Source organism: Scyliorhinus canicula, chromosome 1 (genome assembly GCF_902713615.1).
Source record: "Scyliorhinus canicula chromosome 1, sScyCan1.1, whole genome shotgun sequence".
Classification (NCBI taxonomy): Eukaryota; Metazoa; Chordata; class Chondrichthyes; order Carcharhiniformes; family Scyliorhinidae; genus Scyliorhinus; species Scyliorhinus canicula.
The window spans coordinates 164,284,893-164,429,071 of NC_052146.1; the positions used below are offsets into that span (position 1 = coordinate 164,284,893).

The 144,179-nt window shown below is 44.7% G+C and overlaps 1 protein-coding gene across 3 annotated transcripts; it reads left to right on the plus strand.

Moving 5' to 3' along the window:
- Positions 1 to 8,368: 8,368 nt before the first annotated feature.
- On the plus strand, positions 8,369 to 119,698 carry nfyc (nuclear transcription factor Y, gamma). Of its 3 annotated transcripts, XM_038802106.1 has the most exons (13): positions 8,374 to 8,507; positions 10,817 to 10,827; positions 28,674 to 28,736; positions 39,021 to 39,154; positions 47,160 to 47,231; positions 65,140 to 65,253; positions 67,431 to 67,526; positions 87,756 to 87,926; positions 89,175 to 89,252; positions 97,946 to 98,098; positions 103,121 to 103,231; positions 104,382 to 104,456; positions 114,501 to 119,698. In XM_038802106.1, the coding sequence occupies exons 4-13, from the start codon at positions 39,029 to 39,031 to the stop codon at positions 114,618 to 114,620; spliced, it is 1,116 nt and encodes a 371-aa protein (XP_038658034.1). In that variant the 5' UTR covers positions 8,374 to 8,507; positions 10,817 to 10,827; positions 28,674 to 28,736; positions 39,021 to 39,028; the 3' UTR covers positions 114,621 to 119,698. The 3 variants fall into 3 exon arrangements, with proteins under 3 accessions (XP_038658025.1, XP_038658034.1, XP_038658014.1); XM_038802097.1 differs by lacking the exon at positions 10,817 to 10,827 and having other exon boundaries at positions 8,369 to 8,507; XM_038802086.1 differs by lacking the exons at positions 8,374 to 8,507; positions 10,817 to 10,827 and adding an exon at positions 23,043 to 23,355.
- Positions 119,699 to 144,179: the final 24,481 nt, after the last annotated feature.

Here is a 144,179-nt window from a genome sequence, read left to right on the forward strand (position 1 = left end):
ACAGCTGAATCCGGCCGGTTCTTACACCACAGCGCTGGCAATATTGGACAAAATGTACGTTAGGCCCATTAACGAGGTTTATGCACGCCACGTGTTTACGACTCGTCCACAGCGGCCTACAGAAACGCTAGCCGAGTTTGTAAGGGAATTGAACAATCTTTTCAATGACTGTAATTATCAAGCCGTTACTGCGGCTGAACATAGGGAGCTTGCTGTGCGGGACGTTTTCGTGGCGGGCCTTAGGTCTAACTATGTGCGCCAAAGACTGCTAGAAAAGGGGGCCCAGGACTTAGACACTACTGTGGAGGCTGCTACCACTATGGAAGTTTCCTTCCACAGCCTCACCTCGTTTCCCGCAGACCCCGCGACCTCATCGTGGACCCCCGACCAACAGTCCCCCCAAGCCTGTGCCGCACGGCTCCCCAGCTACCGCGCTGCCAAAGCCAGTTACTCTGCTGCCCCAGCCAGCTACTCGGCTGCTCCAGCCTGCCATTTCTGTGGCCAAAGCCAGCACCCGCGGCAGCACTGCCCGGCCCGTAATGCGACCTGCAGCAGCTGCGGGCGAAAAGGACACTATGCCAGAGTGTGTCTGGCGAAGAAAGCCCCAGCCTCTAACCCTCCCACGGCTCAAAGCACTTGTTCCCTGAATTCACAGGCCTGCAGGCCCCGAAATGCTGCAGCCTGTATGCCGACTCCGCCCCCACCCGACATGTGTGACTCATGGGGGCGGCCATCTTGGCAATCCTCCTCCATGCGGCCGGCCATGTGCGACTCATGGGGGCAGCCATCTTGGCAATCCTCCTCCATGCGGCCGGCCATGTGCGACTCATGGGGGCGGCCATCTTGGGATCCATCCCCTTCAAACTCTGAAACTCACCTCGACGACTACGAACTCAGACGGCAGTCATCACGGGGCCACTCCAGCACAGCTGATCGAGCCGCCGACTACCTGCAACTCAGCTTAGTCACCCTGGATCAATCCCGCCCCAAGCACCTACGAAGTTCGATGGCGGAGGTCCAGATCAACGGGTACAGCACGCCATGCCTCTTTGACTCCGGGAGCACCGAGAGCTTTATACATCCAGAGCTGGTAAGACGCTGTTCGCTTTCTATTTTTCCGGTGAGCCAAACTATCGCCCTCGCTTCGGGCTCCCACTCAGTCCAAATCCAAGGATGCACCGTTGCTACGCTCACAATTTGAGGCGCTAGTTATCCTAAATTTAAACTTTATGTCCTGCCCGACCTCTGCGCACCACTCTTATTAGGCCTGGATTTCCAGTGCAACCTCAAGAGACTCACCCTCAGCTTCGGTGGGCCCCTGCCCCCACTCACTATCTGTAGCCTTGATGTGGAGATGCCGGCGTTGGACTGGGGTGAGCACAGTAAGAAGTCTTACAACACCAGGTTAAAGTCCAACAGGTTTGATTCAAACAGCTCCGATAGCTCGTGTTTGAATCAAACCTGTTGGACTTTAACCTGGTGTTGTAAGACTTCTTACTGTATCTGTAGCCTAACCACGCTGCGCACCTCCCCCCCTCCGCTCTTCGCCAATCTCACTCCAGATTGCAAGCCAGTAGCTACTCGCAGCAGGCGATACAGCCTACAGGATAGGGTCTTTATCCGATCGGAGGTCCGACGGCTGCTCAGTGAGGGGATCATAGAGGCCAGTAATAGTCCATGGAGAGCTCAGGTTGTGGTCGTCAAGACCGGGGAAAAGTTTTGCATGACCATAAATCGCTTTACGCTCCTAGACGCGTATCCCCTCCCCAGAATTGCAGACATGATTAATCAGATCGCCCAATATCGGCTATTTTCCACGGTGGATCTGAAGTCTGCATACCACCAGCTCCCAACCCGCCCAGAGGACTGCCACTACACGGCATTCGAGGCCGATGGATGCCTCTTCCATTTCCTCCGGGTTCCCTTCGGCGTCACTAACGGGGTTTCGGTGTTCCAACGAGCAATGGACCGAATGGTAGACCAGTACGGACTGCGGGCCACGTTTCTGTATCTGGACAATGTTACCATCTGCGGCTATGACCAGCAGGACCACGACGCCAACCTCCACCATTTTCTCCAAACGGCACAGAAATTAAATCTCACTTATAACAAGGAGAAATGCGTTTTCCGCACAAACAGACTGGCCATCCTCGGCTACGTCGTGGAGAATGGAGTCCTGGGCCCAGACCCGGACCGCATGCTTAGAACTCCCCCTCCCTCAATGCCCCAAGGCCCTCAAACGGTGCTTGGGGTTCTTCTCATACTGCACCCAGTGGGTCCCTCAATATGCGGACAAAGCCGCCCACTCTTTAAGGCCACACGATTTCCCCTGTCAGCTGAGGCATGCCAGGCCTTCAGCTGCATCAAGCAGGACATCGCCAAAGCAGCCATGCAGGTGGTGGATGAATCCACTCCCTTTCAGGTTGAGAGCGACGCCTCAGAGGTCCTGTGGATGGGGCACGGTAGGAAGGGGTTCATTGTGAACTTCATGGCCTCCCTTTCCGAAGCAGGGGTCCTTGATTAAGCACTCAGTGCCTTTGAATGCGGATATCCTGCACCCCCCCCCCCCCCCCCCAACACACACACACATACTTCCGACCCTGGGTTAATTGACTCAATCAGGGTGGAGGGGGAAAGATGGCAGTATCCCTGCCGGCTACTCTTCACCCGATTAAATGCCCCTGCCACCAAACTCGCCACAGGGGAGGGCACTAGATTCTGCCATTGCAGCAGGGGTTCATTGACTATAAAGTGCTTTGGAGTATACTGGGGTTGTGAAAGGCACTATATAAACGCAAACATTTTTTGATTATCCAATTACCTAATCTGTAACTAAAAGAAGATCTTTGTCAATCAACAAATAACAGGAGCATTGTTCACTGATTTTGTGGCAGTACTGAAAGTATCCAACACCTCTTGTTGTTTCTCCCTTACATTAGTATTCTTGTAAAGTGTCCTGATGAGTGCAAGATGAAAAGCTTCAACATGTCTCTTTTTTCAGCAGTTCTGAAGGTTTGGAAAACCTGACACAAGCAGAATCTGATCAATAGTTTATTCTGCCAGATCTCTGAGGTGTTGACACTCTGTTAGTGGAAGCACCTTATTTTAAATCAATAAACCATTCCAGGAAATTATCAACCAGCTTGCGTAATACTTTGAGTGCAGTGATTAACTCTTATCTTAATGATTATATGGTGACTATACCACCTGCTTTTGCATTGAATTCAGTGATAGGAAACTGAAATCTGGGGAAACAAAGTGATTGTGAACTCATTCGCACTACAGAATGAAGATTATGTTTCACACTAAAAACTCCCAATGTTACTCTGAAACCTGATGAACCAGGAATGTGACGATGCTGTGGAAGAAGGCTTGCTATCCCAATGTGTGTAATCCCAGTGTGGGGACAAGAACAAAAAGTAATGGAAGAGGCGAAGAACCTTCCCTTTTCCAATGGAAGCGATTGGAGGTCAACTTCTCCCGATAATCATCAATGATGTATTACAAGCCCGTATCAGCCTCCCGGACAGGCGCCGGAATGTGGTGACTAGGGGCTTTTCACAGTAACTTCATTGAAGCCTACTCGTGACAATAAGCAATTTTCATTTTTCATTTTTCACAATCCCAGGCCAGACCCCAGCAGTAGGTCGGATACTGGGCCGAAACCCCAATATTTTAATTCATTTTAAGACTGTGGGGAAAGAATGATTCACTCCTGGAGTGATTGCATGAAAAATTAGGGCTTTGGTATTTCTGAAACAAAACTTTATTATAAATGCAATGTTAAACTTTTTAACTTCACAACCGTAAAAGAACAGCTTACAATTACCCCTTAACACTACTATTCAGTTTCCCATTAAACAACAAGAAATATACAGCTCTCAATCTAGCTTACAATCAGCTGGATATAAAATAATGTTTGCGGTACAGAACAAATTCTATCTCTTGTTAGAGCTTCTTCAGATTCTGACTGAATTTCTTCAATTAGCTGCTTCAACTGGGTTGTTTCAGCCTCTTCTTTGTCTTTGGCAAGATTCCTCTGCTTTCAAAATATTATTACTCTTTTTTAAATCTCTCCTACTGGGAAAGAAAACTGCCTTTATTTGTGGTCTAAAAAACACAAGGGTTGCCAGATCAGACTTCACTTCCAAAAGTCTTTTTCCAAACCTCTGTCTGATGCTTTCAAAATGTCTCTCTGCCTTGCTTGGCTCCACTCACCAATGACCTCATCTCCCCAAGCTAAAAAACAAATTGACTTTCCAGGGACTGAAAGCACATTAACTCCCCAGGGACTTCCCCAGATAAACCACAATGCATTAGCCCAGACTGAACAACACATTCCTTCATCAACCTCACCTGCTGGCTGCTAAAACCACTCAACCCTGTAGAACAGAATTCTTAATAGAAAACATGACCATTGCAGTCAAACACACTCTAACCCGAGGCTTGCAACCTGTAAATTGTCCCAATACATTTGCAATCCAATTTTCATAAAATCTTCCAAATTTCACAGATGGAATTAATTCTGAATAAATGAACTGTCCAAGGTGATAATCTACAGAGATTCCCCTCAGCCGAGTAACAGGTGGGCGTATACATGTTTCAAAGTTCGCTGTTAATGCCAAAAATAAAGATCCTGATATTTACAGGGAGAGAGCAAGGACAGGATTGTGAGAGAAGCTAGTGTCACAGAGTCATGTAAAACAGAAGGATGCCATTTGGCTCATCAAATTCATACCAGCTCTTTGTAGAGCAATCCAGGTAGTGCCATTCCACCCGCTGGTCTATTGTCGTAGGCATGAGCGTTGATTTTCCTCAAAAGTCTATCTAATTTCCTTTTGAAATTGTTGTTCATCTCTGCTTCAATCACCCTCATAGACAATGAGTTCCAGGCCATGACCACTTGCTGCATAAAAACGTTCTTCATATCTACCCCGCCCGTTCCGTATTGTTTGTCCATAACTTTTGATTTGTCTACCCTAGTCCTTGCACTACCACTAATGGGAATAGTTTTATTTCATCAATGTATGCTGTGTGGACATTTGACCCGGAAGCAGTACAGTAAAGGAAACTTTGCAATTTATTTTAACAAATCTGTGGAATCTGTAATTGTTTAAGAATGTTTGAAAAGGACTTTTGAGGGTTTGTATGAATTGTTAAAGGATCAATTGTAATTTGCTTGGATAATAAGCATAGAGGAGCAGGAGGCTATTTGGTCCTTTGAGCCTGCTCCGCCATTCAATATGATCATGGCTGATCCTCTGTCTGAATACCATGCTCCTGTGCTCTCCCCATACCTCTGACAACTTTAGAATCTAGAAATCTACATATTTCCTTCTAAAAAATATTAAGCAACTTGGCCTCCACAACCTTCTGTTGTAGAGAATTCCACATGTTCAACATCTTCTGAGTGAAGACGTTTCTCCTCATCTCATCCCTAAATGGTCTACCTCATGTCGTGAGACTGTGACCCCTTGTTCTAGACCCCCCCCCCCCCCCCCCCCCCACCAACCAGAGGAATCAACATCCCTGCATCCATGGAAAATGTTGAGGTACAAAGAGGCCCTAGAGTCTTTGTACATCAGTCACTGAAAGCAAACGTTATCATACAGCAAGCATTTAGGAAGACAAATGTTATGTTGGCCTTTATTAAAAGAGGATTTGAGTACAGGAGCGAGGATGTCTTACTGCAAATGTACACTGCCTTGGAGAGTCCGGTCAGAATTTTATACATTTCAATGAGGTCCCCTTTCATTCTTCTAAATTCCAGTGAATTCAGGCCCAGTCGACCAATCTCTCAAACGACAAATCCCTCAAACGACAATCTTGCCATCCCACAAATCAGTCTGGTGAACCTTCACTGCACTCCCTCTATGACAAGTGTATTCTTCCTCAGATAAGGAGACCAAAACTGCACGTAATACTCCAGGTGTGGACTCACCAACAAAAGAAACAAAACAAAATTGGTGAGAGTGGACTCACCAATGTCCAAATGTGGCCATGCTGCAATTTCCCCTTAATGTTCAAAGGTTTGGTGGGGTTACTGGGTTAGGGTGGGGCATGGGCCTAGGCCATAGAATTTACAGTGCCGAAGGAGGCCATTCAGCCCATCAAGTCTGCACCGGCCCTTACAGCAACCCACTCAAGCCCACGTAGCTATCCTATCCCCGCAACCCCCACTTAGCCTTTTTGGACACTAAGGGCAATGTAGCATGGCCAATCCACCTAACCCGCACATCTTTGGACTGTGGGAGGAAACCGGAGCTCCCGGAGGAAACCCACGCACACACGGGGAGGACGTGCAGATTCCACACAGACAGTGACCCAGCCGGGAATCGAACCTGGGACCCTGGAGCTGTGAAGCAATTGTGCTAACCACGATGCTACCGTGCTGCCCTTTCAGATTGCTCCTTCAGAGGGTCAGTGGACTCGATGGGCTGAATGGCCTCCTTCTGCACTGTAGGGATGCTATGATAATTCAAAGCTTGGGAATGCAGTAAACAGTGAGATGGAGACTAGCAGACTTTGGCAGGACATAGGGTGGTAAAATGGTTAGACACATTAAATTGAATGCAGACAAATGGGAAGTGATGAATTTTGGAAAAAGATAATGAGGAGAGCCAACATAAGGGACCTGGGTTCGATTCCCGACTTCGGTCATTTCTGTGTGGAGTCTGCATGTTCTCCCGTGTCTGCGTGGGTTTCCTCCGGGTGCTCCGGTTTCCTCCCATAAGTCCTGAAAGACATGCTGTTAGGTGAACTGGACATTCTGAATTCTCCCTCAGTGTACCTGAACAGGCGCCAGAGTGTGGCGACTAGGGGATTTTCACAGTAACTTCATTGCAGTGTTAATGTAAGCCTACTTGTGACACTAATAAAGATTATTATAAGTTAAATGTTATAATTTTAAAGGGTGTGAATACATAAATCTTCCGAGATGTTATGACAAGTTGATTAAGCTCTTTAAAAACTTGTATATGGGATCCTTAGCTTTATGGAGGCAGAGAGTACAAAAGCCAGGAAATTATTATAAACCTTTGTAAATCACTAGTTAGACATCAGCAAGCATATTGTGTCCAATTCGTGGCTTTTAAAAGGATGGTAAGGCCTTGGAAATGATGCAGAGGGGATTTACCAGGAATGAGGGATATTGTGCTTCGTGCAGAGAAGGTTAAAAGATTTAAAAGAGATGTTCAAAACATGAGACGTTTTGCTAGGTGAATGGGGAAAAGCTGTTTTCATTAATAGAAAAATCAATAACCAGAGCACAGATTTTTGCCAAAAAATCCAGATGGGTAATGAGAATTTTTTTTTGTGACTTCCCAAAAGGTAAAACCAGTTCAAAATGTTAAATCCTAGTGAAAATCAGTCACACTAGAGTCCCACTTGAAGGAAGAGTAGACCAGTTCAGAATATTTTATTTGTCTCATACAATTCCAAGTTTTACCTCTTTTTCCCTAATTATGTATGGGAATTAACTGCCTGAAAAGGTGGTGGAAGCCAATTTAATATTATTGGCCATGGTCCAGTGGTTTGTACCTTTGGCTCTGGACCAGAAAATTGTGGGTTTAAATCTCACTCCAAAAATGAGAGCACCTTTCCTAGGCTGACTCACCTGATGAGGGAGCTACCCTTCGAAAGCTAGTGATTCCAAATAAACCTGTTGGACTTTAACCTGGTGTTGTAAGACTTCTTACTGTGACAATTTGATACATTGCTGAGGAAGAGGTGCACTGTCAGAGGTGCTGTTACAATGAGACTTCTGACTGTCTGGATAGGAAAGAAACCAAGTCAATATTTCAAAAACCTCATCAATATTTATCCCTCAATCATCACTAAAACTGATTATCTGGCCGTTAAATTGCTGTTTGTAGGAGCTTGCTATGCTTAAATTGACTGCTGCGTTTGCTAAAACAGTGGCTGCTCTTCAAAATCAAACTTCAATAGTTGTAAAAGCTTTGGGGTGTACAGGTTAGATGGGGTTCTGGGTAACGGTGGGGGAGTGGGCCTGGGTGGGTGCTAGTTCAGAGGGTCGGTACAGACTCGATGAGCCGAATGGCCTCCTTCTGCACTGTAGGGATTCTATGGTGTTCGGAGATTGTGAAAAGTGTCAGATAAAATGAAGACTTTGTTTTCAAGTGGGATTTGGATAGATCCTTGAACAGGAACATTTGCAGGGCTATGGGAAAACAGCAGCGTTGTGGCAGCTATTGGATCACCATGGCCCGAATGGCTTCCATCTGCATTGGGATTGTTACCATGGGACCGAGATCCCTTTAAGAGTTATTTACATATTAGCCGTCAAAAATTCGCTGCACCACTTTAAGAAGCGAGAGTTAGCGCTGAGCTCCCGCGAGATGTGTCTCCCCTCCCCTCTCTGTCCTCCCCGGGAGCGGCGCGGGAGCCATCTTGTTTCCGAGCGGAATTTCCGAGCGGAGGGAAGGCAAGGGAGCGGAGTCGGCCGGGTGGCACAGGGCGAGACTGGGCGGCGCTTCGCAAACTGCCGGGTGAGTGGAGGGTGTCCGGCCGGTGAGAGGAGGAGAGGAGGGGGTAGTCACAGCCGCGCAGGGCCGCGCTGCTCGGCCGCCATCTTTCCGCCCCGCTCTCCCGCCGCTCTCATTGGTGGACACGGGTCAGAGGTTTGATTGGTCTGAGAGTTTCGGCCGCTATTGGTTGGCGGGCCCGGGCTTGTGAGTGGCCGCCGGGCCGCCCACCCCTTCAGCCGACCGGCCGGCCGGCCGGAGGGAGGGAGAGCGGGAGGCCTTAGCTGGGGCGGGCGCCACTCCGCCCTCCCCTCTTCCTCCAGGCGGCGGCCTTATCGCCGCCATTGCGGAACCGCCACGCTGCGTCTCAACCCACCCTGACTGCCGCTGTGATTGACATCTCCCTGGGCCAATCACTATCCGCGGCCCTTCTGACAGCTCGGGGCCCGGCCAATCAGCGCGGCCCGGGGGCGGGGCTGGCGCGCCAAGCAAGTTCGGTTGATTGTGCTTCTGTGAAGCAACAGAAATAGGTGATGCTCCAAAAGTTTGTTGAGGACTTAGTGCACTGCACCTGTGGAGGCACAGATCCAGGATTAATACATGCCCTGGAGCAGGGATGATATCCAGGATTAGGGGGTGCATCGGGCCAAGGGGTACCCTAAATTACTGAGTTGGGCAGCACTGTAGCTAACTGTGTCTGGAGGCTGAAAGCACACTGGCTGACTGAGCCTGTAGGGGTAAGGGACGGATGTGGGCTCATTGGATCCACTTTGACCTTGTGTTGGGGTTGGGTTTGGGGGGGGGTGTACTGGGTGCTGTGGACCAGAGACAAACTGGCTTGCTCAGAGCTGGGGCTGTACTGACAAGGAGTCAAAGGATTCGAAACATTAACTCTGTTTGTCTCCTAATAGATGTTGGCAGACCTGCTACATTCTGTTGGCATCCTCTGTTCTTGCACCAATTCATTGGGTGTGCTGGGAAAGTGCAGTCCCGGACCACCTCAGCTCTAAATCATTGTTTGCTCTTTATCAGATCTTTATTGTCACCCAGGTCTGCTCCATAAGACCTACGAGCAGGATACACCAGATGGCCTGATGAGCCAGCTCTGCCACTTAGTACAATCAGCATCTTGAGCTCGTTTTCCACTCACTCTCCATAACCTTTGATTTTCTCAGAACCAAAAATCTGTCTTTCCCAGCCTTAAATGAATTAAACGATAAAGTATCCGTAACCATCTCGGGTACAGACTTCCATTGGTTCACAACTCTTTGAAGTAGTTTCTCCTCATCTCAGTCTTAACTGATTGACCTCATTCTGGGACTGTCTCTCTTTCTCACTCTTTGGATTCCTCGACTTGTGGGAATAATCTTTCGGCATCTACCCATTCACGTCCCCTAAAAATCTTGTATGTTTCCTCTCTCATTCTTCCAAACTACAGTGCATTATAAGGCCAATTTATTCAGCCACACGTCATAAGACAATCCCTCATTCCAGGTACCAATTTAGTAAACCTTTACTGTACTGACTCCAATGAAAGTATATCCTTCCTTAAATTTGGAGGCCAAAATTACACACAGTATTCTAGATGTCATCTCACCAATACCCTGTACAATTGTAGTAAGACTTCTTCAACCCCTTTGCATTACAGGCCAATTTGCAAAATACCTTCCTAATTGCTTGATTTACTTGCATGCTAACTTTCTGCAAACTTTGTACGACCACACCCAAGTCTCTTCGAACAATAACATTTACAAATTTCACACCTTTTAAAAATTCTGTTATTTTTTTTCTTATGCAAAGTGATTAACTTCACACATTGTACTCCATCTGCCTTCTTGTTGCCCACTTAATCTGCCTGTATCTTCTATGCAGTTTGTGTCTTCTGCTAGTTTTGTATCATCAGCAATTTTAGTTACAATACTCTGTGTCTCTCCATCTAGGTTATTAAAGATTGTAAATAGCTGAAGCCGAGCACTGAGAAACTCGAGGGACTAAGATCGGACAAACCTTCAGGACCCTCAAAAAAAATTGAATAGTGTTGTCAAATAGGATTTCTGTTTTATAAAATCATATTGACTTGTTCTAATACCTTTTCTGAGTGTATTGTTAGCATTTCCTTAATAGATTCCAGTATTTTCACGATGACTGATAGTGGGCTAATTGGCCTATAGTTCTCTGTTTTCTCTCCCTCCTTCCTCAAGGGTCTTCATATAGAATCCGAGGTTGTCGGCCATCAGGTCCTGAAGGTTTGTCCGATCTTAGTCCCTTGAGTTTCTCCATTACTTTTTCTCTACTCATATTAATTACCTTAATTTTCTCCTTTTAATCCCTAGGTTATCCTCTGGTATGCAACTGGTGTCTTCTATGAAGACTCATACTAAATCTACCCTGTTTAAAGCCCTCTCCACAGCCCTACACTATTGGCAAGAACACTGGTCCCAGCATGGTTTAAGTGGTGTTCCTTTCAACAGAACAGTCCCCTTTTCCCTGAGTGCTGATGCCAGTGCCCTATGAATCGCCCTTTTCCACATCACTCTTTGAGCCACACATCTAATTCTCTAATTTACTTGACACTGCCATTTGGCACATGGCAGAGGTGGTGACCTTTTATGTTCTGTGTTTTAATTTGGACCCTAACCCCTCAAACTCTCTCATCAAAAATCACTCCTTATTCAACCTATGTTGTTTGATCCCGCATGGACCATGATGTATGGACATACGAATTGAGATCAGGAGTAGCCCACTCGACCCCTCAAGTCTGCTCTGCCATTCAATAAAATCATGGATGATATTATTGGGGCTGTTTAGCACAGGGCTAAATCGCTGGCTTTGAAAGCAGACCAAGGCAGGCCAGCAGCACGGTTCAATTCCCGTACCAGTCTCTCCGAACAGGTGCCGGAATGTGGCGACTAGGGGCTTTTCACAGTAACTTCATTTGAAGCCTACTAATGACAATAAGCGATTTTCATTTCATTTCATTATTGTAAACTCAACCCCATCATGCCTTTCCCGGAAAACCTTTCATGCCTCCGCCTTGTTAAGAATCAATTTAGCTCTGCTTTAAAAATATTAAAAGATTCTGAATTCACTGCCTTTTGAGGAAAAGAGTTCCAGAGACTCAGAACCTTCAGGGGAAAAAATCTCCTAATCACTGTATTAAATGAGTTATTTTGAAATTGTAATCCCAAGTTCTAGGTTAGAACATAGAACAGTATTCACCGACAAGAGGAAACATCTGTCCCACATCCACCCTGTCAAGACCTCCCAGGATGTTAAAGGTTTCAATCAAGTTGCCTCTTCGAAACAAACCTAACCTCTCCAAATTTTCCTCATAAGACAATCTGCCCATTCCTGATATTGGCCTAGTAAATCTGCTTCTAGTGCATTTACATGTTTTCTTGAACAAGGAGACCAGTACTGTACACAATACTCCAAACATAGTCTCACCAATGCCCTGTATAACTGAAGTATAACCTTCCTACTTTTGTATTCAGCTCCCTTCATGATAAACAAAAACATCCCACTGTCCAAAGATGTGCAGCTTAGGTGGATTGGCCATGCTAAATTGCCCTTGGTGTCAAAAAAGGCTAAGTGGGGGTTGCGTGGATAGGGTAGATACGTGGGCTTGAGTGGGTTGCTGTAAGAGCCGGTGCAGACTCGATGGGCCGAATGGCCTCCTTCTGCACTGTAAATTCTATGATCTAGTCTATTAACTTTCTTAATTACTTGCTGTACCTGTATACTAACATTTTTTGATTCATGCACTATGACCCCACATCCCTCTGCACCTCAGCTCTACAATCTCTCGCCATTTAGATAACAAGCTTTTTTATTCCTCCTGCTAAAATGGACATTTTCCCACATTGTACACCATTTGCCACTCCCTTGCCACTCACTTAACCTATCTATGTCCATTTATAGCTTCCTTGCAGCTTCTTTATGATCTCTTCACAGTTTACTTCGCTATCTATCTTTATGTTGTCAGTAAATTTAGCAACTATACCTTCAGTCCCTTCATCCAAGTCATTTATATAAATTGTAAAAAGTTGAGGCCCCAACACTGATTCCCGTGGCTCACAACTCGTCACATCTGCAACCAGAAAAAGACCCATTTATGCCAACCCTTTATTTCTTGATGTGGAGATGCCGGTGTTGAACTGGGGTGAGCACAGTAAGAAGTCTTACAACACCAGGTTAAAGTCCAACAGGTTTGTTTCAAACACTAGTTTTCGGACACTTCTCCTTCCTCGGGTGAATGAAGAGGTATGTTCCAGAAACATATAAATAGACAAATTCAAAGATGCCAGACAATGCTTAGAATGCGAGCATTTGCAGGTAATCAAGTCTTTACAGATCCAGAGATAGGGGCACCCCAGGTTAAAGACGTGTGAATTGTCTCAAGCCAGGACAGTTGGTAGGATTTTGCAAGCCCAGGCCAGATGGTGGGGGGTGAATGTAATGCAACATGAATCCCATGTCCCGGTTGAGGCCGCACTCATGTGTGTGGAACTTGGCCATAAGTTTCTGCTCGGCAATTCTGCGTTGTCGCGAAGGCCGCCTTGGAGAACGCTTACCCGGAGATCAGAGGCTGAATGCCCTTGACTGCTGAAGTGTTCCCCGATTGAAAGGGAACATTCCTGCCTGGTGATTGTCGCGCGATGCCCGTTCATTCGTTGTCGCAGCGTCTGCATGGTCTCGCCAATGTACCACGCTTCGGGACATCCTTTCCTGCAGCGTATGAGGTAGACAACGTTGGCCGAGTCGCACGAGTATGTACCGGGTGGGTGGTGTTCTCACGTGTAATGGTGGTATCCATGTCGATTACCCTGCCATGGCAATCTCTGCAAGACGTGCCAGATCATCGACATGGATACCACCATTAAGCTCACTGGCCTATAATTACCCGCTTTCTGCCTACCTCCTTTTTAAACGGTGGTGTCACGTTTGCCAATTTCCAATCCGCCGGGACCACCCCAGAATCTAGTGAATTTTGGTAAATTATCACTAGTGCATTTGCAATTTCCCTAGCCATCTCTTTTAGCACTCTGGAATGCATTCCATCAGGGCCAGGAGACTTGTCTACCTTTAGCCCCATTAGCTTGCCCATCATTACCTCCTTAGTGATAGCAATCATCTCAAGGTCCTCACCTGTTTCTATTTCTATCACTCATTTCTATCAGTCACTGGCATGTTATTTGTGTCTTCCACTGCCTTCTCTGCCTTAAACTTTCCCCCTTGCTGCCTTTTGCTTCTGTCCCTGTTTTACTGTTTAGTTCCTCAGCCATTTCCTCATCTCCCATTGTTAAATCTCCCTTCTCATCCTCTAAGGGCCAATATTTACCTTAGCCACTCTTTTTTGTTTTATATATTTGTACATACTTTTACTATCTGTTTTTATATTCTGAGCAAGTTTACTCTCTTAATCTATCGTACTATTCTTTATAGCTTTTTTAGTAGCTTTCTGTTTCCCCCTAAAGATTTCCCAGTCCTCTAGTATCCCACTAATCTTTGCCACTTTGTATGCTTTTCCTTCAATTTGATACTCTCCCTTATTTCCTTAGATATCCACGGTCGATTTTCCCTCTTTCTACCGTCCTTCCTTTTTGTTGGTATAAACTTTTGCTGAGGGAGAACCTTAGCTTCTCTCATCCCATTGTAATCTCCTTTGTTTAAGCACAAAACACGAGTGTTTGATTTTACCTTCTCACCCTCCATCTGTATTTTAAATTCCACCATATTGTGATCGCTCCTTCCAAGAGGATCCCTAACTATGAGATCATTAATCAATCCTGTCTCATTACACAGGATCAGATCTAGGACCGCTTGTTCCCTTGTAGGTTCCATTACAGGCTGTTCTAGGAAACTATCGCGGATACATTCTATAAACTCCTCCTCAAGGCTGCCTTGACCGACCTGGTTAAACCAATCGACATGTAGATTAAAATCCCCCATGATAACTGCTGTACCATTTCTACATGCATCAGTTATTTCTTTGTTTATTGCCTGCCCCACCATAATGTTACTATTTGGTGGCCTATAGACTACTCCTATGTGACTTTTTCGCCTTACTATTCCTGATTTCCACCCAAATGGATTCAACCTTATCCTCCATAGCACCGATGTCATCCCTTACTATTGCCCGGATGTCATCCTTAAATAACAGAGCAACACCACCTCCCTTACCATCCACTCTGTCCTTCCGAATAGTTTGATACCCTCGGATATTTAACTCCCAGTCTTGACCATCCTTTAACCATGTTTCAGTAATGGCCACTAAATCATAGTCATTCACGATGATTTGTGCCATCAACTCATTTACCTTATTCCGAATACTACGAGCATTCAGGTAAAGTACACTTATGTTGGCTTTTATACCTCTGTTTTGAATCGTAACACCTCGATCAGTAACCTCTCCTAAGTTATATTTCCTCTTAACTTTTCTCCTAATTTTCCTTGTCATTGAACCCATATCTTCATGTAACAACCCGCCGCATGGCTTACCATTTACGTTTTTACTTCCTGTTTTATTCCTTTAGTATTACTGGGCCTATTCACTGAGCTCCCCTCAGTCACTGTACCTTGTACTGTCGCCCTTTTTGATTTTTGACTCTGCCTTAAACTCTGCCTACCCCCCCCCCCCCCCCCCCCCCCCCTTGCTGCCTTTTGCTTCTGTCCCTGTTTTACTACCTTCCGACTTCCTGCATTGGTTCCCATCCCCCTGCCACATTAGTTTAACCCTCCTCAACAGCTCAGGCAACCCCCCCCCCCCCCCCCCCCCCCCCGGGCATCGGTTCTAGTTCTAGTCCTGCGCAGGTGCAGACCGTCCGGTTTGTACTGGTCCCACCTCCCCCAATGCCCCAGGAATTTTAATCCCTCCCTCTTGCACCATCTCTTGAGCCATGCATTCATCCTATCTATCCTGACCTTCCTACTCTGACTAGCTCGTGGCACAGGAAGCAATCCTGAGATTACTACTTTTGAGGTCCTACTTTTTAGTTTAACTCCTAACTTGAATTCAGCTTGTAGGACCTCGTCCCGTTTTTTACTTATATTGTTGGTGTCTATATGCACCACGACAGCTGGCTGTTCACCCCCCCCCCCCCACACCCAGAATGTCCTGCAGCCGCTCCGAAAGGTCTGGGGTTCGATTCTCGGCTTGGGTCACTGTCTGTGCGGAGTCTGCACGTTCTCCCCTATTTCCTACCACGGTCCAAAGATGTGCAGGTTAGGTGGATTGGGCATGCTAAATTGCCCTTAGTGTCCAATAAAAGGTTAGGCGGGGATAGGGTGGAGGTGTGGGCTTAAATAGGGTGCTTTTTCCAAGGGCCGGTGCAGACCCGATGGGCCGAATGGCCTCCTTCTGCACTGTAAATTCTATGAAACATCCTTGACCCTTGCACCAGGGAGGCAACATACCATCCTGGAGTCTTGATTGCGTCCGCAGAACCGCCTGTCTATTGCCCTTACGATTGAGTCCCCTATAACTATAGCCCTGCCATTCTTTTTCCTGCCCTGCTGCGCAGCAGAGCCAGCCACGGTGCCATGAACCTAGCTGCTGCTGCCTTTCCCTGGTGACCATCTCCCTCAACAGTATCCAAAGCGGTATATCTGTTTTGCAGGGAGATGACAGCAGGGGACTCCTGCACTGCCTTCCTACTCTTGCTCTGTCTTTTGGTCACCCATTTTCTATCTCCCTCAGTAACTTTCACCTGTGGTGTGACCAACTCGCTAAACGTGCTATCCACGACGTCCTCAGCATCGCGGATGCTCCAAAGTGAGTCCATCCGCAGCTCCAGAACCGTCAAGCGGTCTAACAGGAGCTGAAACTGGACACACTTGCACATGAAGGAGCTAGGGACAGTGAACGTGTCCCTGAGCTCCCATGTCGCACACGAGGTAAAGTACACTTATGTTGGCTTTTATACCTCTGTTTTGAATCTTAACATCTAGATCAGTAACCTCTCCTAAGTTATATTTCCTCTTAACTTTTCTCCTAATTTTCCTTGTCGTTGAACCCATATCTTCATGTAACAACCTGCCGCATCGCTTACCATTTACGTTTTTACTTCCCGTTTTATTCCTTTTAGTATTAATGGGCCTATTCACTGAGCTCCCCTCAGTCACTGTACCTTGTACTGTCACCCTTTTTGATTTTTGACTATGGCTTCTCTGCCTTACACTTTCCCCCTTACTGCCTTTTGCTTCTGTCCCTGTTTTACTACCTTCCGACTTCCTGCATTGGTTCCCATCCCCCTGCCACATTAGTTTAAACCCGCCCCAACAGCCTGTTTAATTAATCTGCCATAGCCCTGCTATCCATATCCATCTAAGGGGAGGCGGTGGCATCATGGTATTGTCACTGGACTGGTAAACCAGAGACCCAGTGTAATGCTCTGGGGACCCAAGTTCAAATCCTGCCATTGCAGATGGTGAAATTTGAATTCCCCCAAAATCTGGAATTAAAAACCATAAAACCATTGTCGATTGTTGTAAAAATCCATCTGGTTCACTAATGTCTGCCGATCTGCTCGGTCTGGCCTACATGTGACTCCAGATCCCACAGCAATTAAGTTGGCACTTATAATGCCCCCTCGGGGGCAATTAAAAATGGGCAATAAATGCTGGCCCAGCCTGCAAACCCCGCGTCCCATGAAATTAGGGATGGGCAATGCCCATGTCCCACAATCAAATTTTTAAAAATTATCAATTCCCCAGATGCACTTTCTAGAGAACCAATGCTCACTCTATACAAACTCCACTGTCTGATCTATATTGCGAGCTAGCTTTCTCTCATAACTATACACGTAACTCCAGAGCCTTAGCAATGTCGTTGACTCTTAACTGCTCTCTGAAATAGCAGAGCAAGCCACTCAGTTCAAGGGCAATTAGAGATGGGCAATAAATGATGGCCCAGCCAGTGCCATCCCATGAACGAATAAAAAAATATATTATTTCCAATCTTCTGACCTGCCCCTTGTCCTTGTGCAAATATGTGCTATTTAATTTTTGATACTGTCTTTAAATTTTTTAGTTAAGCACAGCTGATGGGGCCCTCCCTTTGGAATTTTTCTTTCTCATTGAATGTGTTTATTCTGTGCATTCTGAAATTTCCCTGTAAATGTCAGCCATTGAACTTCTATAGATCTGTCCCTTAAACACATTTGTTGGTTCACTTTAGCTAGCTCCACTTTCTTGCCCTCATAATAACCCTTTTTTAAAAAGTTTAAAATACTAGTCTTGAACCTATTCTCCCTCGCACTGAATGTAAAATTCAATCATATTATGATCACTGCTACTCACGGGTGCCTCCACTCTGAGGTTATCAATTAGTCCCATCTCTTTGCACATCACTAGGTGTATTATAGTCTGTCTGCTGGTTGGCTCCAGGACGTGCTGTTGTAAGAAACTATCCCAAAACATTCTATGACCTCATCTATGCTACCTTTGCCCATCTCTTTTTCCAGTTTATATATAGATTAAAATCTTCCATGATTATTGCCTGACCAGCTTCCATTATCTCTTCGTTTATACTCTGTCTTACCGTGTAGTACAAGGCCTGTACAACATCCCCACAAGTGACTTCTTGCCTTTATTATTTCTCATCTCAACCCAAGTTGCTTCTACATCTGGTTTCCTGAACTGGGTTTTCCCTCTCCAATGTGCTGATACCATCATTAATTAACAGAGCTACCCCACCACCTTTTCTTAAATTCCGTCCTTCCTAACTGTCACACACACTTCAATATTCAGTGTCATCCCGTAGCCACGTCTCTGTAATGGCTATCAGATCATACTTCTATTTTGATTCAAATGCCACGTGCACTTAGATACAGAGCCTTTACTTTTTCTCCTTTTTTGTAGCAATTAGCCTTACCTGCTCATTTACTCTTAGATTTGTACTCTGTCCTGTCCTGCTACGGTGTTGCTTCACAGTGCCAGGGTCCCAGGGTCGATTCCCAGCTTGGGGCACTGTTTGTGCGGAGTCTGCACGTTCTCCCCGTGTCGGCGTGGGTTTCCTCCGGATGCTCCGGTTTCCTCCCACAAGTCCCGAAGGTGTTGGGTGAATTGGACTTTCTGAATCCATTTATCCGAACAGGTCATTGAGGGGATTTTCACAGTAATGTCATTGCAAGCCTACTTGTGACACTATTAAAGATTATTATCATTTCATATATTGGTACCTTCCTCTTTTGCCTTGTCTCCAAATCTTCCCAAATTTGACCCCTGTCCCTCACTGTTCAGTTTATAACTTTCTTTACTTTCCTAGTTATGAGGTTCAATCCCAGCGTGTTTTGAGCGTAGACAATCCAAAGGATACAGATCCCACTTTCCCCAGTACTGATGCGAGCGCCCCACAAACTAGAACCCACTTCCCCCACACCAGTTGCACCACAGTCACCTCTCTATTCTTATTTGCCCTATGCCAATTCACATGTGGCTCAGGTAATCCAGGAATCATTACCTTTTGAGGTTCTGCTTCTTAATTTGGAGCCTTGTTCCTCATACTAATACTGCAGAAACTCCTTCCTCATCCTGTGCATATTATTGGCACCTACATGGACCACAACCACAAGATCCTTCCCCTCCCACTGCAAGTTTCTCTCCAACTCAGAGCAGATGTCCCAACCCCTGGCACTAGGCGGGCAACATAGCCGTCTGGACTCTTGCTCCTTGCTACAGAAAAAAGTGTCAATCCCCCCCACTATGCTGTCCCCTACTACCTCAAATTCTGAAAGCTCACATCAATCCTGGTTCTACCTATGCTGTTGGTTCCCACGTAGACCATAACAACTGGATCCTACCCTTCTCACTTCAAGTTCCTCTCCAGTCGTGACGAGATATCCTTAACCCTGGCACTGGGTGGGCATCACAAACTTAGGAGATCCCAATCGCACTGCCGAGAACAGTATCTTCCCCCTTTGACTATACTGTCTACTATCACTACCACATTCTTCTTTGCTCCTCCCCATTTGAATGGCATCATCACCATGGTCAGTCCATTGACCCATCTTGTAGTCCTTCTCCTGATCCACACAAGTTGTAAACACCTCATACTCGTTGGACAAAGTCAGGGGCTGAGGCTCCTCCATCATTGATATCTGCCTGACTCGCAGACGCATTTGACTGGCCGTGACCATGGACCGACTCTATAATGTTCTGCATAATCTAAGGAGCGTGATTGCTCCTGAAACAAAGTATCCAGAAAACTCTTCCCCCTCCCTGATGCGGCAGAATATCCCCAACTCCGACTTCAGTTTAGCAGCTCTGAGCTGAACTTGCGTAAACTGCAGAAATTACTGCAGATATTGTTGTCCAGGATTGCAGTGCATTCTATAGATTCCACACGAGTCATGGCACACCACCATTCCTGCCATGCCTGTCTAATTTTATTTATTTAATTAGTCAATTAGTAACTAATAGAAAGTTATACTCTGCTAGCTTAGAGCCAAAAGAAGAGTCACCAACTACTGAAAAAAGGAAGAACATCCAGCCCCTTCTGCATGAAATTCCCATGGGAACCAAATTTCTGACTTCAATCTCCGTCTACACCACATTCAGGCATTGTTGTCTCCTCTCTGCTCATTCCCTTACTCCCAATGCCTCAGTTGATGGTAACCTGGCACAGCATTTATTTTCCCGAGTGTCAATTTGGCTCAGTTGATAGTACACAACCACTGAAGTGTCATGCACTCAAGCCCCTCTCCAGGACTTCCTGTAATCTAGGTTGACACTGCTTGCTGTTTGTCAGACTTTGTAGTGTACAAATTGACTGCCTTCAAACCACACTTCAACATAAATTAATTTGGTACAAAGGAGACAGCAGTGAATCAGTGGATAGCACTTTTGTCTGAGTCAAAAAGTTGTGTCATCAAGTCCCATTTCAGATTCTTGAGCATGAAGTCCAGGCTGATGCACTGCGCGGTACTGAAGGATTGCTGCACTATCGGAGGTAGCAACTTGTAGATGAGACATCAAACTAACCTTAAACTGTGACTGTCCCCTCATTTGGGACACTGGGAGTTCTCCCAGGCATCCTGGTGATATAAGCCCACGTCATGGGATAGGAACCATCAGGTTTCCCGTGCCTAACTTCCCTCGTAACGGGGCAGTGCTTCCCATTAACAAGGGTATCCCCTCTAGTATAAAAACAGGAGTCCCTCCGGGGAGTGGTGGTGTTTGACTGTAATAAACCACTTTGTGTGTTTCTAAACTACCGTTTATGCGTGGCTGCTTACCTCGGATCTAACACCTGTCCATTGTTTACCTTCAACTAACATCGAAAGCAGATAATCTGCACTGACCCTCTGAAAGAGCACTCCACCCAAGCCCACTCCACTACCCTATCCCAGTGACCACTTAACCTATCATAGAACAATACAGCAACAGTACAAGCCCTTCAGCTCACTATGTTGTGCTGACCATTTATCCTAATCTAACCTACACATCTTTGGACACTGAGGGAGAATTAATTATGGCCAATCCACCTAACCGCACATCTTTGGACTGTGGGAGGAAACCCACGCAGACATTGGGAGATTGTATAAACTCCACAGTCACCCAAGGCTGGAATTGAACCGAGTCCCTGGTGCTGTGAGGCAGCAATGCTAACCACTATGCCACCCATAAAAGTGTATCAGTTTTGGTACTATGAGTGATGCCCAACAAGTATGAAGCTACCATGCTCACCCAGTGAGATTTTATAGGCCAAATGTCAAGTTCACTTTTAATGTTCTCTGTAAACCTTTCCACTTGATGCAAAGTATTGAAGTTCAACTGTAGCTGCTACAAATATAGGGATCAGTGTTAGCATGACTAATAGATATGTTGCCCATATTATCATTATTTAGCTAATTGATTGTAACTGCCATATTTTTCAATTTAGTTTCTACACAAATAATTTAGTCAAATCTACTGATCTGAACCACTTTGAATTGAACTAGTCTGGGAGCAATTTCTTGATGTTTCCATCATTGCAGCAGTTTCCACACCAACCCTTTTAAAATTTATTTCCTATTTTTTCCAATTAAGAGGCAATTTAGCCTGGCCAATCCATCATCCCTGGACATCTTTTTTTGGGTTGTGGGGATGAGTCCCTTGCAGACAGGGGGAGAATGTGCAAACTCCACACAGACAGTGACCCAGGTAGGGATCAATCCTGGGTCCTTGGTGCTGTGAGATAGTAGTGCTAGCCACTGTGCCACCCGCACCAAGCTTAACTGTTTATTTGCTCCACAGCAGACTAACAAAGATTAATAAACCATGGAGTTGAGCATTTGTTATTGTTGACAGAATTAGCTGCTGGCATTTCCAAATATTGTTGCTCAGATTTACCATAATCAAACGTGGCTTCAATCCATCTTGCTATATTTCCATCCATCAGCCTGCCTATGAGTAACCCTGGTGCTTCTGTGTTGTCCTGTCTGACTGGTGTTGGTGTGGCCTGTAGTTCTCCTGTCAGACTCTGGTGTTGTTGTAGTCTCTAGTTTCCCAATCTGGCACCGGTGTGTGGCACTTGGGTTGCAGTTGTCTGTAGTTTCTCTCTCTGGCACGGGTGTTGCTGTAGCCTGTAGTTTTCCTCTCTGGCACTGGTGTTACTTGCCATGTAATTGGCCTGCCTGGCACCAGTGTTACTGTTCCCAGTTGCCCTATCTATACTGGTGTTGCCTTTTCTGACCTGGTGCTGTTGTACTTGATGGTTACCAGAATAAGAATCTGCCCAAGTATGGAATGGGCATGTCAGATGAAGAGAATAAGTCACTGGTCAAGTGTTATTGGTGGATATGAATTAATTGGGTACTTAACTCCATATTGAAATATGATTGAGGACATGTCCCTTGTTCAAGCCACATCTCAGTTACCTGTGGCAGCTGCGTTTAGATTTGTGAAGCTGGTGCCTTCACCGACAGTAACTTGGCATCTTGTTCAATCTCTGAGCAATCTGCAAATATCAATGGGAAAGATGACGCCTTCTGTTTCCGGTGATTGATGTTGTTTCTGACCAATCAGGTTGCAGGGCGGTGTTGGAATGGAATGTTGGCAAGCCAGTGTTCACCAATGGGCTGGGTCATGGGCGGGACGACATTGCTGAAGGCAAAAGCGGCGGAAAGTTTGCAAAAAAAAAAGCCTGGTCGCGGTTAAACGGGAGAGAAACAAAGCCAGGGAGCAGGGGGGAGTGGGCGGCCGGTCTAAATCGACAGCCACCAAATGCTGCCAGGGGAAATGTGCAACTACACCGGCAGATAAATGCAAGATTTACTGATTGGTTTTGTTGCAAAACGCTCCGACCTTTTGTTTAACCAATCCTCCAGTTGGATGGTAGTTATTTTTTAATGAGTGACTGTGTTGACCGGCTCCTGTACCGGGGCCTCCCCTATCTCCTCTGACCCCTATTCTGTCGGGCAACCTAACCTGAAACCGGAAGTGTCACCTCGCCAGCAGATTGATGTGGTGAACCTCCAATCAGGGCACAGCTCGAGAGGGGCGGGAGAGATAGCGGGCCAATGCAGGGGGGCTGGCGTGCAGGGAGGCGGGTCCTGAGTGGGTAGCAGGTTGGGCTGAGTTGCAGCCTTCACTTGCCAGTGGGGGAAAAAGGCTGTAGGTTTGTTGTACTGAGTTTATCACCGAGACAGGGGTCAAGTGAAAGACAAAGAAAAATGGCGATTGCGTTCATTTACTGGCTTCAGAGCAGCAAGCTTTCTACTTTGCAATGTGTCCTGTCTGCATTGCACTGGAGCTGCCTTTGGGATTGTCTCAATTTGAGACGCTTTTGATTGTTGGCCTCCTTTTTTTTGGAGCCTAGGAGTGTCTTCCATTCCTCCCCCTCCCTCCGGACCTAGAGAGGAAAGAGTACACCGAGAAGCTGGATGTTAGGGTAAGTTTGAGATTTTCCTTTAATCAGAACGAGTTAACAGCTGCATCGATATTGTGGTGGGTTTCCCTCTCAAATAATAGTCGAAACAAAATCCTATTTCTGTTTCTTTACTAATCGCATGCAAGTAATCGAAGGACTTTGAGCAACCTTGAATTTCTTAAGGGCTAATGAATGTGACCTGGTTATTAAAGAAAAGGCCATTCAGATGTTTAGTTTGATCTAGTGCTGCTTAGGAAGGATTTTACCGTGGTCATCTTTATCAGTAGTTCTTTTAAGAAAAAGTATTAAACAATCCCCATTGGGGGGGGGGGGGGGGGGGGGGGGAGGTGATGAATGTGTTCTATTTTTGAATTTTGTTCCTTTCAATACTCACCAAAAATCTAGTTTGGATTCTAAATGTGGCAGCACTATTTTGGACTGACTGTTAAGTGGGGTTAGAGTGGTTATGGAGAGTATGTTGAGACAAGACCAGCAGCTTCAACAGACTTTTCACAGTATTTCTAAACTGGATGACAGACTCTTTCCAAGTTGTATATTTGTAAACCTGACTGTGTAGGAATCCTGCCACTATCTTCTGAAAGTCTCTCTATTAAATGTTGGTTTCTGATAGTATTCCCATCCTTGACAGTGACTCTGATTACAGATCCCGGGGCTTAAATTTGTCATTGGAATATGGTTGTGGGAGTTTTCAGGACAAACCACTTGAAATGCAGTAGTCTTTCCTCTATTATATAGGCAACGTGTAATCTTATAAAGGGAGAGGAACAGGCAACTGCCCTGTCCCATGTTTGGCTTGAGAATAGTGAGTGAAGGTCACTGGAATGTTGGCTTGAAAGCTCAGCCAGTCAGTGCCTCTCAAGGAAAGTATTGAAACACGGAGGGAGAAATGAAAGAGGAAATAATAACACTTTTTTTTTTACTTTTTGAATTTATTTAAAAACCATTAGAATTCTTATCTGCATAATGTTAGAATAGGAGTCTACCTTGTTCCAGTTGTGAAGAGTAGCAAAATATGTTTGAAGTTGACGTAGCTGGGCCTTTGAACTGAAAATAAGTGACCTTGAGGTACAGTTGCTACTTAACTGTTCAAAGGGTATGATTAATCCGTTGAATGGGAATGGGTGCAGGGAATTAAAACGTTTTCTTACATTTGTTAAATATTTCCTAACTTTGCTGTGAGGTTTTCTGTCTTCTATGTAATTGTCTTCTGTACTTTATGTAATTTGGATGAAAGATTGCAATTTGGAAACATTTGTATTGATAAGTTATTGTGATAACCTATTAACATGCTGAAAATGATTTTGATGAAATTGTGACTACCTGGGAACAAATACTTGACAGAGACATTGTGTACACACTTGTAAAGTGAGAGTTGAGCTAACATTATTTGCCTGTGACAGATTTAATGCAAGATTGAGTAGAGAACACGCCCATTTATTGGGATAATTATTTGAATCGAATGCTTGAACATGATTTTTAAATGTTCTTGTACGTCGTCCATTCACTCGCTTTAACAAAATGATTGTTCTCAAGTGTTCAATATTGTTATGAGAGATCCTCTCTCTTCACCACCTGTGTAGTAAACGCCATATTGTTTGGACTTGGGTGATATATGATTCGCATCAATGAGAATTAATTCCATGGGACGCATTGTGATTAGTAACTCAACTGCCACTATGTAGAATATATACGCTTCAGAATGGTGTCCAATGCAAGTCCACATTTTGCCTGTCAAATTTGGAGGGAGAGTCATCTGTGTGGCATTTGCTTTTTCTAGGTAGATTATGGGAACCACTGACATCATAAGAACATATGATTTGTGAAACCCAGTGATTATTTGTTCTAATCGACTCTATATCTATCAACAGGCTTAGACTCACTATTAATATGTTCTCTTTCAAGAAACATTTAATTGTCTCAAGTTCTTTTCTGTTGTGCCTTCCAGAAGTCTGTCTGTGAAGTGTTCTGCTGTCCTCAATTTTTACATATCCACCAGTGTTTCCATTGTTGTATTGCTCTTGGTTCCACACTATGCCCTAATTATTTTACAGTGCAGCATTACTGCCTGGATCTTTTATAACAGAACCGTATCGGAATCTATACGTGTGCGTGTAATTTTTCCACTGCCAGTAAAGTTTATTGCCAGTTGCAAAACTAAAGTAAGTTGTCATGTAAGTAGCAACCACAAATCTTAAGGAATGCTGCACTGTAATATGGTGATCACTGACAGCCATTTCATTTCAGGATATGCTGGTGCTATCCAAAACCCTCCCACAAGCACAGCTCTTTGTATTGCTGCCAGTCTAACACTGGTGATGCTGGCTTGCCCAAATGGGGGAATTATGATAGTATCTTGGAATTGGTGGGATAGCTATGGAGCCTTTTGAAGAACCCAATGAAGAAATGCTAACACCGATTACTCCTCTTAGATAACTCACTGAATTCCTTCATCACAGTACCTGCATTGTTGACCTCCCTGTTTGAAGCTGTCAACATTCTGTAAGATGGGAAGAGTATGTCCCCAGTGGTCTTTGATTACACAAAAACAAATGAAACAGCAATTCAAGTGTGCATTGATCGAGTGGTTTATTCAATTACTGGGAATCCATTGCAGTGTGACTGGCACACTGCTCAAGCTTTGCCCTTATTGTCATATTTAACATCACAGTGTTCATGCTAAGAGAAGAAGACAATCTGCTTCCATGCTTTTACTTTTCCACAGATAACTTTTAAAACATTGTCTGGGGTGATTTCTCCTCTTACTGTGAAACAGCCTAATAATTCACTCTGGAGAGCAATGTGTTGGATTGTGTTTACAGAATCTTTCCCATCCACCCATGACAACTACAATAGTAATTCACAGTAATCTTCTCTCTAATTGTGCTCATATCTTACATTGTTTACAATTCATAAAGTTGAACAATCGAAAGCGAGAGATTCACAAGTACACTGTTGTAACCTCCCCATCCGGAAATCTACTGTTTGGAAACCGTTGTCCAGAAACTTTGAGCAGATCCAAGCAATTCGCATCATTTTAATTCAGTTCTTTGGGGGTGAAAACATGGAAGATAAAGGATTTGGATAAGTAAAATAATTCTAATTCCTGCATTTTAATGTTTTATCACGGTTTTATGCTTCAGGGTAAATATTTATTCCAATGGTGTTTTCCAGTTCTAACACTTGTGGTATGGCATTCTCGCATTTTGTACTGCAGTAAATTCCAAAATCCTGAAATGCTTTTCTTATAGTGCAGAAAGAGCTCATTCGGCCCATTAAGCTGCACCGGCACTCTGAAAGAGCACCCTACCTCGGCCCACTCCCCCACTCTATCCCCAAAACCCCACCTAACTTGCACATCTTTGGACTGTGGGAGGAAACCGGAGCACTTAGAGGAAACCCACACAGACATGGTGAGAAAGTGCAAACTCCAGTTACCCAAGACCGGTTTTGAGCCTGGGTACCTGGTGCTGTGAGGCAGCACTGCTAATCACTGTGCTGCCGTGCCACCCTTGATCCAAAGTATTTTGAACTGGAAAGATTGCACTGGAGAGATTGCAATGTACATGTGATAGCAAAGCTCATCTCCTGGGGTAAATCAGTATTCCGTGTACATTTGTGATGAATTTCTGTTCTGCATTGAGTCAGAAGCTGTGTGTTTTCCTGTTTTAGCAATTGGGAAAAAGTCCTATTCCCTCAAAATGTCAAACAACTTTTTTGTCAGTTATCACAAGCTAATTGGTGTTTTGGGGAGCAGAAAGAGCCTTGCTGATTGTTGCCTGCACTGTGATCTTCCAGGGTCACAGCCAAAGCCAATGTGCTCCATCTCCCAACAGTGGTACAGTATTGTGTACATAGAAATGTTGTATCATTAAATATTATGAATACATACACTTATTAAAGTGATTATGCCCAACAGCAGTATGTTCTGTCGATGTTGTTTATGGTATGTGGCATTGTTGACCATTTCCCAACTATTCCTGCAATACTAGCCATTCCACTCATAAGTACAAGAGTGCTTATTTTAATTGTCAGTTGCAATAACAGTAAGGGGTAAGAAAGGCCTATATTACTTAATGGCCAGCCACACCCTGGAATGTACTGAGAAAAGGTTTAGTTCTGTTCAAGAAACTAAATCAAACTGTAACTTATTATTATTATTATTATCTAGTTGCAATTGTGGCTCAGTATGTGACATTGAAGTTACAATCATGGAAACTGGATATCACACTACATTAGGTCAGGTGTTAGGTTGACACAGTAACTCTTGCGTCTCAATCAGAAAGTTGTGGGTTCAAGCCCACTTGAACACAATCTAGGCGAGCACTCTAGTATAGTATTATTGGAGGTTTTATACTTTAGATGTGACATTAAACCCAGGATATTGGTTCCATGGATGTTAAAAGATGCTGCTATTCTTCAGATGGCAGAGCAATAAGTTCTAGCATCCGGCCCAGCTATCCCATAGCTGTTTGTGAATTTTGCTGTGTGCAAAATGACAACTGATGGAATTTGGAACATTTGCAATAAAAGTACAGTGTAAATGCGAGATTTCTCTGGATTAATGGGATGTTTGCTGTAAATCATAAAGATGAGTTTCGAGCAACTTGAACCCAAGTTCAAAGATTGTGAGCCCACAGCGCAGTTTGTTTTATTTGTTAATGAGTATGTTGATGCTGGGCCAGCATGTATTGCACGTCCTTAATTGCCCTTGAAGATGCTGGTGAGCTACCTTCTTGAACCACTGCAGTCCATGTGGTGTAGGTACAGCCATTGTGCTGTTAGGGAGAGAGTTTCAGGATTCTGACCCAGTGACTGAAGGAATGGCGACATATTTCCATGTCCGGATGGTGAGTGACTTGAAGGGGAGCTTCCAGGTGGTGGCACCTCCATGTACCTGCTCCCCGTGTCTTTCTGGATGGTAGTGGCCATCATTAGTGCTAAATTAAATGACTTTGAGAAAGTATGGAAATAGTTGTTGTGGGAAATGACTCTCACAGTGCAGTCGAGCTTAAAGTACACAAGGAAACTTTGTTCTGTACCTGTCTGTCTGACCTGGGAATACATTACTAGATGTTATATAGTCTCTACTTATAACTATGCACAGTAAAATTGGGTGCAAAATATTCCATGGATCTAATGGGAATCTGTTCATTTATAATCCCATATTAAAGTTATAATTTAAATGTTGCAAGGCTGGAAAATTTGAGTTGCTAAACAAAACTTTTGAGCAACTCAAAAGTATCTTGACATTCTCAATATGCCAATATATTTATCCTTCCATTTCCAATCCAACCTTTTCTCTCCTTTTTTTTTTACAGCTTTCTTGTGTTCGACCCACAGGCTGTTGCTGTCCCATTGATCAGCCTGTCGTCCGCATCCAGGTAAACTATATTGCTTTTTAAAGGAGAGATTTTCTCTTTAATGCTCTATAAACATAAATGTAAGCACTTAGCTGTATATAACCTAAAAGAATTTACCCAGCACTGAAGTATTATAACTATCCCAAAGTAAAACGACAAGCAGAAACTCCATGTCAGGCACAGAAAGTCGCAAAATGTTCAGAACCATTTCTGACTCCTTGGATATTGAAGCAATTAATGCTTGCAGCAAGACCTGACCAATATTCGTGCTTGGGTTGATAATTCCAAGTGACTTTCACATCATACAGGGGCCAGACTAAAGAACCTCTCCAATAAGAGCAAATCCAACCATCTCCCCATGACATTCGGTGGCATTACCATTGCTGAATTCCCCCACCAACAACATCCTGGGGGTTACCAATGATCAGAAACTTAACTGAACAGCTGGTCAGAGGCTGGGAATCCTGCAGAGAGTAGCTCACCCCCTGACTCCCCAAAGTCTGTCCATAATTTACAAAGCCCAAGATGGATGTTTAATGGAATATTCACCACTTCCCAAGGCAATTTTATACCATCCAGGACAAAGCTGCTTGTTTGATTTGCCATCCCATCCATCACCGACAACACTCCCTCTGCCACCAGTGCACAGTGGCAGCAACATGTAATATATACAAAATGTACACTGCAGTGACTTTCCACGGCTCCTTCAACCGCATCTTCTAAACCCACCACCTCTACCAAGTAGAAGGACAAGGGCAGAAGGTGCATGGGAACAACATCTATTAGTTCCCCTGCAAGCCACACACCATCCAGATATTGCTGTCCCTTTCACCTTTGCTGGGTCAAATACCTGCACTCCTCCCTAATAGAACTGCGGGTATACCTATATTACACACTCCGATTGGCCCATCCAAGTCCATATCAACTCTCTGGATCAATCCAATCAGTCCCATAGCCCTGCAAGTTTATTTCCCTGAATTGTCCATCCATGTCAGCCTCATGTGGACACTGGAAGCCGTAGCTACAGTCTGGTGGCTGTGGCTTGTGGTTTATTGAATCAGTGCAGGTGCCAGACAGTGAAGAAGGTGCGCAGAGGGGACCACATGCATAATGTAGCAAAGATAAGAGAAAAAGCAGCCTAACTGCTCCACCCTTTCATATATACCAGTACAAAATGGTTGATTAATTTCCTGGTTTTTATTGGGGCTGCAACAGTATCTCTACAATTGGCTACAGTATTCTTGGGGTAAGTGAGGGAAATATCACCAAAGATTCTGCTAGTCATTAGTGTAAAAGTCAGGTGAAGCTTGGTTGTGCATTATTATCACTGGGTAGAAAACACATCTGTAGGATCAGATGCTTCTGTTTTCTTCTCTTATCTCATCTCGCTGTCTCATTATGAGCTTTCTAGCCTCTGGCACCTTGCTCTGAATCAAATTTATTGTAGACCTAACATTCTATGATGGCTGTATGCACTGTGTGTATTGATCTGTAGTGACCCTCCTAATAGAATAGAATCCCTACAGGGCAGAAAGATACCAATCGGCCCATTGGGTCTGCATCGACCCTTTGAAAGAGAATCCCACACAAGCCCTATCCCCCTGTAATCCTACCCAAGGGCAATTTAGCATAGCCAATCCACCCACAGGGAGAATTCAGAATGTCCAAATTACCTAACAGCATGTCTTTCAGGACTTGTGGGAGGAAGCCAGAGCACCCAGAGGAAACTCACACAGACATGGGGATACCATACAGACTCCACACAGAGTGACCCAAGCCGGGAATCAAACCTGAGACCCTGAAGCTGTGAAGCAACAGTGCTACCCACTGTGCTACCATGCTGCCCACACGGGAAAGCCGCTAGATGAACTATTCTCATTAAAAGTGATTGCTAAATTCGTTTTGTTTTCATCGTATCTGTTCACAGTACCACTCAGCATTTTGGAAGTACACCACTCGCCTCTGAACATTTCTGATGTCTCGGGACATTTTCGGGAAATGGGAAAGAGTGCCTGCCCATCCACTCTCTCCGTGCCCCTCATAATCTTGTAAACCTCGTATCAGGTCGCCCCTCAACCTCAGTCATTCTAATAGTGTAGCGACCAGAATTGTGCGCAATATTCCAAGTGTGACCTTACCAAGGTTCCATACAACTGTAGCATGGCCTGCCAGTTTTTATACTCTGCCCCATCCAATGAAGGCAAGCATTCCATATGCTTTCTTGACTACCTTGCCCACTTGTATTGCCACTTTCGAGGATCTGCAGACCTGTATGCCCAGATCTGACTTTTCCCAGAGTTTTGCCACTTACTGTATATTTTCCCTCTGTTAGACCATTACCTCACAGTTGTCTGGATTAAGCTCCATTTTCTATTTCTCTGCCCAAGTCTCCAACCTATCTATGTCTTGCTGTATCCTTTGACAATCCTCAACACTATCTGCCACTCCAGTAACCTTGGTGTCATCTGCAAACTTACTAATCAGACCAGCTAAACTTTCGTCCAAAGCGTTTATGTGTACTACAAACATATGGCCCCCCAGCATTGATCCCTGTGGAACACCTTCCATTCAAAAAAAACACCCTTCTACTGCTATCCTGTGACCGAGCCAGTTCTGTATCCATCTTGCTACCTCATCTCTGATTTGATGTGACTTCATCTTTGTACCAGTCTGCTATGAGGCACCTTGTCAAAGGCTTTACTGAAGTCCATATAAACCTCCACCTCCCTTCTCTCATCAATCATCTTTGCCACCTCTTCAAAAAACACGATCAAGTTAGTGAGGCATGACCTTCACAAAAACCATACCATCTAACGAGATGAGTCTATTTGTTTTTAAATGGCTATGAGCCCTGTCCCTGAGAATTCTCTCCAATAATTTACCTACTACCAACATGAGGCTCACCAGCCTATAGTTTCCTGGATTGTCCCTACTATCTTTCTTAAACAGTGGTACCGCATTAGCTATTCTCCAGTCCTCTGGGATCTCGCCCAAGGAAACAAAAGATGACAGTCAAGGCCCCAGCAATTTCCACCTTCGCTTCCTTCCGTATTCTGGGGTAAATCCCATCCCGCCCAGGAGATCTATCTACCTTAATGTCTTTTTAAAAAACCCAGTACCTCTTCCTTTTTGATGTCAACGTGAGCCAGACTATCCACACTCCCTACCCAAGAATCACCTTCCACAAAGCCCTTTTCTTTGGTGAATACTAATGCAAAGTACTGATTTAGTACCTCTGGCTGAGGAGTGTAAAAGTGTACAGTGCTCCAGGTGTGGTCTTAACAAAGCCTTATGTAGGAAACCAGACGTCCTTAATGTTATGCTGAATTCCTAATTGCAATAAAAGATGACAGCCCAATTGCCTTCCTATTGGTGGTTGTGCCTGCACGTTTACTTTCTGTGATTCACTAGCACAAATTGTCATACAAGGACCGCAACAACCGGTAATTATATGCCCTTTAATGTAGTAAAGCATCCCAAGGAGATTAACTGAAGTATTATGAAATAAAATATGACATTGTGAGGGTGGCACGCCAGCCCAATGGTTAGCACTGCTGCCTACAGTGCTGAGGACCCGGTCACTGTCCTTGTCGAGTTTGCACATTCTCCCCGAGTCTGCGTGGGTTTCACCCCCAGCACCCAAAGATGTGCAGGGTAGGTGGATTGGCCACACTAAATTGCCCCTTAATTGGAAAAAAATAATAATTGGGGTACTTTTTAAAAAAGAAAAAATTACATTGCCACAAAAGGAGAGTTTGACAAAAGTAAAATACGGCAGATGCTGGAAAATCTGAAATAAAATGTAAAATGGTGGAAATGCTCTGGTCAATCAGCATCTGTGGAGAGGAAACCGAGTTAACATGTCAAGTTGATTCCCTTTGTTTGGCATGAAAGGCAGAAAAATGAGGAGAGCCTTTGTCACAATCGCATAGGATGTCATTTGTGACTTTGTTAAGCATTATTTTGGTACTGTTACAGGGGCAAAAACCTGATTGGAATGAGTCAAACATTTGAGTTCTAGGAATATGGACATGAATTTATGTAGTGACAGACTTTGTGAGGAAGGGAGGTTTGGAAATGAAGCTATAGTTTTGAAGGAAGGGGGATACCAATTAACCTTTGAGCTCTGCTGTTACATGTGCTTTCTGTAGTATTGTTCACCAATACAGGCTGAAAGTTCAGCGTGTTCGTGCAGGCAACTGATGTATTTCTAAAGTTCAGTTGTGTTTGTTGACATGTATATGCATTTGGCTTTATGTAAATAGTCTCAGGAAAAATAAATGCTTGTTTCCGCAAAGTTATTACTCTTGAAAGTAATTCATTCCCAGTCCTCAAGGGTTGGTAAACTGACCTTGTGATAAAAGTTTAAAGTGCCAATAAATGAATAATTGTGTACGTTTAAAAATTCTGAAAAGTGATGGATTTCCATTCACAGCCACCCAAGTTCAAAGATAATTCTGTTTAATAGTGTTGCTAGTCATTGTAAGCTAAACTGCCAGGGGGACAATCTGCTTTCCCAGAGGATAATGGGACTCAATGCCTTGTGCACATCCCATTGATTGGCACTGGTCCAAGTTTACCATTCTGAATTAAGTATTTCCACATTTGGTGACACTGCCTCCACAGTTGATGTGAGTCTGTTTTTTGATAAAATATCGATCTAAGTGGCACACTGCTGCCTCACAGCTCCAGGGTTGGGTTCAATTTTGACTGTGTTGAGTTTATATGTTCTCCCTGTGTCGGTGTGGGTTTCCTCTGGGTGCTCTGGTCCAAAGATGTGCAGGTTAGATGGATTGACCATTATAAATTGCCTGTTACTGTGCAAAAGGTAACACTGGGTTGTGGAATGTGGAGGCGTGAGCTTAAGTTGGGTGGTCTTTCCAAGGGCTGGTGAAGACTCAATGGGCCGAATGGCCTCCTTCACTATAATATGATTTACATTTGACTCCTGATATTTCGTTGTTATCTCATAGAATTTAGTGGAGTGTACCAAAATGTTTAAATCTCAACATTTCTCTAACTATGGTTTGGTTTGTGTTTGGGGAAAGGACTTAGTTGAGGTATTGAGAGACTGTAAGAGACTGGTAGCTAACATAAAAGGGAGTAACAAATCTTCAATAGACATCCAAATAGAAGGGTAGTGAGAAAAGGGGAGCGACGGGTCAAAAAGGGAATCTATGTGTGGGTGCAAAGGACATATGAAGGTGCAAAATAAGTACTTTCTATCTGTTTGGGTTTCATCCAAGGAAGAAGGTACTGCTATAGTAAAAGAAGAAGTAGCTAAGATTCTGGATGGGCAACAGTAGATGAAGAGGAGACATTAGAAAGGTTGGCTATATGGAAAAGTTGACACATCACCAAGTCCAGATGGAGTGCATCTGTGAATGCTGAGCGAGCCAAGGATGGAAATTACTGAGCTACTGGCCATAATCTTCCAATCCTGCTTAGATAGAGGGTAGTGTCAGAGGACTGGAGAATTAGAATTGTTAAATCATTTTGTTCAACTTGGGTGGTGGGGAAGCTTTTGGATAATCTGGGAAGAAATTAATGAATAGTAATTTGGACAAGTGTGGATTCATTAAGGTTAGTCAACAGGGATTTGTTAAAGGCAAATCATGTTTAACAAACTTGATTGCATTTTTTGATGAGGGTGATGTGATGTACATGAACTTCCAAAAAGCATTTGATAAAATGCCTTGTAATAGGCGTGTTAGCGAAGTTGAAGTCCATGGGATAAAAGGAACGGTGGCAGGAGAGAAATCTGCTGTAAGAAATCTGAGAGTGACAGGAAACAGTAGTAGTGAACCGTCATTTTGCAAACTGGGGGCAGGTGGAGGCCACTTCTTTCCTTGCCCTTTTTTAATGCCTTTGACTTGGGTGGACAGGGCAGTTTCAAAAGTTGCAGATGATACAAAGATTGGAAGCATTGTGAGGCGGATAATGATAAATCTCACAGGACATGGGCTCATGGAATGGGTGGACAGGTGATCGATGACATTTAATGCAGTGGAAATTATGCATTTTGATCAGTAGAATGAAACGAGGCAATAAAATTTAGGTGTACAATTCTAAAGAGGAGCAGAGAGACCTGGGATTAAATGTGCACAAAACGTTGAATTGGCAGGCAGGTTGAGAAAATAGTTAAATAGGCATACGCAAGTCTGGGCTTCGTAAATGAGGCATACAGTACTAAAGCAAGGAGTTATGGTGAACATTTATGAAACATTGGTTTCGCCTCAATTGACACACTTCAGGAAGGATGTTTTTTTTAATTCATTTACTTGGGCGCCGCTGGTTAGACCAGCATTTATTGCCCATCCCTAGTTGCCCTTCAGAAGGTGGTGGTGAGTTGCCGCCTTGAACCGCTGCAGTCCTTGAGGTGTAGGTACATCCACTATGCTGTTAGGGAGGGAGTTCCAGGATGTTGTCCCAGTGAAGGAGCGGTGATATATTTCTGTCAGGGTGGTGAGTGACTTTGAGAGGCACCTCCAGGTCATGGGGTTCCCATGTATCTGCTGCTCTTGTCCTTCTAGATGGTCGTGGCTCTGGGTTTGGAAAGTGTTGTCTAGAGCACCTTGATGAGTTACTGCAGTACATCTTGTAGATGGTATACATGGCTGCCACTGTTTATCGGTGGCGGAGGGTTTGAATGTTTGTGGAAGGGGGAGCAATCACGAGGGCTGCTTTGTCTTGGATGGTGTCAAGCTTCTTGAGTATTGTTGGAGCTGCACTCATCCAGGTAAGTGGAGAGTATGCCATTACACTCCTAACTTGTGCCTTGTCAATGGTGGGCAGGCTTTGGGAGGGTGGGGGTCAGCAGGTGAGTTACTCGCCGTAGGATTCCTAATCTTTGACCTGCCCTTGCAGCCACAGTATTAATATGGCTAGTCCAGTTCAGTTTCTGATCAGTGGTAACCCCCAGGATGTTGATTGTGGTGGATTCAGCGATGGGAATGCCATTGAATGTCCAGGGGTGGTGTTAGATCCTCTCTCTTGTAGGAGATGGTCATTGCCTGGCACTTGTTCGGCGTGAATATAACTTGACAGGTACCAGCCCAAACCTGGATATTGTCCCGATCTTTTTGCTGCATTTATACATGGATTGCTTCATTATCTGAGGAGTCACGAATGGTGCTGAACATTGTGCAGTCATCTGCAAACATCCCCACTTCTAACCTTGTGATGGAATGGAGGTCATTGACGAAGCAGCTAAAGGTGATTGAGCCTACCCTGAGCAACTTTTGCAGTGATGTCCTGGAGTTGAGATGATTGACATGCAACCACTACAATCATCTTCCTTTGTGCCAGACATGACTCTTACCAGTGGAGAGTTTTCCCCTGATTCCCATTGACTCCAGTTTAGCTAGGGCTCCTTGATTTCATACTCGGTCAAATGCTACCTTGATGTCAAGGGCAGTCACTCTCAGCTCACCTCTGGCATTAGGCTATTTTGTCCATGTTTGAAACAAGGCTGTAATGACATCAGGAGCTGAGTGACCCTGTTGGAACCCAAACTGAGTGTCAGTGAGCTGGTTATTGCTGAGTAAGGGCGGCTTGATAGCATGTTGATGACTCCTCCATCACTTTGCTGAAGATGGAGAGTAGACTGATAGGGCGGTAATTGGCTGGTTAATTGGATTTGTCCTGTTCCTTCAGAGAGTCGTGAATACCGCCCAGTCCATCACACGAACCTGCCTCCCATCCATTGATTCCATCTACACCTCCCGTTGCCGGGGGAAAGCGGGCAGCATAATCAAGGATCCCTCCCACCCGGCTTACTCACTTTTCCAACTTCTTCCATCGGGCAGGAGATTCAGAAGTCTGAGAACACGCACGAACAGACTCAAAAATAGCTTCTTCCCCACTGTCACCAGACTCCTAAATGACCCTCTTATTGACTGACCTCATTAACACTACACCCTGTATGCTTCAACCGATGCCAATGCTTATGTAGTTACGTTGTATATCTTGTGTTGCCCTATTATGTATTCTCCTGTATTTTCTTGAATTTTGTTTAATTCCCTTTTCTTCCATGTACTGAATGATCTGTTGAGCTGCTTGCAGAAAAATACTTTTCACTGTACCTCGGTACACGTGACAATAAACAAATCCAATCCAATCCTTTGTGTACAGGACACACTTAGGCAACTTTCTACATTGTCGGGTAGATGCCAGTGTTGTTGCTGTACAGGGCCAACTTGGTTGGGGGTGTGGCATGTTCTGGAGCAAAGTCTTCAGTTGCTGGGATATTGTTAGGGCCCATAGCCTTTGCAGTATCCAGTGCTTTAAGCCATTTCTTGACATCACCTGGAGTCAATCGCATTGGCTGAAGACTGACATCTGTGATGCTGGGGACCTCTGGAGGAGACCACCTCATGGATCATCCACTCGGCACTTCTGGCTGAAGATTATTGCTAATGCCAGCCTTGTCTTTTGCACAAATGTGTTGGGCTGCTCCATCATTGAGGATGGGGATATTTGTGGAGCCGCCTCCTCCAGTGAGTTGTTTAATTGTCCACAGCCACTCATGGCTGGATGTGACAAGACTACAGAGCTTAGATCTGATGCGTTTGTTGTGGAATTGCTCAGCTCTTTATATTACTTGCTGCTTATGCTGTTTGGCACACGGGTAGTCCTGTGTCGTAGCTTCACCAGACAAACACCCGATGTTGGAGTGTTCTCCTGCACTCTTCTTTGAACTAGGGTTGATCCCCTGGCTTGGTGGAGTGGGGGATATGCTGGGCCATGAGGTTGCAGATTCTGGTTGAATACAATTCTGCTGCTGCTGATGGCCCACAGGGCCTCATAGATGCCCAGTCTTTGAGTTGCTAGCTCTGTTCGAAGTCTACCCATTTAGCACAGTGGTAGTGCCACACGGCATGATGGAGCTATCATCAATGTGAAGACGGGATTTTGTCCGTACAAGAACTGTGTGGTGGTCATTCATACTGCTAATGTCATGGGCAGATGCATCTGCAGCAGGCAGGTTGGTGAGGATGAGGTCAAGCATGTTTTTCCCTTTTGTTCGTTCCCTCACCACCGCTGCAGTCCCAGTCTAGCAGGTTTGTCCTTTCGGACCCAGCCAGCTCGGTCTGTGGTGGTACTACCAAATCGCTCTGGTGATGTAAAGGAATCCAGAAAAGGATTTGCAAGAATGTTTCCAGGGATGAGTAACTTCACTTATGAGGATAAATTGGAGAAGCTGGTTTGGTTTCCTTTGAAAATTAGACGATTAAGAAGAGTTTTTATAGAGGTATTCAAAATCAGAAGTCTAGACAGAATAGATGGGGAGAAACTTCCCTTTGACAGAAGGTTTGAGAACTAGAGTACAGTGTTTCATTTGTCATATCAAATCAATGGTGATACCAGGAAGTGCTTTTTATGCAACATGTGGTTAGAATCTACTAGAGTGTTTGACCATATCTTATGATCATTCAGGTGGCTAGATTTTGTTTTTTGGCCTCTGGCATGAATTTTATAATAATCTTCATTGTCACAAGTAGGCTGACATTAATACTGCAATGAAGTTAATGTGAAAAGTCCCTAGTTGACCCCTTAAATGAGATTTCGGAGGCCTGTGGACCCTAGTAGAACTGTATCCCAGCAAGAATAAGGGCCCTCAAAAAAGAAAATTCTGAGAAACTTCTTAAAAAAGGAGCCAAATGAATGAGTGCATGACGGGCTAGTGGGTACATGAATGCATGTTTCGTGCAGATGATTCTGTCTATTGCTTCACAGCAGGGTTACTTTAATCATAGAATCTTGGGATGCCTACAATGCAGGAGGAGGCCATTCAGCCCTTAAAAGTCTGCACCAATCCTCCAAAAGAGCACCCTACCTCGACTCACTGCCCTACCCTATCCTCGTAATATCACTAACCTTTGAACACTAAGAGCAATATAGCATGGCAACTTCATCTAACCTGCACATCTTTGGATTGGGAGACACCTGGAGGAAAACCCACGCAGTCATGGGGAGAATGTGTAACCTCCACACAGACCGTCACCCAAGATCGGAATTGAACCCGGGAGCCCTAGCACTGTGTGGCAGCAGTGCCACTGTGCCGTCCAATGTTTTGACTTCCAGATGGTCTGGTTAATGATTTATGCTCTCACAATGGCAGATTATTACACAATCAGGACATTTCCTGCATCTAAACCTCATCTCACTTTAAAGACTGCAGCAAAATTGATTGTAAAAATGTGTTTCTAAAGAAGGCCTTTATGATGTTAAACATAGGGACAGGTAATTTTCAGTATGTTTAGTAATCTGTAGGTTGTGTAAAACATTTGTTTCTAATTCCAGGTCTAGGGATGTCTGCTACTGCAGATGGTTCGTTTACTACAGCCTCTCAGGGAGGTAGTAGCAGCAGTGAAGCCCAGCATTTGCTCCAGACATTCTGGCCGCGTGTCATGGAAGAGATACGCAACTTGACTCCGGTAAGTTATCTCAATCTGTTCACCTCGCTTTAATACTCCTTATAATTTGGGATCTGGGATGTGGAATTTCTTTCAAGGAGTAAATGTTCACAAAACTGGGGGGGGGGGTGTGAAACATCGGGTCTCGCTATACGCGGATGATTTGCTCTTATACATTTCGGACCCTGTGGAGCAATTTAGGAGCAATTTAGAATGGCCAGTCCAGCTAAACTGCACATTGTTGAACTGTAGGTGGAAACCGGAGAACGCAGAGGAAAACCACGCAGGCACTGGGAGAATGTGCAAACTCCATTCGCCCACACAAAGCCCGTAATGATCCTACTCACCCGCTTGAAAAAGGTCTTGGGGGTGAAGATGGGGAGGCACTGAAAGACAAACAAAAATCTGGTGAGGGCAGTCATTTTCATGGTCTGCACCCTCCCTGCCAGTGACAGCGGGAGCATGCCCCACCTTTTAAAGTCCCCTTCTATTTGCTCCACCTTCCTGGCCACCTGTATACCCAGGTAACAAAATCTTTTCTCTACCAGCCAGAGCGGCAGCCCTTTCAGTCTCTCCTCCTGCCCCTTGGCCTGGATCACAAACAACTCGCTCTTTCCCATGTTCAGTTTGAACCCTGACAAATTATCAAAATCCCTCAGGATCCGCATAACCTCCCCCATCCCCTCCACAGGGTCCGAAATGTATAAGAGCAAATCATCCGCGTATAGCGAGACCCGATGTCGTTCCCCCCCCCCCCCGAACCAGTCGCCGCCAGTTCTTCGAGGCTCTCGGCGACATAGCTAGTGGTTCTATAGCTAGGAGGGTACACCCCTGCCTCGTTCCCCAGTGAAGCTCTAAGTACCCCGACCTCAGCCTGTTTGTACATGCACTTGCTACAGGTGCCTGGTACAGCAATTTCACCCAGCCAATAAAGCCCTCTCCAAACCCGAACCTCCCCAGCGTTTCCCACAGGAACTCCCACTCCACCCGGTCAAAGGCTTTCTCTGCATCTATCGCTGTTACCACCTCCGCCTTATGAGAGGGCATCATAATATTCAAAAGTCTCCAGACATTGGTATTGAGTTGTCTGCCTTTAACAAACCCAGTCTGGCCTTCCTCTATCACCCCTGGGACGCAATCCTCAATTCTTGTGGCTAGAATCTTAGCGAGCAATTTGGCATCCACGTTTAAAAGTGGAATCGGCCTGTATGACCCACAATGTTCCGGGTCCTTCCCTCGTTTAAGAATGAGTGAGATCAAGGCCTGTGACATTGTTGGGGGGAGGGTTCCTTTCTCTCCAGCCTCATCGAAGGTCCTCATCAGGAGTGGGCTCAATATTTCCAAAAATTTCTTATAGAATTCTACCTGGTAACCATCCGGCCCCGGGGCTTTACCCGATTGCATACCCTCTATGCCCTTGACAGTCTCCTCCAATTCAATCGGGGCCCCCAGCCTCTCCACCAGGTCCTCTTCCTCCTTTGGAAACCTCAACTGGTCCAAAAATTGCCTTATCCCTTCTGCTCCCATCGGGGGCTCCGACTCGTATAGTTTACTATAAATTCCTTAACGACTCCTTACACCCCCCTCCCCCCGGGATTCAAGACCGTGTTATCCTCCTTATTCTTTACTCACCCGATTTCCCTGACCGCCTCCCTCTTTCGCAGTTGGTGTGCTAGCATTCTACTCACTTTCTCCCCATACTCATAGACTGCCCCCCTTGCCTTCCTCAGCTGTGCTACTGCTTTCCCTGTGGTCAGCAGTTTAAACTCCACCTGCAGACTCCGTCGCTCCCTCGGTAGCCCCACTTCGGAGGCCTCCACGTATTTCCAGTCCACTCGGAGTATCTCCTCCACCAATCTCTACCTCTCCGCTCTTTCTCTCTTTTCCCTATGGGATCGAATTGAGATGAGTTCCCCTCTGACAACTGCCTTCAGAGCCTCCCAGACCGTTGCCGCTGCTACCTTACCCGTATCGTTTGTTTCCAGGTAATCCTGGATGTTCCTGCTAATCCGCCTGCAAACTTCTTCGTCCGCCAGCAGCCCCACATCCAGTCTCCAGAGTGGGTGCTGCCCTCTCTTCCCACTAAGCCGCAGGTCCACCCAGTGTGAGGCTTGGTCCGAGACTGTGATTGCTGAGTATTCTGTCCCGCCTACTCTCAGTATTTAGATGACTGGTCCACTTCAGCTTCTGCTCAGACCATTGGTAAAACCCATGAATTTGATGGTGTGGGTTTCAGCGACAATAATGCTGTTGAAGGTAAAGGGGAGATTGTTAGATTCTTTTTTATCGGAAATGGTCATTGCATAGCACTTGGAAGTACACATATTAATTGCCACATATTCGCTCAAGGCAGAATGTTGTTCCGATCTTGCTGCATGCCAGCATGAACTGCTTTGTTATCCAAGGAGCTGCAAATAGTACTGAACACTGACCACCAGCGAACATTCCTACTGTCTGGAGGGAAGTTCATTGACACAACTGAAGATGGTTTTGCCCTGAGGAACTGTGCAGTGACATTATGGAACTGAGATGATTGACCTCCGACAATCAAATCATCTTCCTTTAACTCCCAACCCCAACCAGCAGTTTTTCTTCCCCCCCGATTCCAACTGACTTCAATTTAATGAAGCTTCTTGATGCCACAAGGTTGGATGCTGCCATGTTGCCAGTGTCAGTTAATCTCGCCTAACCTTTTGGAAGTTCTTTTTCACAAGATGTGGGCATCATGAGCTACACAAACATTTGTTCCACCTCTCTAATTGACCTAGAAATGTTGTAGGTAAGCCAACTACTTGAACCACTACAGTCCATGTGGTATAGCAACACCTACAGTGCTGTTAGAAATGCTGTTCCTGGATTTTGATCCAGCGACAGTTAAGGAACAGTGATACCAGCCCATGGAGGGGAATTTTCAAGTGGTGTTCCTGTGCATCTGTTGCCCTTGTGTTTCTAGCTAATAAGAAACAATTGGTTTGGAAGATGCTATCAAAAAAGCCTTGGTGAGTTACGGAGTGCATCTTGTATATGATACACACTGCTGCCATCGTTCGTTGGTGGTGAAGGAATGAATGTTTGATGTGGTGAATGGGGTGCCAATCAAGTGAACTACTTTGTTCTGGGTAGTGTTGAACTTGGAACTGGAGCCACATTTATCCAGGCAAGTATTCCACCACAGTCCTGATTTATGCGTTGTGGATTTGGACAAGCTTTGGAAAATAAGATAGTGAATTACTGGCTGCAGAATTCAAAGCCTCTAATCTGCTCTTGTAGCCATAGTGTTTATGTGGCTGGTCCAAACCCCCAGGATGTTGATAATAAATTATGTTGAAAGTTCAGCGATGGTAATGCCATTGAATGTCTATGGTTAGATTTTTTTCTTTTCTTTGGAAATGGTCATTGCCTGGCACCTGTTTGGCCGGATGTTACTTGCCACTTACAGTCCAAGCCTCAATATTGCTCAGGTGTTGATGCATATGGACACTGGTTGCTTCAGCAAATGTGGAGTTAGGAAAGATGATGTGGAGTTAGGAAAGATGATGTGGAGATGCCGGCGTTGGACTGGGGTGAGCACAGTAACCAGTCTTACAACACCAGGTTAAAGTCCAACGTGTTTGTTTCAAACACTAGCTTTCGGAGCACTGCTCCTTCCTTCAGCGAATCAGTGCTCCGAAAGCTAGTGTTTGAAACAAACATGTTGGACTTTAACCTGGTGTTGTAAGACTTCTTACTGGAGTTAGGAAAGTTAGAGGACATTTTGCAATCATCAACAAGCACCCCCCACCTCTTCTGATCTTATGATGAATGGAAGGTCATTGATGAAATAGCTGAAGTTGGTTGCGCCAATCACAACCATCTTCTTTGTGTTCGGTCTGATTCCAACCACTGGAGAGATTTCCCCCTGATTCCCATTAACTTCAATTTTATGACGGCTTCTTAATGCCACACTCGGTCAAATTCTGCCTTAATTTCAAGGGCACTCTCGCCTCACCTCCTTGAAGCCGGTGTTTTGCCCGTGTGGTTGGACCAAGGCTGTAATTGGGTCTGGTTTGTGGGCCATACCAGAACCCAAACTGTCAGAAAAGAGGCTTTTGTTGTGAAGGTGCCATTTAATAGAATAGTCAAAGACCCCTTCTGTCGCTTTGCTGATGATCGAGAATAGGCTGATTTTGTGAACAGGGCATATCTGGGCAAGTATCCATATTATTGGGTAGATGCCAGTGTTGTAGCTCTATATACTGGAACAGCTTGGTCTTCACTAATACTGTAAGAAGTCTTACAACACCAGGTTAAAGTCCAACAGTTTTGATTCCAATACGAGCTTTTGGAGCGCAGCTCCTTAGGTGAATAGCGAGGTATGTTCCAGAAACATTTATATAGACAAAGTCAGAGATGCTGGACAATGCTTGGAATGCAGGCATTTGCAGGTAATCAAATCATTGCAGATCCAGGGAGAGGGATAATCACAGGTTAAAGAGGTGTAAATTGTCTCAAGCCCGAACAGTTGGTAGGGTTTTGCAAGTCCAGGCCTGATGGTGGGGAGTGGATGTAATGCGACATGAATCCAAGATCCCTGTTGAGGCCGCAGTCGTGCGTGCGGAACTTAGCTATAAGTTTTTGCTCGGCAATTCTGCGTTGTCGCGTGTCCTGAAGACCGCCTTGGAGATCGCTTACCCGGAGATCAGAGGCTGAATGCCCTTGACTGCTGAAGTGTTCCCCGACTGGAAGGGAACATTCCTGCCTGGTGATTGTTGCACGATGCCCGTTCATTCGTTGTCGCAGTGTCTGCATGGTCTCGCCAATGTACCACGCTTCGGGACATCCTTTCCTGCAGCGTACGAGGTAGACTACATTGGTTGAGTCGCACGAGTATGTGCCGCGTACCTGGTGGGTGGTGTTACCACGTGTAATGGTGGTATCCGAGTCGATGATCTGGCATGTCTTGCAGAGATTGCCATGGCAGGGTTGTGTGGTGTTGTGGTCGCTGTTCTGAAGACTGGGTAATTTCCTGCAAACAATGGTTTGTTTGAGGTTGCGCGGTTGTTTGAAGGCCAGTAGTGGGCCGTGTTTGAATCAAACCTGTTGGACTTTAACCTGGTGTTGTAAGACTTCTTACTGTGCTCACCCCAGTCCAACGCCGGCATCTTCACTAATACTGGTGGAGTGTTGTCAGTAGCCGTTTTTGATACCCTGTGAAATTATTAAAATTGGTTGAAGGCTGTGATGTTGGTATCTTTGAGAGCAAACTCAGATAGATCGGCCACTTAGCACTTCAGGGTGAAACCTTTGCAGTCATTGTCTTTTGCGCTGAACCCCTCCATCAGTTGTGCAGCCTCTTCCTCCTATTAGTTTAATTGTCCACCAACATTCTTGGCTGGGTATAGCAGGATTGCAAAGCGTTGATCTGATCTGTTGGTTGTGGGGTCACTTGGCTCTGTCTATCGCTTGCTGTTTCTGCTGTTAGAATAGTAAGTATCCCTGTTTTATCGTTTCAACAGATTGACACCTAATTTTAGGTATGTCTGGTGTTGCTGGCACGTTCTCCTGCACTCTGAACCGGGGTTGATCTCCTGACTTGGTGGCAATGGTAGAGAGGGGGATATGCCAGGCCATGCATTAACAGATTGTGGTTGTGTACAATTATGCCACTGATGGTGACCCACAACACCTCACAGGATGCCCAGTTTAGGATTGTTGGACCAGTTCTAAATCTTATCTAATTTAGCACAGTGTGGTATCATCAATGTGAAGACGGGACTTCGTCTCCATAAGGATGACCACTCCGATCAACACTGTCATGGACAGATGCATCTCTTCTCTCTTTCTCCCCCCCCCCCCCCCCCCCCCCCCCCCCCCCCCCCCCCCATATTTGGTGATGGATATTGAAACCCCCCACCCAAGAGCATAAAAATCTTTATTATTGTCACAGGTAGGCTTTCATTAACACTGCAATGAAGCTACTATGAAAAGCCCCTAGTCGCCACATTCCGGTGCCCGTTCGGGTACATTGAGGGAGAATTCAGAATGCCCAATTCCCTTAACAAGCATGTCTTTCGGGACTTGTAGAAGGAAACCGGAGCACCCGGCGGAAACCCACACAGACCCAGGGAGAACGTGCAGCCGGGAATCAAACCCAGGACCCTGGTGCTGTGAAGCAACAGTGCTAACCACTAGAACATAGAACAGTACAGCACAGAACAGGCCCTTCGGCCTTCAATGTTGTGCCGAGCCATGATCACCCTACCCAAACCCACATATCCACCCTATACCCGTAACCCAACAACCCCCCCTTAACCTTACTTTTATTAGGACACTACGGGCAATTTATCATGGCCAATCCACCTAACCCGCACATCTTTGGACTGTGGGAGGAAACCGGAGCACCCGGAGGAAACCCACGCACACGGGGAGGACGTGCAGACTCCACACAGACAGTGACCCAGCCGGGAATCGAACCTGGGACCCTGGAGCTGTGAAGCATTTATGCTAACCACCATGCTACCCTGCTACCACTGCACTAGTATGTTCTGAGTCTTTGCCACCCTCCGTGCTCTTCCAGTTGGCGTTCAACATGGAGGAATACATATTCATCAGCTGAGGATGGGTGGTACTAGTTTTTAATTTAATTTAAATTCCAGCAGCTGCTTTGGTGGATTTGAACCTGGTACATATCATTAGCCTGAGCCTCTGGATTACTGGCCCAGTGATTTACCACTAGGCCATTACCTCTTCTTTTGTCCATGTTTGGATCAAGATATAAGATCCGTGTCATAACGAAGCCTGCATATTTCCACATCTGTAACATCGCCTGACCCTGCTGCATCTCCACTAATTTGCTGTTGAAAACCTAGCACACTAGGCTAAATCGCTGGCTTTCAAAGCAGGCCAGCAGCATGGTTCAATTCCCGTACCAACCTCCCCGAACAGGCGCCGTAATGTGGCGATTAGGGGCTTTTCACAGTAACTTCATTGAAGCCTACTCGTGACAATAAGCGATATTCATTTATTCATCTGTGGCATTGTTACCTTTAGACCTGACTTCCAATATGCTTCTAACCTCCATAAACTTAATGCTGATCCAAATACCTGCTGCCTATATCCTAATTGCTGGTATTATGATATTGTATTGTTATTCACATGCTCATAAACAATGCCTCGATTTTAAAATTCTCATCCATTTTTCAGATTCCTCCATGGCCTCACCCCTGCTTCTATGTAATCTCTTGCAACCCGACAATCCTCCCAGGAAATGTTTGTTCCAGCTTTTGACTCCTGAGCAACAAACTACATTCTTTCACAATTAATTTAAGCTTGCCTAATACCTCTTTTGGCTGATGCTTGCTGCTTTTTATACATTTCCCCATGTTAAAGACTAACTTTTAATAAGCCTTAAGAAAATTTAGTTTTACGTTCCAAAGAATCTGAATGTTAATTCTCTTTGTTATAAAGTTAATCCCTTCATGCTGAGACATGTAATTTAAAATTAATATTCAAATGGCTAATGCTTTGGCGAGTAGGACTATGCTGTCTGTGATTTGGTGGGTTGGAGATGGGCTTGTAATACCTTGTGCTCTCCATTCTGTGATCCACACCCAGAGCAGCACTTCACAGTCTCAGCAAAAGTGCAAAAACAAGTGAGGGATTTGTACAACTGTGAATCTGTTTGAGATGGACTGTAGTCCCTGATCTTCATAGAATCATAGAATTTACAGTGCAGAAGGAGGCCCATCAAGTCAGCACCGGCTCTTGGAAAGAGCACCCTACTTAAGCCCACACCTCTGTAACCCAGTAACCCCACCGAACCCAAGGGCAATTTAGCATGGCCAATCCACCTAGCCTGCACATCTTTGGACAGTGGGAGGAAACCGGAACACCCAGAGGAAACCCACGCAGACACGGGCCACTTATCTAGACTTGTTTTAAATGTGGCTGGGGTAATTTCCATGGTAGAGTTATATATCCTGGATGTTAAAGCAGCCTTATTGTGTTTTAACTCTCTCTGGCTCTCTTTTCATATCTGACCCAACAGAATGATTTTAAGGTGCAAGATCTTCCCTTGGCTCGTATCAAGAAGATTATGAAGCTTGATGAAGATGTAAAGGTACAGTGATATCTTGGTAACAGGCTAACTATCAAGTTTATACATGAGGACTTTCTTCACTCGTGCACTTGTAGCATGAACAATTAGGAGTGGGAAGACTGCCTGATTTTTTTCTTTCACTCCCATCCCTCCCCTCATGAGTCCAGGAATACTGATAATTGTCTAATCATAGCACTTGTGCTTTTTCCAGCGATGACATGATCAAATCAGGAACCTTTCTGGTCTGCACAGGTCAGCTGCCTTGCTGTCGATGAAGCAATGGAAAAGCCAATGATTGACTCTTGCATGTTAATTTTACAAAGGGTGATGAGTGGTGCCATTTCACTTAGAATGGAAATGTTTAGCCACAGATTTTATCACTCAGTCCATTTTTATGCTTTCTTTCTTTTAACCCAATAGCTTAGCAACCAAACTAAAACATTGTGTAACTAGGATTTATCTACTTCCATCTCAAAACAGTTAAACATTCATTAACAAAATCACACACTAGCCGACTGATACACTTCCATTCAATCTTTGTAAACCGTTTCTCTGGTTACACAACACAAATGCAATTTATTTTAGTGCTTTTTTAAAAAATAAAGCCCTCATGAATTGAAAACTGTGGGCTGAAGTTTTTTGGAAAAAGCAGTCTGAAAGTGAACAAAGACCGGAAAATTTTGATTTCTTAAAATATGACTGGGAGTGTGTAATAGGCAGAACATCAACACGGGTATGAAGATCCCTAAGCTTGGCTTTCTGACTTCTTAATCTGAGCTCTTATTGATAACTGTTACAGCCCTGCTCTAGCGTCCATTTTCCTACTGGAATGTGATGTTTACCAGCAGCCCAAATTCCTAGCGTTTCAATGTGGACAGTCCACAAATATTGACACTCCTGGGGACTTCTTTACGTCTGAAAGACAGTATTGGAGAAACAGCTATAATTGCAGAAAAATTCTCGATTTGCAAATAGCAACAGAAATTGTAACTTGGCAGGTACGGAAATCTAATGAGGTGGGTAAAAGAATAAATATTTCAGATGCTGTAAATCTGAAAATGCCGGAAATACTCGGAGTCTGGTAAAGGCCTGAAACGTTAACTCCTGTTTCAGTCTCCACATCTCTTGCTGTGGAGTATTTCCAGAATTTTCTGTTTTTATTTACGAGGGGACAAAACCTGATGTCATTGGGCACACTTCAACATCCTGGGACCCCAGTTGGAAAACTTATGTTGTTGGCTGCATCATGGAGCGACAAAGAAAATGTAGTACTAGTAATGGAAGTATCATTCGGTGGTATGCTGAAACGCTCCCAATCTGGCCACTAAATCTAGGAACTTTCACTGAAAACTGGAAGCTTGAATTTTATGAACGTTGTGTGCGTTAGTACATTCTTTCGAGCCATTTTTAAGGAGGTAATTTGTACTTGAAGTGCAAGCAAAATTTCAGGACATTGTATCCTCTGCCCACTCCATCTTCATACAAACATATGTCCTGGTGCGGCGAGCCCCCGGGATTCTCTGTCTTGCCAGCCGGCCAATGGGGTTTCCCATTGTGGGCAGCTCCACGCCGTTGGGAAGATCCCCGGGCGACCGGTACAACGGAGAATCCCGACAGCGGAGAATCCAGCCCAATCTGTCTATCAATTCAGCTCCACGTAGTTGTGATCCCAGAGTCATTGTGATAATCAGAATCTTTATTAGTGTCGCAGGTAGGCTTACATTACCACTGCAGTGAAGTTACTGTGAAAATCCCCTAGTTGCCACACTCTGGCGCCTGTTTGGGTACACAGAGGGAGAATTCAGAACGTCCAATTCACCTAACAAGCATGTCTTTCGGGACTTGGTGGGAGGAAACTGGAGCACCCGGAGGAAACCCACACAAACACGGGGAGAAAGTCTCTACCCACCAGCATATATTCAATTTCTTAGGAGAAGCAAAAGACAGAAAGAAAAAAAATTAGAAGGGGTGCAAGGGGAATGGGTGAGATGAAGAAGATTTCTTCCTGATTCCCTTGGGCAATAAAACTAGTTAACCAGATTCATCCTGAGTTGTATTACTAGTGTCTTGCCTACCTGCACAATATGATCTCTGGTCTAGTTCTCTTTTGAAGGAAGCACTTGACTAATAAACTACCAACTCGTTCGAAAAATCTACAATCTTCTGGTGTAATACTGTCCCGATCTGGTCTTAATTCCTTGTGTGCAACACCACAGAATTGTTTTAATCGTTTTTCATTTCTGCCAACTATGCCTCACAGTTAAGTTATCTGTAAGATAAAATCTTACATAGGAACACAGGAATCAGGAGCAGAAGTAGGCAGTTCAGCCCTTCGAGCTTGCTCCACCATTCAATCAAATCATGGCTAATTTCTTCCTGGTCTCAAATCTACCTCCACCTGTTCCTCATATCCCTTTAACAGAAATATATTGACCACCTCCTTGAAACCATTTAAAGACTCCGATTCCACAACACTATGGGACAATGAGTTCCTCAGATTTGCCACACTGTGGATTGGCCATGATAAATTGTTCCTTAGTGTCCAAAAGATTAGGTGGGGTTATGGGAATAGGATGGGTCCTGGGCCGAGGTAGGGTGTACTTTGAGAGGGTCAGTGCAGACTCAAAAGGCTGAATTGCCCCCTTCTGTACTGTAGTGATTCTATGGTTCTAACCCTTTCACCCATTTCAATCTGGTGAACCTCCTCTGAACTGCCTCAAATGCCACCACATCCTTTCTCAAATAAGACCTAAACTGGACACAATACTCCAAATATGGTCTCACAATAAACTCTAACATTTCACTTGCCTTTTTAATTACATGCTGTACCTGCATACCGAATTTCTGCGATTCATTAACAAGGACACCCAGATCCCTCTGGCCAGACGCATTTTGAATCTACTTCACATTTAGATAATCACTTGCCTTTCTATTTTTTTCGGCCAAAATGGATAACCTCACACTTAGCTACATTAAACTGCATCTGCCAAACTTTGGCCCAATCTTCTAGCCTATCTATACCCAGCTGTAAAATGTTTCTCTTCACTGCCTGCTTTCTCTCCTATTTTAGTATTATCCGCAGATTTTGCTGTTACACTCTGTCCCTGATTGCAGATCATTTATATAGATTGTAAACAGCTGAAGTCCGAAGACTGACCCCTATGGCTTCCTGCTAGTTACAGTTCACCAACCAGAGAAGGACCCATTTATCCCAACCCCCTGCTTTCTGCCAGTCAGCCAATCCTCAATCCAATCTAGTACTCTACCCCCAATCCCCTGTGATCCCACCTTCTAGATCAGTCTTTTATGCGGCACCTTGTCGAACGCTTCTGGAGGTCTAGATATACCACGTCCACATGTTCCCTATTATCGACCTTGCTGGTTACATCCTCAAACAACTCGGGCAAGTTTGTCAAGCATTATGTACTCTTCAAAAGAACAATGCTGACAATAGTGGATTGAGCTTTGTCTTTCCGAATGTTCAGTCATCTCCTCCTTAGTGATTTAAGGACTTCCCCACCACCGAGGTCAAGCTAATCAGTCTGTAGTTTTGTACATTTTGCCTCGCTCCTTTTTGAATAGGGACGTCACATTAGCATGTTTCCAATCCACCAAGACCCATCCAGAATCCAGGGAATTCTGAAATATAACCACTGCATCTACTATCTCTGCTGCTACCTCCCTTAATACTCTAGGGTGCAGGCCATCAGGTTCCGGAGGCTTACCTGCCTTTAATCTCATCAGTTTATTCAATACCATCTCCCTAGTGGTATTTATTGCACCAAGTTCCTCCTGCATTAACTGTAGTTTTATAAAAATGTTTTATCTTTTCCTGTGAAGACAGGCAAAATATTGGTTCAGCGCCTCTGCCATCTGAGTTCCCCATTATTACCTCACCAGTAGCGTCTTCAAAAGGGCCAACATTTACTTGAGCTATTTTCTCTTCCTCTTTATATACCTGTAGAAGCTTTTGGTAAGTGTTTATATTTACTACTGGTTTCCTTCCTTAGTTCATCTTGGCTCTTTGATTTTATTTTTAATAGCCTTTTGCTGAACCTTAAAGTTCTCCCAACTCCCAGTATACCAGTAGCTTTTGCAGTATGGTATGCTCTAGTTTTTGCCTTTCTGTCTTACCTGACACCCTTATTTAGCCATGGAATGTTTTTTTCTCCCTTTTACAATTCCTCTTCCTCTCAGGAATATACCTTAATTGAGGGGTATTTAATATCTACCTAAACTTCCGCCATTGTTCCTGAACTGTCCTACCCTCAATTATCTGTGACCAGTCTACTTGGGCCAACTCTTTCCTCAGGCCTGTATAATTACCTCTGCCCAATGCTAAAACTCTAGTATGACACTGTCTTCTCTCGCTCAGTCTGAGTTAGAAATTCTAGCATGCTGTGATCACTCCTTCCGAGAGGATACTTACTTAACGCCAAGACTATTTATCAACCCTTCTTCATTGCATAATACAAAATCTAAAGTAGCCTGCTTCATAGTTGGCTTCATAACGTATTGTTCTGAGAAACAATTCCTCATGCAATCTTGGAAATCTCCCTCAAGGCTACCCTTGCCAATTGATTAATCCAGTCAATATTCATATTAAGATCACCCATGAATACCGTTGTGCCCATCTTACCAGTCCCCATTATTTCTTGGTTTATACTATGCCCCACTTTGAATGTATTCCTTGGGAGCCTGTAAACTACTCCTACCAAGAAGGTTTTTTCCCTTGTCTTTTATTTCCATCCAGATCGATTTCAACATTTTGGCTTTTAGTGCCAAAATCGTTTCTTAATACAGCCTTGATATCATCTTTAACCAATAAAGCAACACCACCTGCTGCTTCATTCTGTCTATCTTTTCAGAATATTAAATACCCTTGGACATTCAACTCCAAGTCCCCCTGCAACAATGTTTCAGTAATCCCCACTAAATCATACCCATTTGTCTCTATTTGTGCTGTTAACTCATTGACCTTATTCCAAACACTGTGTGCATTTAGGTACAACATTTTTAGATATGTCCTACTGTTTTGTCTTTCCCTTGCAGTATTTTCTTGTGCACTATGCTTTTCACGTATTCTGACCTCCTTCGTTAATCTCTGATAACACTCCGCCTCATTCCCAACTTTCACTCCCACAGTCACTTTACATTTTGATTTACGTTTCCTTTTCCCTCCTTAGTCGTTAGACTGGCTCTGCCTGTGCATCCTATTAACCTCTACCTTCTCCTCGAATACTGACTTGCTTAGGTTCCCATTAACCATTATACTACTTGTAGTTGTACCCCCCCCCCCCATTTGTTAGTTTGAAGCCCTTGTGACCACCCTATTTATCCTTTCCGCTAGAACACTGGACTCAGATCGGTTCAGGTGGAGACCATCCCTACGGTAGAGATCCCTCCTGTCCCAATACTGATGCCAGTGTCCATGATATGGAACTCCTCTTTCCTGCCCCACTCGTTTAGCCACGTGTTTACTTCCCAAATTTCCTCATCCCTATGCCAATCTGCTCGGGTCGTAATCCTGAGATTATAACCCTTGAGGATTTGTTCTTTAATTTTGTTCCTAGTACCCCAAACAGGTCCCCTTTCCTCGTCTTGCCTATATTGTTTGTCCCAACGTGGACCACAACAACTGGATCCTCCCACTCCCAATATCCTTTCAAGCCATTGGAATCGGTGCAAAGCTAGTCTTACCCTTATGCACATGAGTACTACTTTTCCTTAAATTTATCCGCAAGTAGCAACACAATCTAACTATTTTATATACCTTGACTCGCCCTCCTCTTCTGAACCCATTTCCAATCTTCTATCTCTCCCTCCATAGGAGGAGACCAACCTAAACGCAGTATTCTAAATGTGTAACCAAGGTCTTTTATAAGAACAAAATGGTGTGGGCTTTGTTATGTATTGAGAAGTTCTGAAAATCTAATCTAATGCCCTATTTGGTTATGATTCCTCAGCATTGCACATGAGCCTTTGGAGACTGTAAAACAAAGATCTTTTTCCCACTCCAGGGATCTTAGTTTGGTTCCATGTAAGGTGCAAGTATATTTGGTGTTGGTCCTGCCCATGTACTTCATAGGTTGAATACTATTTAGAGATTTGCCCGTTCTCCCAGCATATGTATATCTGTCTTCCAGAAACAAATTTGATGCAAATCATCTGCAAAATTGGAGATAATTTCCCCAAAATTTATAGACCAGCCATTCATCATAGAAGGCAGTGTTCCAGGGTGGCATGTGACGCAGTGGTTAGCACTGGGACTACGGCGCTGAAGAGCCGGGTTCGTATCCCAGCCATGGGTCGCAGTCTGTGTAGAGTTTGCCATTCTCCCCGTGTCTGCGTGGGTTTCACCCCCACAACCCAAAGATGTGTAGGTTAGGTGGTTTGGCCATGCTAAATTGCCCCTTAATTGGAAAAAAAAATAATTGGGTACTCTGAATTAAAAAGACAAAAAGCAATGTTCCTAATTCCAATAGCAATGAGACACCAAACAATCCTAGAATTTACAGTGCAGAAGGAGACCATTCGGCCCATCAAGTCTGCACCAGCCCTTGGAAAGAGCAGCCTACACTTCCACCCTATCCCCATAACACAGTAACCCCATGTAACCTTTTGGACACGAAGCCCATTCGGCTCATCGAGTCTCCGACTCTCCGAAATAGAACCCCATCCCCGCAAACGCTGGACACTGAGGGGCTATTTAGCATGGCCAATCTACCTAACCTGCCCATCTTTGGACTGTGGGAGGAAACCCAAGCAGACATGATGAGAAGCAGACACGGCGAGAATGTGCAAACTCCACAGCCACCCGAGGCCAAAATTATACCTGGGACCCTGGAGCTGTGAGGCAGCAGTGCTAAACACTGTGTCACTGTGCCACGAGTGTGAGGGACATAACTAATTCTTAATCCATTATAGCAACTTTGCATTAATACCACTTTTTACAGATTAACCTGATGTGAGATTCAATGGCGGACGGAAACAACATGCGAACATATGGTCCTGTGGCATTGCACACAGGGAAGAAACATATGTGGGCATAAATGAAGCAGGGTTGAAAGCTGAGTGGGTACATAGCCCCGGACGTTCCCCAGACATAATTCAGTTGCTATTTTAAAGTAATAATATTCGCTCTTTTTTGACTTTATATTTCAATAGAAATATGTCCATGCTAATAATGGAAACTCCTTATGTAATCTTGTCACGCTGTAATTACACTCCCTGCCACTAAGTGAAGTAACCCAGTTGTGGAGGGGGAATGTATAATTGTAGCAAAATGGGTTTTAAATTGGCAATTTCTATTGTAAGTATGAATGTAGAATTTCTAATGGAATATTGTTGAGGGGGGTACATACTGTATAAATATTTGAATTAAGAGCAGGGCGTGCGGCTCCTCGAGCCTGCTCTGCCATTCAATAAGATTATGGCTGCTCTCATTGTGACCTTAATGTCACTTTCCTGCTTACTCCCCGATAACATTTGACTCACCTGTTAATCAAAAATTTATCTACCTTGGCCTTAAAAATATTCACTGACCCTGCCTCTGCCACTCTGGGGACCAGAACTCCACAGGATCATTACATAGAACAGTACAGCACAGAACAGGCACTTCGGCCCTCGATGTTGTGCCGAGCCATGATCACCCCACTCAAACCCACGTATCCACCCTATACCCGTAACCCAACAACCCCCCCCCCTTAACCTTACTTTTTAGGACACAATGGGCAATTTAGCATGGCCAATCCACCTAACCCGCACATCTTTGGACTGTGGGAAGAAACCGGAGCACCCGGAGGAAACCCACAATTACCTTCTTAGAGCAAAGGTTTCTCCTCATCTTTGTCTTGGGACACCCCTTATTTCTAAACTGTGACCTCTAGTTCTGGTCTCAACATCCACCCTGTCAATCCCCTCAGGATCTTGTGTCTCATTCTTCTAAACTCCAATGATTCGGGCCCAACCGGTTCAATTATTCCTCATAACATCCCCCATCCCAGGAATCTGCCAAGTGAGCGTTCCTGGAACTGCTTCTAATGAAATTATATCCTTACTTAAAAATAGATACGATAATTGTACACGGTATCGATGTGATCTTAACCAATACCCTGTACAACTGTAGCAAAACATCCCTACTTTGTGTTCCATTCCTCTTGCAATAAATAACATTCCATTTGCCTTCTTAAATCACTTGCTGTACCTGCACACTTTGTGATTCATGTACCAGGAAACTCTGCTCCCTCTGTCCCCAGAGTTGTGCAATCTCTCTCCATTTAGATAATGCTTTTTAAATTCTTTCTGCCAAAGTGGACAAGTTCATGTCATCCCACATTATAGTCCTATCTGCCAAATTTTGCCCACTCCCTTTACCTGTCTATGTCCCTTTGCAGACTCCTGATAATGTCTTCACAGCTTACTCTTCTACCTGCTTATTGTGCCATCAGCAAATATACCAACTAACACATTCTGTCCCTTTATCCAAAGCATTGATATAGATTGTAAATAGTTGAGGTACCAGCACTGATCCCTGTGGCACTCCACTGGTTACAAGCTGAAAATTCCTACTCTCTCTTTCCTATTAGCTAACCAATCCTCTAACCATGCTAATATGTTACTTCCTGCACCATTAGCTCATATCTTGTGCAGTAATCTTTGGCATCCCACCGTATCAAATGCCTTCTGTAAATTACTCACGGGTGCCCCTTGTTTGTTACTTCCTCAAAGAACGCTAATAAATGAATGAATAAAAGGAATGCACAGTGGTTAGCACTGCTGCCTCACAGCGCCAGGGTCCCGGGTTTGATTCCAACCTTGGATGATTGTCTGTGTGGAGTTTGCACTTTTCTTCCCGTGTCCACATGGTTTTCTCCGGTTTCCTCCCACAGTCCAAAGATGTGCAGGTTAGGTGGATCGGCCGTGCTAAATTTTCACTTTGTGTCCAAAACGTTAGCTGGGATCATGGGAATTGGGCAGGGACATGGACCTAGATACGGTGCTCTTCAGAGATCTGGTACAGACTCGATGGGCCGAATAGCGTCCTTCTGCGGTGCAAAGATTCTATGAAACACTATTTTCTTTTCACCAAACCATGTCGACTGCCTGATTGCATCAATATTTTCTAAGCACCTTGCTATAACATCCTTTATTACTACATTCCAGCACTCTCCTGATGATGGATGTTAAGCTAACTATCCTGTAGTTTCTTGTCTTCTGTCTCCTTTTCTTGACTAAAGGAGTTACATTTGCCATTTTCCAATCTGGTTGGACCTTCCCTGAGTCTAGGGAATTTTGGAAAATCAAAACTAACGTATCTACTATCGCCGTAACAATTTGTTTAAGACCTGAGGATGAAGTCCATCAAGATTTGGGAACTTGTCAGCTCTTATTTAGTATAATTTTCTTAGTAACCTTTCCCTGGCGATTCTAGCTGTTTTAAGTTCCTCATTTTTCACCTCCTGGTTCACAGTTATATGTTATTCTACAGTAAAGACTGACGCATAATGTCTGTTCCTCTGCCATTTCCTTATTTTCTGTTGTTAATTCTCCAGACACACACTGTAGAGGACTAACACTCGCCTTAATTACTCTTTACCTTGTTTAAATACCTGTAGAAACATGAATTCTCTTTTTATATTTCATACATAGAACATACGGTGCAGAAGGAGGCCATTCGGCCCATTGAGTCTGCACCGACCCACTTAAGCTCTCACTTCCACCCTATCCCCGTAACCCAATAACCCCTCCTAACCTTTTGGTCACTAAGGGCAATTTATCATGGCCAATCCACCTAACCTGCACGTCTTTGGACTGTGGGAGGAAACCAGAGCACCCGGAGGAAACCCACGCAGACAAGAGGAGAACGTGCAGACTCCGCACAGACAGTGACCCAGCAGGGAATCGAACCTGGGATCCTGGCGCTGTGAAGCAACAGTATTAATCACTTGTGCTGCCCAGCTAGCTTTCTCTTTTACTCTAATTTCTCCATCCTTATTTTCCTTTTAGTCATTCTTTGCTGGTTTTTATATGTTGTCCGATGTCAAATTGATCTTGTGCAATTGTATGTCTTTTCTTTTAATTTGATACTACCTTAACTCTCTTAGTTAGCCACAGATGGTGCATTCCCCTCTTTCTTTCTCAATGAAGTGTTATGCTGAGTGTTGTGAATAATCTCGTATATCTGTGACTGCATCTCTTACTAATCTAACCATTAATCTAAGGGCCAGCTCATTTTAGCGAGCTCTGTCTTCATACCATCATAATTGCCTTTAGGTTTAAAAGACCAGTTTTAAACCCATTTGTCTCCTTCAAAGTCGATGCAAAATTTAGTCATGTATTACGGTCCCGGACCAGACCTCCATAGTCGCTAGGATACGGGACAGAAACTCCAATTTTTATTTTTATTTTGTAAGACGATACCTTGCTCCAGAAAGAAGAAAGGAAATGATATGTTCAAACAAACTTTATTACTAACACAGTATTAAAATATCTTAAATATCACACCAGAAAATAGCTTACAATTACCCTTTCAACAATGCTAATTAATACAGTGAATAGAGTAACCATTGACTGCTATCTTTATTCCAGCACAAACAACACAAAAGAACATCTCTGCTCTCAACCCACTGTTACGTACAGTTGGCCCTCAGGAATACCTGCTTTACACAGATGTTCTTTGAGAAAGAGAGATCTTTTGACACTGCTTTAAAGAAAAGATCTGAATCCTATCAGCACCATGCAGAAATTTTGCTTGTATTTCTTCAGAAGCTGCTTCAGCTCGCCTTCGAATTACACTCTTCTGAACTGCTCGGAAAGAATCTACTAATCAAGCTACAGACATATCTTTTAACTGAACTGAGATACTTGACTTCTGCTCATCTCTCCAACCAACACTCGCCTAAGCTGCTTTTCTACAGAAAAGATTGATACCCTCGTTTCTCCCAATAATTACATAATCTTACCAAGCTGAAATCTAATTAACTCCACCGATCCCCTTAATCCAAACAACAATCCATTAACCCAAACTCTTCACGATGTTTTAATTGCACCCCTGGCTCCAAAAATCTTGTCTTTCAAACTAGGATTTCTTTTAACAACATGACTGCAGCAGTCACACACTAACTCGAGCTTTTAATCCTAACTGCACCAAATACTGATAATACACTGCATTTAAAATTCCTACATTCATCGCATATTATAATCACTACTACCAAAATGCACCTCTACTATGAGATTATTAATCCATCATGTCTTGTTGCACATTACCAGATTTACTAGGATAGCCTGCTGTTTGGTTAGCTGTGTAGAATTTGCTCCAGGAAACTCTGAACTCCCCTCCCAGGCTACCTGTTCAATCTGATTCGTCCAATTGATACATAGATTAAAATCACCATCATCACGATACCTCTGTAACCAGCCTCCATACCCTGGCCCACATTGTGGTTATTGTTGTGGGCTTTTAAACTACTCCCACGTGTACCCTACCTTTATCATTTCTCATCTCTACCCAACTGATTCTCTAGAACTAAGTTAGTACCTCTCCAATGTACTAATCCAATTCTTAATTTGCAAAGCTGCCCCTCCACCTTTTCCTAGCTTTCTGTCCTTCCGAAATGTCTGTACCCTTAAATATTCAGGTACCATCCACTGTCATATTGCAGCCCTGTCTTTGTAATAACTATCAGATCATATATATTCATTTATATTTGAGTACTTCATTCCTCCACTTGGTTTTGAATGTTAGTGTATTTGGATACAGAGCTTTAGTTCATATTCATAGAATCCCTAAAATGCAGATGGCCATTCTGATCCTTCTAGCCCCCCCCCATCCCTGTAACTCCATTTAACCTTTTGGACACTAATGGCCAATTTAGCATAGCCAAACCACCTAACCTGCATACCTCTGTTGGTTGTTCGAGATAGGACACCTGATCAGCGCAGGCATGGCGGGCCGCAAGGCCTGTTCATGTGCTGTATTGTTCTTTGGTCTTCTTTGGATTGTGGGAGGAAGCAAGAGCACCGGGAGGAAAGCCACACAGTCATGGGGAAGCAGTGCAAACCGCACACAGTCGCCCGAGGTCGGAATTGAACCGGGTTCCCTGGCGCTATTGAGGCAGCAGTGCTAACCACTTGACACCCTCTTTCAGTCCTTTTACTATTTTTTTCAACCGTAGCCCTATGCTTTTCCCTCCTACCACACTATTATTCCTGTTTGGTGCCCGAGTGGAAAGGGAACTGTGACCAATCCATGGCTTACAAGGAAAATTAGAGATCGTACTAGATTCAAAGAAGAAGAATATAAATTGGCAAGAAAAAGCAATGGACGTGGGAGCAGTTTAAAATTAGGCAAAAGGCCGACCAAGGGATTGATCAAGAAGGGGAAAATGGAGTATGAAAGTAAACTAGTGGGGAACCTAAAAACTGACTGTAAACGTTTCTATAGGTAGAACATAGAACAGTACAGCACAGAACAGGCCCTTCGGCCCTCGATGTTGTGCCGAGCAATGATCACCCTATTCAAACCCACGTATCCACCCTATACCCGTAACCCAACAACCCCCCCTTAACCTTACTTTTTAGGACACTACGGGCAATTTAGCATGGCCAATCCACCTAACCCGCACATCTTTGGACTGTGGGAGGAAACCGGAGCACCCGGAGGAAACCCACGCACACACGGGGAGGACGTGCAGACTCCGCACAGACAGTGACCCAGCCGGGAATCGAACCTGGGACCCTGGAGCTGTTAAGCATTTATGCTAACCACCATGCTACCGTGCTGCCCCTGCTACCGTGCTGCCCCTATGTATGGGTATGTAAAGAGAAAAAGATGGAAAGAAACTAATGTAGGCCCCTTGGTCACAAACGAGGGAATTCATAATGGAGAACAAAGAAATGTCCGAGGAACTAAATTTGTACTTTGTTCATGTCTTCCTTTATGAAGACTGAAGTGTTTTAGAAGTTCTGAGAAACACAAGTTTTGGTGAGGAGCTGAAGGATCTCAGTATTAGTAGAGAAATTGTTTGGGAGGATTTGATGGGATTAAAGGCTGATATCCCCAGGGCCTAATGATGATTTTGATCTGAGAGTACTCGAGGAACTAGCCCTGGAAATAGTAGATCTATTGCAGGTCATTTTCCAATTTTTCTAACGATTGGAGGGTAGCTAATGTAAGCCCGCTATTCATAAAGGGAGGTAGAGAGAAAACGGGAACTATAGACCAGCGAGCTTATCCGTGATCAACGATTCCATAGCACAGCATTTGGAAAGCCGTGCTGTAAACAGACAAATTCAGCATGGGTTTACGAAAGGGAAATCATATTTTACAAATGGGAGAGTTGACCAGGGTGAGCCAGTAGATGTGGTTTATTTAGACTTTCAGAAGGCCTTCGACAGTGTGTACAGTTAAAGTGCATGGAATTGCGGGAAGTGTCTTGAGATGGATAGAAAGCTGGTTAGCAGACAGGAAGCAAATAGTTATAATAAATGTGTCTTTTTCCAATTGGCAGGCAGCGGCTCGTGGGGTACAGCTGGGATATGTGCTAGGACCCCAGCAGTTTACATAATATATTAATGATTTGGACGGAACTAAATGTGTTATCTCCAAATTTGCAGATGATATAAAGCTGGGTGGGAGGGTGAATTCTGAGGAGGATGCAGAGATGTTAGTGTAATTTTGACAGGGTGAATGAGTGGGCGTGTGCATGGTAAGGCGGCACGGCAGCACAGTGGTTAGCACTGTTGCTTCATAGCTCCAGGATCTCTGGTTCGATTCCCAGCTTAGGTCACTGTCTTTGCGGAGTCTGCACGTTCTCCCAGTGTCTGCGTGGGTTTCCTCTGGGTGCTCGGGTTTCCTCCCACGGTCCAAAGACGTGCAGGTTAGGTGGATTGGCTGTGCTAAATTGCCCTTAGTGTCCAAAAAAGGTTATGTGGGGTTACTGGGTTGCAGAGATAAAGTGCAGGTGTGGGCTGCTTTTTCCAAGGGTCGGTGCACTCAATGGGCCGAATGGCCTCCTCTACTGTAAATTCAATAATTCCAAGGCAGATGCAGTATAATGTGGATAAATGTAAGGTTCTCCTTTCGGTAGCAAAAATAGGAAGGCAGATTATTACTTGAATGGGTGTAAACTGAAGAGAGGTGGATACTCAGCCAGTCCTTGAGCATCAGCTGCTGAAATTGAGCACGCAGGTACAACAAACGGTAGAGAAAACAAATGGTATGTTGGCCTTCATAGTGAGAGGATTTGAATATCGGAATAGTGATGTTTTACTTCCAATTGTACAGGCATTGGTAAGGCCACACCTGGAATATAGTGTGCTATTTTGATATCCTTATCCGAGGAGGATGCTCTCGCTATCGAGGGAGTTCAGCGAAGGTTAGCAAGGATGATTCCTGGAATGGCAGAACTGACATTGTGGAGCGACTAAGTCAGTTCGGATTATAGTCATTGGAGCTTAGAAGAGTAAGGGGATCTCATTAAAACTTATAAAATTCTACAGAATTAGACGAGGTAGATTCAGGAAAAATGTTCCTGATGGTGGAGGGAACCCAGAACTAGGGGGCCGTTGAGGATAAGGGATAAACCAGGTGAGGAGAAATTTCTTCACCCAGAGAGTGGTGAATCTGTAGAATTCACTACCACGCAAGGTAATTGAGGCCAAAACATTGTGTAATTTCAAGAAGGGAATAAATATAGCTCTTGAGGCGAAAGGGATCAAGGAATATGGGGGAAGGCAGGATCAGGCTATTGAATTTGATGATCAGCCATGATCATAATGAATGGCGGAGCAGACTCGAAGGACCGAATGCTTCTATTTTCTATGTATGATTATCATTTATCGTCTCTTTAATTTGTCATATTTTCCCACACTTGATCCCTTTCCGTAAACTATTTAATTTAAAGCCCTCTTTACCCCCCCCCCCCCCCCCCCCCCCCCCCCCCAAGTTATACAACTCACAAGAACACTGCACCCAACATGGCTCAGGTGAAGACTGTCCCAAAGGTATAGCACCCATCTTCCCTGGTGCTAGTGCCGCACAAATTAAAATCCATTTCTCCCACACCCCATTTCTCTTACCCTCCCTCCCCCCAAAACCGCAAGTTCCTCTGATGTCACAAACCCTGGCACCAGGTAGGCAACATGGCCAGACTCTTGATCTCAGCTGCGCAGAACTGCTCTCTGCCTGATTATACTGTCCCCTACCAACCATTACATTCTTATTCACACTCAGCACGGAGGTCTTCCTGTATCATGGTGCCTTGATCAGTTCACTCATCCACCCTGCCACTTTGTCCTTTCGTTTTCATCTGTACAGGTTGCAAGCACCTCAAAATCTGTTCGGCAGCCGTGAGAGCTGAGATACCTCCACTTTGTGCCTTGATTCCCTTACCTGCCTCATTTGCAGTCACGCCCTCCTGTCTGACCAGTGACCAAATCAGAAGACCATACCCTAAGAGATGTGACTTTTCACCATCCCTGATGCATAGCGTGTCTGCAGATCGGCCTCCAACTGAATGACTCTGAGCCAGAGTTCCTCCAGCTACAGATACTTACTGCAGATGTGTTTGCCTTGGATGGTGGCACAGCGGTTAGCACTGCTGCCTCACAGTGACGGAGATGTGGGTTCAAATCCGATCCTGGGTGACTGTGCGTTGCATATTCCCGCCGGGTCTGTGTGGGTTTCCTCCCGAGTACTCCAGTTTCCCCCCACAGTTCAAAGATGTGCAGGTTAGCTGTATTGGCCATGATCAATGCACAGGGTTACGGGCACAGGGCGGGGCGTGGGCCGAGGTAAGGTGCTATTTCAGAGGGCCGGTGCAGAGTTAATAGGCCGAATGGCCTCCTACAATGTAGGCATTCTATGGGATCACACATTTGAAGTCATAATCACTTGCCATGCCATATTTATTATGTATAAAACCTTAAAATTACTAATAAATGACAAGTTTTCAAAGATATGGGAAAATACTCACCAACCAATCACTTAGAACATAGAACAGTACAGCACAGAACAGGCCCTTCGGCCCTCGATGTTGTGCCGAGCAATGATCACCCTACTCAAACCCACGTATCCACCCTATACCCGTAACCCAACAACCCCCCCCCCCCCCCCTTAACCTTACTTTTAAGGACACTACGGGCAATTTAGCATGGCCAATCCACCTAACCAGCACATCTTTGGACTGTGGGAGGAAACCGGAGCACCCGGAGGAAACCCACGCACACACGGGGAGGACGTGCAGACTCCACACAGACAGTGACCCAGCCGGGAATTGAACCTGGGACCCTGGAGCTGTGAAGCATTTATGCTAACCACCATGCTACGGTGCTGCCCCTTCTGCCGTCACATGCACAGGTGAGCCTCTGTCACTCCGCCCCCTTGCTGGCATTCTTCCTTTCGCTGGGTGGGGGGAAGGGGGCTCTCCTCTTGCATTGTTTGAAGCCCCTCTTGCATAGGGACTATGTGTATTGTGAAAACTGCGGCTGGTTTAGCACATTGGGCTAAACAGCTGGCTTGTAATGCAGAACAAGGCCAGTAGCGCGTGTTCCATTCCTGTACCGGCCTCCCGAACAGGTGCCGGAATATGGCGACTAGGGGCTTTTCACTGCAACTTCATTGAAGCCTACATGTGACAATGAGTGTTTATTATTATTATTATTAAAAGATTGTTTTGAGTGCAGTTTTGCATTCTTGGTAAAGATCTGTGCTTATATATTAAGAGCTTGCTGTTTTGCTTAAAATGTTTACTGCATGCAGCCTGATTTATGGCCAGTAGCTGGATATCTGATGCATACTGTTGTGTGGTGTCTAATTTAAAAAGGTCCTCATCCTTACTTAAAATATCAGACTGAACTATCTTTTCATTAAATATCACTTAATGCCCTTAATGCACCAACAAAGTTATACCCTGTTGTGTTGAGCAAGGTATGTGGTGTCTCGCCTGTTAAAAGCAACAACTGAAACCTGTTCAACAAACAACAAAAGTTTGAATGTTCTCCCTGTAGTTGTGAATTCCTGATGGAAGGATGAACATCAAAGGAGTTTCTGAAATTTTTAAATTACTCCGGCTAATCTTGAATAGTGATCATTTTATAAACATTTGACAACATCCTGTTTCAACTTGCAGCCGAGTAACACAAAATTGGAAGTGCTTTTTAAATTTCTTAGAAACAACTGGAATATATGGGGCTTTGCAGAGTGAACAGTACTTCACCACCTTTCATATGCGCGGCACAGTGTTGCTTCACAGCTCCAGGGTCCCAGGTTCAATTCCCAGCTTGGGTCACTTTCTGTGTGGAGTTTGCACATTCTCCCCATTTCTGCATGGGTTTCCTCCGGGTGCTCCGGTTTCCTCCATAAATCCCAAAAAGACCTGCTGTTAGGTAATGGGGACATTCTGAATTCTCCCTCTGTGTACCCAGTCTCCAAATGTGGCAGCTATTGGCTTTTCACAGTAACTTCATTGCAGTGTTAATGTAAACCTAAGATTATTCCCCCTTCCCCTCCGCCCACACCTCTGATGTTAGTTTCCCTTCTGTTTGACCTTTCACATCTTTTGTCCTCTCTGGGGACTGCCATTAACACTCTTTCTCCTTGGTATCTATTGCCATTAGCACCCGGTTTCCCTGGGTTTCTGTGGCTATGACTCATCCTTCATTCTCACTCCACAGTATAAATATTCCCTACTTACACTTTGTCTGTTAGCTTTGACAAAGAGTCATCGGACTCAAAACATTAGCTCTTTTCTCTCCCTACAGATGCTGCCAGACCTGCTGAGATTTTCCAGCATTTTCTCTTTTGCCTAAGATTATTATATTAGTGAGGTACTGTCAGTGGAAATGTTTTGATTAGCCTTTCCTCACCAACAGCAGATGACAGGAGCAGGGATTCTTAGGATGTAACCTCTCTCTCTTACCTTTGCAGATGATCAGTGCAGAGGCACCAGTGCTGTTTGCGAAGGCAGCTCAGATTTTCATTACAGAGTTATCCTTACGAGCATGGATACACACCGAAGATAACAAACGCAGGACTCTGCAGGTATTCTGAACACTGTGGGCTTGCTAAAATTGGAAGTTTGACTGGAAAGGAGTATTTTAAAATGAGAGTGCGATAATCCAGCAACAAGACTGTGCAGGGAGGTCTGCCTCGACTGACAGAATTTTGACAATTCTTAAAACCAGGAATTGTTATTACAACTGCTATTTACACATTTTCACCAAAATTTGCTTAATTAGAATTGTGTGTTAGTGCACTTTTGTTTCACGCAGTAACTGCACCAATGCTGCTGTTTATCATGAACGCTTATATTTGTGTCAGGCTATTTCTCAGCAAGTGGTTATTGCTGCCGACTGGAAGTAGTTAACAGCTGGTGTAGTCAAAATAACAGACTTAAATCTCAGGTGTGGATCTTCTTTTGATATGAGAGGGTTTAATGCATTAACCTTTGTTTAGCTGAACCAATACATTGGTTCATAAGGGGCTGGTTTAGCACACTGGGCTAAATCGCTGGCTTTTAAAGCAGACCAGCAGCATGGTTCAATTCCCGTACCAGCCTCCCCGAACAGGCGCCGGAATGTGGCGACAGTAACTTCATTGAAGCCTACTCCATTGAAGCCGGAAAGTGGAGCTGAGTCCACAAAAGATCAGCCATGATCTAATTGAATGGCGGAGCAGGCTCGAGGGGCCAGATGGCCTACTCCTGCTCCTAGTTCTTATGTTCTTATGTACTCGTGACGATAAGCGATTTTCATTTCATTTTTCCCAAAGGTGTGATTTAGAACCCCTTGACACACTCGCCTGGTTGTGCGGTCAGACCAGAGCTTTCTTCCAATAATTATTACAACTCGCAGCCTTGCTAAAATTTCAGTAAAAGTGGTACATCTCCAAGGAGAAGAGGAATTTATGAGTAAGCCCCAGGCTGTTCTCTGCATTGGGGAGCAGGCTACATGTCTGATAGAATAGAATTTAAATATTGGCTGAAGGAGGCATCAGTTTTTATTGTTTTTTCATTATCTTTGGTGTATGATTCCATCGGCAGTGGGGCAGTTGTAGAATGGTGATGACAGTGATACCTCACGCATGTAGTTGTCCAGCTGGCTTGGCTTGGGCTGTGTGTGTTTGCTAATGATTGGGGTGGAAGGGTAGTGATTGGACCTGAGTTAAGCTAAATCCTGTCTTAATTCAAAGCCCATACCACTCACTTTACCATCAGAATTGCTTAACATGAAACAAAAGCAAAATACTGGACAATCTCAGCAGATCTGACTGCATCTTTGGAGAGAAAGAAGGTAGCTAACTTTTTGTTTCTCTACCTTTGACAAAAGTCATCTAGATATGAAACATCAGCTCTGTTCTCTCTCCACAGATGCTGTCAGACCAGCTGAGATGGTCCAGTATTTTCTGTTTCTGCTTCAGATTCCAGCAGCCTCAGTAATTTTCCTTTTACCTTCTTGCTGAACTGATTAGTTCTGCTTTCCTCTACTCTCTCCGTCTTTCCATTTTGCCCAGATATATTTGTAACATCTTAGCTGTGAATGGTTCAATACTAACCACAATGCAGCCATGGGTTTCCACAGATGCTCCAAGTTCTGATGTTTTCAGTACATTTTCTCACTGTCCTGTTTGGAGGTTGAGATACTCTAACACAATTCCAATGTCCACAGACTATTAATGCATGGCTGGCTCCCAAAAACTTTATAAAAAACCAGTTTGATTTTTTGAGAGACAAAGGTTAAAGGCCAGTGTTTGGACAGCTCTGCCTGGCTGCAGCTTAACATAAAAGATTCAAACTTTATTTTATTGCTGAGAGTTTAACTGACTCAGCAGGATAATGTTTAATGTACCAGGGTGCCAGTCCAGCTTCTAAATTCATATCACGTACTTTAAAAAAAATAGGAAGTGGGGCATGAGGCCGAACAGCCTATCCCTTCCTTTTGATAGATCAATCCCACCTGTGCATGCTCTCATTCTTCGGATGCCTTTCAAATTCCTCAGTACTTGCCTAACCCAGATACACTCCAGGTGCTAGAACTACATTTGTACTTGAGGGTAAAAAATGAAGTAGATTTTCAGTCATGAAATGACATTGTTGTGGATGGAAATTTCCCTCGTCCGGTGCTTTCTGCAAACTTTCATTCCAACCTGTCACCTGTTTGTTTTGCTATTTTGTTATCATACCTGTTTCTGAAGTACTTCTAATGTTTTCCTCCTGACAGAGGAATGATATCGCCATGGCCATCACTAAATTTGATCAGTTTGATTTTCTGATTGACATTGTTCCTAGAGATGAGCTCAAACCTCCAAAACGACAGGTAAGGAGCAAAAAATCCGAGAGTATTGCTGATCATCAGAAATGTAAATCTCTTATTCTTTTTTTTTTCACCCCACCCCCTTAAATCTGGTAAGACCAGCTGAATATGATGCTCCCATTTAAGACTGGTTATGTTCATTGGCTAAGGATTCAAGATAGTGAGTTATTTTCTTCAGCAAAGTTAAACAGTGCCTTCTGGTGGCAGGACACATGATCAATTTTTTTAAAAATTGTTTACTCTGTATTTTTGGGCCGAAAAAATAAAGTGGAAATCTGAATTTCTTTTGATTTTGTTTTGTTTATTTTTAAATAATTTTTCTGTCACATTATTTTATTCAGAAGTTCACTGAAATATTAATAATCTTTATGCACTGTGCTGTTAGAGCACTGTCATTTAGGTGATGAGGTGAATTCATTTTTATGACGCAAATGTGAGGATATTTAACCTGTTTTGGTTGGAGTTCGGCAGTTTCATACAATCCTATCCTGTCAGCCGTGGTTTCATTTAAATACTTAAAAGATGGTCTGTTCCAAACAAAATCCATAACTTTTTTACATTTCTTGCATTTAGGCAGGTTTCATTGTGCTTGTGCACTGAGTGTTTTGGGCAACTAAAATTCTACTTTCAAAAGAGCCATGCGTTAGACCCACATTGGTTTGTCAGTCCTTCAGTATGCATGGCAAACCCGATGGCTTTCACATCAGTTGCTGACTTGCCGTTAGCCTTTTGGCTTCGGTCTCCAGCTTTCAAGACTATAGTTTCAGAAGGAATGATGCATACGGGGGAGAGCCTACTGCCCCCAATGAGATACAACTAACCAGTAAGACAGGATAAGAGCTGGCTGGATGTAGGCAGAGATAGTTAGATTCTGATCAATCAATTGTTTAGTCTTAACGGTGTGTTATCCATTTTTATTCAGTTATGCTCTGGTGCAGCGGTCATGTAAACATCTTTAACTGAAAGCTTTACGTACTAAATAACGGCTTTCAGTTGGATGTTTATGTTACCTTGTCACTAAAAATCTCTGAATTTCCATGTTTCAGTTTACTGTACCAGAATGAATTTCTTGCCAGGTTACTTTCCTTGAAACCTTGACTCCATTTTAATCTGTCTATAGTAAGCTACGTCCCCACAGATGCCATTGGCATGTTTCTTTTTGAAATGATAGGAGGACCTTTTGGTTTCCAGAATGACAGCTGACTCTGTGTGCTTGATTGGCTAGGCATTTTGGAGTGATGTGGTGGAGAGATTTCCACTTTAATGAGCTGTCGCTTTGCAATGCTGCTAGTTCAGTCTTTGTGCCTGTACATGATTTCTGTTAGAGATTGAGCGCATTCACTTAGACCAAAGCTAGAGTAGTACAGATGTGATTAATGACTCTGGTTAATGGATTAAAATCATAGAATTTACAGGGCGGAAGGAGGCCATTCAGCCCACTGAGTCCGTACCAGCCCTTGGAAAGAGCACCCTACTTAAGCCCACACCTCCATCCTATTCCCGTAACCCCACCTAAGCTTTTTGGACACAGGGCCAATCCACTTAACCTACACATCTTTGAACTGTGGGAGGAAACTGGAGCACCCGGAGGAAACCCACACAGACACAGGGAGTGCAGATTCCGCACAGACAGTGACGCAAGCCAGGAATCGAACCTGGGACCCTGGAGCTGTGAAGCAATAGTGTTAATCACTAATTACTCAAGCGATCTCTTTGGTTAGCTAAAGGAGAGGTTAGGTTTTTGCCTACTGGGATATTACATAATACAAGAAACTTGCTCTTCATAGCGAGATCCACAATAGTTTCTGTCTTCATATTGTATTTTCAATGTTCAAGAACAACATTTCTATGTGGAGTGATTGCATAAATTCCTGTTTGTGCACCCCACAAAGAGATGTAGAAATATATTTTTAAGGTGGGGGGGGGGGGGTTTAGGAGGTTTTGTCCGAGGTGAGTCGTGTAACTATTTGGTCACAAAGTGGTATTAATGGAGTTCTAGAAGCTCTCATGTCTGCCACCCTACCAAAGAAGCAAATAGTTGGGCAGTAGGTTGGGATTCTTGTGTCATGTCCCTGATCAAATCTAATCTTTTGGGAAAGAGTTGAGATTATTGTCAATGTAGTTCCAGCATGTGGTTTGTTAAGTTTGTTCTCCTGCCCATCTCGATGGTGTTGATTACTGGCAGTTTATACTGTTGTAAACATCCTTGACTGGAAGCTGTATGGAGATGGATGGGCTTTCAGTCAGATGTTTGCAGCTGTTGACTGCTGCTTACGTCAATGAATCACTGCTGCTCTGACATTCCCTGGTTGAAGAGCTCTTCTAGCATTGAACTACGCCTTGGTGGAAAAAGCTGATTTTTAGTACTTGCGTGGTTTCCGAGGTGAGGGAGCGCACTGCTGGGGAATAACATTCTGTTCCTCCCATTTTAATACCACTAGAATAAACAACTGTGTTGCCCCTTTCTCCTTTTTCCTTTTCCTCTCCAAATAAGGAACCGGGTGATTTAGGACTGAGATGAAGAGAAATTTCTTCACTCAAAGGTTGTAAATTTTTCTCATTCACCACCACAAGTTTGTGGATGCTCTATCATTGTCATCATATTTAAGGCTGTGGTAGATATATTTGTAACCTCAGGAGATCGAGGGATGTGGGGAGTGGACAGGAAAGTGGAGCTAAGGCAGACGATCAGTCATGGTAGTATTGGATGGCAAAGTGAATTGAGGGGCATAATGGTCTACTCCTTCTATTTCTTATGTGTCTCTTCCTTCCCCCTCCCATTGGCCACTTGCCTAACTCTCTTGTTACCCTCCAGATTCCACCAGTGAGACTACCGATCACGAAAGTAAAGGTTTTATAAATCCACCTTCCCTTGCTATATCTTGGGTGTCAATGTATCAGCATTTACATTGTGAAAAGCAGGTGGTAATCATTCACTCACTATAACTGGACACACCATGGTCCATGGGTACCATGGGGGCTGGTGTGCTTTATTGACATCCCCTCCCCCCTTAATCACATATTTGATTTGCATGGTGTAAGTTTCCTTTTGTGATTTTGTCTTTTTTTAAAAGCAGTATCCCTTTAAGGAGCTGGCCCTTTAATTTGTCCCTCAATTGGTTAATTTTTTTTGACCAAAAGAGTATAATTGGACACAGTGGTAACAGTGGGAGTAACTGGGAGAGTCAGAGTTTTACAGCAAGGCAACATCGGCTAGCTATCAATCACCTATTGGCAACGGGGCGGCACAGTAGCACAGTGGGTAACACTTTTGCTTCACAGATCCAAGGCCTTAGGTTCGATTTGTGGCTTGGGTTACTATCTATGCGGAGTCTGCACGTTCTCCCCTTGTCTGCGTGCGTTTCCTCCCACAATCCAGAGATGTGCAGGTTAGGTAGATTGGCCTTGCTAAATTGCCCTTAGTGTCCAAAATGGTTAGGTGGGGTTACGGGAATAGGATGGAGGCTTAAGTCGGGTGCTCTTTCGAAGGGCTGGTGCAGACTCGATGTGCCGAATGGCCTCCTGCACTGTAAATTTTATGATCTACTCCTATTTTCGTGCACTTGGTCTGTAGCCTTGTATGCTATGACATTTCAAGTACTCCTCTAAATGCTTCTTAAATGTTGAGGGTTCCCGCCTCTCCTGCCATTTCAGGCAGTGAGTTCCAGATTCCCACCATTCTCTGGGTGAAAAAGATTTTCCTCAAATCTGCTGCAAACCTCCTGCCCCTTACTGTAAATCTGTGCCCCCTGGTTGTTATAGAAGCCCTACAGTACAGAAGAAGGCCATTTGGTCCATTGAGTCTGCACAGACCCTCGGAGCACTCTACTTGGCCCACAACCCTGCCCAATCCCTGTAACATAGCCTACACAACTTTGGACACTAAGGGGCAATTTAACATTGTCATTCCACTTAACCTGCACATCTTTGGATTGTGGAAGGAAACCGGAGCACCCGGAGGAATCCGCATGCAGACATGGGGAGAACAAGTAAACCCCACGCAGATAGTCATCCGAGGCCAGAATTGAACCCGGGTCCCTGGTGCTGTGAGGCAGCAGTGCGAACCCTGTGCTACCATGCCGGCCTATTAACCCCTCTGCTAAGGGGAAAAGTTTCTCCCTGTATGTCCCTCATAATTCTGTACACCTCAATCAGGGTGTTCTCCCCCCCCCAACCTTCTCTGCTGTAAGGAGAACATCCGCAGCCCCAACCAGCCTCTCTTTATAGCTGAAACACTCCAGTTCAGGTAATATCCCGGTGGGTCACCTCTGTACCCTCTCTAGTGCTATCACATCCTTCCTGTAGTGTGGCAATCGGAACTGCAGACAGTACTCTAGCTGCGGCCTAACCAGTGTTTTATACAGCTCCATCATAATCTCCCTGCTCTTATGTTCTATACGTCGACAAATAAAGGCAAGTGTTCCATATGCCTTCTTAACCACCTTATCAACCTGTCCTGTTGCCTTCAGGGATCTTTGGACATGCACACCAAGGTCCTCTGTGTTTCCTAACATCCTACCGTTCATTCTGTATTCTCTTGCCTTGTTAGTCCTCCCAAAATGCATCACCTCGCACACTTCAGGGTTAAATTCCATTTGCCACTATTCTGCCCATATGATCAGCCCACCTAGTTTGATCAGTAATCTAAGGGTTTCCTCCTCGCTATTTACCATACCACCAGTTTTCGTGTCATCTGCGAACTGGATTATACCCCCAGATTCACTTCCAGGTCATTAATTTACACTACAAACAGCAAGCACCAATCCTTGCAATACACCCCTGGGCACCAGCTTCCAGTCACAGATTTCCTACAGTGCAGGAGGCTATTCAGCGCATCGAGCCTGCACCGACCCTCTGACAGGCCCACTCCCCCGCCCTTTCCCTGTAACCCCAGCTAACCTTTTGGACATGACGGGGCAATTTAACACGGCCTATCCACCTAACCTGCACATCTTTCTACTGTGGGAGGAAATTGGAGCACCCGGAGGGAACCTACGGGGAGAGTGTCTGTATGGGGCTTGCACAGTCACCCAAGGTCAGAATTGAACCAGAGTTCCTGGCACTGTGTGGCAATAGTGTTAACCACTGTGCCACCATGCCGCCCTATTAACCCTTCTGTCTTCCTATCTACCCTATGTTGTGGCTAATCCACCTAACCTGCACATCTTTGGACTGTGGGAGGGCATTGGAGCACCAGTCAACCACTGATGTTAGACTCACTGGCCTGTAAATACCTGTTTTTTTTCCCCTACTTCCCTTCTTGAATAATAGTACCATGTTAGTTGTCCTCTGGGGACTTCCTTGTGGCCGGAGTGGATTTGAAAATTGCAGCACCCCTACAATCTTCCCCCTTGCCTTACAATGCAACCTAAGATACATCTCATCTGGGCCTGGGAATTTCTCCATTTCTACACCTGCTAACACTGCCTCACACTCCATGGTAATCTGTTCAATTATATCACAGTCCCCCTCCCTGCTTTGTATACTCCTCTAGGAAATCTTCTGTTTTTGAGCCCCCTACAGCTGCTATAAGCTTCTCTTTATCCAACCCTATTTATCCCTTGACATCCAGGTTTCTCTGGCCTTTTTGGTCCCACCCTTTCCAGGAACAAGTTGGCTTTGCACTCTCCCTATTTCCTTTTTAAGTGACTCTTGTTGCTCTGCTGTGGATTTTTCTACAAGTAGCTGCTTCCAATGCAATTTGACCAGATCCTGTCTTCTATTAAAATTGGTTTTCCCCCAATTCCGAACCTTTTATTTCCAGCCTATCTTTGTCCTTTTCCATCACTAATTTAAATCTTAACTGAGTTATGGTCGCTATTACCTAAATGCTCCCCCACTGGCACTTCTACCTCCTGCCTCACTTCATTCCCTCCCATTCCCTCATATTTGATCAACCCCTGCCCCTTAGAATCATAGAATCCCTACAGTGCAGAAGGAGGCCATTGGGTCCATCAAACCTGCACTGACCCTGTGATGGGGAACCTGACTTAGGCCAACTTCCCCGCCCTATCCCTGAAATCCCACCTAACCATAGCCAGTTCACCTAACCTGATCATCTTTGGACTGTGGGAGGAAACCAGAGCACCTGGAGGAAACCCATGCAGACACTGGGAGAATGTATAAACTCCACACAGTCACCCAAGGCCGGAATTGAACCTGGGTCACAGGTGCTGTGAGGCAGCAGAGCTAACCACTGTGTCAACGTGCCACCCACTTTGACAAAGAGTCATCGGACTTGAAACGTTAGCTCTTTTCTCTCCCTACAGATGCCAGACCTGCTGAGATTTTCCAGCATTTTCTGTTTCGTGCCACCCACTTGTAGGTCTTTCTATTTGCTGGCTCAAGAAACTCCTAGATGCATGTTAAGAATTCCATCCCTTCAAAACCTTTCACACTTTGCCTATCCCAGTTAATGTTGGGGAAGTTGAAATCACTTATTATTACACTTGTGAGATTTGCCTACAGAGCTGCTCTTCTATTTCTTTGTTTGGGGGCCGATAGTACACTTCCAGCAATGTGATTGCCCCCTTTCTGTTTTTAAGTTCCATCCATATGGCCTCTGTTGAGGAACCTGTTAAGATATCGTCCCTCCTCACTGCAGTATTTGACTCATTGATCAATATTTCAACACCATCACCTCTTTTAGATCCCCACCCCCAGAATATTGAACTGTCAGTCCTACCCCTCCCACAACCATGTCCATGTGATATCAATAATATCATGCTCTCATGTGTTAATCAACCTAAGGCTCTTTGCATTAAAATAAATGCCATCCAGCCTTGACATATTCTCTTGTGCCTTAACAGGTCTATCATTTCTCTGCCTTCCAAGCTGACTTGACTTTTCTTCATATTTAGCTGTGCATCAACCCCCCCTGCTGTACCTCCACTCCGCAATCCATCCTCCTGCCAGATTAGTTTCAACCCCTCCCAACAGCGCTCGCAAACCTTCCCACAGAATGGTGGCCTCATTCCGGTTCGAGTGCAACCCATCCGACTTGTACTCAAGAATAAATCGTCTTGAGGTAATAGACTAGCTTTAGATTCATTCTTCTACAACAGCAAAATATTTGAATTAACATGAGAGCCTGGTTGTGTGCTCTGAACTTTGCTGATGACCACTTTTGCTGGCATGTTGATCAGAGGCACGTTGTAGCTGTTTTGCCCCCAAAGTCATGTCTTTCACCAAGTGAAGTGCTTCCTTGGATTGTCAAGCTCAGGAGGCCACCTTGTGGAAAGAACCTGTGTCCTATCACACACGGCCTTTTGCAGGTTGTTTGGAAGTGTGGAATTCTTTGGCAATGAGTGGCACACACTTCTGACCACGTAAGAACCCAAAATGAAGGAAACCACAGAAGGAAGTGAGGTGTTGTAAATCAAGAATTGGTGATAAAATAATGCCAATTTTAGCAACTGATTTGGTACTTAAACTGTTTCACTAATAAGTCTTTCCGCTAGTTTGTGCTCCAAAGCCGAATCATTTTGTGCCAGTATACCTGCTTTATTTGAAACGGTGTCCTTAAAGTGTAGAATGTCACCAATATCTCCCCAGGTCAGAGACCAAAATTGAGACCAGAGGAGATGAGTGGAGACATAGTGGGGGAATTGTGCAAATGATTCTGTTGGCCTTCATTGCAAGAGAACTTGTACAGGACGGAGGATACCTTACTGCAGCTGTACAGGGTTTGGTGAGACCACCCGTGCAGTTTGGACTTTTTCACTAAGAAAATGTATTCTGCGATAGAGGGACTGCAGTGAAGGTTCCTGAGATGACGGGATTGTTGTATGAGGAGATATTGGGTCAGCTGGGGCTGAATTTAGAAGAATGAAAGGGAATCTAATTGAAACGGATACAATTGTGATGGGGCTGGGCAGACTGGATGCAGAAATATTGTTTCCTCTGTCTGGGATGGTTTGGGGGGGAGGGGGGGGGAGGGGAGGTCTTGAACAAGGGATTATAGTCTCCTGACTGTGGGTAGGCCATTTTAGAACTGAGACAAGGAGAAACTTCTTCACTCGAGAGGTTGGTGAACCTGTGAATTCTCTACCACAGAACACTGTGGAGGCCATGTCACAATGTATTTAAGAAGGAAATCGATAGAATTCTAGATTCTAAAGTTGTCTGGGGAATGGAGAGAGAGTGGGAGTATGGCACAGAGATAGAGGATCAGCCATGATCATATTGAATGATAGAGCCGGCTTGAAGGACTTAATGGCCTACTCCTATTTTCTGTTTCCAAGACAGGCCAGAAAGCTTTGTCAGAGGTAGGTTTTACATATCACACCCATTTTAGTTCTCTCCGACACAAATGGCAGACTTGGACATCTGTTTCTCTGGCTTTCTGCTGCAGTTTGTGAGGAAGGCCAAACTGATTTCCTACTGACTGACTAATGCTGTCGTCCTATCCTTCTCTTCCTCTGGCCTTTGTTCTGTAACTGTGTCTGAGTTAGAACATTTCGGAGTGGGAAATCTGCTGCACCCATTTGGAGCTTCAGTTTCTTATATCCCAATTGATGACTATAAAGTGAATAGGTCTCTGGTTGAATTTTAGGTAATTGATTTCTAACATATTAAGATCCCAGACCAGACTCCAACAGTGGCTAGGATACTAGACAGCAACCCCAATATTTTAATTTTGTAGACTCTTGAGGAAAGGATATCTCACTCATGTGTGATTTCAGGCAGAAATAGGGATCTGGTATAATAAAACAAACTTTATTACTAACACAGTATTAAAGTATCTTTAACATTACACCAGAAAATTACTTACAATTACTCCTACTCAATACAGTGAATACCCTTAACTGCTATCTTCATTCCCACTTGAACAACAAGGAAAAACCATCTCCGCTCTCAATCCAGTATTAAACCATTACCACATAGGAATTACTGCTTTACGGAGACCTTCTTTAAGAAAGAGTGATCTTTTGGTACTGCTTTAAAGCCAAGACCTGAGTCTAGTCAGAACCGTGGGGGAACCTTGGCTGTATTTCTTCAGAAGGTGCTTCAGCTCACCTTGTTCTCAGACAAGTCTGCACTGCTTTATAGTCTGTTAATCGAACTGAACTGCCATGAGAACAAACTGTGACTTCTGGTCACAGCTTCATTCAACTCACAAATGAACGGCTTTCTGTAAGATGCCTTAGCTTCCCCAGCAACTGCATAATCTTACCAAGCTGAAATCTAATTAACTCCACAGGCAATCACCTTAATTCAAACAAAATTGCATTAGCCCAAGCCTTTTTACAATGGTTTAATTGCACGCCTGGCTCCCAAAATATACTTGCCTTTCAAACTAGGATTTATTTTAAAACATGATTGCAGCAGTCACATACACAGGCTTTTAACCCTTACTGCACCAAATACCTAAAATAACTTCTGAAATTCCTACATTTATCACACATATATTAATTAAGTTACGACCTATAATCTTTCTGTCAATATGTGGGCTTGTATTAATTTTCAATGCCTGTATCTAACCTTATAACTGCATCTCAACACCCAGCTAATGTTCCCATTCCAATGTCAGAGAGATAATGTCGTTGATTCACCCTTTTGAAAGCCTTAGCAGTTTAGTGCTAAACTGTTAGAAAATACTGGAAATACTCAGCAGGTCAGGCACATCTGTGAACAGAAAGATTAACATTTCAGGTTGATGACCTTTCACTAGAATATATCTATTCTTTGAAGGGTCAATGACCTGAAATATTCTGTTTCTCTCCACAGATATTGCTTGCGTTTACCAGCATTTTCTGTTTATATTTCATGCTTTCAACATTTGCAGTATTTTTTGTTGTTGTTTATTTTAATAACTGAACTCGCTGCTATCTCAGATTTCATGGAACGATTTCAACCTTCAGCTTGCTCCTAGGTACAGCTAGAAAACTGAGTAAGTTAAGACTATGAAGGAGCCCAAATTTGCCAGAAATGTGCCAGTGGCTGCCTCGTCTAGCCCCACGTTTTGTCATTTTCAGTGTAATGACTTGAAACTGCTGTTCCAAACTAGCGTATTGCCAGAAGCGTGTATGTAGTCTGACAGAATGGGGACTGGTGATTTAGAAAACAACGGTTGTAATAATGTTGCATAAATTATTTTTACGCTTAATGCAAAATTCACCGTAATCGTGCACTTGGGTTGGACCGCCGCAGCAGGAGTGTCTGAACTTTAGCCCGAGAGCACTTGCAGTATGAACTGTGAGTCCCAGACGACTCAGAATTATGTGCACTTAATATAGCAAAAAACAAACACTATGGATGAAGGAAATCACCAAGCTGGTAAAACTCAACGGGTCTAGCAGCATCTTTGACGAGGGAACCTGAGTTGATGTTTCGGGTGTGATTCCGGACCAGACCCTAACAGTTGCTAGGATACTTGGCAGAAGCCTCAATATTTTACTTCAGCTTTGTAAGACTGAGGAAAGGATACTTCGCTCCAGGAGTGATTTTATGAAGAAATAGGAATATGGTATATTAAAACAAACGTTATTATTAACACAGTATTATTAACTGTAACATCATAAAGACAACAGCTTGCAATTACTAGATAAGCAATGCTCAACAATACATAGAACATAGAGAAATACAGCACAGGACAGGCCCTTCGGCCCACGATGTTGTGCCAAACTTTTGCCCTAGGTTAATCATAGATCATAGAATTTTGGACACTAAGGGCAATTTATCATGGCCAATCCACCCAACCTGCACATCTTTGGACTGTGGGAAGAAACCGGAGCACCCGGAGGAAACCCACGCGCACACGGGGAGGATGTGCAGACTCCACATACACAGTGACCCAAGCCGAAATCGAACCTGGGACCCTGGAACTGTGAAGCAATTGTACTATCCACAATGCTACCGTGCTGCCCTTAAGAACAAATTAATCTACACTCCATTATTCTACCATAATCCATGTACCTATCCAATAGCCGCTTGAAGGTCCCTAACGTTTCCGACTCAACTACTTCCACAGGCAGTGCATTCCACGCCCCCACTACTCTCTGGGTAAAGAACCTACCTCTGACATCAATAGAATGAAACAATAACCCTCAACAGCTATCTTTGTCTCCACTCGATATCTCGACTCACAATCCACTTTTAAATACAGTTAGCAGACTCTGGAATACTTGCTGTTAACAAATGTCTTGGACATACCACTTTTAGAAAGAGAGATGCTTCAGGGACCAGCTGCAGATTCTTGTTTGTCTGTCTCAAACTACTGTTTAAACTACCAGCCTGAGACACTGCTTCTGTCTGAGACACAGGCAAATATTTAATATCTGTCTGAGACACAGGCAAATATTTAATATCTGTCTGAGACACAGGCAAATATTTAATCACTGTTTTGAGCGAATAAGCTAGTCTGTTCATAGAACGATCCGAACTGAACCTTTTCTTCAGACACTCAGCAGCTGACTGCCTCAGCCTTGGCTCCACTTATTAACTACATCACAGTGGTTAGCACTGCTGCTTCACAGCGCCAGGGTACCAGGTTTGATTCTGACCGCGGGTGACCATCTGTGTGGAGTTTGCACGTTTCCCCCCTTGTCTGCATGGGTTTGCTCCAGGTGCTCCAGTTTCCTCCCACAGTCCAAAGGTGTGCAGGTTAGGTGGATTGGTTATGCTAAATTGTCCAGGTGTTACGGGGTTAGGGGTGGGGGATTGGGGTCTCGGTAGAGTGCTCTATCGGAGCAAAGGCCGGTGCAGACTCAGTGGGCTGAATGGCTTCCTTTTGCACTGTAGGGATTCTATGATTCTTCTATGATCACATTAAGCTAAACACTGTCTCTAATTATCTATCCCCTTTGGAACGCTCTTAATAAAAATAAAATTCCATTAGCCCTACTTAAGCAAACAATATCCCTGGCTGTAATGATATATGATTTTACATTTACTTGCGATTTTACTTTGCGATGCTTTATTAGTCTCCAAAAAACCTAGCTTTTAACATCATGACTGCAGCAGTCACATACCAATTCAGGCTTTTGACCCTTATTGCATCAAATACATATAATGCAATATATCTGAAATCCCTACATTCATCTCCGGATGATGACCTTTCAGATCATAATATCTGCTCACATTTTCTTCGAACAAAAATTTCTATACTTTCTCTTCGCCCATCCTTTGATCCTTTACTTGTCTCCTTTTACCTTTTCAATCTCTCCGATCACCCCATATCTTTAGTTCATTCTTTCTCTGCTACTGTATTTGTTTGAGAACTACGCACTTTTTTTTCCAGATCTGATAAAACATTATCTTTTTTTAAAAATAAATTTTGAGTACCCAATTTTTTTTCCCAATTAAGGGGCAATTTAGCGTGGCCAATTGGCCTACCCGGCACACCTTTAGGGTTGTGGGGGCGGGACCCACGCAGACACTGGGAGAATGTACAAACTCCACACGCACAGTGACTCGGGATCAAACCCGGGTCCTCGGCGCTGTGAGGCAGCAAAACATTATTAATGTAAACGTTAATTTGCTTCTTTCTCTGCTGCTGTGTATTTCCTGTGTTTTCAGCTTTTATTTATTCTTATTCTGTAGTTTGTCCTGTTTGGATTTCTATGTCATCACTTTGACTCATTCATTTCACAGTTCTTCAAGTGGAATGCCAAGATCTGTTAGCACCTGCTGCATCAGATAGTGCAATTATTGGAAGATGGGGATTTAAACTTTTATAGTTTGGTAATCCAGTTGTCTTATCCATGAGTAATTCATGGGTACTTTTCGGGACACCCAAGACTGTGCTTTAAAATGAGTGACAAAGCTTTGACTAGATTGTGGTTTCCGGTCTAATTCGCACTAGTTAGTGTAGAGAGGGGAAATTCTCAGGTGTTAACTGGACCTGTCTGCAAACAATGTGACTTGACTGAGTGGGATAAAACTCATAGATTTGGTCCATGTTAGGCACGGTTTAGGGCTAATTTCCATTGTTGCCCACCGTGAATAAGACTGTAGTTCAGAGAATGCTGTGATAATGTGATTAGAGTGTTTGTTTTTTTCCCCCCAATATTTCTGTGTAAAATTTCTGCACAAATGCAAACGAAGCCAGATTCCTATTTCTCATGTCACTTCAGCCAGCAACAATATGGGGTCTTTGTGCTGTTGGCGTTGGCGACTTCTGTCTTTTTCCCCAGCAACACCACCAGAACAGACCGTTGAACAAAATCTCATCTGTGGCTTGTGCTAAATGAGCTGATTAGCTGGGAAAGGGGTGGGAAGACCAGACTTGGGAAAGCCTAGTTAAGGTGTAATGACTGCTATTAGAAATGGATGCGAGGTGAGAAAAGGACAGGGTTGAGCAGTGCTGCCCTCCTCTCCCACCTTGTTTACAGCTTCCTGACATCCACTGCTGAGCCTTGGACACAGATAATGGCTAGCTGAGTAAGTTATTGAACAACAGCTTGGTCTTCAACATAGCAAAAATGTCAAAGTCAACCAGTCCCTGGGAGGTAATTAGGAACATAGTAAAAAGGGAAAGTTATATACCCCCCAAGTCTATTCTCCCATTCAGTGAGACCCTGGCTGATTTGTAAGCAAAATCCATCTAGCTTTGCCCCACACCTCTTATTATCTTTGGATAACAATCCATCACTCTCATTTAAAATTTACAGGATATGTGGCGAAGTGGTACTGTCACTCGACTAGTAATCCAGAGATCCAGGGTTAAATCTCTGGGGATTGGAATCCCACAATGGCTTTATAAAACCCCTGGTTAGAGCACACTTGGAATATTGTGTTCAGTTCTGGTCACCTCATTATAGGAAGGATGTGGATCCTTTGGAGAGGGTGCAGAGGAAATTTACCAGGATGCTGCCTGGACTGGAGGACATGTCTTATGAAGAAAGGTTGAGGAAGTGGGGCTTTTCTCACTGGAGTGAAGAATGAAGAGAGGTGACTTGATAGAGGTATACAAGGTGATGAGAGGCATGGATAGAGTGGATAGCCAGAGACTTTTCCCCAGGGTGGAAATGCTGTCACGAGGGAGACATAATTTTAAGGTGATTGGAGGAAGGTATTGGGGAGATGTCAGAGGTAGGTTCTTTACACAGAGTGGTGGGTGTGTGGAACGCACTGCCAGCAGAGGTGGTGGAGTCAGAATCATTAAGGGCATTTAAGCGACTCTTGGACAGGCACATGGACAGCAGAAAATTGAAGGGGTGTAGGTTAGGTTGATCTTAGATTAGAATAAATGGTCGGCGCAACATTGTGGGCCGAAGGGCCTGTACTATGTTGCACTGTTCTATGGCAGCTTGTGGAATTTGAATTCAACAAAGAAAAATTTGGAATTGAAGTCTAATTGTCATAAAAGTTGATTGTCATTAAAAAACCCATCTGGTTCACTAATATCCTTTTAGGGAAGAAAATCTTCCAGCTTTACATGGTTTGTCCTATATGTGACTCCAAACCCACAGCAATGTGGCTGACACATTGACTCTGTTCAATAAATGCTGGCTCAGCCAGCAACACCCAAATCGTGTAAATGCAGGAAAGAAAATTGTCATTTGCAGAAGAGTTCCAAACCTCTACCATCCCTTGCAAGTAGGGATCTTCCTACTTTCATTCCTGAAAGGTTTGACTCTAATTATCAGACCAAACTGCCTAATCCGAGACTTATGAACCAGCAGATAGAGCTTCTCTCTATCTACTTAATCAGGTTCCCTTAATATCATGAAAACTTTGATCAAATCACTTCTTAATCTTCTGAATTCCAAGAAACCTAGTTTGCGGAATCTCGCCTCCTGATTTAATCCTTACAATTCTAATAATTCTGCACTCCACTCCATCCAAGGCCAGTACTTCCTTCCTGAGGTGTGGTGCCCAGAACTGGTCACAGATGTGAGCAACCAGAGCTTTGTATAGTGATGTATGACTTCTACCCTTTGTATTTAGTCCTGTCTCAACAAAGGCCAGCGTTCCATTACCATTTTTGATTTATTTTCGTACCTGCTCATGCCGTTTCAATAATGTGTACCTGGCACCAATCCCCAATCTCTTTTGATCCTTCGTTGTTTTCAACTTTTCACCATTTTAGGAAGTGCCCTGTTGTATCTTTTTATGTCCAAAATAAATGACCTCACATTTGCCTACATTGAAATCCCTTTGCCAACAGTTTTGCCTATTCACTTAATCTACCAATATCTCTTTGTAATTTTATAGTTCCAGCTACACTTTTTAATAATGACATCTATCTTTGTCATCAAAAAATTTGGATCGTGAATAGTTAAGGCCCCAACCCAGATAGAACATTACAGCGCAGTATGGGCCCTTCGGCCCTCGATGTTGCGCCGACCTGTGAAACCATCTGAAGCCTATCTGACCTACACTATTCCATTTTCATCCATACGTCTGTCCAGTGACCACTTAAATGCCCTTAAAGTTGGCGAGTCTACTACTGTTGAAGGTAGGGCGTTCCACACCCCTACTACTCTCTGAGTAAAGAAACTGCCTCTGACATCTGTCCTATATCTACCACCCCTCAATTTAAAGCTATGTCCCCTCGTGTTGGTCATCACCATCCGAGGAAAAAGACTCTCGCTGTCCACCCTATCTAACCCTCTGACTATCTTGTATGTCTATATTAAGTCACCTCTCAGCCTTCTCTCTAACGAAAACAACCTCAAGTCCCTGAGCCTTTCCTCGTAAGACCTTCCCTCCATACCAGGCAACATCCTAGTAAATCTCCTCTGAACCCTTTCCAAAGCTTCCACATCCTTCCTATAATGTGGTGACCAGAACTGCACGCAGTACTCGCAGTGTGGCCGCACCAGAGTTTTGTACAGCTGCAGCATGACCTCGTGGCTCTGAAACTCAATCCCCCTACTGATAAAGGCTAGCACACCATATGCCTTCTTAACAGCCCTATTAACCTGGGTGGCAACTTTCAGGGATTTATGTACCTGGATGCCGAGATCTCTCTGTTCATCTACACTCCAATCTTGCCATTAGCCCAGTAATCTGCATACCTGTTACTCCTTCCAAAGTGAACCACCTCACACTTTTCCACATTAAACTCCATCTGCCACCTCTCAGGTCAGCTCTGCAGCTTATCTATGTCCCTCTGTATCCTATAACATCCTTCAGCACTATCCACAACTCCACTGACCTTCGTGCCATCTGCAAATTTACTAACCCATCCTTCTACACCCTCTTCCAGGTAATTTATAAAAATGACAAACAGCAGTGGCCCCAAAACAGATCCTTGCGGTACACCACTAGTAACTGAACTCCAGGATGAACATTTGCCATCAACCACCACCCTCTGTCTTCTTTCAGCTAGCCAATTACTGATCCAAACTGCTAAATCACCTTCAATCCCATACTTCTGTATTTTCTGCAATAGCCTACCGTGGGGAACCTTATCAAACGCCTTACTGAAATCCATATACACCACATCAACTGCTTTACCCTCATCCACCTGTGTGGTCACCTTCTCAAAAAACTCAATAAGGTTTGTGAGACATGACCTACTCTTCACAAAACCATGTTGACTATCGCTAATCAACTTGTTCTTTTCAAGATGATTATAAACCCTATCTCTTATAACCTTTTCCAACGTTTCCACAACCGAAGTAAGGCTCACAGGTCTATAATTACCAGGGTTGTCTCTACTCCCCTTCTTGAACAAGGGGACAACATTTGCTATCCTCCAGTCTTCCGGCACTATTCCTGTCGACAAAGACGACATAAAGATCAAGGACAAAAGCTCTGCAATCTCCTCCCTGGCTTCCCAGAGAATCCTAGGATAAATCCCATCTGGCCCAGGGGACTTATCTATTTTCACACTTTCCAAAATTGCTAACACCACCTCCTTGTGAACCTCAATCCCATCTAGCCTGGTCGACTGAACCTGAGTGTTCTCCTCGACAACATTGTCTTTCTCCAGTGTAAACACTGACGAAAAATATCCATTTAACGCTTCCCCTATCTCCTCTGATTCCACACACAACTTTCCACTACTATCCTTGATTGGCCCTAATCTTACGCTAGTCATTCTTTTGTTCCTGATATACCTATAGAAAGCCTGTATCAGGATGCTTGCGGGATACCACTCATCACGTTCTGCTAATTAAATACCTGCCCCTTGTCGTCCTCAATCTTCCTCTAACCAGGCCAGCAATTTTCCTGAAATTCATGGACTTAACTTTGGCTCACAGTTTCTTTGACGGACTTTATCAGATGCCTTCTGAAAGTCTGTATAAGTAACATCCACTGTTTAGGGACTCTTTCAAAAATATGCTATCCGGTTTGTCAGGCATGACTTGCTACAAATCCATGCTGGTTCTCCGAATTGTTAGTGTAGAAAGAGTCCATTTGGCTCATCGAATCTCCGACCCTTCGAAAGAGAACCCTATCCCTGCAAACCCTGGACACTGAGGGGCTATTTAGCATGGCCAATCTACCTAACCTGCCCATCTTTGGATTGTGGGAGGAAACCTGAGCACCCGGAGGAAACCTACGCATTCATTAGGAGAACGTGCAAACTCAACACAGACAGTGACCCAAGGCTGGAATTGAACCTGGGTCCCTGGTGCTGTGAGATAGCAGTGCTAACCACTGTGCAATCATGCTGCCCTACTGAAATCAACTAAGGTGTTCTGTCACCCTATCCTTATTAAAAGCTCCAGCAATTTCCCGACTGATGATAGGCAACTGGCCTTCAATTTCCTTGTTCCCAGCTTTCATCTTGCTAAATTGCAGAGTGATGGGTACTATGTTCGAATTAAAAGGGATGGTTCCTGAACGAAAAATAATTTGCAATGTCCTCATCTACTTCCTTTAAACTCTGGGATGGAGACCATCTGCTGTAGCAAGCAGCCTTCAGACGGAAGTGGGAAGCGGGGTCAATATTAAAGGAGCTGGGAGAAAGAGGACATTGATCCCTTTCGTTTTTTAAAACCGCTCCTATCTGTGGTATTTGCAGTCTATTTTTAATGTACCAACAAAAGATATAACTGCTGGAAAGTGAAAGTTAAACAGAAAATGGTGGAAATGCCGAACAGGTGAGAACCATTGTTCCTCTGTCCTGGTGATGGATCACAGGATGTTGGCTGTAGGCTGTAACACTCCTGTTTACCCTTACTGTCAACTCTTGGCTTTAGAATTTTATAAAGGACAAACTTACATGGACACAGGGTTTTAGCATCAACCACAAATGTGTTTATTGACCACTCCTTATGCCCTAATACAAGAGCTCTAAGTTAGTGTAATGATGCCGCACAACATTCGAAACCACGACTTATTAATAAAAGGCCTCCATGGAAAACCACAGGCAAAACCCCACGTTTCTGTCCAAACCTCAACTCGAATCCCCTCAGGATTCAGCTGCTATCCTTAAACCACAGCCCCCATTTCCCTCTGATCTGGCTGATAATTACAATCCCCACACAGTTGGTCCTTGCACTTGGAGCTGCAAGTCTGTGAATCAAGTTAACCCTTCCAGATTTCACCTTGGTGACTGCAGTGCAAGACTACTGCCTTGGCCTTTTTATTACAAAACTTTATCAAAAATATCAAAGCATATTTCCTGGAGACATCTGTTTGGCTGGTCTGTGCTCAAGCACCTTTTAATCTCTTTTAGCTTGGTTCCTGTCTTTGTCCAGACAAACCGTTTATCACGATGTTGTTTCCACATCTACAATAATTGACCCTGTTGAAGTGTGATGTCTCTGGCTCCCAGGTTGATAAGTATTTGATAAAGTCCATTTCTCTTTCGCTGTGTTGGCATTTGTTTGTGTAATAACTGTTGTCTCGTGCCATCAGCTCTGATGGTCTCCCAATTTATTTGGCCATCGTTTTGCCTTTGTGATGGTAATGTCCCAGTGTCTTTACATAGTATCAACTTGGTTTCGGTGTCAACATGTTTTGAAGATTAATCCCTTGCAATACAGTTTGGCCTGTTGGTTTGCAGTGTTTATGTTCATGAAGCTACAAGGTTTTATATTTAATAAACGTCCAGCTGGAAGGGATTCCAGTCCGACATTTCCTTCTTATTTTGTAACCTTTTCTCACTCTGGTGTTTGAAGATCTATTGTCAATACAGAGGAATCGCAGTCCCAACACTGTGCTCTAGTGTGTGTAAACATCCTACACTCTCAGCTGTGGTCTGACTGAGCTGGGAGAGGGATGTTTGCTCATTCTGACACAGACTGAGCAGCAACAAGTCAGCAAGACGCACGCAGAGGATTGTAACAAATGTGGTTGAGGTTGCGCCAAACTCATACCTGCGGAAGCCATTGTTTCCACTATCGCAATTTGAACCAATCTTGTTCTCTCCACTTTCACCTGGAATGCCCTTTTCGTCAGGGAATATTGTATAGTGATCGGGGACCCTGGCAGCCTTTTTTTACTGACTCTTCTTGCCCCTCTACCCTCGCCCCCAAGCCGAAAGGTATTGAAGCCAATTATGGCGACCAGTTTCTGCAAAAAATGAGATTTAACAAACTTGGGAATGAAGCCAGATTCTTGCCCAAACTGTTATTAGAGGGGAATACATCCTAGTAAGTCACCCAATAAACATGTTGCAAGAGGTTCTATCATTGGTGAGTTTATGTAACTGCTGCATACTGTGTTTTAAAATCCCAGTGAAGTGTAAGACTAGGATAGTAAATATGGAGTAATATGGCATCCTGCAGCGAAAGGGGCCATCTCCCCCACCCCCCACCATCCCCCATCCCAACCTGCTGTAATACAGCGGGAATAAACTATGTGCTGTCACAATTGGGGGGACACACAGCTGCTCGCAAACAACTGTTAAACATGGAAATAGGACACTGAAGACAGCCGGGAAGTATACAGAAAAGATAAGTTACGATTTCTCTGAACTGGTCGCTGTCCCAGTGTGAAAGTGAAATCTTTTCCATACTGCATGGGAGCCTCACGCACATAGCAACTACCAAATTGGTGCAATCAGTAAGCGGAAGTTTCTGTTTAAGAATATGAAAGAACTGGTTAACTGCTAATTCTGTATTATGTTGGCTATGTGAGCATGCTGTGTGAAGTGGATACTCGTCAAGGTGAGAGCAGTACTGGTATAGATTAATTTTGATGTGCCAATTGTAAATACTGTGCTGTATACCTTGTGCAGCCTGAGCATCTGCTAATTTTATACATCCTGGCTGAGTGTAATGTGTATTACCCTGTTATGGCATCACCTTTAATCAAGAGTGGAATAGCAAACCTTGTGCTACCTGACCTAAGGTGGATGGACTTTGTTTTGCTTTTGAACAACAGGAAGAAGTGCGCCAGACAGTTCCAAGCTCCGAACAGGTGCAGTACTACTTCACTTTGGCCCAGCAGCCCACAACTGTGCAGGTACAGGGGCAGCAACAGGGACAACAGGGCTCCGGAAGCACAACCATTCAGCCAAGTCAGATCATTATCGGTCAACCACAACAGGGACAGGTAGGGAGCCCTCCTGATCTAAAGAACTGCATAAAGTTTTATTAAAGAAAACATCTCACTTGGGAGTCAAATTATTCTCTAGGTTCTGTTCCCCAAGAGTTCCTTCTGACCATTAGCAATATTTGTTGGGGTTTGAGTTACTTTACCCAGCTGTTTGGGACCAAAGCCCTTGAACCCCATGTGTGGTTGCAGTGAGAAAGGATGGCTCATTGGTGAACTTCTGAGCTAATCCAAAACTCTTTGTAAAGTATTTTGGATTTAGTTGCATCCTCAACATATGACTGCTGTAAACTGTCTGTACTTTGCTGGACTTTTAGAAATTCCAAATGGCAGCATTCCTGTTGGTTCACAGGGCGACCATGCTATGCACAGTCCGAGGTCTGCTGGAGCGCAATGACCTGTTTGAGTGGGGTCTCCTGAGAGCCACCGTCATGTGGAATCCTTCCACTACAGGAGAGTTGTAAAAGGGAGAACATTGGCACATGGAAAAATCTAATTGAAACTGCGGTTCATCGGGCCAGCAATTATGGTTCTATCAGGTTCCCCTCTGCAAGTGTAGCTGGCTCTGCTTTTGCTGATCGCTGAAGCAACTTGCTTTGCCAGTTTTGACTACTTTATTATGCAGTTGAGACTTTTGTGACACAGAATTTACAGTGCAGGAGGAGGCCATTCGGCCCATCAAGTCTACACCAGCCCTTGGAAAGAGCACCCCATTTAAGCCCACACCTCCACCCTACCCCTGTAGCCCCATAACCCAGTAACCACACCCAACCTTTTTGGACACTTAAGGGCAATTTATCATGTCCAATCCACCTAACCTGCACATCTTTGGACAGTGGGAGGAAACCGGAGCACCCGGAGGAAACCCATGCAGACACTGGGAGAACGCATGTGACAAAGCATTGCTGCTTTCCCATGTCAGCCAGAAGCTTTGGTCAGAATTGGATTAATTTTATTTTATAGAATTCAGTTCATTTTATATTTTCATATGAAGCTCGTTTGTATGGATTTATTTTGGATCAATCCCATTCCTATGTCATGCCTGTGAAAATCTATAATAGCCCTAAACTGTCACGAAAATAATGAACCCAAATCATGGCCTGTAGACCATGAGAGAGCAATCTTGTCACCTGCTGTATAAGGAATAAAATATTGTGCCGTCGATTACTGGTTATATTTGCGAACCTTTATGTAATAAAGTTCTTTTAGCTGCAGAGAAGCCAATGGTTTGACCTATTTCATTCACAGGTAGTACAAGGAACTACTGTCCAGCAGCTGCAGCAAGTGCAGGTCGCACAATCTCAGAGTACAGCATCATCCATTACGGTAATATGTCTCCCAGTGAAAAAATAGCATTTTCTCTCTTAGCTTGTTCTGTTATGTTCTAGTTGCTTTGATGTAAAGCAGGATGGATGATAATACATGTAACCTAATTTCTAGAATTCCCTTCCTGGACGCCCTGACACCTCTCTTTCATCCTTTAACTTGTTCCTTAAAAACCTACTTTAGACCAGGCTTATCTGTCCTAATTTTGATTGATGATGCTCCTGTGAAATTACTTCAGAGGTTTTATAACATTAAAAGGTGCTAAATGGGTATGGTCCGTAATTTGTTCTGGAAAAAAAAAGGTGGGCTCTACACAGGATCTTTTAAAAGCCAAAATATGTGTTCTCTAGATTGACTGTTCTGCCATGGCAGATTAACAATTATCCAGTTCAAATCATATACTCGTGTGTAACCCAGGTTCGATTCTGGCTTGGGTCACTGTCTGTGCGGAGTCTGCACATCCTCCCCGTGTGTGCGTGGGTTTCCTCCGGGTGCTCCGGTTTCCTCCCACAGTCCAAAGATGTGCAGGTTAGGTGGATTGGCCATGATAAATTGCCTTGAGTGTCCAAAATTGCCCTTACTGTTGGGTGGGGTTACTGGGTTATGGGGATAGGGTGGAGATGTTGACCTTGGGTAGGGTGCTCTTTCCAAGAGCCGGTGCAGACTCGATGGGCCGAATGGCCTCCTTCTGCACTGTAAATTCTATGTCTATGTTATCAATTAAGTAAAGTATAACAATGGTTCCATAAAATTCTTCATTTTACATTCACTTGGGAAATACTACTTATTCTTCCAAAGTGTGTCCCTCACTGGAAGTGTGCATTGTGAGATGTATATCAGTGGAAACACTACAGTGGTAGTTACAGGTTTGATCTTAGTGCTAGGGTCACCTGAGACCATGAATTGAGGGTAGAGATGTATGTGGTACAAACTATTGTTCATCAGTGCCAAATGTAAACGTACCTAATGTCAAAACTATTTGCACAGTGGTTTACATGCAAAAACAAAGGACAACAACACCATTTTTTTGGTGTGTGTGCAATACTATATTTAAAATACTCATGTTTTAATGCAGTTGAATTATTTTACAATCTGAAGAATTTTCCATCAGAAGATGATGGCAGTTAGCAGATAAATTAGAATCTCCCTATAAATAACCTGACTCAGTGAAGCTTCTAATTGGTCTGCTTAAACTAAATTACGTGATCAAATTCCCAGTCTCTGCAGATAGAACATTGCATTGTATTCTTAAAAGAAAATACCGGCACCCTACTCCCCTGACTTCGTATCATGACCCAAATCAGAGTTTCACAGCCATTTGAATTATGCAGCATAGAAGAATATTCAATCTATCTGGGCTGGCTGTTTGAAAGAACTATCCAATGAATGCTACTTGCATGCTCTCTCTCCATAGATGTGCGATTTCTTCCCCTTTTTTCAGGTATTTATCCAATTATTTTAAAAATTACTGTTGAAATTGCTTCACCACTCTTTCAGGCATCACATTCCAGATCATAATTCTTTGCATAAAAAGATTTATCTTCATCCAATCTCAGGATCTTTTGCCAATTATCTTAAACCTGTGCCCTCTGATTACTGACCTTCCCATTACTGGAAAGTGTTTCCCCCTTTTTAACGCTTATGTGATTACATATATTTACTTTGGATCGGGGGAAGGATCAGATCCACTATTCCAGTTTGAAGTGCCTGCTTATTGGTTCACAGAATCCTAGATTGAAAGGCCATTTTGGCTGTGCTGATTCTCTGAAGGAGCAATTCACTTAGAGCTTCACCCTGTAGCCCTGCACATTTTTCTTTTTCGACAATCCAATTTCCCCTTCAATAACTTGATTAAATCTGCCTCCAACACACTCTGAAGTGCACCCAGGTCCTAACCACTTACTGCATCAAAATGTTTTTCCTCCAGTCATTATTGCTTCCTTTGCCAATGATCTTAAAACCTGTGTCCTCTGGTTCTTGATCTTTCCACCAATGGGGACAGTTTTTCCCTATCTACTCTGTCCAGATGCCTCATGATTTTGAACACCTCGACCAAATCTCCTCTCAACCTTCTTTTAAGGAGAAGAGTCCCAATCCACCTACATGACTGAAGTTCCTCGTAGAAACATAGAAAATAGGAGTAGGAGAAGGCCATTTGGTCCTTCGAGCCTGCTCTGCCATTCATTTTGATCATGAATGATCATCCAACTCAATAGCCTAATCCTGCTTTGGTCCCCTTTTGCCCTAAATTCTGTATCTAACTACTTCTTGAAAACATGCAATGTTTTGGCCTCGACTACGTCCCTGGACCCACTTCCCTGGAACCAGTCTCGTGAATCTTCCTGTTCTATCTTCAATGCCTTCACATCCTTCCTAACGTGCAGTGCCCTAAACTGAACACAATGCGCAAGTTAAGGCCAACCAAATGTTTATATAGGTTTAACATAACTGTTTGCTTCTGTACTCTATGCCCCAATACTAAAACCCAGGCTGCTGTATGCTTTATTAACTGTGTTATAACGGTTGAGAAGGGTTTTGCCTCCTCCGTTGGTCACAACAAAGGTTCTTTTTCAAGACACTGGGCGGGATTCTCCGCCGGCGGGATGCTCTGTTTTGCCGGCACCCAGGGGTTTCCTGGCGACGTGAGGCTGCCCCACAATAGGAAACCCATTGACCGGCCAGCGTATCGGAGCATCCCGCCAGCGTGGTAAGGCAGAAATGTGGCATAGCATGTCAGAGCATCCTGCCCACTATTTTTCCAGGTCAGAATGTATTTAATTATTTTTGTAGTGAGTAATACAGAGCCAATCAAACCAGTTGTAAGAGAAAATTTAATGATCATTAAACCAGAGAGAGAAACAAATAAAAACATGAAGGGCGGAATTCTCCGCAGGGGGCCGAATTCGTGACGGCCGTCGTGAACTCGGCCGAGGTTCATGACGGCCTCGGAGCCTGCTCCCCGCACCTAATCCGCCCCCACCCGGGGGGCTAGGAGCGGGCCTCCGTCTTTCTCGGCAGTGACCTCGTCACGCCGAGAATGTGAAGTCATGCGCGGGTTGCCGGTTCCAATGCGCGGATGACTTCATCGCGCAGACGGCACGAACCCGCGCATGCGCGGTGCCGTCTTTCTCCACTGCCGCCCGGCAAGACGTGGCGGCTTGATCTTGCTGGGCGGCGGAGGGGAAAGAGTGCGTCCGTTTTGGATGCTGGCCCGACGATCGGTGGGCACCGATCGCGGGCCTGCCCCTCCCGAGCACAGTCGCGGTGCTCCCGTCCAAATCGGGCCCCTAGATGCCCCAAACGGGCATCTGGCGCCTGTTTCACGAATGCAGCGACCAGGTGCGGTTGCTGCCATGGTGAAACGGGCGTGAAGGGCTGGCCGCTCGGCCCATCGGGCTCGGAGAATTGTCGTTCGCCGTGAAAAACGGCGAGCGGCGATTTTTCCGAGCCGGGGGGGGGGGGGGGGGGGGGGGGGGATCGCTGGGGGCGCCAGGGGGGCCCTCTTGTCAGGAGGCCCTCCCACGATTCTCCCACGCCACGTGGGGAGCGGAGAATTCCGCCCGAAGACTCTCACAAACATGTTGAAAATAAGGGAAGTTAGAATCCAATAAAAAAAAATTAAAATAACACAGTTAAGTGCCCTTTGCTTGAGTCATAAGTTGTTAAATGTTGCAGCTGATTTGTGTTCGCTGATTTCTTGGATTTGTTTATTGTCATATGTACCAAGGTACAGTGAAAAGTATTTTTCTGCGAGCAGCTCAACAGATTATTAAGTACATGAAAGAAAATATATAATGGGGGCAGCACAGGGTACACATAACAGCGGCATCAGGTGAAGCATACAGGGGTGTAGTGTTAATGAGGTCCGTCCATAAGCGGGTCGTTTAGGAGTCTGGTAACCGTGGGGAAGAAGCTGTTTTTGAGTCTGTTCGTGTGTGTTCTCAGACTTCTGTATCTCCAGTCCGATGGGAGAAGTTTGGGAGAGTGAGTACGCCGGGTGGGAGGGGTCTTTGATTATGCTGCCTGCGTTCCCCAGGCAGCAGGAGGTGTCGATGGAGTCAATGGATGGGAGGCAGGTTCGTGTGGTGGAGTGGGCTGTGTTCACGCCTCTCTGAAGTTTCTTGCAGTCAAGAAAAAGTTGCAATTATTTTGTTTGCTGGTAGGTTTCTTGATAGTTAAATTCTTGAATTGAGTGACACAATTTTTCCAAAAGAGAGAGATGTAGAAAATGCAGCTTTTAAGACTGTTTCATAAATATTCTCGACCACCTGTGTCACTTGCAATCTCTTTGCAGTGGCTGTAACCTGACATTTTATACTTCATCCATTGTGTATTTCCATGGGGTTTTGGTGGGTCATAGAATCCGTACAGCACACAAGATACATAAAAGATAGGAGCAGGAGGAGGCATTTTCGCCCTTTGAGCCTGCTCCGCCATTCATCATGATCATGTCTGATCAGCCAACTCAATAGCCTAATCCTGCTTTTCCCCCATAGCTTTTGATCCCATTCTCCCCAAGTGCTATATTCAAAGTTTTAGCATCAACTACGTCCTGTGGTAATGAATTCCACAGGCTCACCAATCTTTGTATGAAGGAATGTCTCCTTATCTCTGTCTGAAATTAATCCTCAGGCTGTGACCCCTGGTTCTGGACACACCCATCATTGGTAACCTCTTCCCTGCATCTACCCTGTCTACTCCTGTTAGAATTTTATAAGACTCTATGAGATCCTCCCTCATTCTTCTGAACTCCATCGAGAACAATTCCAACCTAGTCAATCTCTCATCATTTGACAGTCCCGCCATCCCTGGAATCAATCTGGTAAACCTCCCTCGAGAGCAAGAACATCCTTCCTCAGAGAAGGAGACCAAAACTGCACACAATACTCCCAAGTGTGGCTTCACCAAGGCCCTGTACAATTGCAGCAACGCATCCCTGCTTCCATATTCGAAACCTCTTGCAATGAAGGTCAACATACCATTAGCCTTCTTTACCGCCTGCTGCACCTGCATGCTTACCTTCAGTGAATGGTGCATTAGGACACCCAGGTCCCGCTGCACACACTCCTCTCCCAATTTACAACCATTCAGGTAGTAATCTGCCTTCCTATTTTTGCTTCCAAAATGAATAACCTCCCACTTATCCAAATTATACTGCATCTGCCATTGGTTTGCCCACTTGCCCAACCTGTCCAGATCTTGCTGTAGCATCCCTGCATCCTCATCACAATTCACCCTCCCACCTAATTTGGTATCATCTGCAAACTTTGAGATGTTACATTTTGTTCCCTCATCAATCATTAATATATATTGTGAATAGATGGGGTCCCAGCACCGATCCCTGTGGTATCCCACTGGTTACTGCCTGCCAATTTGAAAAGGACCCCTTAGTCCCTACTCTGTTTTCTTTCTGCCAAACAGTTTTCTATCCACCTCAATATATTTCCCCAATCCCAAGCGCTTTAATTTTGCGGGACTTTGTCAAATACCTTCTGAAAGTCCAAATATACCACATCAACTGGCTCCCCCTTGTCGACTGTACTGGTTACCTCTTCAAAGAATTCCAACAGATTTGTCAAGCATAATTTTCCCTTCATAAATCCATGCTAACTCTGTCTGATCCTGCCACCTTTCTAAATGTTCTGTTATAAAGTCCTTGATAATGGATTCAAGCAGTTTCCCCACTACCGATGTTAGGCTTACTGGTCTATAATTCCCTGCTTTCACTCTACCTCCCTTTTTGAATATCGGAGTGACGTGAGCTACCCTCCAATCTGCAGAGACAGTTCCAGAGTGCATAGAATCCCGGAAGATGACCACCAATGCACCCATTATTTCCAGAGCCAACTCCTTAAGCACTCTGAGATGCAGATTCTCAGGCCCTGGGGATTTATCTGCCTTCAATCCCATTTCTCTACTCATGTTGATCTCTCTCAGTTCTTCCCTCTCTCTAAATCTTTCATTCTCCAACATTTCTGGGATCTGATTTGTGTCCTCATTTGTGAAGACAGAACCAAATTATATATTCAATTGCTCAGCCATTTCTTTGTCCCTGATTATGCATTCCCCTGTTTCTGTCTGTAGGGGGCCTACATTTCTCTTTACCAATCTCTTTCTCTTCATATATCTGCGGAAACTCTTAGTGTCAGTCTTTATGTTCCCTGCAAGCTTTCTTTCATACTTTACTTTCCCCATCTTAATCAATCTCTTCGTCCTTCTTTGCTGAATTCTAAACTGCTCCCAAACCTCAGAACTATTATTTTTCTTGGCCAATCTGTATGTGTCTTCCTTGTATCGGATACTGTTTCTAATTTCCTTTGTAAGCCATGGATTGGCCCTCTTACCCACTTTTGGTTTTGTGCCAGACAGGAATGAACAGTTGCTGTAGTTCCTCCTTGCGTTCCTTGAATGTTTGCCATTGTCTATCCACTGTCATCCCTTTAATTAACTCTCCCCAATCTATCAACTACTTCACTCTCCGTCTTGATAAAACATTCTTAAGGCAGCACGGTAGCATTGTGGATAGCACAATCGCTTCACAGCTCCAGGGTCCCAGGTTCGATTCCGGCTTGGGTCACTGTCTGTGCGGAGTCTGCACATCCTCCCCGTGTCTGCGTGGGTTTCCTCTGGGTGCTCCGGTTTCCTCCCACAGTCCAAAGATGTGCAAGTTAGGTGGATTGGCCATGATAAATTGCCCTTAGTGCCCAAAATTGCCCTTACTGTTGGGTGGAGTTACTGGGTTATGGGGATAGGGTGGAGGTGTTGACCTTGGTAGGGGTAGGGTGCTCTTTCCAAGAGCCGGTGCAGACTCGATGGGCCGAATAGCCTCCTTCTGCACTGTAAATTCTATGTTGTGGTCGCTCATCCCCAAGGTGTCTCGTACAGTCAGATTGGCAATGATTCCCTTCTCATTACACAGTACCCAGTACAAGATGGCCTGCTCTCTAGTTGGTTCCTCCACATATTGGCCTAGAAAACCATCCCGTATACACGCCAGGAATTCCTCCTCTATGGCATTGTGGCTAATTTGATTTGCCCAATCTATGTGAAGATTAAAATCACCCATGATCACCGATATTCCCTTATTATATGCATCATGAAGGAGGCCATTCAGCCTGTCAAGTCTGCACAAACCCTCTGGAAGAACACCTGCCTAGGTCCATTCCCGACTCCCCCGTCCTATCCCCGTAACCCCACCTAACCTGCTCATCTTTGGACACTTAAGGGGCAATTTAGCATGGCCAACCCCCCTAACCTGCACATCTTTGTGGGTGGAAAACATGTTCTCCCCATGTCTGCATGGGTTTCCTCTGGGTGCTCCAGTTTCCTCCCACAAGTCCCAAAGATGTGCTTGTCAGGTAATTTGGACATTCTGAATTTTCCCTCGGTGTACCCGAACAGGCGCCGGAATGTGGCAACTGGGGGATTTTCACTAACTTCTTTGCAGTGTTAATGTAAGCTTACTTGTGACAATAATAAAGATTATTATAATCGGAGCACCCGGAGGAAACCCACAGACACTGGGAGAATAAACAAACTCCAGAGATAGTCACTCAGGCTGGAATGGAACCCGGGTCGCAGGTGCTGTGAGGCAGCAGTGCTAACCACTGTGCCAATGTGCTGCCCAGTCTGTGGCAACCATTGTTTCACTATCCAGCACTTTGCATTTTAATGTGTCCCTTAGATAGTTTCAATGGATCGTTGATTTACAGGAAATGTCCCTCTCTTCAAACTCCCCTGAGAATATCCTGTTTATTCCTTCACCTGGAAAGGTGGCCTTGCACTTTAAAATAGTTTGTTTTGTCTAATTTCAAATTAGAGAGCTGGAAAGTATTTTCAAAAATAATGGGGTATAACCTCTTGTCAGCTGCAGTGGTCAACTTGCCCTGCCGCCTTCTGTGACCTTTGCACGTATTACCCCTTGATCCCTCTGCTGCTGCACTCTCTTCAGAATTTGTCCCTTCATTTTTTATTGCCCCTCTGCATTCTTCCTACTAAAATAAATCACTTCACATTTCTCTGCACTAAATACCACCTGCCATTTCTGTCCATTACACCAACCTGTCTATGACCTTTTGATGTACTGCACTGTAGTCCTTGCAGTTCACAATGTTTCCAAGTTTTATATTGTCTGCAAATTTTGAAATTGTGCCCTGTACACCAATGCCTAGGCCAATATATATCACAAAGAGCAGGAGTCATAACACCAATCCCTGGAACTCTACTATAAACCTTCCTCCATCCAAAAAAAGTCCATTAACCATGACTCCGTTTCCTGTCACTCAGCCTTGTGTATCCATTATCTCTTTTATTCCATGGGCTCTAACTTTACTCACACCTCTGATGTGTGGCACTTTTATCAAATGCCTTTTGGAATTCCATGTACTTCACATCAACAGCATTATTCTCAGCAGCTCTCTCCGCTGTCTCATCAAAAAGTCCAAATAAATAAGTTAAACATGAATAATACTTAACAAATCCATGCTGGCTTTCCTTAATTAACCCACCATTTTCCCAAGTGACTGCTAATTTTGGTTGATTTTGTGATGGCAGCTACATCAAGACACCTGTAGATACAACATAACCTGAACTTATCCAATAGAATTTAATTGTAAATAAAACAGTAATGCTTGCCTTTACTTTATTCTGGAAGCAGCATGAGATTAAGCTTGTCCCATGCTGTCTTGTTGCAGAGTGCCCCAGTGACGATGCAGGTTGGAGATGGACAACAGGTGCAGATTGTCTCAGCTCAGAACCAAACACAGCAGACTCAGACCAATTCAGGACAGACTATGCAGGTCATGCAGCAGATCATCACCAACACTGGCGAGATACAGCAAATACCGGTATGTACTCATTGGAATCACTTGTCCCAGTCATGGTAACCATGAAACTAGCAGCGATGTCATAAAAACCAAACTGGTTCAGTAAACTCCATTAGGGAAGGAAATCTGCCGGCCTTGCCTGGTCTGGCCAACATGTGACCCCAGACCCACAGCAACGTGAATGATTCTTCAATGCTCTCTGAAATGGCCTAGCAAACGACTTGTAACAATCTGCTACAAAGTTTAAAATGAATGAAACCAGGTGGGCAACCCTGCATCAATTTAGGCACCAGGAATGACCATGGCAAGCTCAGCCCTGTCAACAATGCAAAGACCTTCTTACTAATATCTGGAGGCTGGTTCCAAATTGAGAGAACCTGACTCACTGACACCACCATCACAATCCCTGGATATGTCCTATCCAACCACCAGGAGAGAGAGCAGAGGTGGTGGCACAGTGGTATACAGTCAGCAGGGAGTTTCCCTGGCAGTCATTTGACACATTTAACTCCAGACCCCATCAACTCGAACATGGCAGGGAGACCTCCTGCTCATTAGCACCAAACCTCCCAGTCCCCTTAGTTAATGAATCAGTACTCCTCCATATGAAACACCAATTGGTAGAAGCAACTGAGGGTTTCAAGGGGTGAGAATGTTCTCCGGTGAGGGGCCACGTCAGTGCCCATGACTAAGGCTTGGTAGTACTATTACTGACTGAGTTGGCCAAGTCCAGACGAACATATCTGCCAAACTGGACCTGCAACAGATGGTGGAGAAACCTACGTGACTTCGTCCCCACCAATCTACCTGTCACAAATGTATCTGTCCATGCAGGGGGGGAAGGGAAGAGAGAGAGACAAAGTCTCACCTTCACATTGAGGATACTCTCCATTGTGTTTTGTGGCACTACCCTTGTACTAAATGGGATATATTTAAAATAAATCTAGCAAACTGAAAACTGACATCCATGAGGCACTGTAGGGCAGCAGCACAATTGTATTCAATACAACCCATAACCCCATGGCCTGGCATATCCGTCACTCTTAACATTACCATCCAGCCTGGGGATCATCCCTGTTTTTTGAGGAGGGCATGTCAGGAGCAACACCAGACCTACCTAACAATGAGAGATGGTACTGGTGAAGTGCTACTTACACGACAATAACCCGCTCATTGCTCCAACAGGACCACTCGGCTCCTGACTTCATTACAGCCTCGGTCCAAATACAGACAAAGGCACTGAACTCCATATGTGGGAGTGACTGCCTTTGACATCAAGGCAGCGTTTGACATCAAGGAACCCTAACCGGTGGGGGGGTGGGGACCTTCTACTGGTTGGAGCAATACCTAGCACGAAGGAAGATGGTTGTGGTTGTTGGAGGTCAGTCATCTCATGCATCACTGCAGGAGTTCCTCCGGGTAGTGTCCTAGACCCAACCATCTTCGGCTGCATCATTAACGACCTTATAATATAGTTAATATAGTCGAGAACTTCCTGGATGCCTTGTTTCCAGTAGTCTGTTAAACACACCCTACTACCTTTTCTGATGATATTTCGGGGTGGTAGCACAACTAACTGAATCACAAGGATCCCAACAAAACTGCCAGAGACGGGAAAGTGAACACCATCTAGAGTACAGTAACTAGGGAATGACTGAAGCAACAAATCGGAAGGAAAAGTGCCAATGGAGAACTGAGACCGTGAAATTGAAGTAATGGACAATCATGAGAAAAAGCCCTCCTTCTACCCCACTTTGACCACATGGAAGATCTCGACCAATCAATCAATTGAATGAAGTTCAAGTTTCCCCAACCATCTGCAACTCAACTGCACTGTCCAAAGGTGCAAGAGTAAACGCTTTGATGAGGAAAGAGAGATAACAGAAATTCTGTCATCCCTCATTGAACCGAAGAACCTGCTCAAATTTGCAACTTCTTTACAAGGTAGAAGTGCTGATCAACCAGGTCAAGCCGGATCAATTCAAGAGGAATTTCCAAAATGATTTAGTAATCTGGGGAAGCTTCAAAGACTTTCTGCATTAATTTAAAGCCAAATGCCAAGATGGTGTGTTTATTTACCTCGGGAACAGTTCCCCCATCCTCTCGAACAAGATGAGGCAAATTATTGACTCCATGCCACACCAGGGAATGATATCAACAGTAATGCAACTGATTTCTTGCTACTCCAGCATTGTGCCTGTACCCAAGCATAACAGCTCACTTCCGTAAAGAGAGAGGTCTACCCTAAGGTGGTGAAACTCTCCAGGAGCTCAATTTTCACTAAACCAGATGTCAGTAGTGACTTTTGGCAGCTGCTAATTAAACATGGCTTCAAAATTGTTAACTGTACTTATCAGCACCCAAGTTCATTCAATGTACCATGACTGGTGTTTTGGAAGGTTATCTGCCATATGGATGATATTCTCCAAAGTGGCCGCAGGCTTTGCACTTAATCATAAATGAAAGTTCTCTAAATTCACTATCAACATCTTGGGCCATATTGTTCTCATGTCTGACTTTCAAACAGATGGTCAGAAAACTGCAGCCAAGAAGAATTTCTCACCGGCCCTTAATGTTACCAAATTTTGGTGATTTAGGAGCATAGTTAATCAGCTGAGAAATTTCCTGCCCAGTCTTGCACATATTGAAGCTAAACGTGGCCTGGTATTGGAACAAACATCAACAGAAAATGTTTGACATAATCAAAGGCATGCTCATGTCCACACAAACACTGGCCCATTACAACCCAAACTATAGTTGTGGCTGATGGCTCAGTATTGTTCAACATACTCAGTATTGTTCAACATACTCAGTATTGTTCAACATACTCAGTATTGTTCAACATACTCAGTATTGTTCAACATACTCAGTATTGTTCAACATACTCAGTATTGTTCAACATACAGTGAGATGGCTCTCACAGACTTGTATCCTATGCCTTTAGAGCACTGACAGAAACAGAGCAATGGAATGCTCTCATTTAAAAAGAGGCCTTGGTATTCACATGGGCTTGCAAAAAGTTTGGGACTTGAATTCCCCATTTTGATTACGGCTCATGAGGTTTGATGCCACTACAGAATACATCCGCGGTAAGCACAGATGACAGCTGAGGATTTGTCCCACATTCTTGGAAAAGCCTGCGCAAAACTTGTCTACTAAGTGCCTTCTGGAGATGACCTAGATTCTAGAAGAAATTTGAGTGGTCCAGAAAGTTGATGATGAGAGTGCACAGATACGGGGTGTACTGTTACTGGACAGGCTGGATCTGTTTCAAAATCTGTATTTTGAAGGAGTACTTTGCACAGTATCATGAATGTCATTCCCAGGGTCCTCAGGCTACACATGCTCCAACAGCTACACTGGGGCACTTGGGTATCATCAAGTGCAGGACTCGGGCTCACAATTCAGTCTGGTGCCCGGGTATCTTCAAAGCTATTGAAGTCATGATTTCCAATTTTATTACTTGTGCCATCCGTAGACAAGGCCACAAAAAAACACTCTTAACGGGGGGGGAGATTATGCACTTGGCTCCTAAATCTCCCACATGGATTTCGGTCACAAAGTGACAGAGATAGAAAAGGTGTGGAAAAGAGGGCACTAGTAGGTGCACAGTGCCCTGTCATACAACTGTTATCATACACTCTCACTAGAGGAGTCTGTCTGTGCTCGAGACCAGGCCTGGCCAGGTTTTGAGTCGGTCCATTCGTCCACACTCCTATCTGGTGCACACTGACCACAGTATCCTCCAGTAGAACAGATCTGCACTGGAGTTCACCAGCTGACAGCCTCTGCAGGATTATATTGACAACCCAAACAACCGAGAAGTCAACCCGGCCTGAGTCACAGGCCTCTCGACAAGAGAATTTTTCTCCTAACCCTCCCCCAAAGGAAACAAGAACACAATCCAACAGACAAGTCAAGGTGGTGGGATCGATCTGATTAAAGGCCCAGTTGACAACTGAAATTAGGATTTACTGGCTAAGTAAACGGAGATCGGGGTGTCGCAATGGTTAGCACTGCTACCTCACGGTACCGAAGACATGGGTTCGACCCCAGCCCCGAGTCACCGTCCGTGTGGAGGTTACACATTGTCCCTGTGTCTGTGAGAGTCTCATCCCCACAACCCAAAGATGTGCAAGGTAGGTGGACTGGCCACACTAAATTGCCCCTTTATTGGAAAAATTAATTACTTTTTTTTAAAAGTAAAAGGAGGAAGTTGGTCTTCAAGGCAGCTGAGTTTGAGTAACTGGGAGAATGGGATGGATTCTATACAGGCAGTGCACGTGAGGCGATTATGGGGGACAGTCCAGCAGTTCTGATTGGCTTGAAATGCTCTCCACGGTGGGGCTGGTCAACGTGAAGTCCCACGTTCATTCCCTGTGTTGAGTTGGCTGAGGTTTCACCTGGAGCAATAGTAAACCTTGTAAAATTGATCTATAAACTATAACTATAGTAAACTATAAAATCTGCTGGGAATTCTGTGCTGGATCGTCCTCCAGTAATCCCTTTTGGAATGCATCTTTGGTTTGAAGTCTGATCATATGGGGTCAGGTTTGTAGATCCTCTCCCAAGGTTCAATAGTCTATTGACATTCTCTGTCCAAACTTGCACATATAAATGGATAAGATAACGGGGAGGCTGGTACCCATGAAATTGGATCCTTGTTTAAAAAGACTACTTTGAGAAGACTTCTTTCAAACATCTCACAACTCTTATACTTATAATGGGTTACTGTTATGAGGGCAAACAGTCATTGCCTTCAGGACAGTTGGGGAAGGAGAAGGCACATTAAATGTACCTGTTCGTGGAGGATATAGCCAGACTTGGTGACAAACTTGATGAAGGTGATATAATATCTACTAATGTTTGAATGCACATTGTTTCGACCCTAATGATCTTTATTTGAAACAGAGGAGTGTTTGTGTATTTAGCGAGGTGTAAAAAATTAACATGTTAGGGTTGCATATGTTTAGCTTCGAAGGTGCTGGAGAAGATTTTAAAATGGCCTGAAATGAGGTTCTTTCTTTCTGTTGTGATCCGTAGGTGCAGTTGAATGCTGGACAACTGCAGTATATTCGTCTGGCTCAACCTGTATCTGGAACACAAGTGGTACAAGGACAAATCCAGGCCCTCGCCCCAGGAAATCCACAGCAGGTAGGCAGGTACTTTATCGTCTACTGAGTCAACCTGGGCTGGACAATTGATGGCCAGCAGCACGGTTCAATTCCCGTACCAGGCTCTCCGATCAGGCGCCGAAATGTGGCGACTAGAGGCTTTTCACAGTAACTTCATTTGAAGCCTACTTGTGACAATAAGCAATTTTCATTTCCTTTCATTTCATTTCATTTAAATCAGTTAATTCATTGGGCTGACCATTAACATGCGTAAAGCAAAAGTACCCAATCATTTTTTTCCAATTACACAACCGCGGGGAGCAAAAGTTCAGAAATTGATATATAGAAAACCTCACTAATTAAGGGCCTCTGCACATTTCGTAGACCAGATTCTTTGTCCAGCTTTCATTGCCAACCCTTTATTTTGTGTGTCATTTAAAGGAGTTTTGAGGGCTGAGGTTAAAGAGAGAATGTTATTTTTCACACCTAGAAGCTGTTGGCTTGTGTCAAGAGGTCAGCCTTGCAGCTTTGTTTTATTGTAGGGAGGTTTACCTTTTGCCAGGCTACTCAAAAAGGCCATTCATCATCCTGTAGATTTGTGTCTTGTGTTTCAGTCACTCTCGTTCTACAATAATGTGGTTTCTCCAGTGAATGGCTACATACTAAATGTAATGATTAAAGAGCAAAGTTGACCACCGTCTGCAGAGACTGAACCAGAGAAGTTCTGAGTAGTCAATTTGCAGTCGGTGCCTGTTGTCCGTGTTCGGTTCAGATGGGCACACATGACTGTCAGATTAGTGTAAGCAATGCAGCAGCTGCTCTACTGTTGGACAGAAACCTTTTTAAAAGATTTCCCTCCCTACTTACAATGACAAAGAGTAGAAACTCCATTAACAGCAAGTAACTGTGACCCTTCGTCGTCTAGGAAACCTTCAGTTTACAAATGACTACCTGTGCCTCAAATGATTAGGTGTGTTTTGCTGGGCATTTTTCCACAGAGGGAAGATTAGATAGCAATGTACATCTTTGGTATAAGGGTGGACTGCTGGGTAGGGAGTTGGGTCACTGTTCCGCGACAGGATAATATGTAATCTGGGGAACTTAAAACTAAAATAAAAATGGAAGCAGAAATATTGGTTCTACTGTTGTTTGTATTCCATTTTGGTAAATGCTTTTCCCATGTATTATAGGTAGGACAGGCGGAGGTTCAGCAGGGACAGCAACAACAGCAGCAACAACAATACAGCCAGTTTACTGACGGACAGGTATACTGTTATTTTTAATGATCCTGTTTTTATTTCCACAAAATGTCAGAAATATTAGAAATTTGAGCTGAGCTTTCTGATCCACATGGTCGACCTGAAAAGTCCTCCTTGCTAACATCTGAGGGCTTGTGTCAAAATTGGGAGTGCTGTTGTAAAGAATTGTCAAGCGACAACCTGATATAGTCATACTCACAGAACCATTCCTTGCAGATCATATCCAAGACACCACCATCCTTGGTTATGTCCTGTCCCACCGACCGGGAAGATTCGCAAGAGGTGGTATCACAGTGGTATAGAGTCAGTGGAGCGTAGTGCTGAAAATCCTCAACATCTACTCTGGACCCCACAAAGTTTGACCCGCGACAGGTCAAACATGGCTAAGGAAATCTCCTTCTGATTACCACGTACCACTGAGGGTAGATGGAGATTGGATTGGATTGGATTTGTTTGTGTACCGAGCAACGGTGAAAAGTTGTTCTGCATCCAGACAGATCATTCCATACATGTAAAAAAACATAGGGCAAACGCAGGTTGGTCGCTGAGTTCTTAAATATGGACTAGTCCACTGACTACAAGCAGTCACATAGAAGCTCTTCTGTTGCCTCGGACCAGCACTGCATGACCTTCTTAGCCGGATTCTCCTGCGTATGTTTCTGCTTGTTTGCCAGGAGAAGGATCACCGTCTTATGTTCCGATTTTCTGAAGTGCATTCGGAGGACGGATTGGTAGGGGCCTTTCATTTTTGTGTAGCAGTGGTCGAGAGTGTTGTCGCCCCTGGTGGGACAGATGTGTTGATGGAATTTTGGCAGTACCCTTTGAGGTTGGCCTGTTTGAAATCACCGGCCATGATGGACATTTGCCAGGAGTAGGTTGGGGAGAGGAGACTTGAAATTGCATTGTGTCAGTCTTCCCTGCAGACCGCCGCATTTCCCTCCGTCGGCGGCTGTTTCTAAATGGTCCCGGGATCTGATCTGTCAGGGTCCTGGGTGCTGGCTGCGATTTTAGGGTTGCCCGAGCGGGAGGGGGCATGTTGGGCCCCGGGAATCTGCGGGTAGGGGTGTACCTTTCCGTGCGTTCGGGTACTCCGTCGTTTCTAGGGAGTCTGTAGTCCGGGTTTGAGTTGCAGGCAGGGGCTTCTTGGGTCAGGTTAGGCCGAGTTCCGTGTTCGTTTTCAGCATTGGCGGTCTGGTTGGACGCTCCTGGGAATCGGGCCTTGGAGTAGGTGTTGCCGGGCATCCTTCCTTCCTAACCCTAACCCTAATTTGTTTTTATGGAAGCCAATGGTCACTGATATTTCATGTCCCCTGCGGGCGGTTAGATTCTTCTTCCTTCTATCCTCCGGTAAGCCGGGGCCTGGGCGGGCCTCTCCGGGTCTTGTGGTCGGGGGCCTGGCTGGCGGCTGAATCGGGCGATCCGCGGGCTGGCATTGTTTCTCAAGCCGGGTCAGGCACTACCAAGGGCCGGGTCAGGTCCTACACGAGGTCTGGGTCGGATTCCAGGTCGGGCCTCATCCACTTCCAGGTCGAGGCCAGAGTCGGGTCGTTGGAGGAGTCCTGTCTGGTCGGTTGATCTGGGCCAGTCCACGGGAGTCTGAGGATCTTCAAACCTGCAAGAGAACACAAAAGGAGAAAGATTAGAGATAGTGTTAGTGCTAGAATTAAGTTTTAAGAGGTTAGTATGGTTATAACGAGATGTAGGAAGAGCATCTGTGTGAGAGAGCTCGCAGAGAGTCGCAATTCTCCAACACCATTTTGCTTTGGAATGGAATATACTTTGCATTGGGAGACTTCAATGTCCATCATCAAGAGTAACTGTGTAGTACCACCACTGAGTGAGCTAGCAGAGTCCTGATTGCTAGATTGAATCTGTGACAGATGGTGAGGGAACCGGCAATACGCTCCACTTGCCTGAATGAGCACAGCTCCAAAAGTGCATGAAGCTCAACATCATACAAGATAAAGCAGCCCTCTTGATTGGCACCTGAAGGTGGTGTTAAGTCTCTCCACCGCCGACGTGTACAGCAGCAACTCCCCAAGGCTCCTTCAACAGCATCTTCTAAACTGGCGACCATACCACCTAGAAGGACAACAGATACCTAGGAACATCATCACCTGCAAGTTCCACTGCAAGGCACTCATCCTAACTTTGAAATATTTTGCCATTCCTTCACAAGGTCAAAAATCCTGGAACTCTCCCCAACAGAACTGTGGGTGTATCTACACCACATGGTCTGCAACGGTTCAAGAAGGCTACCACCTTCTGAAGGCAATTGGGGATGGGCAATAGAAATGCTGGCCTAGCCAAAGACGCCCACGTCTATGAAAGAATAGAAAAAGAGGTAGCTAGTCCGTTAATACTGTAATGTGGTCCAGTTCTTGTTTTAATGTATAAATAGATATTAGTGTTAATGGGTGAAATTGGAACAGAACTTGCAAACAAGCCGAAACATGCAGAGAAGTTTGGTTCTTTTTAAAGGGATTGTAGTCTTGCTGCGATACAGCAGCAAATCTGGCTACTTGGTTGGCTGCCTGTGGGAGTGTGAGAGATGCTCAGCCATCAGCAGAGATAGTGCCAACTTCTCCTTTGGGGCCATAATACTGCACTATTTATGTTTGTGCAGATTACTGTAGTGTAATGGCTATGTTGCTGGATTTGTAATTCGAAGAACGCAAATCAAAACTTGCAGGTGATGATGTTCCTAGGTATCTGTTGTCCTTCTAGATGGTATGGTCGCCAGTTTAGAAGATGCTGTTGAAGGAGCCTTGGGGAGTTGCTGCTGTACACGTCGGCGGTGGAGAGACTTAATTTGAATGTGCAAACAATATTAAAATAATTGGTGTCAGTAAAAGCTTATCGATTATTGTAAAGAGCCAACTGGTTCAGTATTGCCCTTTATGGAAATAATTCTACGGTCCTTGCCTGTGTGGCTGGAGTCCCACACCAACGTGTTTGACTCTTGGCTGCCCTTTTGAAGTGCCTAGCAAATTGAGAGATTGATTATTATGAAAAAAATCATTCTTTATTATACCCGTAATTCTTACCTATCAGAATTCTTCGTGTTTAGGTTAAGAGTAAAAATGATCCAAAGTCAATGATTTTGTTCTTTAGCCTTCCACATCTTCTAATGATCCTTGTGCAACTGTATGTGTTGCGTCAATAAACTAGCTTGTGTTTTTGTGCAAATAATTAAATCCTATGAGAATCCTAGCCTGCAATATGGTGTAATAATGAGGAGCTGTTAACACCTTACAGTAATTATTGCCGTAGACCTGTGAATTTACCATACATTGCCAATGGCAAATCAGAGGATACATGTACATGGGCTCACTAATTGCCAATAGCAGATAACCATCCTGCTCCTTAAAGAATTTGATTTTCATAGAATCTCTACAGTACAGAAGGAGGCCATTCAGCCCATCGAGTCTGCACCGATCCTCTAAAAGTGCACCCCACCTAACCTTTTGGGCACTAAGGCAATTTAGCCAGTCCACCTAACCTGCACATCTTTGGACTGTGGGAGGAAACCAGAGCACCCTGAGAAAAGTCACGCAGACACGGGGCGAAAGTGCAAACTCCACACAGACAGTCGGAATTGAACCCTGGTCCCTGGCGCTGTGAGGCAGCAGCACTTGCCACTGAATTTGTGAGCCCTTCTCCTCGCTTCAGTGGTGTGGTTGCTGAAATAAATACATTGTATTGGAGATAGATCTGTTAGTGTAAAGAGTACATGTTGTTCGGGGGCATGCTACGAAGAGTAGTTGAGGTTTAAAAAAAAAAATCCATTGTATCTTAAATGAAAATTGATTAAATTTTCAAAATGGAGGAGCTATAGGACCAAAGGTAGGTTTCATTTTAGATTTCTCGAGCAAAGAGCCAGCACAGATACAATAGGCTGAATAGACTCCCTCGATTCCAAATGTATTTCATGTTTTTCTCTTCTTGAGGTGATAGTTGGCATACAATGTGTAAGTAATAGTAGAGGCTGTAAATGGATGCCAGAACTTGGGCAATATAATGTTGTGGATGTGGTCAGATGGCATACTTTATTCGGGAAATACGATTGTGTTTGGATTTTTTCCCCAGTGCTTCCTGGTACCTTGTCCAAGTACCTCCTCATTGTAATATGTGATCCTAGCTGTGAGCCACTGCTGTGATCAGCTGTTCGGTGTTGAACTGGTGACCTGTTTCGGTGTCTGTCACTGGGGGCTGCAATAGCTGCTTTTGTTGACCATTAATTGATGTAAGCAAGTAATTCGGGCAGTGGCATTGGGATGGAGAGTATTGCCTCCGCATTCCCTTGTTCTAGGTTATAGTTTGGGCATACTGTGCCTCCTCTATGGTATATTTGAGCACTCTGCAAATTTGCTATGAAACGGTGATGATTTAACTAAGTCTTTTGGACTTGGGACCCATGCCTCCTGCCAACCTGCTCTAGAGTTGTCGGTTTTGAATTTGCTATTTTTTTTTTACACACCTCCTCTTCGATCTCTGTTTTGTTTAAAACTGACCTCTTTTGTAACCATGAGGTTAATAGTTCACCATCTGGTCTCCAGGATTTTCCAATTCATTGATTTTAAATTGAGGCACAGCTCATTCTTTCTGGGGCCTCAAACTCTGGGACAACTTCCCTTGCTCTTAATATCGTCAGGTTTTTAAAATACGTGCTTGGTGTCACCTAATTACCCCATAGTCATTTGTCTTGTCATTTACTTTGTTGAACTTTAGCACTGCCTGCTGCTTTAAAAAAAAAGTACTGCTATTCTGCAGTGGCATTCATGACCTCAGGACATCCAAAGTACTACAAATTCCTCAGTCCTGTGGTAGAGTCAGCATAGATTATGTTCCAATCTCTGTGGTGGATATTAAACCCACAAACTTCTGATTTGGGTAAAAGTGCTGAGCCTCTTGGGCGGTTGGACCCCAACTCACCCTGATTTTACAGTGGAAAAGGAACAAAATAAGTCACAGATACCTGTTTCTGTGTCAAATTGCTTTGCTTGCCTTCAGTTTAGAAGCACAGTAATTTTCAAGCTACTGTACAGGACCATACTCAGCTGCTGAAAACTAGGTTAGGGCTTGGGTGGGGGATGGATGTAAATAATTTACAAAATAACAGTTTTGCTCCATGGAATTGCATTCCTAAAGAGTGAGAGCCAGTAGAAATTCATTAACTATTAACTCCATGTGCAATAAAGTAAAGCTGCACCTGATGGAGAAAAAGGATAACTTTTATCATTTAATTTTGCACATGCTTACTAACTGTGAATAATGTTTTAAAAAGGAAATTGCAGCATTAATTGAAGAACCAGAACATATTCTCAATCTCTCACTTACCACCTCGTCGCCCCCCCCCCCTTCCCTCGACTCCACCCCCTCAGTAACATTCCAGTGGAAAATGTTTTTTTACAGAAAAGAGTAGTTAACATCTGAGTGTTTTTTTATTTTTGTTGGTTCGTTATCAACCACATCTCTGCTGCCTTCCAACAAGAATGAACACACAGCCCCTTTCTGTGGCAATGTGACAAGAAGAGACCAGAAGAGTTGAGGGAGGTGGTGCAGTCGATGTGGTGTACATGAATTTTAGCAAGGTGTTTGACAAAGTCCCACATGGCAGGTTGGTCAAGAAAGTGAAAGCCCAGTGGGATACAGGGCAATGTGGCGAACTGGATAAAAAGTTGGCTTAGTAACAGGAAACAGGGGTAATGGTCAATGGCTGCCCTTGCAATTGGAAAGTTGTTTCAAGTGTTCCACAGGGCTCGGTGTTGGAACCCTTACTGTTTGTGTTATATATTAGGGATTTGGACGTGAACATGGAGAGCACGATTGGGAAATTTGCAGATTACACAAAGATTGGCCGAGTGGTGGACAGTGTCGAGGATAGCTATAATCTTCATAATAATGTGATAGATAATCTTTATTAGTGTCACAAGTACACTTACATTAACACTGCAATGAAGTTACTGTGAAAATCCCCTAGAGTTTACTGTGAAAATCCCCTAGATTGGTGGAGTGGGCAATAAAGTGGCAGATGGAATTTAACACAAAGAAATGTGAGGTCATGCATTTAGGGAGTTCAAACAGGTATAGAGAGTACACAATAAATGGGAAAATACTAAGAGGGTTAGAATAAGTGAGAGTTCTTGGTGTGCAAGTACACAGCCCGTAAAGGCAGCAGTTTAAGTAGACCAAGTTGTTAAAGCATGTGGAATGCTCTCCTTCATTGGCAGAGGTATAGCATATAAAAGTAAGGATATAATATTGGAATTGTATAAAACACTGGTGAGGCCACAATTGGCGTATTATGTGCAACTCTGGTCACCACATTACAGGAAAGACGTTATTGCTCTGGAGAGAGTCCAGAAGAGGTTTACAAGAATGTTGGCGAGGCTAGAATAGCGTAGCTATGAGGGGAGATTGGATAGGTTGGGGTAATTTTCCTTGGAACAAAGAAGGCTGAGGGGTGACTTAATTGAGGTGTACAAAATTATGAGGGGGAGAGATAGAGTGAACAGGTTAAAATTGCTTCCCTTGGCGGAGAATTAGAAACAGGGGACATAGATTCAAGATAAGTGGCAGACGGTAGCAAGGGGACAAGAGGAAGAACTTTTTTATGCAGAGGGTAGCTGGGATCTGGAATTCGCTGCTTGAGTTGGTGGTGGAGGCAGCGACTCTTTTTAAAAAGTACCTGGATCTGCACCCAAGTGCTGTAAAGTACAGGGCTATGGACTGGGTGCAGGAAGGTGGGATTAGAAAGGGCACTTGGGTGTCCTCTGGCTGGCATGGGCAAGAGGGGCCAAATGGCCTCCTGTGCGGTGACCTTTCTATGAATTTTTTCCCCCCAATAATTTAGAGTTACCAATTTATTTTCCAATTTAATGGGCAATTTAGTGTGGCCAATCCACCTACCCTGCACATCTGTGGGTTGTAGGGGTGAGAACCACCCAGACGCTGGGAGAATGTGCAAACTTTAACGGAAGTGACCCGGGGCCGGGATCGAACCTGGGTCCTGGGTACCATAAGATATGGAAGCAGAATTAGGCCACTCGGCCCATTGAGTCTGCTCCGCCATTCAATCATGGCTGATATTTTCTCATCCCCATTCTCCTGCCTTCTCCCCATAACCCTGATCCCCATATTAATCATGAACCTATCTAGCTCTGTTTTAAAGACACTCAGTGATTTGGCCTCCACAGCGTTCTGCGGCAGAGTTCCACAGATTCACTACCCCCTGGCTGAAGAAATTCCTCCTCATCTCTGTTTTAAAGGATCATCTCTTTTGTTTGAGATGGTGTCCCCTGGTTCGAGTTTTCCCAACAAGTGGAAACATCCCCTCCACGCCCACTCTATCCAGGCCTCGCAGTATCCTGTAAGTTTCAATAAGATTTCCCCCCCCACATCCTTCTAAGCTCTAACAAGTACAGACCCAGAGAGTTCCTCCTACAACAAGCTCTTCGTTCCAGGAATCATTCTTGTGAATCTCCTCTGGACCCTTTCCAAGGCCAGCACATCCTTCCTTAGATACGGGACCCAAGTGCTAACCATTGTGCTACCGTGCTGCCCTGTATGAATGTGTTCTGCTCATACTATCACAATGCATGTTGGAAGGCTCTCCAAGTATTTTTCTCCCCCAGGTTACTTCTGATGTATATCTTTGCCTCTTTGATCACCAGAAGCATGGTGACATCACCTGAATGTCTACAGTTGATTTTCACAACTATGCTGACAGTGCTGAATATATTTCAAGTTACGACAGTATCCAGTTAATGCCGGTCATCGAAAGGTGGATCAGTCACGTTCCCCACTTTAATAAGCCAAAACCAACCTTTTTGGCTCTTGCCTGCAGCTAAATGCCATTTAGCTATAATTCCCATCAATCTCAACTAACAGTTGTAACTGGTAGATATGATGCCAAGGCATATGACATGCTAGCCTTCATCAGCCGGGGCATTGAGCAGTTCGTGCTGCAGCTGTATTGAACCTTAGTTAGGCCACACTTGGAGTATACTGTTCAATTCTGGTCGCCATCAGAAGGATGTGGAGGCTTTGGAGAGGGTACAGAAGGGGTTTACCAGGATGTTGCATTGTATGGAGGGCCTTAGCTATGAGGAGAAGTTGGATAAACTCTTTGTTCTCACTGGAATGAGGGAGGTTGGGGGACGATCTGGTCGAAGTCTACAAAATTCTGAGTGGCTTGGACAGAGTGGATAGTCAGAAGCTTTTTCCAATAGAATCCCTACAGTGCAGAAGGAGACTACTTGGCCATCAAGTCTGCACCGACCCTTCAAATGAGCGCACTACCCATGTCCCCTATCCCCATAACCTAAACTGCACATCCTGGACACTTATCATGCCCAATACACCTAACCTGAACATCTTTGGACTGTGGGAGGAAACTGGAGCACCCGGAGGAAACCCATGCAGACACAGGGAGAACATATAAACTCTACACAGACTGTGACCCAAGGCCGGAATTGAAACCGGTTCGTGGTGTTGTGAGGCAGCAATGTGCCACTCTCGTCCCAGGGTGGAAGAGTCAATAACTAGATGGCATAGGTTTAAGGTGTGAATGGGCCAAAGTTTAGAGGACATGTGCGAGGGATATTTTGTACACAGAGGGTAATGGGTGCCTGGAACTCGTTACCGGTGGAGATAATGGAGGCAGGTACGATAGTGATGTTTAAGGGGTGTGTTGACAAATACATGAATAGGATGGGACTAGAGGAATACGGATCCCGGAAGTGTAGAAGGTTTTAGGTTAGACGGGCAGAATGGTCGGTGCAGGCTTGGAGGACCCATAGGCCTGTTCCTGTGCTGTACTTTTCTTTGTTCTCTTGTTTTTTAATGTGAGACAGCAGGTTCAACCCAACTTCCCCAGTCACATCGTTCCTGTTTTTAAGACCATTGTGCTCCACAGCATTAACTACCTCTGATCCACCAGGACTGCTGCACTCTCCTGAGGTGCTGCCTTTGAAATGAGACCTAAAACCATCTGACATCTGAAGTGGACTTCTAAGATGTCGTAGCACTATTTTCAATTCTCCCCAGAGTATCTGGTCATTATCTCATTGTGGGAGCTTGCTGTGCACCTATTGGCTGCTGCGTTTCTTAATAACAACATTACACTTTAAGGTGCATAATGCAAAGATGATTTCAAAATATGTTGGCATGTTCCAAGGTTGTGATAAATGTTGTTTAAAAATAACATCTGTTTCTCTTTGGTCACCGAATCTTTAGTCCACATTTTCACCATGAGCTTCAACTGATCCATAGCACAACAGCTCGCTTCCTCACGCTGTTGTACTCTCTCACGTTCCACTGGCTTCCTGTACCCCAGTAACTTGCTTCAACATTTTCATCTTCACCTTCTTATCTTTGCTCGATCTATTTCAGAATGTTCCTGTCCTCTATCTTGCACACGTTCTCAACTCCTCTTACAGAGTGCTAGCAGTGGAAGTTGAGGAAGGCCACTTAGTCACTGCCTCCCTCCCCACTTCCATCCGGCCTTAATAATGGTGAATGGTGGCACAGTGGTTAGCACTGCTGCCTCACAGCGACAGGGACCCAGGTTTGATTCCGGCCTTAGTTGACTGAAGTTTGCACGTTCTCCCAGTCCAAAGATGTGCAGGTTAGGTACAGAGGTTGGATGGTTGAATGGACGAGGTAGAGTGCTATTTTGACAAGTTGGTGCAAACTCAATGGGCCAAACGGCCTACTTCTGCACATTAGGGATTCTATGAACCACTGCTTTCAAAGAACAATGGCTGAACATCCTTCTGTACCTTGTCATTGGTACCATCACCCTATCTCATTTTTCTATCCTGCCTAGTCTCCAGTTTACTTTCCTCCTTGATGTGAAGCTGATGTTGAGATGTTGTGGGGTGAAAGGAGGTTCCTGTGGAACAGACCAGTAAACATTGGCTTGGTCCAGTTGCATTGTGAACTGTATTTGTGAACTGTAAATTCAATGTATGCTCCGCTTCGAGATATCCTGAATCTTGGCTACCTTAGAAATGCATGTTCTTCTGTTTGTCTTATTCCCTGCAGCAACTGTATCAGATTCAGCAGGTCACGATGCCGGCCGGACAGGACATCACCCAGCCCATGTTCATCCAATCCACTAACCAGACTGCAGATGGACAGCCTACCCAGGTTGCAGGAGAATAGTGCAAAGGGACTGGAGAGCTGAAGTCAACTGCCACAAAAGCCATGTATAAATAGTGCAGTCACTAACCCAGGACGGAAAAGGACTTTTTTTTTGTGTTTTTTTTTTTCCCTTTCATTGTGCTAAGCAAAAATAATTGTACATACATAAAACTGCAATAAACACCTTTCAAATAGAGCGTTGTAAACTCCTGTGTGAGGGGAGGCAGGAAAGAGAATTCCTGCCTGTGCTGGTAATCCTGTATCATAACTGATGATTGCTGTTCTGTTCAGTTGTATAGTATTGTTCCTTACTAAAGTTAATCAGCTTTTTTTGAAAACATTGCAACAATTGCTTAAAATAGACCTGGGGTTAAAAGGAGGTAAACTGGAAAACTCGATGTGCAAGATATCTAAACCACGGTTTCTCAGTAACAGGTTTCTCAACCATTCCTGATCAATCGATCAAAAGATCTGTATATGTAAAATTTTAGAATATTAATGAGATGTGCAACATTGCAGAGACTGTCCAACACCAATAACAACTTGTGTTAAAGGCACTATATAAATATAATAAAATGCTCCAAGGCATTTTGGGAGCAATAATGAAACAAAGTGTGACCAAAAGCTTAGTCAAAGGAAAAGGTTTTAGGGAGTGTCCTACAGGAGGAAAGTGAAGTAGCGAGGTGGAGTGCTGTAGGAAGGTATTCCAGAGCTTTCAGCTGATACGTCTGACGGTACGGTGATGCTCAAGAGGCCAGAATTACACCAGTGCAAATACATTGGAAAGTTGTTGAGTTGGATGAGGTTAAAAGATGGGGAGGAGGTAGTCCATGGAAAGATCCGAAACAAGGATGCGAACTTTAAAATCAAGCCAAATTTTAAAGCGTTGTGTAAATCTGGGGTCGGGGTCCACTCTCCAGAGAGAAGTTAGCCAGGACACCCGAGATGAAATATTGAGCAATGTTTGCCAATTGTGCTCCTCATCCGAATAGCTGCAATGTCGTGTTGCAGTTGAACAAATTAGATTAAATTTACATCCAATTATTTTGTGACTTGTTAAAGAACTTTTTTTGACATTTTTGAAATGCTGATGACTTACTGGAGTTTGGAATGTTGGTGTTCAAAGTATCTGTTTCTTGGTTCTAAGTATACATTGCTGATGAGTAAACTGCACAGGGCCACAAGATTATACAGGTTGATTGGTCAGGTTCTGCAATTTGCCAGATACTGACATATCTTTATCCAGGAGGGACCCTGATCACTTTATACTGGTTCCCGAATATGTAATATTGCTCCAGACAAAACATCTGTTGTTTTCTCAACAGCACTGGAAGTTGGCAACCAGCACTGATGATCTGACATGCTACCAAGTGACTTGTAAGATGTACCACTGATATCCGCCGTTACTCATAAATATCACAAGATAGGTTTGGACAAGTGAATGCTTTCCATCCATAAAGTTCTATTTTTGTTTCTTGAATATTTCCAGTATTTTGGCCTCCATTACTCCACACAGAAGCCCATTCCATTGATTTTTACAAGCAGAACATCCTAACATCAGTCCTGTAATTGTCTTTTACTAGCTTGTAGCCATGTCTCATTGATCTACTCATGTATTGTTTTCCAATTATACCCTTCTCTTTCTGTAGCATTTACTATCCTATGACACTTTCTTGCATCTGAACCCTTTGACACGAGGAGCAAGCCCTGATAATGTTCTCTGCATTGTTTCCAACGCTGCAGGGTTTCCCTTGTGTTTCAATAGACTAGAAGTGGATAAAGATGTGTTCTAACCTGGGCATTAGAGTGCTGTACCTGACCTGAACTCAAATGCTTGAACTGTACAGGTGAACATTCAATCCGCTTGTTATGTACTACACTACACAGTATTGTATTCATTCTCAGGACATGGCCACAGCTGATTGAGCCAGCACAAATTGTCCATTCCGAGTTGCTGGAGTAGTTGGTGGTGCACTGCACTTTTAAAATGTTGCAGTCTGTGGAGTGAAGATGTTCCCCACAATACTCATGGTTAGAAAGTTCCAGTATATCGACTCCTTGTTTAGACAAAATTTAGTATTGAACCTAATAAAGCCTCGTAAGCTTCTTTCAAATCCCCAACCATTTAGACACTAATCACGTATGTTACCCATTTTTTTTATTTAGGTCAATTTTACTTCATCGGTTTCTGCACTGTTCAAGCAGTTTGATTTATTGTTTTTTTTATAATTTCTAAAATAGAATGAACCCTCCCATTGTTGCTAGCCTGAAACGGATACCATCCCATATAAGGCTTGACTATTTTCAAATGGGATGAACAAGGCACATTATAAAACCATGCTGTCTGGAACACATCAGAAAACACGAGTCACTTTGCGTTTCTGTGATAATTAAATCTAGATCATTTCATGTTAATTAATGCTCCTGGCTGTAGGTTGAATAGTCTGCCAGATCAGTAAGTGCTTGATTTTGAATCAACAGAAAAATTACTGTTTGAAAGAATGAAAGCTATCGAAATTCCTGATGAGCATTAAAGGCTATTTGTTTTCTGTTCGTCCTGGCCAGATGGGGCCTGATTTTTTTTTTTAATCCTGCAACTTGCATATAGAACAAGAAAGCACAGTAGTTCATTCAGCTCACCATGCCTGTGAATTCTCTTTGAAAGAGCTACACAATTAATCCCACGTTCCTTGTCCTGAAAATGTGGTTTCGTTCAAATATTTAACTAATTCCTCCTTGAAACCTATTGAATCTGCTTCCATCACCCTTTGAGGCAGTGCTTCCAGATCACTATAACTCCATGCTTAAAATATTTTGCCTGTTTCTTCTAGTTCTCTTGCCCATTACTTTAAATCCATGCCCTCTGGTCACCTACTCTTTTGCCACTGCAAACTGGTTCTCAAGCACAGAACTGAGCAAAGTTCTGAGCATTGCCAATCCTTTAAGGATGATTAATATGGGACTTAGCATTAATAACACAATGACAGAACCGAGTGGTTCTCAAGATTGGAGATGAGTGTGGTTGAATTGGGACTAAACACAACATTCTCCTTTACCTATCATGCTCACTTTATACTTGATGTTTGCACCATCCCCGTTAAAAGAAATATGCCTCCTTTATGTATATCAGCTAGTTTTTGGAGCTCTCACCTTGACTAGACCTGAGGGAATTTAGCTCTTTCTAACCTTACCCAGTATAATCTTTTTTTATGTCTATGTGAGGGTTGGAAGTAGGGTTAGACAGAGATCATATTGATGTCGATTTAATGTTCCATTATATGGACAGGACCACACATGATCTGTGTGTATCTTTTACCTGTTGTGTTTCACATCTTAAGTCATTAGTCTTGCATCCACTTAATTAGGAGAGAAATCAGTTTGGGTTCTCATTACTGGTTGCACTTTTTCAAGCAGAGTTAATTGATTCACAATGCATTTGAATATTGGGTGAGGCTGGCATTGGATGTAGTTGTGATGCCATCTTTCCCCTGTGAACAACTTGCCACTGATGCCTGTCTTTAGCCCAGACGTGAAGTTTGGCCCCTTGGCTGAGATACTGGAGGGCTGTTGGGACTTTTGAGCTCTGTCCCAGCAAGAATCTATGTCTGGGAGTTGGAGTGGAAATGGTACCTACTAGTACCCAAACCTTGGTGGTTTACATTTCCCTAAGTAGACCCCCCATGATGTTGCTGATTAAGTATTTGACTTTGTTGTTTAATGATGTGTTTTCCATATCCAATACATCAATCTGTCTTTGTTTTCCATCCTTCCCTTCTGACTGGAAATTTAAAATTTTACCACTGATGCTGAATCTGCTTACAGCTCAAGATCACATTGGGTATCCTATAGCTGTCCCCACAGCATAGCTCATCCCTGGCCTTAGCCCTTTCCTTATCTACTCTTCCTCATTTCCTGTAACATAAATATGTCAAAAGCCATATTCCCATCGCTCAATAGTGAAAAAATGCAGTCCCTTCTGATCCAGTTTAAAAACCTTAGCTGACCCTCAAAGACCAGACTTCCTTAATGTTGGAATTGAATTAACTGATCTTGACAGTCAAACTTGCCACATCTGGACTAGGAAGATAGGATAGTTAGCAAGTTTTGTGCTCCACTGTCCCCAACAATGCTGGAAGATACTTGTGAGCGAGTAAAGCTTGAGGTCTCCTATTCTTCTCTGCAGGATTGGAAGTCTATTGTCCCCCGCTATCTGAACTTGCACCTGAATATTAGCCACTTGCTAATTGCTGGTGAGCTGTTCAATAGCAATAGCTCTCCTCCAGCATGGTAACAAATTGACTAAATCTAAAGTGACTATATGGCAGTGAGGGGACCTTTAACCAAACACTTTTAATGCAGTTTTTAGAAAAGCTGATTAATTCTATGTGACATTGTGCTTCATTTCAGTTTTATAAAGCACAGTTTATTCTAAGGAGTGTTTAACTTGTGTGTGCAATAAGAACATGTTTAGTCAATGATTCCCATCCCTCTCTCCCATCGCTCCCATGCCCTTCTCTCTCTGGCAGTGATTCTCTTTAAATCCCACAACCTCTCATTAAATATTCCCACTCTGTGGTGATTCTTGTTAAATAACCATCATTCTCTTTCTACAGCGATGATTCTCAATCCATATCCATCCCCCCACTCTCTGCTGATGATTTGTCGAAGGCAACTATGCCTCCCTCAATTATTATTAAATTCCTGCCTTTCATCTCTACTGAGATGACCCAATGTCTGAACAAGAGCCACTCATGAGCTTCCATATCCGTCCATTTTCAATTTAAAAAAATTGTGCTGAATAAAAGTTTCAGGGAAGGTGATAGCGACTTTGTGACTCCCCTCATCCCCACCCATTCAGAATGGTGGGTGCAGTCTGCGACATGGATGTCTTGTCCAGGGTAATGACAATATTCTAATTGTATGTGTACGTTGTGTTACAATTTCTCACTGTTGCCCCACTCCCCTTCACTTATGTGTGAAACACTGGGTGCATTTGTTGTTGTTTGAAACTACCTTAAGAATTTTCTGATATCTGGAGTCTGGTATTAGCCCATTTTGACTTTATATATCTTTAGAAATAAAATCCTTTTGTTATAGCACTAATGTTGAGCTTGTTTCTTTTCGCTGTGGGTTGGGCAAAGAAGCTGGCAGATCAGGAGACTATTTGGTCCATTGAGCCTCCAAAAGCCATGTGCTGGAGCAAACCAAAATAACTGCCTCTGCACGCCTTGGCTTCAAATATATAACAATTTTAGTTGTTTCAGGAAACGTGTGCATAAACTGGCTGCTATATTTTCAATATTACACTTCTTTAAAATGCATCTGAAGTCGGGACATCCTGAGATTGTGAAAGGGACGATAGAAATGCAAGTTCATGCTATAAATCTGTTTGCTTATTGGTTTGTAGTCTGAACTTCAGACCAGTAGAGGGGATCATGTATCATTATATGAGGTACTCCAGTACTGACGAGGAATCACTTGAATCCTGGGTGGTGCTAGAGACATTGGGTTCACTGCAGACAGCTGAAATGGAGTAAATTAGTTGCAGACGATTTCGAATCGTGACAAAAGGTAAATCACCTTTTACTGTTCACTTGCAGTTTGAGGCTTTATGACTTTGTCAAGACTTCAACACTCTGCATTTATTCTAGAAATGATGGCCTCGCCTAAAAAGAGGGTGTTGTGTTACTGCACCATACTGAAGTGGATCATAGAATTTACAGTGCAAAGGAGGCCATTCGGCCCATCGAATGCACCAGCTCCACCTTATTCCCATAATCCAGTAACCCCACCGAACCTTTTTGGACACTAAGGGGCAGTTTAGCATCCACCTAACCTGCACATCTTTGGACTGTGGGAGGAAACGAGCACCCGGAGGAAACCCACGCAGACACTGGGAGAACGTGCAGACTTCACACAGACAGTGACCCAAGCCGGGAATTGAACCTTGGACCCTGGAGCTGTGAAGCAACTGTGCTCCCATGCCGCCTTATAGGAGTCACCAGGAGAAAGGCTTGCATCTTCATAGGGATTGTCGATGGTCTGGATGAGGAATGGGAGGGAGTGCTGGAGCCTGTTAATTGAAATCTAAATAATGTGGATAAAGAGACGGAGATCAAATGTACCTATGTTTGCAGATGATCGAGCAGCAAGGTGGTGCTGTGGTTAGCACTGCTACCTCACAGTGCCGAGGACTCGGTTCGATCCTAGCCCCGGGTCACTCTGTCTGGAGCTTGCACATTCTCCCCGTGTCTGCGTGGGTCTCTCTCCCACAAGCCAAAGATGTGCCGGGTGGGTGGATTGGCCATGCTAAATTGCCCCTTAATTGGGGGAAAAAATTGGATTCTTTAATAAAGAAGGGGAAAAATGCTGATTATATAAAGCTGTATGGGGAGGGAAGCTGTGAGGAGGACACAAACTGCAAAGAGTTATGGACCTGATAAGTGAGTGGACAATAAGATGGCAGATGCAGCATAATGTAGGCAATTGTGGAGTCACTCTCATTGGTCATACAAAGAAATATTTTTTTTTTTAAAAGAGAAACTTGTAAGTGTTGATCAAAGAGATTGGGTGTACATAGGGAAAGGAATAGGCCATTCAGCCCCTCGAGCCTGCTCCACCATTCAATGAGATCATGGCTGTACTGCAGCCCAACTCCATATTACTGTCTTTGGTCCATATTCCTTTACACCTTTTGCTTAACAAAAATCTAACTATCTCCGATATAAAATAACTGATGGAGATCAACTACTGTTTGTGGAAGAGAGTTCCAAACCTCTACCACCCTTCTGTGTGTAGAAGTGCTTTCTAACATCTCTCAACAGTCTGGCCCTAATTTTTAGACTATTTCCCCTAGTTCTAGAATCTCCAAACCAGTGGAAACAATTTATCTTTATCGACCTTGTCTTTTTCTGTTTATAACTTTTGAAGACTTCGATCAGATCACCCCTTAACCTTCTAAATTCAAGAGAAAACAGGCCTAGTTTGTATAATCGCTCTTCAGAACATAACCCATGAAGTCCAGGTATCATGCTTGCAAGTCTTGCACTAGCTCCAAGGCCAAAGTATCTTCCTAAGGTGTGGGGCCCAGATCTCCCAAGTGGGGACTAACCATGGTTTTATACAGCTGCAGCATAACTTCTGCATCTTTATACTCCAGCCTTCCAGATATAAAGGCAGAATTCCATTAGCCTTCTAATTACTTTCTGCACTGGTTTGTGGCGCTCTATGCATCTGAACCCCATCCACTGAGTACCTACCCATTATCCCAGTTTTCTGTTGACTGCCATTCAACCAATCTCCCAGCGTTGTCGGCAATTTGCTGTCAATTCCATGTTAACCTTAGTTAACGTTCTCTTATGTGGGACAATATAAAACACCTTCTGGAAGTCCATATAAACAACATCCACAGACATTCCCCTGTCCACTACTTTAATCACCTCTTTGAAAGTGAGGTTTATAAGGCACAACCTACCTGTCATCAATCCGTGCTGGCTCTCCCTGATTAACTGAAAATTTTCGAGGTGTTTAGTTACCCTATCGTTATGACTCCCAACAATTTACCCACCACAAATGTTAGGCTAAATGGTCAGTAATTACTTTGTTTTCCTCTTCGCCCTTCTTAAAAAGCAGAGTGACATGAGCAAGCTTCCAATCCAGAGGGATGACTTCTGAATCTCACGAACTCTGAAAGATTATTTTTTTTAAAAAGTACAGCACAGGATCAAGCCCTTCGGCCCTCAAAGCCTGTGCCAATCATGATGCCCTAATTTTTTTTTTAAATCCTTCTGTCCTTACTAGGTCCATATCCCTCTAAAAGAACAAAATAAAAGTATAATTCGCGCAACTACAATTATTACGATCCCGGATCCGACCCCAGCAGTCGCTAGGATACCAGAGAGAAATTCCAATATTTTATTTAATTTGTAAGACTGAGGAAACAATATTTTGCTCCAGGAGTGATCCTTCTTGCTACCAGAATCAAAATAAACCAAACTCAAACCATTGACCCTGAAAAGGATTCTCTACATTGGTAACTAGTCAGCCCTTAAACATGTGACAAAGAATCCGCAATCGCATTATCCTTTCCGGGAATGTGTACAATTTTAACATTGAACTGTTGTAATAATAAACTCCAATGAATAACCTTGTATTACAGGTATTAAACTTCTCTATCAATGCAAGTGGATTATAGTCTGTTTAAACCAAGCTTTGTTGATTGTCATGTCGGGCATAAACTTTAAAGTGCTAAAGGGCTTGTAGCAAGGTTAAGGCTTCCTTTCCAATGGTAGAATACTTTCTCTGGCACAGACTTTGTTTTTCTGAAAAATAGTTCACTCTATACCTGCATCGCCATCTTGTAGTAGCACTGCCCCTACCCCCAGGCCACTAGAATCTGTGGCCATTTTAAAGCTCTGGAAAGTCCAGGATGGCCAGCAGTAGTTTGTCCATTAATATGGTCATCACTTTCTCAAACTCTACTAGGTGTTCAATGGATCACAGTGGTTTTGTTTGTTTCTGCAACATGTCCAACATGTATTGTATTTTGGTCTCTAGCTGAGCCAGTTTCTGGTTTTAGTCAAGATGAATGTGGTTTTATTGGTTGAGTTTCTTGCATTACATCATGATTAATAGAGTGTCTCCTGATGTTTCACCACTCGGTATAATAAAGATTAAGTATCTATTATATCTGTCTCTCGTGTTATGCAGTCAGTCTTTTCCGATCGTCCGATGAATGTTTATCTGATTTTTGAGGATCTGCAGGTAGTATTGTCAATGCTGAGGGAAATATTTGGTTCATTTTCAATCGATGAAAACTCTTCAACCCCTCCAGCTTGACATTCTCTCCTTTCCTTGACATGATTACCTTCAGTAACAAGTAAAGCTCTGAGGGTTCAATCTCCAGATAGTTGGTTGGCTGGTTGGTTGCACTGTGCGTTCATTCTTTTACAGCTTTTACCTCCTCATCTAAGATTTCGTAATCACAACCTTTATCTCCATTTAGCAATTCAGACTGGAACAATTTGTGATTTCCAGATTAAATCTTTGTTTTACTTTCAGAATCAAAGGATAGCACATTATTGGCTCCATAGACTTTCAGGTTGTTGTTAACTGGTGCGGTGGCAGAACCACTACATGGCTCCCCATTCACCTTCCCCTTAATTTTTAGAAGGAATTGATGACTTCACCTCCTTTGCTATTTGCTTCCTTTACCTTGAAGAGGCACTGTGGAATTTTAAAAGGATATGGGTTCACCATCTGTTTGCTTGGTATCACTTCACAGTCCTGCTGTCCTCGGCTTGATTAATTGATGCCATGCTATCATGTATATTTTCCTTCAAAGCAGGCATGCTCTGGGAAGTATTTGTCTCTGAAGTTTACTGTATGAGGCTGTAACAAATTACTTTTAGAAAAATCCAAGTAACCTCCTGATTTGCTGTCTTCATTCCGAGCTTTGGAAGAATTACTTGCCATTTGTTAAAGATCAGTTACTGACGGGCTATTCGGTAACAGCTGTTTATCATTACTTCGCAGTCAAAACCACAATTGAATTCAGTGCTCTCACCCGACTCTTCACTGCCACCACTCTTAAATTCTGACTCATAGAACATAGAACAGTACAGCACAGAACAGGCCCTTCGGCCCTCGATGTTGTGCCAAGCAATGATCACCCTACTCAAACCCACGTATCCACCCTATACCTGTAACCCAACAACCCCCCCCCCCCCTTAACCTTACTTTTTAGGACACTACGGGCAATTTAGCATAGCCAATCCACCTAACCCGCACATCTTTGGACTGTGGGAGGAAACCGGAGCACCCGGAGGAAACCCACGCACACACGGGGAGGACGTGCAGACTCCGCACAGACAGTGACCCAGCCGGGAACCGAACCAGGGACCCCAGGGACTCCTCTCTCCTATGGTCACCTTTGGTCTTAGAATTCTCAGAAACTGGTTCACTACCCCTGTCATTTGACATGTGATTATTGTCTGTCAACATTTCTTTCTTTGAATCATTTCATGTTCATTGAGTTTTCCTAATTCCCACATGCCCTACCGTTGACATCTCATGTGCTGTCTGCAGTTCTTCCCTCAGACCCTCTGTAATCATGGGTGAACCCTCACTCCTGCCAAATCATTCCCCAAAAGTAAGTCTACTCTGTCCACTGGGAATTCCTTAACCACTCCAAAACTGCTGGATCCGACAGTAAATGACGCTCCAATTGTACTTTATACAGTGGAACTGGGATACAATCCCCACCTATCCCATTCACCAATACCTCAGCTTTCACTGAAGGAAAAGACTTCTCCAATAAGAGAGTTTGAGTAGCCCCTGTGTCCTTATGATGTGGAGATGCCGGCGTTGGACTGGGGTGAGCACAGGTGAATCACAATTTTGAAAAAGATTAGAAAAAGAAGGAGCTGTAATCCGAAAGCTAGTGATTTGAAACAAACCTGTTGGACTTTAACCTGGTGTTTACATAGAATTTACAGTGCAGAAGGAGGCCATTCGGCCCATCGAGTCTGCACCGGCTCTTGGAAAGAGCACCCTACCCAAGGTCAACTCCTCCACCCTATCCCCATAACTCATTAACCCCACCCAACACTAAGGGCCATTTTGGACACTAAGGGCAATTTATCATGGCCAATCCATCTAACCCGCACATCTTTGGACTGTGGGAGGAAACCAGAGCACCCGGAGGAAACCCATGCAGACACGGGGAGGATGTGCAGACTCCGCACAGACAGTGACCCAAGCCGGAATCGAACCTGGGATCCTGGAGCTGTGAAGCAATTGTGCTATCCGCAATGCTACCATGTTCCCCAAGCCGTGTTGTAAGACTTCTTAGTGTCCTTTAAGATAGTGATGGGTTTGGCTACATCAGTTGAGGAAAATGGGGTGATCTTCCCCTTGGACAAAAAACAGGATATTTCTCATGTACCTCAGTCCTCACACTTGGGCTGGGATTTTCCCTTCTGGGGACGAAGTCCCCACGCCGGTGGGAAAACTGGCGCTAACCACTCCGGCATCAAAAGCCCCCGAAAGTGCAGAAGTTTCCGCACTTTCGGGGGCTAGATGGATGCCGGATGGGTTGGCGCTTCTCCAACTGGACTGGCCGGCGTATTTCCGCGGATGCGCAGTCCAGCCGGCGTATTTCCGCGGATGCGCGGGGGTTCTCTTCTCCACGCCGGCCCCCGGGAAACATGGCGGAGCCCTACTCGGAGCCTGGCGCGGAGGAAAGAACTCTTTCCCCCCCCCCCCCTCCCCCCAACGGAACAAGCTGCCCGCAGATCAGTAGTCCCCGATCGCCGGCTCAGCCATTGTGGACCCCCCCCCGGGGTCGGATCCCGCCGAGGACCCCCCCCCCCCCTTTTAAGTAATTTAAAGCTGCAGTCTGCCCTGTGGTATTCTCCACTTTGGGTCCCTTTTCAGAATCCTCCTTATGAACCCCAACCAGTCCCATGGGCTTTCCTTGCAACTTCCAACATGCTGAACGAATGGGTCCCACCTCATTACAGTGTTAACACATAGGGCGCGATTCTCTGAAACGGAGAGAAACAGTCGACGCCGGAGTGAAACCCGGAGGCCGCTCCTCGCCCCCTATTCTCCCCCCCCCCCCCCCCCCCCCCCGGGGGGCTAGGAGCGGCGGTGCGCGAATCTCGGGCGCCGGGCCTTGACACTTGCGTCAAAGCGGCATGCCGAGAATGACGCTGCCGGCGGCACCTAAGTGACGTCAGCCGCGCATGCGCAGGTTGGCCGGCTCCAACCCGTGCATGCGCGGTTGCCGTCTTCCTCTCCGCTGCCCCGCAAGACATGGCGGCTTGATCTTGCGGGGTGGTGAAGGGAAAAGAGTGCGTCTCTTAGAGACGCCGGCCCGACAGTCGGTGGGCATCGATCGCGGGCCAGACATCTGATGAGCACGCCCGTGGTGCTCGATCCTCTCTCCGACCCCCACAGGCCACACACTTACCTGTCATGCAATGTTCACGCCGACAGCAACCAGGTATGGTTGACGCCGGCGTGAACCGGTCGGGGTCGTCAGGCCGCTCGGCCCATCCGGGCCGGAGAATCGCCGGTCGCCGTGAAAAACAGCGAGCGGCGATGGGTGGGAGAATCGCGGGGGGTGCCAGGGTGGCGTGCCGTGATTCGTCTGGCCCTCCCGCGATTCTCTCCCCCGCACCCTCCCACCCCCCCCCCCCCCCCCCCCCCCCCCCCCGCCGGTGTGGGGAGCGGAGAATCGCGGCCCTAGGCTTTTGAATCTCACCTTCACCCTCAGTACCTCCCTTCCTGGTCTGGGGAGGAGATCTTGCAGCATTCCCAGCTATCTATTCTTTACCTTGGCTACCTGCCTTCCTTTCACTCTCCACTTCCTATCTTTTCAAAATTATGGGGGTGAAGGTTTAGATTTATGCATTAGCTCATAATCGTCAGCCATAATTGCTGTTTGCTTAACAGTCTTCACCCTCTGGGTTCTTATTATAAAGGGTAGGGAATTCTTAAATTCCTCTCAGAGAATGACCTCTCAAAGCCTCATAGATGGTTCCACCTCCCAATGTGCATACCAATCTATTAAATTGTTCAAAAATGTAACAGCACGAATAGAATAAAGGGGAAATAAGGGAATAAACAGCAACAACATTAACACAATATTACTAACTTTAACATCGTAAAGACAAATAGCTTTCAATTATCAGTTAAACAATGTTTACCAATACAATGAAACAATCCTAACTGCTATCTTTATCTCCACTCAAACAAAACCCATCGCTGGTCACAATCCACTTTTAAGTACAGTTAGCAGACTCTAAACCAGTTTGGGAAAGTGAAATCCTTCAGGACTCAGCTTGAAGAATCTTGCCTGTCTCAAATACTGTTTAAACTGCCAGCCTTTCCAGAAACTGCTGTTCTATTCACAGGCAAAATCATTTAAACTAAACTGTTTTGAGGATAGCTGCTGGTCCGTCCACAGTCAAATCTTTAACTGATTGTTTCTCCAGAAACTGCTCGTCTGCTCAAAGACGGCTCTTTAACTGAACTGTATTGAGAGCACATCTTGTCTGTTCACATCCCAATGCAAACCTAAATTTTGAACATGACTGCTCCAACCCTTGGCTCCTCCCATTTAACCTAAATCATCTTACTAAAACTAAACATAGCGGAGGGGATTCTCCATTCTGCCGACAGCGCACGCATGCCCGCAGGTTTCCTGGCAGCGTGGGGTTGCCACAATGGGAAATCCTATTGGCAGGTGGTGGGAACGGAGAATCCCGCCCAATGTCTCTAATTATCTATTCCCCAGGGAACCCTCTTTCTATAAACAAAATTCCATTAGCCCAGCTTCAGGAAACTATATCCATGACTAGAATGAATTGTGATCTTTCTTTTATGATGCTTTAATAGCACCTCTGTCTCCAAAATGTATAGCTACCTTTCAAACCATGATTTTAGAAACATGACTAACACACTAATCCAGACTTTTAACCCTCACTGCACCAAATGTATATAATGCAACGTATCGGAAATGCATACATTCATTACACAATGTGCTCCCCTACTTCCTTTAACACCTTTGGATGGAAACGGTCAGATCCTGGGAATTTGTCACTCTTCAGTTCCATTACTTTCCTCATTATCGTTGTTTTACTACTTATGTTAATTTTATTTAGTCCCTGTTCCTGATTCACTATTAATGTCCTCGGGACTTCCGGCAAGCGACGTCCTTTTCTACTGTAAATACTGAGGCAAAGTAATTATTCAACATGTCTGCTATTTCCCCATAGTCATTGGCCAAATCCGCACTTTCAGTCTGTAGCAGGCCAACATTGCTCCTGACTACCCACTTTCCTTTTATCTAACTGTAAATCTTTTGATGGTTCTTTGCAACTTTCCTTTCCTAATCCCTTTTATCAGCTTTTATAAGCTGCTTTGTGGCCCTTTGCTGGTCTTTGTATCTTTCCCATTCGGTAGTTTCAATGCTGTTCTTTGCATTTTTGTCAGCCATTTCTTTTAGTTTTATACTGTCCCTTATCTCATTAGTTATTCATGGCTGTTTTTTCTGTGAAGTGGAGCTTTTCCCCCTTAGCGCAATACAGAACCAGTTTATTCCCCTAAGTGTTTCCTTAAACATCTTCCACTGTTCTTCAATTGTTTTATCCATTAGCAGATTTTCCCAGTTTACTGTGGACCGAACCTGTCTCATCTTACCTAAATCTAAAATTCTATCAGCTGATTTGTGCTTTTCACTTTCAAGCATTACATTGAACTCGATCATGTTATGATCACTATTTGATAAATATTCATGCACAATGAGGTTATTAATTAAATCCGGCTCATTACTCATTACTAAATTCAATATTACTTGTCCTCTTGTTGCAGCCAGGACATATTGATGTGGGAAATTTTCCCTGACATCTCCAGAAATGCACTACCTTTCTGGCAGGTGTTTGACTGTCTCTCCTAATCTATGTTAAAGTTTTTAAAAAAAACATCAATACTACTTTGCATTTGTGGCAGGGAATGCAGAAAGTTAGCATGCAAATGCAGCAAGAAAATCGGAAAGGAATTCCGGTTGGGAATTCTGCTCCCCAAAACCTATCCACCATCTGCAAGTCCCAAGTCATGAGTGTGATGGAATACTCCCGATTTACCAGGAGAATAACCCTAACCCTTTTCACTGGAATAACTCTCACAAACTCCTAACATCAGATTCTGTCACTGCTCGAAACTTGAAGGTGTCAGATAAAAGCAATTGTTGATTCTGACTTCTCAGTTCAAAGGACGGGATTCTACGGTGGCCGACGGCGAAACCACATTTGGCGATCGGTTGGAGAATCCCCGTTCGCGACCAAATCGGGGGCGGAGCTACTTTTGCAATGCTCTGTCCCCTCCAAAGCGGCGTACTCATAGAATACGTTGCCTGAGCCCCCCCCCCCCCCCCTCCGATGCTCGGTCCCCGACCAGCCGAGTTCCCGACTGCGTCGGTCGCGTTTGTGGTCTCATCCGTCGAGAACTCGGCGTGGCGACTGTGGACTCAGTCCAGCGCCACCACATTTGGGGGAGGGCCAATCCGCGAGCAAAGGGGGACTTTGCCAGGAGCTGGGGGCACTGTTGGGAGGTGGTCTGAGCCGGCCAAAGGGGGGTTTTACAGGCTGGGTCTGCAAGCAACCGACGCTATGTTGCATAGCGCAGCCGCTGCAGGCAGTCGGCACGCGCATGTGCGACCATGGACCTGGCTATTCTCACGGCCACATCAGCAGCTAGAGCCGGGGGCCCTGCACTGCCTTGATGCAAGCCCCCAGCCAAATAGAGGATCGTCGGCCGTTTTACGCAATTTTTCCTGTCGTAAAACGCTACCGTTCCTACACCAACGTGGGGACATAGCCTCAAAATCGGAGAATCCAGCCCAGAATGTCTGGGCAGTGTTCAGAGCAGGAATCTAGCTGGCTCTTTGTCATTTTTCTCCCTACCCAAGGGATTGGTGACACCAGTTACCACATGTCTGAGAGCTGATTACTCAGCAGAGTGACAGGGGCCTCTGCTATTCTGTCTGATTCAGAAACTGAACTGGACTCGACACATAAATATTGTCGCTACAAGAGCAGGCAACGTGCCTCAATGACTACCATCCGGTAGCCCTGACTTCCGTTGTAATGAAGTGCTTCAAGAGGTTGATCATGAAGCGCATAACCTCCATACTCCCAGAACTCCTTGATCCACTGCAATTCGCATACCGCCTCAACTGGTCCACAGCAGACACCATTTCCCTGGCCCGACACTCATCCCTAGAGCATTTCGACAACAAGGTCTCCTACATCAGACTCCTGTTTATTGACTACAGCTCCACCTTCAACACCATAATCCCAGCCAAGCTCATATCAAAGCTCTAAAACCTAGGACTTGGCTCCTCCCTGTGCAACTGGATCCTCGACTTTCTGGCCCACAGACCACAATCAGTAAAAACAAGCAACAACACCTCCTCCACAATAGTCCTCAATACTGGGGCCCCGCAAGGCTGCATACTTAGCCCCTTACTCTACTCTCTGTACACACACAACTGCGTGGCAAAATTTGGTTCCAACTCCATCTACAAGTTTGCTGACGAAACGACCATAGTGGGCCGGATCACAAATAACGACAAGTCAGAATACAGGAGGGAGATAGAGAACCTAGAGGAGTGGTGCAGCGACAACAATCTATCCCTTAATGCCAGCAAAACTAAAGAGCTGGTCATTGACTTCAGGAAGCAAAGTATTGTACACACCGCTGTCAGCATCAACGGAGCCGAGGTGGAGATGGTTAACAGCTTCAAATTCCTTGGGGCGCACATCTCCAAAAATCTGTCCTGGTCCACCCACGTCAACGCTACCACCAAGAAAGCACAACAGCGCCTATACTTCCTCAGAACACTAAGAAAATACGGCATGTCCACATTAACCCTTACCAACTTTTACAGATGCACCATGGAAAGCATCCTATCTGGCTGCATCACAGCCTGGTATGGCAACTGCTCGGCCCAGGGCCGCAAGAAACATCAGAGTCGTGAACACAGCCCAGTCCATCACACGAACCTGCCTCCCATCCATTGACTCCATCTACACCTCCCGCTGCCTGGGGAAAGTGGGCAGCATAATCAAAGACCCCTCCCACCCGGTTTACTCACTCTTCCAACTTCTTCCATCGGGCAGGAGATACAGAAGTCTGAGAACATGCAAGAACAGACTCAAAACCAGCTTCTTCCCTGCTGTTACCAGACACCTAAACGACCCTCTTATGGACTGACCTGATTAACACTACATCCCTGTATACTTCACCCGATGCCGGTGTTTATGTAGTTACATTATATTTTTTTTTTTTTTTTTTTTAATTTAGAGTACCCAATTCATTTTTTCCAATTAAGGGGCAATTTAGCCTGGCCAATCCACCTACCCTGCACATCTTTGGGTTGTGGGGGCGAAACCCACGCAAACACGGGGAGAATGTGCAAACTCCACACGGACAGTGACCCAGAGCCGGGATCGAACCTGGGACCTCGGCGCCGTGAGGCAGCAGGGCTAACCCAGTAGTTACATTATATACCTTGTGTTGCCCTATTATGTATTTTCTTTCATTTCCTTTTCTTTTCATGTACTTAATGATCTGTTGAGCTGCTCGCAGAAAAATACTTTTCACTGTACCTCGGTACACGTGACAATAAACAAATCCAATCCTAACAGCACACTAGGCGTGCCGACACCACATAACTGCAGCAGTTCAAGAAGGCAGCTCACTACCACAAAGGGCAATTAGGGATGGGTAATAAATGCTGGCATAGACAGCGATGCCCACATCCCATGAAACAATTTTTAAAAATCTGGCACCAGTGGTTCTTTGTCAATAAGCTAACCAGTGCAAAGCACAGAATTCTCAACAATCTATCTCCTAACTCCTGATTTTACTTTTAAAATGATCCTTGTCAGGAGCACAGCAGCTGGACTCGAGTGCCAAGGTTTTAATATGAGCTGTTTTGCACATCATGTCAGGGAGCGAAAATGATATTTTTTATAAGTCTGCATGTGTTTTCAGTAATAGAATCAAATGGGCAGCAGAAGTGGATAGCACTGTGGCTTCACAGCGCCAGGGTCCCAGGTTCGATTCCCCGCTGGGTCACTGTGTGGAGTCTGCACGTTCTTCCTGTGTTGTGTGTGAGTGTGTTTCCTCCGGGTGCTCTGGTTTCCTCCCACAGTCCAAAGATGTGCAGGTTAGATGAATTGGCCATGAATAATTGCCCTTAGTGTCCAAAAAACAAAGGTTAGGTGGGGTTATTGGGTTACGGGGATAGGGTGGAAGTGAGGGCTTAAGGGGGTCGGTGCAGACCCGATGGGCCGAATGGCCTCCTTCTGCACTGCATATTCTAAGTAAACGATATGTAAATCCCAGCAGGTATCTCGCGGGGAAATACTGCGTTATACAAAATAAAACTTTAATCCTTGTAGTTTTCAGAAACCCTTGACCTCCAGGATCATGCAAAGAGTGGGTAATATTTCCTGGGTTATTAAATGTTTCATTATTTGTTTCAGCTTTCATTCGAAATAAATGCTTTATTTTCAATCGGAGCCTGGCTAGCCAGTCACTTGAAAACAGTCCAGCATTAATATAGTGCTTCCTTATTTCAGAAACCTGTCAAAGTGTTTCAGTGACCACATTCAACAGTCATCAGATTTAGCAGCCTCCACATATAAAGCATCATCTCACAAGCAAGGGGATGAGTGAAAAGAAAGACTGACATCTATGTAGCACTTTTTCCAATCTCCCAAAGCACTTTACAGCCAATGAAATGCTTCTTGAAGTGCAGTCACTGTTGTACTCTAGGACTGTTGTACTCTAGCTCACGGGGGGAGGGGGGGGGGGGGGGGGGGGTCCGGGGGCTCCGGCGGCTCCGGCTGTGGCACTGGCTTGGGGTGGGGGAAACCGGATAGACCTGCTCCACCTCCAGCAACTTCAAGCAAGATGTATGATTCGAACGCGGGTCGGGAGAGGAGGGGCGTGGGCATGGGGATGGTGGACTGTTGCTGTTGGCAGGAGGATGGTGTGGGGGTGAGTGTGGTGGGGGGTAAAGGGGGGGTTGGCACACTTGTCACGGGGAACCGCAACTAAGTGGGGTCTCACTTCCTCACGAGCGGCTGTGCTCCACCTTGGTTCCTCCAGGCCGCCCACCGCATCCAGGGCCCTCTGCCCGGCCACGGTGAGGGACCTCAGGACTGGCGGGTCTCCCTCCTGTCTGCTGCTGCTCCCGGCAGTTCTGCGCGGCCTTCTCCTGGGAGGGCAGTGGGGGAGCTCAGAAGATGACAGCGTTAGACAGTCCAACACATGCAAGCCCAAGGAGTGTGTAGCTGGTGGTCTCAGTGGCCACGGCACCCGGCCATGGAGATTGGTATGGATGCTGGAATGTGGTGTAGGGTGGGGTTCAGCCGTCCTCCTGGTGGGGGGTCAGGTTCCGGGTGTGTGGGACGGGGGTTGGTGCCTGGGGCACATTGCTGCCTACTCACCCTGGCCGCCCTGAGGAGGTTGTGCAGTGTTTTCTGGCACTGCTGGCCGGTCCGGACGATGTTGTTCACGGGCTCTCCCACCTGCATCCTGGCAGAGCGAACGACGGCGGCTGGCAGCCTCCTTCCCGGGCCGGAGTACGTCTGCCTCTCCTCCACTGCGTCCGAAAGGGTCTCCAGATTGGCATCAGTAAACTTTGGGGCTGCCCTCCTCGCTGCCATCTTGTTGGCTGGGATGGTGTGTGTGGGGAGTGCAGTGTGTATGTGCGGCTGCAGTATGTCAGCCTCCTGTGTTTCAGTTGTGAAACTGGTGAATCCGGCACTGTTTCACATTGGAATCGATTGTGTTCCACGTGGTGTCGGTGCCCATTAACAGCTGCAGAATCAGTGCAGGTGTGGCGGCAGTTTTTCTGTCGTGAAGGTCCACAAATTCTTCGTTGGCGCCAACACTTAGTGTCAGAAACGGAGAATCTAACCCCAGATCTATGTTTTTTAGTGGTCTTTGTTGAGAGGTAAATTTTGATCAGGACATGGGGATAACTCCTCTGCACTTCGACAAAGTATTTTACATCCACATCAGACAGACAGGATATCTGTTCATTGGAGAAGCTGGGGTTGTTTTCCTTGGAGATGAGAAGGTTGCGAGAAGATTTGATTGAGTCATTCAAAATGATGAGGGATCGCAACAGTCGCTAGAGAGAAACTGTTCCCATCGATGGAAGGATTGAGGATGAGTGGGCAGAGCTTTAAATTGATTGGGAAAAGAAACAAGGGAGACATGAGGACACCTGGTGCGGAGAGGGCTGGGGAAGGAAGAGGATCTCCTCATGAACCTGCTCCTGGGCCTGCTCAAACTTACCATGAACAGGTCCAGGCAGTGGGTGACCAAGAGCGTTGTCCAATCCGACTGGCACGGTAGCTCAATGACTAACACTGTTGCTTCACAGCTCCAGGGTCCCAGGTTCGATTCCCGGCTTGGGTCACAGTCTGTGTGGAGTCTGCACGTTCTCCCCGTGTCTGCGTGGGTTTCCTCCGGGTGCTCCGGTTTCCTCCCACAAGTACTGAAAGATGTGCTGTTAGGTGAATTGGACATTCTGAATTCGCCCTCTGTGTGCCCAAAAAGGTGCTGGAATGTGACGACTAGGGGCTTTTCACAGTAACTTCATTGTGGTGTTAATGTAAGCCTACTTGTGACAATAATAAAGATTATTATTGCGGCTACATTCGTGGTCAAGTGTCACTGGAGAGGGAGCATGCGGCCTTCATGGGCACCATTGAGGCTTTCCTTGCCCACTGGGCCTCACGTGGTCTGGGGAGCTTTATCGCCCCTTTTAATCCCATTTCAGTTTGATGTTTTAAGTTGAATTTGCTCCTTATTTTTGTTTAGGGTTGTATCCTTTTAAGTGGCTCACCCTTTTACATTGTCCCTCAGTTTGTTTCATTTAGTTTCATTGGTTAAATCAAAATAATTGGAGCCATGAGGGAAAACCTTGTCACCCAGCATGTCTAAAGAGGAAACATTTACACAGGTGAGGGAATGACTCACAGTGAATTACTCCTTGCTCCAACCCTGACACAATGGACTGAACAGCTTTCTCATGTCCTGCAGCCATTCTATGATTCAATGAACTTAGTAAGAAGTCTTACAACACCAGGTTAAAGTCCAACAGGTTTGTTTCAAACACGAGCTTTCGGAGCACGGCTCCTTCTTCACCTGAAGAAGGAGCCGTGCTCCGAAAGCTCGTGTTTGAAACAAACCTGTTGGACTTTAACCTGGTGTTGTAAGACTTCTTACTGTGCTCACCCCAGTCCAACGCCGGCATCTCCACATCAATGAACTTAAGCAGCCAGCTCCCAGAACCAGCAATGTGATAATGACCAGATAATCTGCTTTTACCGTGTTACCATGGAGCTATCCCTCTCATGTGGGAACAGGGAGTCCAGGAACTCCAGGGCTCCATGGACTTTGATGCACATTGCATTGGCTGCCCTCCCCCCCCGCCCCCCCCCCCCCCCATTCCGGTCAGCAATGCCCCCAAGAGCAGGATGTGTGGGACCCAGTTGCCACTTCAGCAACGTCGTGGTCAGATCCAGTCGCCACAAGCCATCACACCCTGACGAGCCATCCCCCTTTGGTCCAGAAGAAGACGTTGGTGCGGCATTGTGGTCACAGGAGCCAAGGCGGCCGGGAGCACCAGAATCGACAGTGAAGACGTCACCCTGGTCGGGGTGACACAACAACCAGAGCTCTATATATTGCCAAGCCCAATGAGGCTGACTAGATGCAACTAAATTGCATTGCTGCACCAAAATTAGCCCCCATTAAGATAACCCTCCAAGTGAATGCCCAACCCTTGGATAGCTAATTGACACAGGAGCTGCTGTCTCAGTCATTGGACAACAGACATTCTGGGACATTTGTTTGGGGATCCCACACCTGAGCCTAAAGAACATTAAGGCACTCAACTCGGCCTCCATCCAGGCTGCATTAAGCCACTGATCAGGAAGTTAGAGGTGTTCAACGCTGAGTCGGGTGACTGGGCCCAGAATAATAGGAAATGTGCTACTTTTTTTGGCTCAACAATATTGTCATCAACGAAAGTCAGACGATGACCTTCCTCGTGGTCTGCAGGGCAGACACCTACACCATCAAGAGTTTAACTTTTCTGGATTTGTCCGACACCCCCCAGGTGGGGAGTTAGTTTCTTTGGTAAGAAACCATTTTGATCCCACCATTGAGTACACCATTTTCGTTTTTGCCACCCAACAGCAGCGAGAGTTTGTGACCAAATTCCTGGCTCGTTTACAGAAGCTCGCCAAGTTCTGCAAGTTCGGCCTGATATTATCTGAGGCGCTCAGAGACCGATCGGTCTCCGGTATCTGCGATACGGCAACCCAAGAATGCTTACTGGGGGAACACATCTCAATCTAAAGAAGGCCACCAAAATGCCCTTGTCCTGGGACGGCGCAGAGCATGGAGTTCAGATCATCCAAGGAATGGCTGTCCTCAACTTAGGGCGGCCAGAAGGGCGACATGTGATGCAGTGGTTAGCATTGCTGCCTACGGCGCTGAGGACCAGGGTTTGAATCCCAGCCCTTAGTCACTGTCCTTGTGGAGTTTGCACATTCTCCCCATGTCTGCGGGCGTTTCACCCCCACAACCCAAAGATGTGCAGGTTAGGTGGATTGGCCATGCTAAATTGCCCCTTAATTGGAGAAAAAATAGTTGGGTACTCTAAATTTAAAAGAAATCTTCGGGTGGCCAGCTGGATGCGGATCGCCCCCTTCCGTGCTGTAATTCAGGACTCCCACCATTGGGGGCGCACCCCTTGAGACTAGGACCAGCATCAACATTTTCCCGGAGAGATGTCGTCACTCCCCCACACTGGAGACTCCCAACCTGCGGGATGGACAAACCGGTACCCAGAGAAACTGATGAAACGGGCGCCAGCGGGGAAGCATGTCCATCCACTGCTACACCCCCGATGATTGTCCCCGGGGACGGACCCATTTTGTGGATGACCAGGCGGAGGGGGCACACCACCTTTACTGTATCTCGGCACCACAGGTGGCGCCCATCCAGGTGATGGTCCTGATCAACAGTTTGCCTATCCAAATGGGGCTAGTAATCCGGGCCGTGGTCTCAGTGATCAGCCGCCGCACTTACGATCAAATCCACTTGGGCATCCGTGGTTTGGCATTGTAGGACACCCATGGAAGATTGGCAACATATACGGGGCAGCCTCTGGAGATCAAGGGCACCAAAGAAATCTCCATGGAATACATGACACAGTCAGCAAACATACCATTGGTGGTAGTGAAATGTTCAGGCCACAGTTTGATGGGGTGAGATTGGCTGAAGTATCTCCGGTTGGACTGGTGGCACCCCTTCCTATGGAGCTGCCGCTGGTGATACCCAGTGAGGCGGATAAGCCCCTCGAGTCGGTGATGGGGGAAGTCAACTCATCCAATCCAGACTCCGATATGGAGACTTTGCACACAGCAGTCGAAACGGGTCCAGTGGCGGCCACCGGGCCGAACACAGCGGAATCACCCAGGCATTCTGCCAGTAAACGTCACTCCCCGATTCATTACACCTCTCTGGACCCAGGACAGCAGACGTTCGAGAGACAGCCTCAAGCAAAGTGGTTAAAGGATCTCCCCCCTCCTGCCATTGAGATGGAAGGTGTGTTGGACTTGGGGGGGGGGGGGGGGGGGGGGGGGGGGGGGTAGGTTCGCTATAACCCGACCAGAGGCCAAGAGATCTTCAACCTCAGAGTCCCTGGGGCCTCAGCTGAGTACGATCTCCCTAGATGAGGGAGGGGGAGCCACCCCCTTAAGCCAGGGGCCTCTGGGACATAGAAACCCCGGCCCAAGTGTTAGCTGGGTGTGGGTGACACTTTAGGGAGCAGGTATAATAAATTGGAGTTTTCTTACAGTCATCACTTCCAAGTGGTCACTCGCTTGGGACTTTACAGTAATGGAAAGCAATCTTCAATGGCTCCCCACAGGGCTGTTTAACTGGACAATGTGCTCATTACAGGAACCACTGAGAAGGAACACCTGGACAATCTAGAAGTCTCTGCCAATTCTCGGAAGTAGGTGCCCATTTGAAGAGAGGCGGTGTGTATTCCAGGTGAAAGAAGTTATATACCTGGGATACTGAGTTGACAAAGATGGGTTGTATCCAGTAGAGGAGACACTCCAAACCATCAAGTGGGCCCCAGTGCCCGAGAACACGACAGAGCTAAGGTCACTACTGGGGCTGTGTGATGATTGGAAGATTTTAGGAAATTTGATTATAAATGTAGTGGGCAATTTAAGGGTTGAAAGCCTGGGGTCAGTGTGGTTTGATGAAGGAGGTCCCCAGAGAGTGAATAGTTTTCAGCCTACCTGCAGAGATACTTGGCCGAATTTTCCGTTCCTGTGACTTAAGTGTTGACGCTGGGGCAGGGTTCGTGGACTTCTACGGTAGCAAAACTGGCGCCTCTCCCCCCCACTGCCCCAGGAGAAGGCATTTTATATCCATGTTGTTACTGTTCCTTTCATTCCATGAGCTATAACATTTTTCACAAGTCTTTTGTGTGGCACTGTATTGAATGCCTTCTAAAATACATGTACACCACTGTCATGGAAGTGTCCCTTTAAGAAATGTTTTTGTCTTATCACATGGCTTTAGTGATGTCATTGTGTGGGTGGAGCTGGGCTGTGAATCTGAGGTTTACTTTCGCTTTGACTTTGGGCCGGTTTGAACTGCACAGGTTGAAAGAAAGGTCTCTGCATTTTAAAAGCTGTTTCCAGACTGCTGGATAACTTAAAAGAGATAATTGCTTTCTGGAAGGAATTCAACCCTGCTGTTTGAAACCTGGAGCACCCGTGCCCATTGTAACCAAAATCAATAAACAGTTGTAGATCAGGTGAACTCCATGATATACTTTGGAGTTTTCTAAACCCTGGCCCATAACATCACATCAACAGGTTACCCTCATCGACCCTTTCTGTTACCTTCTCAAAAAACTCCAATAAGTTTGTTAAACATGACTTCCCCTTTAGAAATCCGTGCTGGCTCCTCTGAATCAAATTATGTGGAATTATTGATATCCATCAAAAGAGAAATCTAGTCAGGTGACATTGAAACAGAGTGATATATTTTTCATTTTGCAATCCACTGAATTCAGTCAATCCTGCGATCAATGTCAGCCAAATACAATTGATTCTTTCAGAATTTCAATGAGTTTAATATAAATAAATACTTGATTTTTTTTTTTCATTCATGGGATATGGGTGTCGCTGGCTGAGCCAATATTTATTACCCATCCCTGAGGGCATTTAAGTGTCAACCACATTGCTGTGGGTCTGAGTCACAGACCAGGTAAGGGCAGCAGATTTCCTTCCCTAAAGGACATTAGTGAACAATGTAGGTTTTTATGACAATCAACAACAGTTTCATGGTCACTTTGAGACTTTTAATTCCAGATTTTTTATTAGGTTCAAACTCCACCAACTGCCGTGGTGGGATTTGAACCCAGTTCCCCAGTACAGTACCCTGGGTCTCTGGATTACTAGACCAGTGACAATACCACTATGCCACTGCCTTTCCTGTCCAGCAACTTCTGAACCATAACTGAAAGATGATGTAACTAATTCAAAGGGGTGCACTGCGCAGATTTACAAACTGCAATTTTAAAATAGAAATCCTGAAACAAGCAGATTGTTTTCTGTAAAACCAGTCACAAGAAGCACATCAGAAGCCGACTATTTTCCATGTATATATTCAGCTGACCAGCAGGCGGTGCTCCAGTACCATTTTTGAGGTGAGGAAATGCACTGGTAATAAACAGTGAATACATTACCGTGTTGGACTCGTGTCAGGCAGTTATTCTTGATCATTATAATTCCTCATTAACATTTAAACAGGGAGCAGAGTGGCGGAGCGGAAGCATGCTGGAACAGTAACCCAGAGATCGATGGATCAAAACCATTCTCTGCTCTTTCGGGGCGGCATAGCAGCACAATGGTTAGCACTGTTGCTTCACAGCTCCAGGATCCCGGGTTCGATTCCCGGTTTGGCTCACTGTCTGAGCGGAGTCTTCACGTTCTCCCCGTGTCTATGTGGGTTTCCTCCAGGTGCTCTGGTTCCCTCCTACAAGTCCCGAAAGACGTGCTTTTAGGTGAATTGGACATTCTGAATTCTCCCTCTGTGTAACCGAACAGGCGCTGCAAAGTGGCGACTAGGGGCTTTTCACAGTAACTTCATTGCAGTGCTAATGTAAGCCTACTTTTGACAATAAAGATTGTTATATAACAATTTGTGCAATTTCCTCTCTTGCTCAACAAGCAATGATCACATGTTGGACTCCCAGTCGTTTGTCCAACTCTGTGAACAGTGAATCTCATTCTCTAACCCAGAGCAATAGCCTTTCCCTCACCCAAAGTCCCATTAACCGGTTTCCAATTGTGGTCACTGGATTCCACTGAAATTCTACAGAGTGAGAGTGTAAGTGTTTGATCCATTGGATTGTGTATAATGCAAGTGAATAGGAAGGGGTTCGATCCATTGGATTGTGTACAATGGGAGTGAATGGGAAGGGGTTTGGTCCATTGGATTGTGTATAATGCAAGTGAATAGGAAGGGGTTCGATCCATTGGATTGTGTACAATGGGAGTGAATGGGAAGGGGTTTGATCCATTGGATTGAGTACAATGGGAGTGAATGGGAAGGGGTTTGATCCATTGGATTGTGTACAATGGCAGTGAATGGGAAGGGGTTTGATTCATTAGATTGTGTACAATGGGAGTGAATGGGAAGGGGTTTGATCCAATGGATTGAGTACAATGGGAGTGAATGGGAAGGGGTTTGATCCATTGGATTGTGTACAATGGCAGTGAATGGGAAGGGGTTTGATCCATTGGATTGTGTACAATGGGAGTGAATGGGAAGGGGTTTGATCCATTGGATTGTGTACAATGGGAGTGAATGGGAAGGGGTTTGATCCATTGGATTGAGTACAATGGGAGTGAATGGGAAGGGGTTTGATCCATTGGATTGTGTACAATGGCAGTGAATGGGAAGGGGTTTGATTCATTAGATTGTGTACAATGGGAGTGAATGGGAAGGGGTTTGATCCAATGGATTGAGTACAATGGGAGTGAATGGGAAGGGGTTTGATCCATTGGATTGTGTACAATGGGAGTGAATGGGAAGGGGTTTGATCCATTGGATTGTGTACAATGGGAGTGAATGGGAAGGGGTTTAGTCCATTGGGTTTGCATAAATCAGAGGGAATGGGAAGGGGTTTGGTGCATTGGGATTGCGTACAATCGGAGTGAAAGGAAAGGGGTTTGGTCCATTGGATTGTGTACAATGGGAGTGAATGGGAAGGGGCTTGATCGATTGGGATTGTGTACAATGGGAGTGAATGGGAAGGGGTTTGATCCATTGGATTGTGTACAATGGGAGTGAATGGGAAGGGGTTTGATCCATTGGATTGTGTACAATGGGAGTGAATGGGAAGGGGTTTGATCCATTGGATTGTGTACAATGGGAGTGAATGGGAAGTGGTTTGATCCATTGGATTGTGTACAATGGGAGTGAATGGGAAGGGGTTTGATCCATTGGATTGTGTACAATGGCAGTGAATGGGAAGGGGTTTGATTCATTGGATTGTGTACAATGGGAGTGAATGGGAAGGGGTTTGATCCAATGGATTGAGTACAATGGCAGTGAATGGGAAGGGGTTTGATCCATTGGATTGTGTACAATGGGAGTGAATGGGAAGGGGTTTGATCCATTGGATTGTGTACAATGGGAGTGAATGGGAAGGGGTTTGATCCATTGGATTGTGTACAATGGGAGTGAATGGGAAGGGGTTTGATCCATTGGATTGTGTACAATGGGAGTGAATGGGAAGGGGTTTGATCCATTGGATTGTGTACAATGGGAGTGAATGGGAAGGGGTTTGATCCATTGGATTGTGTACAATGGGAGTGAATGGGAAGGGGTTTGATCCATTGGATTGTGTACAATGGGAGTGAATGGGAAGGGGTTTAGTCCATTGGGTTTGCATAAATCAGAGGGAATGGGAAGGGGTTTGGTGCATTGGGATTGCGTACAATCGGAGTGAAAGGAAATGGGTTTGGTCCATTGGATTGTGTACAATGGGAGTGAATGGGAAGGGGCTTGATCGATTGGGATTGTGTACAATGGGAGTGAATGGGAAGGGGTTTGATCCATTGGATTGTGTACAATGGGAGTGAATGGGAAGGGGTTTGATCCATTGGATTGTGTACAATGGGAGTGAATGGGAAGGGGTTTGATCCATTGGATTGTGTACAATGGGAGTGAATGGGAAGGGGTTTGATCCATTGGATTGTGTACAATGGGAGTGAATGGTAAGGGGTTTGATCCATTGGATTGTGTACAATGGGAGTGAATGGGAAGGGGTTTGATCCATTGGATTGTGTACAATGGGAGTGAATGGGAAGGGGTTTAGTCCATTGGGTTTGCATAAATCAGAGGGAATGGGAAGGGGTTTGGTGCATTGGGATTGCGTACAATCGGAGTGAAAGGAAAGGGGTTTGGTCCATTGGATTGTGTACAATGGGAGTGAATGGGAAGGGGCTTGATCGATTGGGATTGTGTACAATGGGAGTGAATGGGAAGGGGTTTGATCCATTGGATTGTGTACAATGGGAGTGAATGGGAAGGGGGTGATCCATTGGATTGTGTACAATGGGAGTGAATGGGAAGGGGTTTGATCCATTGTTTTGTGTACAATGGGAGTGAATGGGAAGTGGTTTGATCCATTGGATTGTGTACAATGGGAGTGAATGGGAAGTGGTTTGATCCATTGGATTGTGTACAATGGGAGTGAATGGGAAGGGGTTTAGTCCATTGGGTTTGCATAAATCAGAGGGAATGGGAAGGGGTTTGGTGCATTGGGATTGCGTACAATCGGAGTGAAAGGAAAGGGGTTTGGTCCATTGGATTGTGTACAATGGGAGTGAATGGGAAGGGGCTTGATCGATTAGGATTGTGCACAATGGGAGTTAATAGGAAGGGGTTTGATCTATTGGATTGTGTACAATGGGAGTGAATGGGATGGGGGTTGATCGATTGGGATTGTGTACAATGAGAGTGAATATGAAGTGGTTTGATCCATTGGGATTGTGTACAATGGGAGTAAATGGAGATTTGATCCATTGGGAATTTATACAATGGAGTGAATGGAAAGAGGTTTAATCCATTGGGATTCTATACAATGAGAGAGAATAGGGAGAAGGAACCTAGATTGTGTTTTCCTTCACCCAACAGTGTTTCTTCTGTTATCCATCTGAGTTTGCTGAATCAGTAGAGGTTGAGGATGGAAACTGGCATATTTTAACTGGGCTGGTTTAGCACAGAGGGCTAAATAGCTGGCTTGCAATGCTGAACAATGCCAGCAGCACGGGTTCAATTCCCGTACCAGCCTTCCCGAACAGGCACTGGAATGTGGCGACTAGGGGCTTTTCACAGTAACTTCATTGAAGCCTACTTGTGACAATAAGCTATTATTATTATTATTTACAGCCCCTTACACTAGCTGCAAAGCAGGATGCCCATTGAATTATAGATCACTTAGTCCAAAGGCTGCACATTCACAACATAATTAATCAAATTCAAAGAATACAAGGGAAAGTCAGTGATAAAATTAAAAGGGAATATAAAATAGATTAAGCAAAGGAATGAAGTGCAAGCATTGAACACAGGGAGAGAATCTGAAAAATTACAGAACACAACAGTAAAGACATGTACGAGGATATCAATAAAATGTAAGTTGATGAAATTGAAGTGGGAACCTGAGAGAAGATGCCAATCAATGCGTTACTAAAGGATATGATATGGAGATGCCAGCGTTGGACTGGCGTTGCACAGTAAGAAGTCTTAGAGCACGAGGTTAAAGTCCATCAAGTTTGTTTTGAATCACTAGCTTTCGGATTACTGCTCCTTCCTCAGGTGAATGAAGAGGTGGGTTCCACAAAGACACATATAGAAAAATTAAATGATGCAAGGTGA

Bases quoted from the DNA above. Each gene is read 5' to 3' on its own strand.
- nfyc (XM_038802097.1), top strand. From the start codon at position 39,029: ATGTCTGCTACTGCAGATGGTTCGTTTACTACAGCCTCTCAGGGAGGT. The intron at 39,155-47,159 runs GTAAGTTATCTC...CTGACCCAACAG, and splicing joins AGATACGCAACTTGACTCCG to AATGATTTTAAGGTGCAAGA. The intron at 98,099-103,120 runs GTATGTACTCAT...TGTGATCCGTAG, and splicing joins GCGAGATACAGCAAATACCG to GTGCAGTTGAATGCTGGACA.